The 117,215-nt window shown below is 41.1% G+C and overlaps 1 protein-coding gene across 4 annotated transcripts; it reads left to right on the forward strand.

Annotated features, from left to right (window-relative positions):
* Positions 1-29,673: 29,673 nt before the first annotated feature.
* On the forward strand, positions 29,674-112,793 carry ZBTB40 (zinc finger and BTB domain containing 40). Of its 4 annotated transcripts, XM_057556296.1 has the most exons (20): positions 29,681-29,813; positions 47,327-47,407; positions 54,111-54,202; positions 67,771-68,540; positions 69,222-69,355; positions 82,697-82,889; positions 83,491-83,648; positions 87,268-87,460; positions 89,211-89,347; positions 89,752-89,953; positions 90,315-90,448; positions 92,068-92,236; positions 92,523-92,990; positions 93,728-93,934; positions 99,751-99,915; positions 102,475-102,689; positions 103,915-104,077; positions 104,782-104,868; positions 106,095-106,321; positions 108,136-112,770. In XM_057556296.1, exons 4-20 carry the CDS (start codon positions 67,844-67,846, stop codon positions 108,328-108,330), a joined length of 3,744 nt encoding a protein of 1,247 aa, XP_057412279.1. In that variant the 5' UTR covers positions 29,681-29,813; positions 47,327-47,407; positions 54,111-54,202; positions 67,771-67,843; the 3' UTR covers positions 108,331-112,770. The 4 variants fall into 4 exon arrangements, with proteins under 4 accessions (XP_007175147.2, XP_007175148.2, XP_057412279.1 ...); XM_007175085.3 differs by lacking the exon at positions 47,327-47,407 and having other exon boundaries at positions 29,674-29,813; positions 108,136-112,793; XM_057556317.1 differs by lacking the exon at positions 54,111-54,202.
* Positions 112,794-117,215: the final 4,422 nt, after the last annotated feature.

Genomic DNA, 117,215 nt, shown 5'->3' on the forward strand with positions numbered 1-117,215 from the left:
CTCAGACCTCTGTGATGGACTTTCTCACCCGACCAGTCAATCCCAGAACACAGGAGAGAACACTGGTTGAGACCACAGCCTCTAGGGTCATGTCATTTGACCTGGGCTTAAGTCCTGGGTCTTCGTGAGTCTTCACTGAAAGGATGGGTGTAAAGCCCTCCCATAGTGTCTGCTGCATAGTAGCTACTCAAGAAATGGAAGTGATTCCTTTTAATACCACCCCCAACAAGATGCAAGTTCCTAGAGGCCAAGACTCATGTCTTACTTATCTTTGTATCCCCAGCAACTAGCATGGGATCTGGCCCATAGCAGAAGTTCAATAGATTTTTTTTAAATGGAAGGATGAATGGATGTGACTGAAAAAGGAGGAAAAAATATGTAAGAGCTGCCATTTATCTGGTAATTAGGCGGTGACAGAAACAGGCAGAGCACTTTAAAAAGTGATGTCATTTAATCCTCAACCCAACCATGGAGAGAGATTCTGTCTCTGCAGTTCATAGGAGGGGAAGATGGCTTAGAGAGGTAAAGACACATTCTGATGCTGGTGACATAGGCGATATTCCGAGTCACTTCTCTCTGGCTACAGACCCCATGCAATTTCCACTTCTCCACAATGCTTCCTAAAAGGGGGCAGGTCAGAATAACAGCCAGCACCCGAAGGAAATAATAACGGCATTTATTTAGAGTTTGCTAAAGTTGTCAGGTGCTTCAGTTATTATCTCATTTAATCCTCACAAGGAGGGATGCTGCTATCTATCATTCCCATTATATAGATGAGGAAACTGAGGCATAGGGAGTTTGGGTAACTACCAGCAGATGTCCGGGTCTTTACTACTTCATGAGCCATTCTGTCCCCCAGATGCTGGTAGTACCTAATGCAGCCCAGATGGACAAACCCAAAAGGGGGAATCTTGGGTCTGAAAGTTGAAAGCAATAGAGGCAAGGAGGCACAAATGCCTCCAGGCGTTCAGAACCAGGGTATTAGGGTGCCCAGGAAATGTTGCTGTTATTACTGTTATTAATAACATACTCTATTATTATTAATGCTATGTAAGAATATACTATAAAATTACTTATATTGTCCTGCCATGTTACAGTTTTCAGAGCCCTTTTGCATGCACAACCAATTTCTCCTCACCAAAGTCCTTCAAGATATGAAAGGCAGGGGTTATTATCACAACCTTACAAAGCAAATAGCTTTGGAGGAGTTAGGCGAATACCCCCAAGGTCACACAGCTAGGAAGTGGTCCTGGGTCCCAACCTACCTTTTTCTGACTCCTGATCTGTGCTGTTTCTCACGTACCTGCAGCCTCTCTGAGACCCTGTGTTGTGTCGCAGGAGTATTGCTTAGTAGGTTGATGGGAGTGTCGGCAGAGGAGGATGGGAGGAGAGAAGGTAGGACGATTAGGGAACTCAGAAGGGAGGCTCTGTCCTGCTCTGTGGCAACAGGACAAGACAGAACAGGACGAGACAGTCCAGGCCCCTCTGGGCCCCTCCCCGTGTCCCAGCCTCTGCTCAGAGCTGCACGCCAGGCTGGCAATCCAGATGTTGGCACAAGATGGCGCCCTTGGCTAGGGAGCTGACCGGCGTGGTGGGGCGGGGCAGGCTGGGGACCGGCAAGACAGCAGACAAGGTGACCGGCAGTTTCCACCCAGCCTCTGGTGAGGAAGGGCTGTCTTTCAGAGAGGCTCTTCCAAGTCTCCTCTACTGAAATCTTAGGGAAGTCCACTCAAATCCACAGACAATCGAGCCACATGCTTGATCAGGGGTGCACACTTATGAGCAGTCCAGTGCATCCAAACATGGGTGAATGCAGATTCTAACCACAGCCCAGGCCTCCTAAATGAGGCCCCAGAAGTGCGAGGCAGTGGGTTTCAGCAGAGGTCTTTTTAAAGTACACTGAGCACTTCCAAAGGGACAGGCACGACGCTAAGTGCTTCCTCTGCGTGTAAGGTTGTCAGATAAAATACAGGACACCCAGTTAAATTTGAATTCCAGATAAACAAGGAATAATTTATTAGGATAAGTATCTCCAATTTACTGTATGGGGCATACTTATACTAAAAAATTACTCCTTGCTTTCCTGGAATTCTGATTTAATTGAGCATCCTGTATTTCTATTTGCCAAATCTGGCAACCCTAATCTGTATTATTTCATCCTTATAGCCCCTGAGGAGGAAGATTCTGCAACCATCTTCACTTTGACCTGCATTGTAACCAAGGTTCCAAGAGGTGAAGGAACTTGCCCACGTTGCACAGCAGGTGAGCAGTGGGGCTGTAATTCCAATCCAGCTTCTGCCCAGCGCCTGAATCTGCACCCTCACCAGTTTCCTCTCTAATCAACACAAGGGGCAGAGGAAAAAAAAGACTGAATTCCTCTGTTCTATCGGGGAAGTGGCCAGTTAAAATGGTCTCTAAGACAGGAATAAAGACACAGACCTACTAGAGAATGGACTTGAGGATATGGGGAGGGGGAAGGGTAAGCTGTGACAAAGTGAGAGAGTGGCATGGACATATATACACTACCAAACATAAAATAGATAGCTAGTGGGAAGCAGCCGCATAGCACAGGGAGATCAGCTTGGTGGTTTGTGACCACCTAGAAGGGTGGGATAGGGAGGGTGGGAGGGAGGGAGATGCAAGAGGGAAGAGATATGGGAACATATGTATATGTATAACTGATTCACTTTGTTATACAGCAGAAACTAACACACCATTGTAAAGCAATTATACTGCAATAAAGATGTTAAAAAAACAAACAAAAAAAAACTACAAAAAAAAAAAAGGTCTCTGAAGGCACCAAATGTAAATATCCTCAATGTGAGAATAATAGAGGTTCCATTGTAAAAACGAGAAAGGGTCTAATAAATCATTCACCTGAGAGGCAGTTGAGCTTTGGGGCTAAAGTGTGTTCTTTGGAAACACACTGTTGGGTAAAAGCCCAGCTCCATTCATCACTAGCTGGAAGACTTTGGGAAAATGATTTTTTTAAAAATAGATTTATTTATTTATTTTTGGCTGCATTTGGTCTTTGCTGCTGCGCACAGGCTTTCTCTAGTTGCAGCGAGCGGGGTCTACTCTTTGTTGCGGTGCGCGGGCTTCTCATTGCAGTGGCTTCTCTTGTTGCAGAGCACAGGCTCTAGGCACGTGGGCTCCAATAGTTGTGGCACGTGGGCTCAGTAGTTGTGGCCCGTCTAGAGTGTAGGCTCAGTAGTTGCAGCGCATGGGCTTACTTGCTCTGCAGCACGTGGGATCTTCCCGGACCAGGGCTCGAACCCGTGTCCCCTGCATTGGCAGGTGGATTCTTAACCACTGCGCTGCCAGCAAAGTCCCCACGGGTAAGGGTGATTTAACTTTTCTTTGCTTCGGTTTCCTCATTGAGAATATGAGGAAATACTAGGGTTGTTATAAGGATTAAATGAGGTAATACACGTACAGCACTTAGAACAGTGCTGGGCACTTGCAAGCAGCCAAAAAATATATATATCAGCTCTGTGTATGTAGTCCGCCCACTTTACTTCATGAAGGACACCATCGAAGCCCAGAGAGGAAGATTCCTTGCTCAGGGCCACACAGCAGGTGAGTGGCCAAGCTGAGCCTCAATGCCAGGTCTCCACACTGAAGGTGGTGATGTCCGCCTCAAAAGAAGGAAAGAGAGGAATCGGCATCAGGTGGGGGGGAAGAGCCCAGTTCTAGATCTTCCGATCCTAGTTTCTCCCATGACGGTTGGTACAAAGGAATCCTACTGCTTCTGAGGTCATTCACACAATTTAAATCTTCTGGTTCTTTTTCTCCAATACAATAGTGTAAATTCATTTCATTCCCTCCACAAACATTGACTGAGGGGCTGTCACATGCCAGTCACTGTGTTAGGCACACAGGATAGAAAAGCAAATAGATACCAAGAGACGCTGGTGTGATTAGCACCAGGAGTGGGGAGCCCAAAGTCTGTGGAGGCCAGAGGAGGGCCACCTGGCCAGCAGGTGGGAGTGACAGAGAGACAAGTGATAGTTGATCTGGGCCCTTCAGGACAAAGATGATTGGCCAGGTAAAGAAGGGGCAGGAAAGGCCTTCCAGGGTGAAGGAACAGCCTATGCCAAAGCCTAGAGGCCAGACCCCAAAACATGCCATCCTCTGCGTGACCCATGACAAGGAGACCGGAGTTATATCCAAGTGAACCAAGTGCTCCCCACACTGCCCTGACCGGGCAGGGTAAGAAGCTCCCTCCACGGGGATGGCTGCTCTGTGGTGAAGAAGCAGCCAAGCCAAAGATGTTCTCAGGTCATTAAGAAACCACTGCCACCCAAACTGCCAAGCAGGACCCAAATCAATGGCACTTAAGGAGAGACTCTGTCTTGGAGATGGGCTTGGGTTTGCCCTTTGTGCTGTTTTGAATATGAATTCATCCCCCATTGGGTAAATGAACCTGGGATGGAGGCCAGGTATCACATCACATCCAAACAGTCATCAGAATAAAAGCTGGGTGTCAGCTGAAGGCAGATCTTCAGCAAATCTCTACTTGTTTCATCTTGACATGCTCGATGCAGAAGAAATATTCTAATTGCTATCGGGTCAGAGAAGCGGGCAGCTTGGCACTTTGAAGTCGGTGTGGTTACAGCCCCCGGGTCGCAGAGTTTCCTCCAAATGGCTTTGTGCTCACTTGGACCTTCCTCTGAATGTCATTACCACCAAGGTCATTGGCAGCACAGCATCCCTGAGGGGCCAGGGGTATTTGCTGGTTATTGGATGATATTTCTTCCAGGGTCCTAAGGGAGCCTCAAATGTGTGAATGCCAGGAAGTCTGAAATGCCTGCATTGCTAAAACCATTGACCATAATCTATGCCCAGCAGCTCCCTCCCCTGCAGGTGCTCTCCCCTCTGCTACAGGGAGTCATCCCCACCTCCGCTCCCTAGGAGAGAAGGAGGAGGATTTGAATGTGAAAGCAGTCTTTACTTAGTCAGTGTCTTCTGGAGTCACCAGGGCGACCCCAACATCATTCTAGTGGGCTTGAGGTTTCATCTGCGGCTGAAGGCGGGTTATAGCCACAAGCTGTAAACGACACCACAGCCAGCCAGTTGTCCAAGTCAAAACTATGGGGTCCATCTTTGACTCCTACCTGCCCCTCAGCCCACCCCCCCCGGCCATTAAGTCTTGGAGCTACTTCCCTTCCAAACCTCTCTCTGCCCACTTTCTCCACCACCACTCACTACCACTCTGGTCAAAGCCACCATCGTCCCAAGCCTGTGCACCATCTTAGCCACCTAGCAGCCTGCCCGATGGCCTCCAGTCCTATCGCATAGTGATCTATTTGCAGTTCTACGACTAGAGTGATGATTCTGAAATTAGAATAGCATCCTCCTGCTTAAAACCCTCCCAGTCATTCATTCATTCACTCAGTCAGTTATTCACTTCTTCAATAAATAATATTTGGTCCACCACATGCCAAACATTATTTATTATATCATTTGGAATGTGTCAAGACAGACAAAGGCCCTGTCTTCATAGCATTTACCTTCTAGTGCAGGTATACCAAGAAATATACAAGTAAACATGTGATAGATGTCAAGTAGTGGTAAGTGCTAGGAAGAAAAATAAAGCGGAGAAGGAGATAAGAGATTGATGGAGAAAATGACCATTTTCTCTAGGATGGTCAGGAAGGCCTCTCTGAGGGATGTTTGAATAGAGACCTGAATGAAGTAGGGGCTCAGAGCTACATGAGATGTGTCCTGGGTAAAGTCTGGTTAAAAAGTGCAACAACTTGAGTGCAAAATATCATAGTTAATGAAAAACAATATCCCATAGGAAACAGTATAACATTTTCTGAGCGTATAAAACTTAGCCAAAGAGAGTAGGTGGGCCATCCTTGCAAAAACCTAGGAGATGTTTAGAAAAGTTTTCATTAGCTATATAACCTTCCTCAACTGACTTAGCCACTCTGTTTCTGTTTTATCATCTATAAAATGGAGATTCTATCATTAATACCTACTCATAAGGTTGTTGTAAAGATGAAATGAGTTAATGCATATAACATGCTTTAGCATGGCCCCTGGTGCATGTCAGCTATGCTTGGGATCATCATATCATCCCTTTTTAATGGGGATCAGGATTCCTTTGAGATGGATGAAAATGTGCCCATGTACACACACAGTTCAGCCCACAATTTTGGATGTTCACAGATTCCCTGAAGCACATCCACATCTCTCCCCAGTGGACAGAGCTCGGAACCTCCAACTCCAGATTCAACTAGAGAAGCTCCATGTTCACCTGTTTTACATATTTGCATATTGTATTTCTACACGTGATTTCATTGGAAGAAAGGAGCTTTGCTTTTTTTTTTTAAATATGAAAAGTGCTCATCCTTCCCCTCTCATTTTGCAGATGAGGAAACTGAAGGTCAGTGAGGGGAAGACACACAGCCCAAGGTCACAGAGTAAATTAGGGGCAGAGTCAGAACTAGAATCTAGATCTCTTGTCTTCCAGGTTAGTGGGAAATATGAAAGGGAAACTGGCAGAGGCCTCATTGGGTAAAAATGGTCCCACTGGACTGGGCACAGTTCAGTGGACGAGAACATGCGTTTGGGAGACAGACCTGGGTATGAATCCTGAATTGATCACTTACTCACCTTGAATAAGTTTCTTAACCTCTCTGACCATCAATTTCCTTGTCTCTAAAATGATGTAAAAATACTAAGGTGTCTCAAAAGTCCTTTCTCATGAAGGGGCAGTGCTGAGCATGGGATGGAAAAGGCAATTCATATAAACATGTTTGACATCACTTTCAAATATGTCTCAGAGCCCTCCTGACCATGCTTGTCTACGTTTTTTTGGATGAAATCCTAGAGTGATAAGAGAGTCACTAAATAAATCTGTGAGGTTGAAGGGAACAAGTGCTTGATGTGCAAAGAGCATCAAGGGCCCCTGGGGAACAGGTCAGGGGACCAGAAGGGGGGGTCTCTGCAGGGGCTCGGCACCTGTTCCTTGTAGTGGTGGCTTGTATGCCACTGTCTGGAAACTTCTACCTGGGGCAAGATAATTCTGTTGTTTCATTTATTGCTCATAAACTGCATGCTTAGGGGAAAGAAATTTTGAGACACACTAATAATATCAACGTCATAGGATTGTTGTGACGTTTGAAAAAAATAATGGATGTAACGAAGTTCACTCTGTGCTTGGCATGGAGTAAACTTTTAATAAGTGAATGCTGATTGAGGTCACTGTCATCATTGAAAGCAAAACCCAAAAATGATGGGGCATAGTCTGTGTCATTTGCCACAGAATCCCTCAGCACCTGGCACAGTACCTTGCACATAGTAAGAGCTCAATAATTTTGGAAGAATGACTATATAGACAGGGTGGAAAGATGAACACCAGAAGGAAAAAATGCTTATTGGATTCATTATTAAAAAATATACTGAACTCAATAGGAGCATAATAGAGAAGTTTTTACAAAACTCTTAAGAAAATTCCTCATTTGTGCAGTCAGTGCACAATTAGTGATGGCTCTCTCTGTTCCAGGCACTGTTCACGGTGTGGGGTCAGAGCAATGAACAAAGGAGACAGGATCTCCTTTCTCATGGAGCTCACATTCAAGTGTGGGGAGACAGATAATAAATGAGTAAACATATAATATGATATAGTAATAAGAGCTATGAAGAAAAATAAAGCAGAAGAAAGAATTTAGGGAGTAATGGAGATGCTGTTATAAATAGTGAAAGCCTCTCCAAAAAATGACATTTGAGCAGACACATGAGTGATGCCATGTGGATATCTGAGGGAAGAGCTTTCCACACTTGGAAATAGTTGAAAAGAGAACAAATGCATTTCATCCAGTACTTAGGCCTCATTTTCAATCTACTGAAACAAAATAAAGACTCTTTGTAGTGCATCGCCTGAAAGTTGAACAGAAATCTACTCCACATGAAAGGCAAACCTTTAGTTAATCTGTTTTCGTTGCTATTGAAATCTTAAGTACCTCCTTTATCACAGATGGCTCAAAACCTGCAGGGAAATAGACGCTTTAGAAACACAATTCCAAATGAAAAACAAAACAAAAAAAAACCCCAGCAATGATAATGGCCTCACAAGAAATAACTTGAAATTGTGGGTGTGCTGCTTGATGAGCTTAAACAGTTGGAGGCAAATGATGCAAGCTCCCAAAAGGAAGATATTCATATGAATCATTACACAAATCCCATGTTGTAGCACATCAGACTCAGCAATTTTCTGTTTGGGAAATAGTCATCCATTCACTCAAGAAACATTATGGAACATCCGATTATCTGTAAAACTGAGTGATGGTCTTGTGGCTTGAAAGATTAGTTGAACCCAGATCTAGCTTACAGAGCTTTAATCTTGCCCCAGGTTAGCACATTTTTATTATTTATTTTAATTTTATTTATTATTATTTTTATTTTTCTATATAATTTTTTCTTCCATTTCCAGTCCATTCCCATTTCCCCCATAGGCACTGTTCTCAGGTTCTCTGTCCATTTTATTTATACTTATAAATTCATTTATATAAACAAGATATGATATTGCTATGTGTGCATATTTAATGTACATAAGTGATATATTGCTATATATCTCATTATGCTTCTTTGAGATCTATTCATGTTGATTAATGTAGATCTAGTCCTCTACTTTTTGACTGTTGCATTATATTCCATCATTTACACATATTTTATTTAGTAATTCCTTATTTGGGAGTTTGAGATTAACATATAAACATATACACGCTGCTATATTTAACCATCAAGGACCTACGGTATAGCAGGGAACTCTGCTCAGTATTCTGTAATAACCTAAATGGGAAAAGAATTTGAAAAAGAATAGATACATATATATGTATAACTGAATCACTTTGCTGTATGCTTGAAACTAACACAACATTGTTAATCAACAATACTCCAATATAAAATAAAAATTTTTTAAAAGGCAAAAAAAGAAATTTATTTCTAATTCTGTTATTATAAACTAATGTTGCAATAAACATCCTTGAACATATATAGCCCTTTGTGCACTTAATCAAGAATTTATCTGGGATTTATACACAAGACAGGATGTGCAGCATAAAGTAATATGAATTTTGTCCATATCACGAAATACCCCCAAATTGCTCTCCTAAATGACTGCACCAATTTTCACTCCCCCAACAATGCATAAAAGTTACATTTTCCCCACATCTTTGACACTTTGATATTAGCCCATGTTTTTTCTTTGGCTGTAAAGTAGTATCTATTTCTAGCTTTATTTTGCATTTCTCTGATCATTAATAAGGTTAAACATCTCTTTATCTGTTTATTAGCCATTCTGTTCTCTGGTTTCCTCTTCTGTGAATTGCTTGCCCATACCCTCTCCTTTTCACATTTTTATGTAAAATTCTCCTCCTCCTTTTTTTTTTTTCCTAGGTTGTACATTTCAGATATTAATGTCAGTCAAATATGTTAAAAACATATTCTTCCAGTCTGTTAATTGCATTAACTCAGTCTCTGGTGCTCAACTTTCCTTTCTTAATTTAAACAAACAAACTCTGATTTTAACTGGACAAAAGGCTTCCTGGCATAAAGACTACATTTCCCAGAATACCTTGCAGGTGTGGCCATATGACTAAATTCGGCCAATAGAATATAAGAGAAAGTATTATGGGAAATTTGCAGAAAATATTCTTAAAGAGTAAGAGCTTCATTCTTTCTTTTTCTCCTTCTCACCATTTGGAGTATTGGATCATGAGTTGGGAGCCATGTGCTAAGGATGGGAAAACCATGATAGAAGCACTGGGTCCCTGATGCCAGCCCTGGACTTCTTACTTCTAGACTGCTTACTTCTCTCAGAGCTAAACCTAAATCTAACTGATATAAGCAAAAGTCTCATTAGTCAAATCCATCTGTTTTCTCCTTTAAGAAATTCTTGCTGATTCCAAAGTCACAGTGATATTTGCGTACACTTTTCTTCTAATACTTTTTATAGGTTTGCTTTTTCACGTTGTTTTTAATCCACCAGGAGGTAGTCTGACTTTTTTTAGGAGGCTACCTTCACTTTCTTTATATTATGAGTCAATTCTCTCACCACCACTTATTAAACAGTAATTCATTCTTTCCTCACTGTGTTGTGATACCATCTCCATTGTATACCAGGTTCCCAGCACTACATTGAACAATAGTGGTATTGGGACATATATGTGTAGTTTCCACATTAACTGGAAATCTATGGGTTTTTTCATTAAATATAGTGTCTGCTATAAGTTTTTGATAGAGAATTTTTATCAGGTTAAGAAAGCTACTTTAATCACAAATAGATGCTTTTCCTGTATCTATTGAAATATTGATTTTTTTCCTTTAATCTGAAACACCTTGACAGACTCATCTGATGCTAAACCATCTCTACATTCCTAAACTAAATCCTACTTGGGGTTTTTTGAATTAGGAATTTTGCATCTATAATTATAAGTAAAACTGGTCTGTAATTATTTTTTCTCATAGTGTTCATATCTGGTTATAATATCAAGGTTTAACTAGATTCCTTAACTGGTTGGGCAATTTTCCCTCCCCTCTTCTCTGGGAAAACTTGATATAATATAACTTAGTATAGAAACTAGATGTTCTCTAAAAGTTTGATAGTATTTACCTGCAAAACCATCCTGGTCTGGTGATTTTTCTTATTGGATTTGGGAATTGGGGTGGGGGAGGGGGAGTGGTAGTGGTGCTTACTATCACATTTTTCAACAGTGCCTAGCACTTAATAGGCACTCCATAATTATTAATTGGATAAATGAATATTTTATTTAAATATTTTTCTTCTTCTTATACCATTTTGGGCGTTTCTTATTTTTCCAAGAACGTATATATTTTGCTTAGGTTTTCAATTTTTTGGCATAAAGTTGTTCATAAGAAGAGCAGACACTATTGACCACCTCCACAGTAGTCATTTCCCTACTCCTCCATTTTTCTCCACTCGGTCATATACTTCAGGAAAGTACAGTCCATCTCAGCCTTAGAGAGTGATTTGGGCATTGACCCAGGTTTAGCCTATGCCAAACATTGTGGTCCCCTTTTCTTTGTCAGTGATTTGCTTAGATATGAGATTATGATGTAATGGGGCAAAAGAGTACATAGAGGGGATGAAGGGATATGGGGAAATATTTTTTTTCTCTGACAAAATGGGAAGCACAGAAAGAAACATTCTGCCTATGAATGTAGTTGTGACAGTGTGAAGCCTGGAGCTGCTACAGCTATCTTGTGTCCAGGAAGGGAGCTCGTCTATGGATGAGTCTGATGCACTCAGGATGGAAAAGTAGAAAGATAGAAAGAAACTTGACTTTGATGACCTAATGAAGGTGCAGGTAACCCATCCCAGAATTATCCTACTTTGGGGTTTCTTGTTATATAAAGGAATACATTTCTTATTCTTAAAATCAATTTAGATAGATTTCTTTTTTATTAATTGCAGCCCAAATCATCCTGATACAACAAAAATCACCAACAGTGTTTTGGGTAGTTCTTTGGTTTTATTTTAATAGCTTTAAAATTAAAGTTTCTATTTCTGCTGTGGCTATACTAATTTATTCTTTTTTATTATGTATTTTGTTCATCTGCTCTGTCTTTCCCAGGAATTTGTCTGTCTTAGTTTTAGGGGTTTTCTCCCTCAAAAACCAACTTTTGGTTTTGTTAATTGCCCCCGTCCTCCCCTCATCACATTGATATTTGTCCTCATACATACTATTACCTTTATTCTTCAGGGAGATTTACTTTGCTGTTTTCATTTTTCAGCTTCTTTAATATTTACCTCATTATATTGCACTTTTTTGTTTCCTAAGAAATGTATTCAAAGCTATAATTTTCTCTATAAGAAATGCTTTAGCATCAGCTCACTGATTTTATATATCTTTGTCTTTAATATTAAATATTTCTTAATTTTCCTTGTCATATCATCTTTACCCCAAGGATTATTCAGAGATATGATTTTTAATTTTCAGAAATATTTCAGTTCTCCCTTTTGTTATTGATTTCTGCTTCTATTACATTTGATTTAGATAACTCTTCAATATGATGTCCATCCTTAGGAATTTATTAATCATTGTAGCTTAGTATTACATATAATCCATTTTTCCACATTTCATGTGATTTTGAAAATAATTTGTATTCTGGCTTTGTGTGTGTGTGTGTATATATATATGTGTGTGTGTGTATATATATGTATATATATGTGTATATATACATATATATATGTATATTAGCTTAAGCTCATTAATTGTTCAAAAGTACATTTACATGACTCAAACTTGAAATGATGTGTAAAGGTATACAGTGAAAAGTTTTGCTCCTACCCAGTTTCCATCCACTGTATGCCAGTCATCAATTTATCACCTCCCAGCTCTAAATTCATCCTCTTTATGTTGCTTTGTGATACTGGAACTAGACCCTGTCAACATTTCTCCTTTGACAGATGGTATAATACTAGACCTTGTCAAGTAGAGGGGGCTGAAGGAAGCTGCAAGAGGAAGGGGCTTATCTTCTGATTCTGGTGCTTTTCTTTCTGGCTTCTATAGTGTGGTTGCCAGCAGATGGCTTCCTTGCTAGCAGGTGGCTTCTCTGTCAAAGATGTGCAGGAAACCCAGTGGTACACACATTCCAGCATCCCACGGCCTATAGCCATACCTTCTCCAGTGAAGTGTGAATCTCAGCTTTGGGGTGAGGGACTCTTCAAAGTTTGTTCTTCCTTGAGTATACTTCCTCAGCCTTAGAGGTAGCAGCTACTCCTTACATCTGTGTCCTATGTGGTAGCCACTCTACAAATGTGGCTACTTAGATTCAAATATAAATCAATTAAAATAAAGTCAGTTTTAAAACTCAGTTCCTCAGTCATTCTAGCTACATTTCAAGTGTTCAATAGGCACATGTGGCTAGTGACTACTGCATTGGACAGTGCAGATGTAGAATATGTCCATCATTGCAGAATGTTCTATTGGACAGTGCTGCTTTAGCAGCCTATTTCTCTTAGGAGTTAGTCTCCTTTATTAGTTAATAATTCTTTACATTGTATAAATTAATATACTAGTTACATTACTAGTTAATAATTCTTTATATTATTTCCTATTCTAATTTCCGTGGTTTCTGTCTCCTGATTGACCTGTGAATGATACACATTCCATTTTTCATATGTATCTTTCCAGTGTTTTTATGCAAGTATAAGCAAATACAAATATATATTCTTATCTCTATCCCTCTGTCCCCGCCACAACATACACACTCATTTACACAAAAATAGCAAACTATGTATACAGAGCAGAAGTTTGACTAACTACTGCTAGCAAGCCAAATCTAGCTAAATCTGTCCACACCCATATGTTGTCTGATTGCTTTCATGCTACAATGGCAAGGTGAAAGTCAAGCAGTTGCAACAGAGGCTGCGTGGCTTGCAAAGCTGAAAATACTTACTGTCTGGTCTTTTACAAAAAAAGATTTGTTAATCCCTGTTTTATATCTTGCTTTTTAAATTTAGCAATATATATAGGAGTTCTTTCCCTATAAGAATGTTAGCGCTTCCTCATTCTGCTTTTTTTTTTGAAGCTGTATAATATTCCATTGAATGGACACATCACAATATACTTAAGTTTGTTCCTTTGGTTTAAATTCCATTCTTTTTTTTTCCTATTTCAAGGATTATTTCAGTGAATAACCTTGTATATGTACCATTTTGTACACCTGCAGGTATATATACAAAATAAATACCTGGAAGTGAAATTATTGATCCAAAGGGAAAATGCATTTTTAAATTTTGATAATAGTTGTTAATCTACATAAGGAATGTACTAATTTACGTTCCAATAAGCAATGGAGTGCCTGTTTACCATCTCATTGTCAAACTTCCAAAATTTTTCAAAATTTGATAGGTTGAAAAAATATTTCAGCGTAGTTTTAATTCACACTGCTCATATCATGAATGGATTGAGCATATTTTTGTGTGTTTATAGGCCATCTTCATGTCTTTTTTTTTTTTAAGTTTCTGGCCACACCCCACGGCATGTGGGATCTTGGTTCCCCAACCAGGGATCGAACCCATGTCTCCTGTATTGGAAGGCAGAGTTTTAACCACTGGACCACCGGGGAAGTCCTTTCATGTCTTTTTATGTGTGTGTGAACTGCCTCTTCGTGTCTTTGCTCTTTTCTCTTTGATTTTCAGAAGACTTTTGGTCTTGTTCTTATTAATTTCTAGAAGCTTTTCATGTATTAGGGAAATTAGTCCTTTGTCTATAATATGTGTGGCAAATAAATCCTCCCAGGTTGCCATTTGTATTTAAACTTTGTTTATGGGTTTTTTTTTAATGTGGTTAAATTGATCAATCTTTTCTTTTTCAGTATTTAGATTTTGAGTCAATTAGAAAGTCCTTCACCACCTCAAGGTTATAAAGAAATTTGCTCATTTTTTCCTAGTACTTTAATGTCTACAATTTTTTAGCTTTAGATCTTTGATCTATTTTTAGTTTATCCCAGCATAACATGTGAGGTATAGATAAAACTCCTTTTTCAAATGATTACCCAGTTATCCCCAAACCATTAATTATAAAGTTTATCTTTACTCTCACACCTTTAGAATATATTAAATTTCTGTATGAATTTTGGTCTATTCTTGGACTTTCTATTTTGTTCCATTGGTTTGTCTGTTTATGTGCTAATTACTCACTATTTTAATTTTTGAGGCTTTAGAATACAGTTTAATATCTGATAGGTCTGGTTCTCCATATTCTTTGTTGTTTATTTTTCCATTTGAACTTTACAAATCAGCTTCTCCAGTTGCAGAAAAAATTCTGTTAGTGTGTTTGCTGAGAATTAACATTTTTATGATGTTTAGTCTTCTTGATATTTAAGAAATGATATATCTTTCCACTCAAGTTTTCTGTTGTGTTCTTCACCAATGTTTTAAGTTTATACTTAAAATTTATTGATTATTTTTTGTTGCTATTGTATATATGGTCTCTTCTTCCATTAGCTCCTCTACCCGGTTTCTGTATAAAGTTTATACATTGGTGAATTAGTCGAGTTCTCCAGAGAAATAGAACCAAAAGGATACATATAGCTACAAAAGAGAAGGTTTATTATGGGAATTTGTGCTTGCAATTATAGATACAGATCTGCCATGATCTGCCATCTGCAAGCTGAAGAACCAGGAAAGCCGATGGTCTAATTCAGTCTGAATCCAAAGGCATGAGAACTGGGGGAGTTGAGTTGGATCTCCCAGCCCAAGGCCTGGGGCCTTTCTATTCTAACTGCTTCCTGTATATTTGTTTAATTCCCTGGCACCGCCTTGCTCTACCACCTTCTCCTCCCTCTCCCCACCATCCTTCTCTCTCTTCTTTCTCTCCTAATAGGTTATTCAATCAAATCTTTAGGGTTTTCCAGGTATATAATTCTATTATCTCTCTCTTCTCTTATCTTATTGTGTTGAGTAATATATTTAATTTAATGTTAAAAAAAAATAGTGGTGAAGCGGCCATGATTGTGTTGTTCCTAACTTTTAGAAGGAAGGTATCAGGGTTTCCCTGTTTAATAGATGCACCATGCTAATAGTTTTCCTCTTAAAAACCAATAAATTGGATTTCATAAAATTCAAAACTTCTGCTCTTTGAATGACACCACCAAGAAAACAAAAAGGCAAGCCACAGATTGAAATATTCATAATACATATATCTGATACAGGACTTGTATCCAAAATACATTTAACAATTTTTATAACTCAATAAGAAGAAGAAAAACAACTCAACCAAAAGCAATGGTAAAATATTTGGAAACTTCTCCCTCTCCCAAAATATTAATGGTCAATAAACATGCAAAGGGATATGCAAAAGAAAATCAAAATAAGATACCACTTCACACTCATTAAAATGACTACATTTAAAATAACTGACAATACCAAATGTTAATGAGTGTAGAGCAACTAGAACTCTCATTCACTGACGTTGGGAGTGTAAATGGTACAACCACTTTGGAGAACTTTTTGGCAGTTTCTTATAAAGGTAAGTAAATAGCCACCATATGACCCAGCTGTTGCATTCCTAAGAGAAATGAAAGCATATGTCCACACAAAGACTTGCACACAAATATCTATAGCAGCATTATTCTTAATATCCTAAAGCTAAAGATATCCAAATTAACAGGTGAACTAATACACAAATTGTAGTATATCTATAACCGTGGGCCCAGCAATGAAAAGGGATAAAGTACTGATAAATGCAACAACATGGATGAAACTCTACTACATTATGCTAAGTGAAAGAAGCCAGGCACAAAATATCACCTATTACAGGCTTCCCTGGTGGCGCAGTGGTTGAGAATCTGCCTGCCAATGCAGGGGACGTGGGTTTGAGCCCTTGTCTGGGAAGATCCCACATGCTGCGGAGCAACTAGGCCCGTGAGCCACAATTACTGAGCCTGCGCGTCTGGAGCCTGTGCTCGGCAACGAGAGGCCGCGATAGTGAGAGGCCCACGCACTGCGATGAAGAGTGGCCCCCGCACCGCGATAAAGAGTGGCCCCCGCTTGCCACAACTAGAGAAAGCCCTCGCACAGAAACGAAGACCCAACACAGCCATACATACATACATACATAAAAAGAATGTAAGCAGGCAAGAATAGCATTAAAAAAAAAAAATCACCTATTACATAATTCCAGTATATGAAATTCTAGAACAGATAAAAAGTCATCTATACTGACAGAAAGTAGATCAGTGGTTGCTGGGGGACTGGGAGGGGGAAAAGGGGAGTTGAACTGGGAAGGGGCACAAGGGAACTTTTTCAGGTGATGAACATGTTCTAGAACTTCTGGTTTCTAGTCTGCCACGTAAGAAACTTGGAGGTCACCACTCCATTCTAACAAGAAGTAAAAGGCTGAGCAAACTGAAAGATCAATAACTCTTCTTAGATCCATCAGAGAAGTGAGGTCACAGGTCAAACTGCTGCTCCCAAAATTGAAGAGACAGATAGGCTCATCCAGAGAATCACAACTTATCTAAGTAGAAACCCACCAACAGAAACCTCCATGGGAACCAGTACCAGAATAGGAAAACTAAACTGAAATTGATGCATTGCTATAGGTTTAGTGTGGACAAGTCTGAGAGTTAAAAACTCCAGAGGGACCCAGTCACGGGGGGGTGGGTGGTGAAGGGGGAAACACCACACTTTTGTGAGCTTTATCTCCTGGAGCTCTACTAGGTTCTCACAGTGAATAACAGAGAAATAACAGAGAAAAATCCCCTAGTGCTTTGGGCAAGGAGAGGAGGAAAGGAACCTTGAATACTATTCAAGACAATCTATAGGTTCAATGTAACCCCTATAAAATCCCACTGGCATTTTTTTCAGAAACAGAAAAACAATCCTAAAATTCATATGGAACCACAAAAGTCCTCAAAGACCCAAAGCAATTTTGAGCAAAAAGAACAAAACTGGAGGCATCACACTTCCTGATTTCAAAATATATTACAAAGCTACAGTAATCAAACAGTATGGTACTGGCATAAAAAAAAGACTTATAGACAAATGAAACAGAATTGAGAGCACAGAAATGAGAGTCTCTTCAATAAATGATTTTGGACAAACTGCATATTCACATGCAAAAGAATGAAATTGAATCCCGTCTTACACCATGCACAAAAACCAACTCAAAGTGAATTCAAGACTTACATACAAGACCTGAAACCATGAAATTCCTAGAAAACAAGAAAAACATAGGGAAAAAAATCTACTTGAAATTGGTCTTAGCAATGATTTCTTGGATACAACGCCAAAAGCACAGACAACAAAAGTGAAAGTACACATGTGGGACTGCATCAAACTAAAAAGCTCTGCAGAGCAAAAGAAAAATTAACAGAGTGAAAGACAACCTATAGAATGGGAGAAAACATTTACAAACCATATATCTGATAAAGAGTTAATATCTAAAACATATAAGGAACTCCTACAACTCAATAGCAAAATAATAATAATAATAACCTGATTGTAAAATGAGAAAATATTTGCAAACTATATATCTGATAAGGGCTTAATATCTAAAATATGTAAGGAACTCTTACAACTCAATAGTAAAATAACAACAACAATAATAACAATAGTGGTGGTAGTAGTAGTCATCATCATCATCTGATTTTAAAATGCACAAAGGAAATGAACAGACATTTCTCAAAAGAAGATATAAAAATGGTCAACTGATTCATGAAAAAGGTGCTCAACTCCACTAATCATAAGGGAAATGAAAATCTAAACCACAATGAAATATCACCTCACACCTCTTGGGATAGCTATTATAAACAAAAAGCAAAACAAAACAAAACCAAGAGATAACAAATGTTGGTAAGGATGTGGAGAAAATGGAACCCGTGTGCATTCTTGGGAGGAATGTAAATTGGTGCAGCCCCTATGGAAAACAGTATGGAGGTTCCTCAAAAAAGTAAATAGAACTACCATATGATCCAGTAATCCCACTCTGGGTTTATATCCAAAGGAATTGAAATCAGGATTCTGAAGAGATACCTACATTCCTATGTACATTATATCATTATTCACAATAGCCAAGACGTGGAAGTAGTGCAAATGTCCATAAACAGGTAAATATTTGTATCAAACATTTAATTTGATACAAAATGTGGTATATACATACAATGAGATGTTATTCAGCCTTTAAAAAGAAAGAAATTCTGCCATTTTAATCAACATGGATGAACCTAGAGGATATAAGGTAAGCGAAATAAGCTAGATGCAAAAAGACAAATGACATATGATTGAACTTATATGGGGAATCTAAATAGCCAAACTCAGAAGCAGAGAGTAGAGTGGTGGTTGCCAGGGACTGCAGGAAAAGGAAATAGGGAGGATTGGTCAAAGGGTACAAAATTTCAGTTATGCAAGATTAATAAGTCCTAGAGATCTACTGTACAGCATAGTAGTTATACTATAGTTAACAATATTGTATTGTATTCTTAAAAATTCACTAAGAGGATAGTTCTTATGTTAAGTATTCTTATCACAAAATAATAACAACAATAATAACAAAAGAGGGTAGGAGAAAACTTTTGTTAGTGATGAATGTGTGTATGGCATTGACTGTGGTGATGGTTTCACAGCTGTATACTTATCTCCAAACTCATCAAATTGTATACATTAAATATGCACAGTTTTTGTGTCAACCATACCTCAATAAAGTGGTTTTCCTTAAAAACAGATTCTCAGAGTGTATCAAAAGACAAGGCATGACTATGTTGCCTGCAAAAAATCCACTTTAAATATAGACACATATAAATCAAAGTAAGTGGATGGAGAAAGATATACCATGCTAACACTAGTTAAAAGTATGCAGAGGTAGCTATATTAATTTCAGACAAAGCAGACTTCAAAGTCAGGAAAATTATCAGTGAAAAAGAGAGGCATTACATAATGAAAAAAGGGTCAATACTCCAAGAAGACATAATCATCCTTAATGTGTGCGCACCAAACAACAGAGCATCAAAATATGTAAGGCAAACTGAAAGAAATGCAAAGAGAAATAGATGAATTTATTGTTATAGTTGGAGATTTTAAGCACCCCTCTATCAGAAATGAACAGATCCAGCAGGCAGAAAATCAGTAAGGACATAATTGAAATCAACAGCACCATCAGTCAACTGGATATAATGGACATCTATAGACTATTTCATCCAACAACAGCAGATGACACATTCTTCTCAAGTTTACATGGAACATTCACCAAGACAGACCACATTTCTGGGCCATAAAACAGACCTTAACAAACTGAAAAGAATAGAAATCATACAATCTCTGCTCTCAGATAACAATGGAATCAAAAAAGAAATCAATGAGAAAAAAAATAGATAGCTGGAGAATCCCCCAATACTAGGAGATTAAACAACACACTTCTAAATAACACATAGGCCAAGGAAGAAATCTCTAGAGAAATGTAAAGACGTTTTAAACGAAATGAAAATGTAAATACAACTTATCAAAAATTTGGGGATGCAGCAAAAGCAGGGCTTAGAAGGAAATTTATAGCATTGAATGCATATATTCGAAAAGAAGAATGAGCTAAAAGCCATAAGCTTCCACCTTGGTAAATTAGAAAAAGAAGAATAAATTAATTCCAAAGTAAGCAGAAGAAAAGAAATAATAAAAATTAGAGTAGTAACCAAGGAACTTGAAAAGAGGAAATCAATAGAGAAAATTAGCAAAACCAAAAGCTGGTTCTTTGGGAAAAACTTCAATAAAATTGATAACCTTCAAGCCAGGCTAAGACAGAGAGAGGACACAAATTTCTAATATCAAAAATGAAAGCGATCGGGCTTCCCTGGTGGCGCAGTGGTTAAGAATCCACCTGCCAATGCAGGGGACATGGGTTCGAACCCTGGTCTGGGAAGATCCCACATGCCGCGGAGCAACTAGGCCCGTGAGCCACAACTACTGAGCCTGCGCATCTGGAGCTTGTGCTCCGCAACAAGAGAGGCCGCGACAGTGAGAGGCCAGCGCACCGCGATGAAGAGTGGTCCCCGCTCACCGCAACTAGAGGAAGCCCTCACACAGAAACGAAGACCCAACACAGCCAAAAAAATAAAATATAAATAAATAAATAAATAAATAATAAAAAAAATTAAAAAAAAAAAAAAAAAATGAAAGCGATCACTACAGGTCTCACGGACAATAAAAGGATAATAAAGGAATATTATGAACAACTCTACGCACACAAATCTGATAACTTAAGTGAAATGGATCAATTCCTTGAAAGACACAATCTACCAAAACTCAAACAAGAAAAAATAGACAAAATGAATAGGTCTGTATCTATTAGAGAAATTGAATCAATACTTAGAAACGTTCCAAAACAGAAAGCACCAGACCCAGATGGTTTCACTCATGAATTCTACCAGACATCTAAGGAAGAAATTATACCAAGTATCTACAATCTCTTCCAAAGATAGAAACAGAGGGAATACCCCCTAATTTTTTCTTTGAGACCAGCATTACATTAATACTGAAAACAAAGACATTACAAGAAAAGAAAGCTACAGATCAATATCTCTCATGAACATAAATGCAAAAATCCTTACTAAAATATTAGCAAATGAAATCAAACAATGAATAAAAATAATTATACACCATAATCAAGGGGGATTTATCCCAGGTATGCAAGGCTGGTTCAATATTTGAAAATCAATCAATGTAATCCATCACGTCAACAGGTTAAAGAAGAAAAATCACATGATCATATCAATAGATGCAGGAGGGCTTCCCTGGTGGCGCAGTGGTTAAGAATCCGCCTGCCTATGTAGGGGACACGGGTTCGAGCCCTGGTCCGGGAAGATCCCACATGCTGTGGAGCAACTAAGCCCGTGCGCCACAACTACTGAAGCCCATGCGCCTAAAGCCCGTGCTTTGCAACAACAGAAACCACCACAAAGAGAAACCAGTGCACTGCAATGAAGAGTAGCCCCTGCTCGCTGCAACTAGAGAAAGCCCACATGCAGCAACAAAGACCCAACACAGCCAAAGATAAATAAATTTTTTTAAAAAAGCTTATAAAAATAGATGCAGGAAAAGCATTTGACGAAATCTAACATCGATTTATGATAAAAACTCTCAGCAAACTAGGAACAGAGGGGAACTTCCTCAACTTGATAAAGAACATCAACAAAAATCCGACAGCTAACATCATAATTAATGGTGAGAAACTTGAAGCTTTCCCACTAAGATCAGGAACAAAGCAAGGATTTTCCCTCTCATCAATGCTTTTCAACATCATACTGGAACTTCTAGCTATGCAGTAAGACAAGAAAAGGGCATATAAGGTATAGTGATCAGGAAGGAAGAAATATAGCTGTCTTTGTTTACAGATGGCATGATTGTTTCTTCAGAAACTCTGAAAGAATCAACCAATAAAAACCTCCTAGAACTAATAAGCAATTATATTAAGGTTGCAGGATACAAAATTAATACAAAAATGTCAATACTTTTCAATATGCCATCAATGACAAGTAAATTTTGAAATTAAAAATGCAATATTATTTATCTTAACACCCCACAAAATGAAATATTAAATATAAACCTAACAGAATATGTACAAGATCTATATGAAGAAAACTACAAGACTCTGGTAAAAGAAATCATAAAACTAAATAAATATATGAACTTATTTACAAAGCAGAAATAGAGACGCAGATGTAAAGAACAAACGTATGGAGATCAAGGGGGAAAGGGAGGGGTGAGATGAATTGGGAGATTGGGATTTACATATATAAACTATTGATACTATGTATAAAATAGATAACTAATGAGAACCTACTGTATAGCACAGGGAACTCTACTCAATGCTCTATGGTGACCTAAATGGGAAGGAAATACAAAAAAAAGGGGATATATGTATATGTATAGCTGATTCACTTTGCTCTACAGTGGAAACTACACAACATTGTAAAGCAATTATACTCCAATAAAAATTAAAAAAAATAAACTCACCCACTAATAGTGAATAAAAAAGTAAAAACTAAATAAATGGAGGGATATCCCATGTTCATGGATATGAAGATTTAATATTGTCAAGATATCAGTTCTTCCCAACTTATCTATAGGTTCTATGCAATCCCAATGAAAATCCCAGAAAATAATTTTGTGGATTTTGACAAACTGATTCTAAAGTTTTTATGGAGAGGCAAAAGACCAAATAGCCAATGCAATATTGAAGGAGAAGAACAAAGTAGGAGGACTGATACTACCCAACTTCAAGACTTACCATAAAGCTACAGTAATTAAGACTATGGTATTGGCAAAAGAATAGATCAATAGAACAGAATAAAGAGCCCAGAAATAAACCCACATAAAGTCAACTGATATTTGACTAATGTAGCAAAGGCAATACAATGGAGTAAAGATAGCTTCAACAAATAATGCTGGAATAACTGGACATTCACATGCAAATAAATGAATCTAGACACAGACCTTACTCTTCACAAAATTAATTCAAAATGGATCACAGACCCAAATGTAAAATGCAAAACATAGGAGAAAATCTAGATGCCCTTGGGCATGATGATGAGTTTTTAGATACAACACCAAATGCAGAATCCCCGAAAGAAAGAATCAATAAGCTGGGCTCATTAAAATTAAACTTTTCTGCTCTGCAAAACACAATGTCAAGAGAATGAGAAGACTAGCCACAAACTGGGAGAAAATATTTGCACGAGACATACCTGATAAAGGACTATTATCCAAATTATACAAAGAATTCTTAAAACTCAACAATAAGAAAACAACCTGATTTTAAAATGGGCCAAAGACCTTAACAGACACCTCACCAAAGAGGATATACAGATGGCAAATAAGCATACCAAAATATGCTCCACATCATATGTCATCAGGGAAATGCATATTAAAATAATAAGATACTGATATACACCTATTAGAATGGCCAAAATCCAGAACACTGGCAACACCAAATGCTGGTGAGGATGTGAAGCCACAGGAACTCTCTTGCGTTGCTGCTGGGAATGCAAAATGGTACAGCTACTTTGGAAAATAGTTTAGCAGTTTCTTACAAAATTAAACATACTCTCACCATATGCTCCAATAATTGTGCTCCTTGGTATTTACCCAAACAAATTGAAAAGCTATGCCTACACAAAAGCCTGCATACAGATGTTTATAACACCTCTATTCATAATTGTCAAAAATTGGAAGCAACTAAGTTGTTTTTCAGTAAGTGAATGGATGAATAAACTGTGGTATATTCAGAGGACGGAATATTATTCAGTGCTAAAAAGAAAAGAGCTACCAAGCCATGAAAAGACAGGGAAGAAATAAATGCATATTACTAAGTGAAATAAGCCAATCTCAAAAGGCTACATACTGTATGACTCCAACTATGTGACATTCTGGAAAAGGCAAAACTATGGAGACAGTCAAAAGGTCAGTGACCTCCAGGGATTTGGGTGTAGGGAGGATGAATAGGCAGAACACAGAGGATTTTTATTTATTTATTTTTTCAAGTGATTTTTTTAGCTTTAATTTTAAACTATAAACATAGCATGTGAACACATTTGTTAGAAAAATTCAAACATCACCAAATATATAGCAGAAAAGTGAAAAGCCATCCCCAAATCTCATTCTCTGCCTTATATATAGCATATTAAGCAGTTTGATGGGTTTATAATTTTTCATTTTTACAATAACTTTTGAATAGGAAATATATGCAAATAGTTCAAAATTCAAAAGTTACCGAGTAGTTTATAGGAAAAATTGTCTCTTTCCTTCCCTGTTTCCAGCAATTAAATTCCCTTCCCTTGAAGAAAATCCTATTAACAGTACATACATTTGAGGGTTTTTTAAACTTTTTATTTTACATTGGCGTATAGGTGATTAACAATGTTGTGTTAGTTTCAGGTGTACAGCAAAGGATTTTTAGAGCAGCGAAACTACTTTGTATAATGCTATAGTGGTGGATACATGTTACACATTTGACCAAACCCCCAGAACGTACAACACCAAGAGTGAACCCTAATATAAACTATGGACTTTGGGTGATAAGGATCTGTGAATGTAGGTATATCAATTGTAACAAATGTACCATTCTGGTGGGGACTGCTGGGGCAGGGGAACACAGGAAATCTATGTACCTTCCTCTCAATTTTGCTGTGAACCTAAAACTGCTCTAAAAAGTAAAAATATTCTATATCTTGTTATAGTGGTGGTTACATGGGTGTGTGTATTTGCCAAAATGCACTTTAAATGAATACATTTTCTTTTGTGTAAATTATATTTAATAAAGTTGATTCTAAATGAGATGAAAGATTACACTGGCCTGCTGTCTGCAGAACAAAGTAAAGGATAATAAAAGAGACTGCATAAAAGTCATTTGGACTTTGGCCGTGGAAATAGAGAGAGTATATTTAGAGGTAAAATCAACAAGACTTGGTGACTAGTCAAGGGCGAGTGACAGAAGTGTCAAGGACAACTCCCAGCTGTCTAACTGCAGCAATCAGGCAGAGTGGTGGGTGGGCTGTCCTCTCTGAACTGAGGAGCTGGAGGGGAGAAGCAGGTTTGGCTGGAAAATTACAGCTTCTGTTTTGGATTAGATGGATATGATGGGCTGTGAGCCATCTCCAGAGATGTTGATTTTGTCATTCTGAATGCAGCAGAGCCTTTTGTCTCAGGGGAAATTGGGGCAAGAGATTCATTCACAATACAAGATATTGGTAGGACCAGACCCCACAGAAGTACCCTAGACTCTCATTGGCTGGGAGCCCCTTTGGAACGAGGCAGTCTCTCCCTTCTCCTGGTCTTTTGCCATCTCAGATGGATGAGCAAGCTGACCTTTCTGAGTCATTTGGCAAATTCCAACAGCATCCTCATCTGAGACTCTCTGGCCTCCACTGGGCAAGATCTGAAGACCAAACTTCATTTGGATTGGAGAAAAGGGTAGTGAGAGTCTAACACTTAGAAAGCTAGGAAAAAGAATGCTAAGGCCCAGATACCTACTCTAGCAGATGAAAAGCATATGCTGAGCCTCTAGCAAACTTCACTTCTACAAATAACACCACCGCCTTGGGGAACAGCAGAGACATTTGACCAGGCAGCAGCTGTGCAGAGAGTGCTATTTAAAGACTCAGCTTTTGCAGCCCAAGGACTCCAGGCTTAGGATTTGATAGGAAGGCACAGTGAAGACAGCAAAGACTGAGGAAAGAACCAGATTTGGGGAAAAACATCACCAGGTTGTTGGCCGCTGATATGACCACTGAATATGTTAAATGAGTTCATTTTAATAAAATTACGTCTAACCATCTCTCTCTGAGTAAATTAAATGTGTTAATTCATGGAAAGCGCTTGGAACGGTGTCCAGCTCATAGTGCTTATTGAAGGGAAACTGTCATTATTACCATCATTATCTCCCAATCTACCTACCTACATATATTTGCCCAGAGATGGAGAAATGCTCATCTATAATGATATGTTACTGCTAAGTGGTCGGATTTATAGTGAGTATGTTTTTAACTCTCTTCTTTGTATTTTTCTGTAATGCCTGAATTCTTTATAATGAACACAAATATTTTGTAAAAACCACACGTCATTATTCTGGGGGGAAAAAATGAAGACTCTGGAGTCAGACTTCCTAAGTTTCAACCCCAGCTCCACTGATTAATAGCTGTGTGACCCTGAGCAAATTATTTACCTCCTCTGAGTCTGTTTTCTCCTGTATAGAAGGGGGTAATAATGTTACTTACCTCATTTGGTCGTTATGGGAATTAAATGAGATAATCTAGGTAGAGCTTGGCATGTTACCTGGCAGAGAGTAAGAGTGAGATAAATAATGACTGTTACTACTAGCAGTAGAAGTAGTCCTGGCTATGTTATTTCCTTCTTGGGCAAGGATCATGTTCTATTTACTTCAGTGTTCTTGGCATGTAGTAGTCACTCTGGAAACAGTTGGTAGTTTAGCTGGGGCCACCTCAGGCATCAGCTTGGGAACATTCTTTGTCAAGGTAGAAAAAAGAATGAAAAGACCTCAAGCACCTTCCCCCTCATGGTCAAGGGTTGGGTCCTTTTGGTGATTGGGAAGCACAAGTTATTTCTCCAAAACTCTTGAGAATCTCCCAAGAGATGAGGTCCTTAGAGAGTCCATCATTGGTTTCTTTTTTTTTTTAAACATCTTTATTGGAGTATAATTGCTTTACAATGGTGTGTTAGTTTCTGCTTTATAACAAAGTGAATCAGCTATACAAATATATATGTCCCCATATCTCCCCCCTCTTGCATCTCACCATTGGTTTCTTACTCTTCCGTATGATGGCTAGCCAGAAGCCAGGGCCATTGCTCTCCATCACCTTATGCTGTTCTTCATGGACTGTAGGCAAGTCATTTCCAAGAGAATTTCTAATAATGTAAAACCTCAGGTGAACAATTATAGGGGAACTGCAGCCATTTTCCATTGACTGTGTGTGAGTGTGTTGGGGAATGGCATTCTTTGTTATGTCTAAAACAATCCTTCAACATACAGATGACTAATAGGCGCATGAGAAGATGCTTGCTCATCATCGCTAATTATTAGAGAAATGCAAATCAAAACTATAATGAGGTATCACCTCACACTGGTCAGAATGGCCATCATTAAAAAGTCTACAAATAATAAATGCTGGAGAGGGTGTGGAGAAAAGGGGACCCTCCTATACTGTTGGTGGGAATGTATTGAATAAATTGGTGCAGCCACTATGGAAAACAGTATGGAGGTTCCTCAAAAAACTAAAAATAGAGTTGCCATATAATCCAGCAATCCCACTTATGGGCATATATCTGGAAAAAGCAATAATTTGAAAAGATACATGCACCCTTATGTTCATAGCAGCACTATTTACAATAGCCAGGACATGGAAGTAACCTAACTGTCCATCGACAGATGAATGGATAAAGAAGATGTGGCATATATATATATATATATATATATATATATATATATATATATATATATAAAATGGAATACTACTCAGCCATAAAAAAGAATGAAATAATGCCATTTGCAGCAACATGGATGGACCTAGAGATTATCACACTAAGTGGAGTAAGTCAGAAAGAGAAAGACAAATACCATATGATATCACTTATATGTGGAATCTAAAATATGACACAAATGAAATTATGTACAAAACAGAAACAGACTCAGATGTAGAGAACAGATATGTGGTTGCCAAGGGGTAGGGTGGGGGTAGGGGAGGGACGGATTGGGAGGTTGGGATTAGCAGATGCAAACTATTATGTGTAGAATGGATAAACAACAAGGTCCTACTGTATAGCACAGGGAACTATATTCAATATTCTGTAATAAACCATAATGGAAAAGAATATGAAAAAGAATATATATATAACTGAATCTCTTTGCTGTACAGCAGAAATTAACACAACATTGTAAACCAACTATACTTCAATAAAATTTAAAAAAAAATAAAAACAATCCTTTAGAAGGAAAGAGTCCTTCCTATATTTTCTAAATACAACAAACATATATTCCTTTTAAAGTAAGAAATGAAAAAAAAATACCTCAAGGCAAACTATCAAAAAAAAAAAAAAAAAAGAAATGAAAACTTTAAAAAAACATCCAGTTCTTTATAACCATGGTCCCAGGAATTCAGCATATCCACATTTCGCCTGCTTTCTCCTTCTTGTCCCTATAAGATGCAGAGTCTTGTTAAGTTAAATAGGGAGGACAGATTGTGTCTGCACTTATTCCTGTTGTTTGAGAATGATAAGCATCAAGCCATCCACATTCCCATACAGTACATTGGCAATAATACTGCTTTTCAAAAATCCACTGATTGGATAAATATTTCCTGAGCACCTACTATGTACCAAGCACCATTCTATGTGTTTGTTTGTTTGTTAAATCTGACAAGCCGGTATTGAGGGCTCCCACTAAAGGAGAATGCAGAGATGGTGGAAATGAGTGATTAGGAGACACAATAGCTGTAGGTGTGACTCTAGTGACTACATAGTTGACTGTTACCGACAGTAAATTTGACCCTGACATGTGAGTATAACAGTGAAAGTGACTAAATGGTCAGTAAAAAGGACAGCTGTTTACCCTGTTAGGGTCTACTAACATTGACTTGATTTTGTGGCAGTGAAAGCAGTTGAGTGATAATGATGGTGAAAGCAACTGAAAGGGTGACAGCTGTGCACACATTCCAACTGCTATATTGTACAGAACTGTTTGAAGTTTGTGGTTATAGAGAGGGGTCGCATACCGGACAGTGACAGTAAAAAAAAAAAAAAATGAACTGGATGACAGCAACAATGCAAATGAGTTTTGCCCAGTAGATTGAATTTGTGATTAAAACGGTTATGGGAGTCAGTCCGACAATGACATCCCTCAGAACGACACAATATCGACCCTGTGGATGCAACAGCTGTAACCAAAGAGGGAACTTGGTTTTATACTGAGACAACTGGATTTGGGCGGCATGACTGTCAGTGACAGAAAAAATGCGTGTCAGGGACAGACAGACATTGTGAGGCTCAGTGGGCCAGAGCCGATGTGACTTAATTTGTCTGATACTGTATGGATATGACTTCATTTGTTTGGCTGTGTGAAGGTCGCAAGAGGAATTCCAACATGGAACGCATAAGGTGCGACAGTGCGTATCACGAAAAAAGAGCACAAGCAAAACTAACGCTTCTACCCGCAAGCCTCTACATCCCAAAATGGGGAGGAAGGAGAGGCGTGACCAAAATGCCTTCAAGACGCCACAATTGGTTGATACGGGTCTGTTAGTCTATTACGTCCGAGCCAAGCCTCTCCACCAATGAGAATGCGTCTGGGGCGCGGCTCACGTCACGTCTCCGCCTTGCACGTGAACTTGTTTTGGAAAAATGGAAAGAAATCTTTTGTGCCTACTTCTCTGCCGTTGTTTGAGATAAGATCGCAACTTTAGTGCTGCCCGGGCGAGGGAAGGTAGAAACCCATTAGAACTTTCCTAAGGGAGTGTGGGGAGGGGAAGGACTGGTCAAGGGTCAGAGGTCAGAGAAGCGGCTAGCAACGGGTTTGTCCCAGCGTGCTAGCATTGGTGGAGAGCGTGCGCCCCGCCCCCGTGAGGCCCGCCCCCAGCACGTGACTGTGGCGCGCGGGGCAGGCCGGGCCGCCCCCTCCTTGCTTATACCCCTTCCGCGCCGGCCTTAAAATGGCCGCTTGCTGGCGTCTCTGGCGCTGTTGAATGGAGAAAGCTTTATTGTTCCCTTCGGGCAGGAGTGTTCGTGTCCTTTATGGCGCTGTCAATAAAGAACCGCAGTTTGAATCGGTGCTGAACAGGTAACCATAGAAACGGGGCTGGGACTCAGCGTGGAGACCCCTTTTGCAGCTGTGGCCTAAGAGGCGCCCCGAATGAGGGGCGAACAGAGACCCCTCGGCGTGGCGAAGTCCGCTGCGCTCTGCCAAGTCCCGGCCGTCTCTCCCCGCCCCGGGACGTGGAGCCCTAGGGCGGCCCACACCCTGAGCGCAGGCTCCGCTGTCGTCTGTGGCGGGGAGAGGCCTCGGGGTCCCGGCCGGGACACTCGGCCGGGCCTAGTCCCCGCTTGGGGCCTGTTCTCCGCCTGGGACCTGCCCTCAACCCTCGTCGCCTGCTACTCGGCGCGATCGGAGGCCACTCCTCGCAGCTGCTTCTCGCACTTTCACCCCTCCTCCCCTCCCGCCAAATCCCGACCCCGGGATCCTGGCAAGTTAGGGTCTTGGGCCAAATCCGCCCCTCACCCCTCCCCCGTTTTTGTTAGCCGGGAGCTAAGAAGGTTTTACATTTTTTTTAATGGCTGTGAAGAATATTTCACATAATTTGTGACAGTTGTATGAAATCAGATTCTGATGTACGTAAATGAAGTTTTATTGGAACACAGCCGTGTTCATGGTTTATGTATTGCCTATGGCTGCTTTCCTTCTACAAGAGCAAAGTTGAGTAGTTGCAACAGATATCTGATGGCTTTGATCCCTTGGCGCACGAAGCCGAAAATGTTTTTGGCCTTTCACAGAAAAACTGTGGCGGCCCCAGCTCTAGACACAAGTACACTGGGTCGGTGTTGTCCTTCAGGGATTCCTCAGGTCCCTTCTCACGGAGTGGGAAACTCGAGTTACAACTGCCCTATGCACCCAGAGCTCTTTATTTGACCAACCACTCTGGCTTCCATTACCTTTTCTGGTCTTATTGGTGTATTATTCAAAATGGAATTGTTTCTCCTACTTTGAATAACAATAATACCATTCTACCGAGCGCCTACGGTAAGCCAGTTGCTTATTTATATTCATACACAGCTTTTTTGTACCAACAACTTTTTAGAAGTGTCCGTGTCTGTTTTGAGTAAGAGGAGGAAGCCCAGGTTCTGAGAGGTTAAGCTGTTTAAGAGTGTAATAGATTATAGGTCTGGCAAATTGAGCTCTTCCCTGGGAGCGCCCTGCCTGGGGACCCATGTCGTTCTGCTTGGACTTCATTCTTTCACATCTCTCAAACTGGGACTATTGGTTCTTCCTTGGAATCGAATCCAAATCTTTGTAGGCTTGTGGAGTTTTAATTACAGCCTCAACTGAAAATTTTCTCTACTTGGCTAAATCATCAAACTTCTGCCACACCCCACTTCCTAATTTAGACGTTGTTTTTATTTTTATTTTTTATTTTTAACATCTTCATTGGAGTATAATTGCTTTACAATGGTGTGTTAGTTTCTGCTGTATCACAAAGTGAAGCAGCTGTACGTATACATATATCCCCATATCCCCTCCCTCTTGTGTCTCCCTCCCACCCTCTCTATCCCACCCCTCTAGGTGGTCACAAAGCACGTAGCTGATCTCCCTGTGCTATGCGGCTGCTTCCCACTAGCTATCTGTTTTACATTTGGTAGTGTATATATGTCCATGCCACTCTCTCACTTCTTCCCAGCTTACCCTTCCCCCTCTCCGTGTTCTCAAGTCAGTTCTCTACGTCTGCATCTTTATTCCTGTCCTGCCCCTAGGTTCTTCAGAACCATTTTTTTTTTTTAGATTCCATATATATGTGTTAGCATACGGTATTTGTTTTTCTCTTTCTGACTTACTTCACTCTGTATGAGAGACTCTAGGTCCATCCACCTCACTACAGATAGTTCAATTTCGTTTATTTTTATGGCTGAGTAATATTCCATTGTATATATTTACCATATCTTTTTTATCCATTCATCTGTCTATGGACACTTAGGTTGCTTCCGTGTCCTGGCTATTGTAAATAGTGCTGCAATGAACATTGTGGTACATGACTCTTTTTGAATTACGGTTTTCTCTGGGTATATGCCCAGTAGTGGGATTGCTGGGTCATATGGTAGTTCTGTTTTTAGTTTTTTAAGAAACCTCCATACTGTTCTCCATAGTGGCTGTATCAATTTACATTCCTACCAACAGTGTAAGAGGGTTCCCTTTTCTGCACACCCTCTCCAGCATTTATTTTGTAGACTTTTTGATGATGGCCATTCTGACTGGTGTGAGGTGATACCTCATTGTAGTTTTGATTTGTATATCTCTGATGATTAATGATGTTGAGCATCCTTTCATGTGTTTGTTGGCAATCTGTATATCTTCTTTGGAGACATGTCTATTTAGTAGACGTTGTTCTTTTATAAGAGTTGTTCCCAAACCTAACTATTCATCACTAATTTAACTAACAAATAGATTCAGAACACCCATGCTTGCATGCATACATTTGTTGAATCATTCAGTATTTGTCGAGCACCTAGAATATACTAGCGATGATTCAAATCCCTGATAATACAGTGGTGAACAAGATCAATGTAATCTCTGCCCTTCCATGGAATTTAAATTCTGTAGGGGCTTGGACAGGTGGCATACAGATAAACAAAGATAATTTCATATATAGCTGTCATTGCATCATAATAATAAAATTAGTAGTTAATATTTATTGAGTGATTCCTGTGTGCCAAGGACTTCACTGTGTGCTTTATTTCCATGGCTTATCTTTTAATCCTCACACCAACACTATGACATAGGTAGTATTAATATTCCCATTTTAAAGATGAGGAAACAGAATCAGGAGAGATGACCAAGGTTACATAGCTAATGCATAAGGGAGCTGGGATCTGAACCTAAACTGATCACACTAACCACCCTGAATTATTCCATCTGTTTGTTATCTTTCCTACTAACTTGGGAGGTCTTGAAGGGCAGGGACCACACTTCACCTCTTCTTGTATCAGCTGCTAGTCAGTGCCCACAACCTGGTATTTGGTAAATAGTAAATAAATCCAGGCCATTCAATGAACAAATATTTGAGTGTCTGCTATTTACCAGGCACCACTGTGACTATGATTATCAGGGTGAAACAGGGACCCAAAACCGAGTGTCTTAACACAGTAAAGAGGTAACAAAGTTACTCCAGATTGTGGCAACAGCTATAAAGCAAACGAAACAGTGTTGACCTGGGAGACCACCTATTATTACCAGGGTAGTCCCCAAAGACCTCTCTTCTGGGTAGTTTAAGCTGAAACTTGTTGAGTGACCAGAATCCAGTCCAAAGGAAGGGAAAGGGTAGAGAATTGGAGAGGAAGAACTTTTCGGTAGGTTCAGAGACTGTGAGCTGGCAAGAACTTGGAGAGTTACAGAACTGAAAGAAGCCAGTGAATGTGTTGTGTTTCACAGTCTTGTGCTCTGAGTCCCGGCCCTGTACCCAGCTTTACTGCTGATAGAGCTGCGTGCTCTTGGGCCAGTTACAGGTTATTGTCTAATTTGTCAAATGTGGATAATGGTACCTTCTCAAAGGATTGTTGTGTGTTTTCTTTTTGTTACACACATATTGCTGAATTCCAATTAGAGAAAACTAACCAAATTTGACCCCAAATGGAAACCTACTTAAAGTGATAAATAATAACAAAAATTCAGAAGTATGTTACAGATGAGGGGGTGTGTGTGTGGGGGGGATGTGTGCATGGGTATATGTGTGTGTGTTTCTATCTTTGGGGGGAGGAGAACAGATCTTATTTTTTTCTTAATGTTTTGTTAAGAGAGGAGCTTTCCCAAATAGGATTTAATTTTTTACACAAAATTATACAACTGTCTATGGAGAGCGTTTTTCATCATTTTAGTGTTTTAAGCTTGAAACTATTTGCGTTCCTTCATTCTAAGAAAATGATAGGCTTCTTCTAGTTGGTAGTAATTTTAGAATTTGTTTGCAAATGATTTGGGGTTTCCTCTAAAAGTTTTGAAGATAATGTTGCATACTTTAAGCAGAATGTTGCATGCTTTAAAGCAGGTAGACTTTTTGAATAGGTAGAAATAAATGATGATGTTTGGGCTCATGAACGTGAAAAATTACAGAGGCAGTAATAAATTGAGCAAACCATATAGGAAGGTCAGCAGTGTCAAGTTTTGTTTTAAACTGTATCCAGTAACCATATTGCATGTGTCATCAGAAGATGTAATTCAGCCCAGCAAATGGAGCAAGGAACTGGACGGAGAGTGGCATGTTAATGCAATGTTAACCAACAAGCCCTGAATTAAATTGCTATTTTAGGTTTGGGTGGGACCTTCACATTTAAAGTATTTCAGTTTTACTCTGTGATTTGGGTCTGTTGGATTCCAGTAAAGAGTAGGTGGTAACACTAGCTTTGAAGGATAATATAAAACTGCAGGAAGAGCCAGGGCATACCAATTTGTTTTTCAATCTATTTTATTTCAGTTCAAAGCATCATTGCAGACAGGCAGCGCAGGGAAACAAGCCACACTTTGGCAATACTCACCTGCTTTTGGAGATTGAGGAAGACTGGGTATAACCAAAGTGTGGCTTATTTTCCTGGACTATCTATCTGCAAAGGTGCTTTGAACTGAAATAAAACAGATTGAAAAACAAATTGGTATGCCCTGTTGCCTCATACTGAGTATTTACATTACCCTTCTGGAGTACTGCCTGTACCAGCACCCTGGGGGGAAGCAGTGACCCTTCAGCCTCTTTCAACTCTTCAAGAGAGTGAGCTCTTTGATTTTCACAAGGAAACTGAATTGGGATATATTGTTTTCTGGATCTCCAATAGCCTGCCTTCTAAAGCCATCATCTTGATAATGTGGAGAAAGCAAGCTATAACCAAATAGAGGAAAGAATTAAATATTAAGGCATTTAAATTCAGAGATGAGGTTGTCACTTTCTTTAAGTCATGCAGAGGGTGCGGTATTTCATTTGCAGAGAGTGTGCAGTTTTAAGACTCCTACAGCTCTCAAGGGAGAGAAAGGTAGGGAAAGAAAGCTGTCTTTCCTTACATTTCCCTAATGTTTTTATTTAACTCCATATCCTCAAAATCATGACATCAAGTATTTCATTTCCATAGATAAAGTAAATATGTTATTGCTGATCCACATCAGCTTGTTAGTCTGGGGTAAATGGTCAAGTTGCAAGGGATCCATGAATCCTTTGAATTTGCCTGCAGATTTGTGTGAATGCCATTTTTTTTTCTGGGAAGAGAGCCCATTACAGGCATAGCTTGGAGATATGGCGGGTTCAGTTCCAGACCACTGCAGTAAAGTGAATATTGTAATAAAGCGAGTCACATAGAAAATACTTTATTGCTAAAAAATGCTAACCATCGTCTGACAATGCATGGTTGCCACAAACCTTCAATTTGTAAAAATTGTGCACTGTCTTCAAAGCACAATAAAATGGTATTTTATGGTATGCTTGTACTGCAGTCAGGTCTCAGAGGGGTCCTTGACCCTTCAAAAGGTACAGAGCCAACAATGAACATGTAACACCACTGAACTGAAACAGTGAGGAGAATCCCCCTAAAACTAGTACTTTATATTGCTCTGTGACCTTGACCTCAAAGATGTAAAAGTATCTTTTCTTGCTTTGTTTCCTGTCTAAACTGGTCAAAGATAGTTGAATGTTTGTGTATAATATAGGCATTCACCCAATGAGGTGCTTCAGGGATACCTTAGAGATCATTGTCGTTATTTTACATGAGACTGGTGAAATGGGGACATGTTGTCTCCACAGCCTGGTTAGCAGATGAACGTATTTGTTTCTTCTGACAGGTGAAAGGAAGAGTAGTAGAAGCCCAGTACTTTGGCTCTAGGCATCAGCTTTTTGCAGGTGGAGTCAGTTCCTCAGGGTTAGGAAAGTAGGGTTAAAAGGGAGAGAGGAGGAGAGGGATAGATTCAAGGAAGCAGAGACAGGAGGCGAGGATGCTTCCCCTGCATTTGTCCTGGAGACCCTCTGTGTCTGTGACAGTAGAGCTGCTATTTTGAAACCAAACTTATCTCAGAACTTGTCTAATATTAGGACCGCTGAAAAAGTCAGTTTGTGATGTAATTTCTGGTTTTATTAGTACCCGAAAGGAAAAAAAAAAAAGGAAGGAAATATCTTTTAAATCTTTATGTTAGGATATTTTGTAAAAATGGGATCTCAATAGAAAATGGCTTAGGCCAGAGTTTGGCCCGTGTTGTGTTTACCAATTCGTTGCTTACATTTAAACATGAGAGATTTTACATCTGTCTGACCCCTGAAGGTGTTTGCATGAGTGACTTCTGCTATATATAAGCTCTAGAATCTGGTTCTGGGACATACAATAGGGCATGTTTTATGAAGGAAAGGGCCCAACTAGGTTGAGGGAGATTAGAAACAGAGGATTATAAGTGTGAATAATAGCTTTTGAGGCTCCAAATACTGGTTACTTGACTTTTTTTTTTAATATAAAAACCAAAAATGAACAGTATATGATTCTATTTCTGACTGTGAGAAAATTTTACAAGAGGTAATCTAACTCTGCAGTTTCGTCTGTTTCTCGGCTTTCTAGGACTGTGGCCTGACAGTTGGGTCTTCCTTCTTGACTCCCTTAGCTCCCTGCCCCCACTAGGGGCTCTGGCAGCAGTGACCTTCGCAGTTTTCTTCCACCCGGTACTTCTCTTGGGTTCCTGGTCTCAGGGGATGGGACCACGGAGCTGCCAGAGGCAGAAACCCGGGAGTCACCCAGTGTTCTTCCCCTTCTCTCAACTCTCCACCCCCTTCCACTCCCCACCCACAATGGCACACATTTTTTAGACTGCGAGCCTGTTGATGCCCCCTTTCTCTTTTGGCTAAAGCCACTGTAATCTCTTGTCTTGGATTACTGCGGCAGCAGTCTGTAGCTGGCCAGCCAGCTTTCTACCTTTGTTCCGATCCAATCTATTTTGTGCACTGTTGCCAGTGATCTTTATAAAGCACAGAGCGGAACACCTTACTCTCCAGGCTAAAACTCCAAGATGGCTTGCCTGCCCTCTGTGTGGTTCCTTGGCATGGCTTGGGCTGCCCTCAAGCCCTGGCTGTGCCCACCTCAAGCCTCAACTCTTAGCGCTTTCTCCACTCCCCTCTTACCCTTCTACTTGAGCGTCAGTCATTGACACTCAATGGGCAACATGGAACTTCACCCTTCCTGGACCGTGGGCCATGCTCTGGGGCTTTCGGGCTGTTCCTTCTCTCTGGATTTCCCTGGCCATGTTATTAACCAGGCAAGTGGCAATGCGCTGTCTGTCCTGACCATTAGATTACTGAACGTTGTTTTCGTTTTCTATGTGGTTCCTTTTGTCCTTAGAATATATGCTATTTGAGTTGTATAGTCAAACACTGTCCTAAAGTCACTTCATGTAATTATTTTCTCTATGTGGTTATGCCACCAACTTGATAAACAGACCCATTTGTTTTAAAACTTAAGAATTGATTTTAAAAATCTAATTTTGTTTTTTTAACTATGAAAACCATTTACATGTTTCCAAGATCAAAACTATACAACAAGGTATATTCATAGAAGTTTTTATTTCATGCCTGACCCTTCTTTTCTGTTTCTCTTGAGTCTTGCTGCCAGAGTTTTGGGGTTTTGTCAGTTTGTTAGGTAAGAAATAACATTTCAGTATAGTTTAATTTTGTTTTCTCCTTTTGTGAGTTACAGAATATCTGCCCAATGTCTGTGGTATAAGTTATAAAAATATTTTTTCCAGTTTGTCACATGCCTGACTTTACATATGTAGTGTTATTGCTATACAAAAGTTTTACATCTTTACCTAGTCATAATGATCAGTCTTACAGTGTATTACTTTAGATTTTGAGTCAGAGTTAGGAAGTTTGTGCCACTCTCAACTTATGAGGAATTCATTAATGTTTTCTTCTAGTACATACATGGTTTCACTTTTTTTTTTCTTTTTTCTTTTTTTTTTAGTATCTAAGACTGATCCATTTGGAATTTATCTTGGCATTTGGTTTGAGGAAGGATCCAATTTTATCTTTTTTCCAGTGGCCAGCCAGGTGTCCCAGCACTACTTATTAAAAGCTCTTATCTTTTCTCCACTGATTTGAGATGCTGTCTTTAGCAGATACCAAACTCCTATGTGCATTTGGGTTTCCTACTGGATTTTCTGTTTTGTTCCATTGATTGTCAATTCATATGCCATTACAAAACTATCTTAATTTTAGAGGCTTTGTAATTTGTTTTACTGTCCGGAGGGGCTAGTTTTTTCATATTGCTCCTTTTCAGAGTTTTCCTGGCTGTGTTGCTTGTTTATTCTGCCATATGAGCTTTGTAATAAATTTGCATAATTTCCGGATGAAACAACTTGATGGTATTTTTACTGAGATTATGTTAAATTTATAAATTAGCTTAGGCAGAACCGACATCTTTATGATGTTGAATATTTCTATCCAAGATCACGGTCTGTCTTTCCATTTGCTCAAGGCTACTTTTGTGATTTTTCAAGAGTATTTTATGTTTTTCCTTATATAAAGTTTGTTTGCTTCTTGCTCAGTTTATTAGACTTTCATTCTTAACTTTTTAAAAAAATAAATAATTCCTTTAAGAATCCCTCCAGAACTTCTCAGAGAAGTTATATACACCCACATACTCAAAAATTTTTGCATATTGTTTCTGGTGGTTCATAGGTACCCTCCTCCAAAAGCCCATCGCATTATATTGTCCCCTCAAAACCCCTTCTGTTGTCTGTCTTCCTCTCTTTCCCATTCTCAGTACCTAGCTCTGTGTCCTGCATACTGTAGGCAGTCAGTACATATTTGTTGAATGGAATGAATAAAGCAGTAAGGGGAAAAGCAAAGTGAATAAAAGAGTGAGAAGCCTATAAGAGCTATATTTGGGAAGGTTTTCCTTCCACAGTTGTTCCTAAGTCTGCAGTCTGTAGCCTTAATTCACTGATTCATAGCATTTTGCTCTCCTCCTTATCCCCATCCCAGAACTTAAAAAATACCATGTTGATAATAATAGTTAGCATTTAATGAACACCTAAAAAGTGCCAGGCACTGTACTAAGTGTTTTACACAATTTCTTGTAATCCTCACAGCAACTAAGCAATAGATACTATTATCCCCATTTAAAAAATTGTTATGGAAATTTCAAACATAAAAGTGAGAATAGCATTATGAGCTCCCATATACATGTTCACTCATTTTGCACTTGAGAAAACAGGTTTTGAAAGATTAAGTAACTCAAGGTTACAGAGCTAAAGTCAGGTGTAGAACCCAACTCTTTTTAGCTCCTTATTAAGATTGTTTTTAAAATTTTAAACTCCAGCTGGCCAGGGAAAAGCAGAAGCAAGGGAGATGGTCAAGAGCTACTCTTCTAAACTTTAACTGGTAGTAGTATTATATTAGTCTTCCCTTCTAATTCACATCACAAATATTTCCCTCACTTCTACTGTTTGCAAACAGTAATCCCTCCTCTCTCTCCCTCTTTATTGCTTCTCTTATGTTCTCTGCTTTTGCTCTGCCTTCTCTTTATCTAGTTTTATTAGTGCAATCTGATCTTAGTTCATTTTTAAAGGCCTGTCACTGTTTTGAGTACCCAGCTCCTAGCATGCTGTTGGGAACATAGTAAGAACTTATAAATTTAAACAACAGTGAAACTTGCTGCTCTTATTCATTTAGCCCATAGGTTTGGTACGGTACTATAACTTCTGAATGATGCTCAGAAGCCCTGGCAGTCATTAAATTTGACCACCTAGACACAAGCTGCTCTTATAGCTGGTACTCTGCTGTCAACTGCCCTCAGTTCTGGTCAGATTTAAACCAGAGGGAGACTTTCTAAGGTCAAAGTCCAAGACAGCAGAATAATTGGCCCCTAGAGTTCTGGATTTTTTTTTTTTTCCTGGGCAGCAGAAAATGAAGATTTCCATGTATTTCTTTGAACATTTTTGAGCAAACACTATGGTATCCCATAAGCTCTTTCCAAACGTTAAAGACAATAGAGAGGTTATCCTCTTTTGCTTTTTTTTTTTTTAATGTTAGTTCCTTAAGTTAACCTTCTTGTCATAATCCCTGGTGATGGATGGGAGAAAGATAGAGATGAAAATAATTCCCACTTCTTCAAAGGCAAGAGAAAAAGCTTACAGTACTAAGGGGAGAGGAGAATGGAGTTCATGTATGAAATATACACAGAAGTGTCCTGAAGGCTGGGTGATCTGAGTAGGGTAATAGGACAGTCTCACAGGAAGTTGGGGCTCCATAGACTCTTCGGTGCTTCTGCTGCTTAACTACAATGTAGAAGAAAGAGAAAAACAAATGCAGTATGCTAACACATATATATATGGAATCTAAGGAAAAAAAAAAAAAGTCATGAAGAACCTAGTGGTAAGACAGACGGGAATAAAGACACAGACCTACTAGAGAATGGACTTGAGGATATGGGGAGGGGGAAGGGTAAGCTGGGACGAAGTGAGAGAGTGGCATGGACTTATATACACTACCAAACGTAAAACAGATGGCTAGTGGGAAGCAGCCGCATAGCACAGGGAGATCAGCTACGTGCTCTGTGACCACCTAGAGGGGTGGGATAGGGAGGGTGGGAGGGAGATGCAGGTGGGAGGGAGATGCAAGAGGGAGGAGATATGGGGATATATGTATATGTACAGCTGATTCACTTTGTTATAATGCAGAAACTAACACACCACTGTAAAGCAATTATACTCCAATAAAGATGTTAAAAAAAAAGAAAAGAAAAGAAGGATTTTAAGCTGAAAGTGGCCTCTTCTTCCCAGCTGTGCCATAAACTCCTTGAGAGCAGGGGGTTTGCTGGTTTCGTCCCTGTGTAGTTCCGAGCCAGTTAAGGCCATTTGGCTGAGCTCAGTAAAGATCTGCTGGACAGACTAGCACACACTGTCCACTGACTAGGCTGGGAAATGGGTCTTGGAGCTTTGCTGGGACGGCATGGGCTCCACCTCCCCCAGTGGCACTGTTGTTACCAGCTGTATGGCCTTGGGCAAGTCAGGGGGCCAGAGTAATGTGTGTATGCTGCCTCGTATAGCGGGGAATAAGTAGGCTCTCAATCCAGGTCATCTGTTCTTCCTTAAAAACTACTTCATTTACTGCGTATCTTTGCACTGCCTCTGAACAGAGAAGTTACCAAAAAAGCAGGAGAGAGACTCAAGGATCAGGAGCTTCACTGCTTTTTAAATTCTTAAGCTTGGGCAATATCCAGTGGTAAAGGTTCCGGCTTCCAGAGTCAGACAGCGTGGGTTCATTTACTGACTGTGCTGCTCACTGGCTTTATGATTTGGGGCAAGTCATTTAATCTCTCTAGGTCTCCACTTTCTCAGTTAAAGTGGAGTTAATAATAGTAACTACCTCCCAGGTTTTGCAAAAATTATATAAGAGCACCCATGCAAAATGCTTGTCACAGTGTCCGGGATATAATAAATCTTCATAAAATGTTAGCTCCCATTGTTAGGTTGCTACCTTAACCCTTCCAAACTATGTCTTTCTTTTCCCCCTTTCCATAGTGTCTTCCTCATTGCTTTCCACCTAAAAAATATATATGTGAGTCATAGTTAACAGAAGAGTCTGATTTCTGTTATTAGTGAACTGGAAGATCTTAAAACACTTCTCAGGGCCTCGGTTTCTTCATCTACAAATGAGGGAATTGGAGCAGGTGATTTCAAAAGTTCTTTGTATCTCCGATTAATTTTCAGTGAGTTAAAGGCTTTGTGTGGAATCTCTCACATTATATAGTCCAGCATGCTGTTATGAGAGGCCTAACCCTCTCCCTTTCCTAGCTTGACTCAGCTGTGAAACTAGCAATGTGATTGTCTGTAAATTCTTTTTACAAAATTATGGGGGCTTCCCTGGTGGCGCAGTGGTTGAGAATCTGCCTGCCAATGCAGGGGACACGGGTTCAAGCCCTGGTCTGGGAAGATCCCACATGCCGCGGAGCAACTAGGCCCGTGAGCCACAGCTACTGAGCCTGCGCGTCTCGAGCCTGTGCTCCGCAACAAGAGAGGCCACGACAGTGAGAGGCCCGCGCACCGCGATGAAGAGTGGCCCCCGCTCGCCACAACTAGAGAAAGCCCTCACACAGAAACGAAGACCCAACACAGCCAAAAATAAATAAATAAATAAATTAATTAAAAAAAAAAAAAGAAAAAATACAGCCATTCGCTTAAAAAAAATTATGTAATATTTGACATACAGTATATAGAAGATACATATGTAACTTATATAAGTGATGAGGCAGAGTGATTAAAAACAAGTATATCGGACTTCCCTGGTGGTCAGTGGTTAAGAATCCGCCTGCCAATGCAGGGAACACGGGTTGGATCCCTGATCCGGGAAGATCCCACATGCTGCAGAGCAGCTAAGCCTGTGCGCCACAACTACTGAGCCTGCGCTCTAGAGCCTGCGAGCCACAACTCCTGAGCCTGTGTGCCACAATTACTGAGCCTGCGCTCTAGAGCCCGTGCTCCACAATGAGAAACCGCCGCAATGAGAAGCCTGCACACTGCAACAAAAAGTAGTCCCCTCTCGCTGCAACTAGAGAAAGCCTATGTGCAGCAACGAAGACCCAACGCAGCCATAAATAAATAAATATTTTAAAAAACGAAAAACAGTTTATCTGTGAACTGATCACACAGCCCAAAACTGTAAAAACAAATATTTTGGCAGGTGTATTTTTATGCTTCCTTTTAACATTTAATGAATATTTACAATGTTATAGGAAATGCCCTTCATGTGCATTGACTCACTAACAGAGGCTTATTAATGCTTACAACTACCCCATGAGATAAAGCTAATATTACCCCCATTTTACATATGAGGAAACTGAGGCCCAGAGAGATAAGCAACTTGCCTGAAGTTGTATAGCTGGTAAGAGAGGCAGAGCTGTGATTCACCCGCGGGCGAGCTGTCTCTACAGCCTGTGCCCTAAACCTTTACTGTTAAGCACACAGCCTCTGGAGTCACAAGGCCTGTTTTGGTATTCTTCAGTTTCTTGAGCTCTTTACTTTTACATTAGATGGGTATCTTTGATTTTGGAATTTGCTATTGTGTGGTTGAGATTTATTCCCCCCTGAAGAAAAGTGTATTATAATCAGATTGGTGAAAACTCAGAACTCATCCACATTTTCAGGTCAGGACAAAAGTGTCAGTGATGAAGCCAAGGGTCTTTTGTAACACCTAAGAGGTTGAATGTGAAAGCACTGAAGTGATGATTGCTTGTTGAGAGTCTTGACTGCAGGATGGAAGAGTCGGCATTAGGTGCAATGCAGTCACAATCCCCAGCCACTCATTAGATGAATATGTTGCTCAGGAGATTTTGCAGTTTGACCTGTGAAGAGTCATCGGTGATGAACTACTGGACCAGAGCAGCATGGCCTGGAAAGGCAGGGGAAAGGCAGATAAGTCTCTCAAAGCCTCCTTCCGTTATAATAGCCTTGAAAAATTGCTTGTTTCTATGAATTAGACAAAAGGTAAGAGAACACAAGCAGTTTGTTATGCCAAACAGTTTGATGTTTTGCCTCATTGTTTTGAACACCTCAAAAGAAGAGTTTCATTAGAGATTGAGAGAATCTGGAAAAAGAAATTAGTTGAATGTAATGGTTATTATAGGCTTATCAAGAATCAGATGCTAGCTGCCAGTTTTGAGACGTGAAAAACAACCTTTCTAGTGGTCCTTAATCTCCTGTCTCTACCTCCTTGAGAATATGGTGGTGAGGTGGTGGCAGTGATGATCATGATGACGATGACGATGACGCTGATGCTGATGCCGGCAGCTAGCAGCTCATCAGTTTACTGAGCACTTGCTGTGTCCCCAGCATATGATGCTGGTGCTTTAGCTGTGTTTATTCATTTAATCTTCCAACAACCCAGTGAGAGAGGTACTATTATTACCCCTATTTTGTAGATGAGGAAGCTATGCCCCATGGAGTTTAGGCGATTTTCCCAAGGTCACGCTTTGTAATTGGGCATTCAAGCTTCACACTCAGGTAGTCTGGCTCTAGCTCCGGCCTTTAACCACTGAGCTACACTGCTGCTCATGACCTGTCTCCCAGAAAGTGTGCAGTTGAATAACACTGTGTGTCCAGTAACTTAAAGAGCATTATAGATGCCTCTTCCCCTTCCCAGTCCATGGACTTGGGTTCAGACCCCACCCTAGAGTTATGTAAATTCCTTGTGGGCAGAGATTATATCTTATTTAACTTTGCTTGGTACATGGTAGGAGCTAAATAAATGTCTAATGAGCGTATAGTATGTTGCAAATGACACTAGCTTTGAAGCCAGACAAACCTACCTGGGTTTTTTAATTTGCAGGTTATAAAAATAATGCATGTTTACTGTAGAAAAAATTTGAAATATATGAAGAAGAAAATAAGTCCCCCATAGTGATACTACCTAGGGATAACCACTATTAGCATTTTAATATATTTTCTGTTTTTTTCAATGTAAATGTATATATGCATGTACATATATTTTTAAACCAAGTTGGAATTATATATACAGTTGCATCCTGTTTTTTTTTTCCTTTTAGTATGTTGAGAGCATTTCACCACATTATTAAACATCTTCAAGAGCCTAATTAAAAATTTTTTATTTAGATATAATTCACATACTATACAATTTACTGTTTTAAAGTGTACAATTCAAAGTCTGTGTAACTATCACCACTTTCTAATTCTAGATCATTTTCATCACTCCAAAAAAAAACCCCATACCCATTAGCATTCACTCCCTAATCCTCCTCCCAACATCTAGCAATCACTAATCTTTCTGTCTCTATGGATTTGCCTATTCTAGACATTTTATATAAAGGGGATCATACCCTATGTGGCCTTTTGTGTCTGGCTTCTTTAACTTAGCATGTTTTCAAGGTTTACCCATGTTTGTAGCACTATCATTATTCCATTCCTTTTTATGACTGAATAATATTCCATTGTATGGATAAACACAATTTTGTTTGTCCATTTATCAGTTGATGGACGCTTGAGTTGTTTCCACTTTTTGGCTGTTACGTATAATGCTGCAGTGAACATTAATGTACAAGTTTTTGTGTAGACATATGTTTTCATTTCTCTTGGGTATATACCTAGGAGTGGAATTGCTGGGTCTGTATTTAACTTTTTGAGGAACTGACAAACTATTTTTCACAGTGGGGCTACCATTTTATATTCCCACCAGCGACATATAGGATTTCCAGTTTCTCCACATCCTCAGCAATGCTTGTACTTTTTGTTTGTTTGTTTGATTTATTATAGCATCCTAGTAGGTGTGGAGTGATATCTCATTGTGGTTTTGATCTGCATTTCCCAGTGACTACTGATGTTGAGCATTTTTCATGTGCTTATTTGCCATTTTTTATATCTTCTTTGGAGAGATATCTGTGCAGATCCTTTGCCCATTTTAAAATTGGTATATTTGTCCTTTTATTGTTGAGTTGTAAGAGTTCTGAATACCTTATTCTGATATACTGTGTTTATATATTCTGGATGCCAGACCCTTATCAATATGATTTGTGAATATTTGTTCCCATTTTGTGGATTGTCTTTTTACTTTCATGATAGTGTCCTTTGATACACAGAAGTTTTTAAATTTGATGAAGTACAATTTATTTTTTTTCCTTTGGTTACTTGTGCTGTAGGTACCATATAGAAAGCCTGATTTTTAATGGCTACATGATATTCTATAATATGTCTGTATACCATGTTTACTTTAAAAATCTCATACATCTAAGTTTCCAGTTTTTTACCATTAAATCTATTGCTCTGAATACAGTGTGCATAAATATTTTATTATATCTCTAATTATTATTTCTTTATAGATAGATACTTAGAAGTGGTCTAAAGGAATAAACATTAACAATTTTTTTTCTTCTAATATCATAGGATTCTCATTCTTTTTTTAATCTGTAATTATACAACTGATATATATTACAGATATATTCTGTAAAACACATCCTGGTAAAACATTCAAACAGTGCACGTAAAGTATATCCTCCTCAGTACCCCCAAATTCTCATGTCCCTCTCCAAGGACATTTTTTATACCTCTAGATGAGCAGATTACTTACTAGATTACTTCCCTGAATGATTTTTACCAGTTTACACTCCCATCAGCACTGTGTAGGTACCTCATTGCTCCCTTCCCTGCCTTATTAATACACATATTATTTTTATCATAATAGCTAACACTTATTGAGCATTTACTGTTGACAGGCACTTTGCTAAAACATTTAAGATGCATTATCTCTTTTCATCTTCGCACCAAAACTGTAAAGACGTTAAGGCTCACGGTGATTAAAGTGACCTGCCCAGGGTCACTGAGTAAATGTCCAAGTTAGGCTTCAAACCAAAGTCTGCTAAATGAGAGTCCATGGTCTAAAACCACTGCTTCCCAATGAAATATTGTCATTGAAAACTTTTCCAATTTGCTTGCCCCTAAATAGTATTAATGTTTTAATTTGTATTTCTTTATTCATCAGGGTGAACTTTTTATTGGATTATTGACTGTTTATTTCTTTTATGAATTATCTGTTTTTCTTTGTCCATTAAAAAAATTTAAATGTTAATTTTTTTCTTATTTTTGTATCATCTTTCTACTCTAATATTAACTGCTTATTTTTCACTTCATATGACATGAAGTGTTCACTGGTTTATCATTTATCTTTTAATTTTGTTAGTGGTGGTTTTTTGGGAAGTTTTCATTTATATGTAGTCAAATCTATTGATCACTTGTAAATTTATTGTTTCCTTTATGCATAGAAAGGCATTCTCCATCCTGACCTTAGTTAAGTTATTCATGAATATATTATCTTTTAAATATCTTAAATCGTTACTTAAATTGTATTGTTTTTTTTTTTTTTTGATGTGGACCATTTTTAAAGTCTTTATTGAGTTTGTTACAATATTGCTTCTGTTTTGTGTTTTGGTTTTTTGGCTGGGAGGCATGTGGGATCTTAGCTCCCCAACCAGGGATCAAACCATACCCCCTGCACTGGAAGGCGAAATCTTAACCACTGGGCCGCCAGGGAAGTCCCTTGTTTTTGTTGTTTTTGTTAAGTCACAAACCTCCCTTATAGTTCTACTAATGACAGTGGATTGGGAAATTTGCAATCATATATTCCCTGAGATACTTTTGGGCAGTTTTATGGCTTGAGGATAATTATTTTCTCATCGAAAGCTCTATCAATGACTGATATTTAATCAACATTCAAAGAAAAAGATAGTAAACCATATAACACGCCTGGTGCTAGTGGCTGCCAGTCTGTCAGATACATAGGAAGCCCTCCCCACTGAGGGCCTGTTGTATATTCTTAGGAGTTTGGTACTTTGGTTCAGGTGCTAGCTTGAAAGGCCAGAAACCTGGGTCCTGGGTCTGGCCCTACCATTGCCTAGATACGTGACTTGCCATGTCACTGAATTTCTTTCAGTTTCTTCATCTGGAAAATGAGTGGGCTGAATTACATAGTCTCTACAGATAATTCTAGTTGCAAAATTCTCTGATTTTTATTATCCTTCTGATCAGGAATCATTCATGTTTGTGATTGATAAATAATTTTTTTTTTTTTTAAGTTTTAGTGATCTGTGGCAGAGTGGCCTGAAGGAATGCAGAGTAATAGGTGGAAGAAGTGCATGGGAGGAAGGAAGGAGGAGGTGAGCGGACCAAGGGAGAAGGAGTAAGGACTGAATCTGGTACAGTGGTGTCAGGCAGATGACCCAGATGGAAGTTAGAAGGTGGATAAGTTCGGAGTTGAGCGCTTCATTGGGCTTAGGCTCCTTGAAGGAGGAATAGTCCTGATCTGCTGTGGATAGAGGTTTGGAGCACCGGAAGAAAAGCCTGAGGGCGGGAGCAACCAGAGGGCACTCCTTACATTCTGAGAGACTGAAAAATTAGCATGTGGTCAGTGCTATTAGTGAGGTGCACAAGGTCACCTCAAAGACAAAGCTAAGTTTAACTGTATCAGAAGAGAGGCTGGAGCCGCAGAAGAGTCCAGGAACTTGGTATTGGAAGGGACAAGACAGAATGTCAGTTGGCAGTGCCCATGCAGTGGACATTGACCCTCAGACTCTACCTGCCCAGTCTGGGGCCCAAGCATTTGCTTCCATGGCAAAGACAGATGCACCAGGCCACCACTGAATGTTGAGAGATGTAGTCTCTTCTGTGATTCCTAAAAGGCTTTCTGATTATACTTGACCTTGCCGCTGGAATTTTTTCACAGATGACTGCAGAGAGTAGGCATATTTCACTAATAAATGAACTAACAAATTGACTTTCTGATTTATATTTCTTCTCTTTTACAATAAGTTTAGACAGTACTATCCAAACTCCCCAAGTCTGATTAATTTTGAGACTTTTACAGGATAGGGTGTTTGTATCTATGAGGTTGATAACCAAACTAGACCTTTGGTAAATTAAGTTCAAGCCGTCGAGGGAAGTCTCTTGCCAGTCTCTTCCTGGCAAGCCAGCTGGCCTGTTCCAATAGCACTGTTTCCCAGATACGCATTTCCATCCATCTTTTAGCAGAGACCAGCAAAAGACATGGCATCTCAAATGCAGGTGATCCTGTCAGGGCATCTAGCCGCACATCTCTGTCTGTGAGAGGAGTTGAGGAATGATAGCACTGAGCCCAGAAATCCTCTCAAGACTAAGGTAGTAATTAAGAACAGGGAGCCAGGTAGATCTGCATTTGAGCTTTGCTCTAGCTTAATACCTGTATGGTCTTGGGCAAGTTGCATAATCTTTTTGGACATTAGTTTCCTCATCTGTGTATTAGGGATAATAATGGTGTCTACCTCATAGGGATGTTTGGGGAGTTAAGTGGGAAAATGTATGGACAGAGCTTAGAACAAATGCTGAACACCATTACCATCATAGAGTAGTTAAAGACCTTGCCAAAGGCATTCAAGAGATTCAAGGATAGGAAAAAGAGCAGAGATCAGTGGATTGGGCAAAAAACGATTTTTAATCACCTCCTCTTCACCTCGTTGATGAGGGAGGGATTCCTACCCTAGGGTTGTGGGGATGGCTAAGCACACAACACTGGACACTGGCAGATGAGACTGAAAGCAGTTTATACTCACAGCCCCAGAGGAGGACACAGAGGGTGTACTCAGGAGCAGAGTTAACAACCAGGGGCTGTGGGAGGCAGGCTTGTAGTATGAAGAAGGCGGGTGCTTTCTGGTTTATGCCAGAGGATGTGATTGGCTTGTTTGAATAATTTTGGGGGCTGGCAGGGAACTGAAACCCACTACCCAGGAATAAACAGGAACAGTGCCTGGCCCCTCTGATAAGGAGGATTGTTTGGCTAGGGGACCTTGTCCACGGGAGCAGAATGGGTACTGGAATTTGTGGTAAGGACATTTGAGGCCTTCTTGATTTTACCAGCTGTCAAGGCAGCACATAATATTAAGCCTTAATCTTTAGACTTTATACCACCAAAGAGAAGATAGGCCTTGAAATGCTGTTTGATACAGCTTTTCGGGGATCTGGGTATGGAACGCTATGGAAGACAAGCAGAGTTGTTCTGTTCTGTGGGGGAAGACAGATGGGCGTAGTAGTTAGAATGGAAATGTCACAGTAGGTCATATATGGTGTCATGAGCCCAGATCTCTTCACTGTGTCCAGTTCAGCATACATTTATTGATTGGCTGTACCATCCTAGGACCTGCCAAGGCTTAACCAGGTTCAGTTGACCACTTTAGATCAGGAACAGTTTGACCTCCATTTACTTTGGCAGCAGCCGGGGAAGCTTGTCTAGCCCTGGAAGTCCGGGTTGCTGGAATGCATTCTAAAGGAGTTTTGGTTGGTGCCAGGCCACAGAGCTATTCACCTAAGGCCTGGTTATTAGAATCCTCCGTATTTTGTAGGTTTTATTCTTAAAGCTGTTCTGACTGGAGCAAGGGCAGGTGCAAAAGGGAAGGTTTTGAGGATGACTTGGAACTTTTTAGAGGTGAAGGGTTGCTTAAAACATATTTGATAATAATTAGATGTGAAAAAATGTGATTTGAGAACAGGCAATGTTGTATAGTGCTTTGCTATTCAGAGAGGATTCCTTGGACTATCAACATCTGAGTCAACCCAGAGCTTATTAGAAATGCAGAATTCAGATCCCACTGCAGACCTCCTGGATCAGAATCTTTTCTTTGACAAGATCCCCAGGTGATTCTTATGCACACTAAAGTATGAGAAACTGTTCTAGTGGGTAGAAGGGCATGAGCTTTAAAAGGCTCAGTTAGACTGGATTAAAATCTCAGTTCCTAAAAAAAACAAAACAAAACAAAACTCAGTTCCTCTACTGATTTTGTATGTGATCTTGGGCCTGTTCCTTAACCCCTCCACTGTTGGGACTTAATTATAAATTGGGTTTAACTGTCTTGCTGGGTTATTAGTATTAAAGGGGGTAACATGTAAAATGTGCTTATTAGTAGCTCTTGTGATTATTTGATAAATAATATCTTTGATAGAATATGAAAAGAGAGAGCAGGATACCATTACGGCTAACTCTGTTCACGAGACATGAATTGGTAATTGAGAAAAGTACAGTCTCCTGAGCCGATGGGCCAGTGGATGTGGTTGGCTCACTAAACAGTTCCCCTCAGGGTGAGACTGTAAGTGTACTTGTTAAGTAACCAAGAGTTGACAGCTATACTTCTTAATGGCTACTGAGCTCTTGGGAGGGAGAATAATCTGCAGAAGTGGTAGCTAAGTCTTGGCCTCCAGTGAGGCCTTCACATTATAGAGAAAAGACGTGAGAATTGAGACGTGGGCTCAGTTATGCCCCTTGTTAGCTCTGTGGCTCTTAACAAGCCATTTAACGTCCCTGAGCCTTAGTCTTCATCTGTAAAACAAAGGTAAATGGAAGGATGAGGTGTAAATCCCAGAATATAGCAAGGTATTATCCCTACTTGATATGTACCATAGAGCTCGGTAGGCAGCCTCCCAAATCCCCAAAGGTGACTCTTAGGCCGATTCAGCTGCTTTAGAATCTTCAGTACTGAAATTCTTCAGAGCTGTTCTGGCTACCTGGATTTCCCAATGACCAGAACGTACCTTAGGAAAGCACACAGGCCATTCAGGTATTGCTACAAATCTCGAAGATTGTAACAGTAGTAGACTAGCATTTGGGATGGAATGATGATGATAGTGATGATAATAATATTAGAAACAACAGTGACAAGACATATAAAAAGGTGCTGCCTGAACCCAGGAGCATCAAATACAAAAATCTCCATCCCTTACGCTATATACATTGCTGCCTTTCAGGCCCGCAGGGTAAGAGAAGAAACCAAATGACAGCTGCTTTTGAACTTGAGCAATGTGGGCCTGCTAAAAGCTACGGTCACCCTTTTCTAACCTCACCAATCCTCCTTGCATTCTCAGAAATAATTGCTAGTGGTTCTCTTTTAACTTAGCTGATTCCTTAGATACGTTACATTTTAAATCATCTTTTTGTGTGTAGCACATGCCCCATTTCTTGTCTCTGAGTGTGTGATCTTTGCTCTGATTACTTGAGAGTGCCTGTTATTTCACCTGATTCTGGTTGTTTGTGAGATACTAAATAGCCATGGGGTTAAAGCTGACTCGGATCAAAGAGCAACTCAGCCTCTCAGGACCTCAGTTTCCTCTGTTAAAAAGGGGAGGGATTGGACTAAGGTCATTTGGTCATTCGACAAGAGTACGTGATGGATAAAGTAATGAACTTCTGTTTGCTGAAAGCAATGAATAGGGCTCTCCAAGGTCCCTTCCAGCTCTCTGGTTCCAGCAGAGCCCAGAAATCAAGAGAGAAGTAAAGATTATATTCTGGAGATAGGGATTATCAATAGCAACAGTAAAAACAAAACAAAACAAACTTTAAGCAGATAAGGTTGCATTGAGCCAGGCCATATGAGAGATGTCTCAGACTATGAGATAGATGTGCCCAAAGGAGAGTGCAGAATTGTTAGGAGAACTGGAATGGAGGACCCTTGATCAAGTATTAGGATGGCTTTTCTTTCTTGGGTATTGGGATATAGAAATCTAGGCAGATGTGTGTCCAACTTCTGCTCCTACGGAGCTTTATTTATTATTAGACAATATATATAGGATGCTTGTTCTTCGTTCCCATTGCTAGTCACTTTTCCCTATTAGACCATGCCATCTGTCACTGGAATACCTCTGCTTTAATTGTGCTGTATTTCAGGAGCCCCTCCCTCAAAGCAGGTTAAGTTCCTCTGCTCATTTTCTGGCCTCCCTAACCTAGACAGCCTAGTGTTCCACATTTCCTCTTACATGGGTATTTTTGGAGACCCACCCTAGCCAGCCCAGTGTCCATAATAATGATGGCAGCAACTTACTGGAGGGCTTTCCAGTGCCTTTCCAATGGGTCCAGTGCTAACTGCCTATGCACATACATGATTCCAGAGCACTCTCCCTCCCTTTTCACCCTTACCTGTTGAAATTGTACCTAACTTGCATTTACCAACTCCAGTTCTTCCCTTTTCCTTTCCACTCACTGGGATCAATCTGTTTTTTTCCCTTCTCTCTTCTTCCTTTCCCTCTTCTTGTCTCTTGTGGATTGAGTCCTTTTAAGACTTCTGTTTTCAGTCATTCCAGTTGAAATAAGTTGAGTCAGCTTTATTACAAGCTCTCTGTGAACAAGGACCTTGTTTTATACTTCACTTGGCTCCCACACAGCACCTAGCAGTGGGCTGAGTAATTGGTAGGCAATTGACCCATAAATAGTTGTTAGTTGACATATGTGTATTGCTGGCTGAAGACTTATGGGGAAATAACTACAGTAAATTGGGGAATGGCAGGTCCAGTTCCTGAGGCCCAGAAAAGAGTCTTTTACCCTTCAGCAGTGGCAGCAAAGTCTTTTGTTTGAGTGTCTTGCTGAGGACATTGCCAGCAGTTGTGGATTTCAGAACATCTATTTAATTAACTGATGTGTATAAGAGACTGTAAGTCTTTAGTGTTACTTTCCTTCTTGTTCATCGAAGGGATTCCATGTTTCTTACCAGCTCTGATTAAGTTCTCACTTGTGCTTTTTCTGGTTTTGGGGTTTTTTTTTTCCCCCTGTGTGTAACTGTTGTTTCTTTGTAACTTAAAGAATCCTCAAACTTTCAGATTCTTTTTGGAAGTAGACAAAATAAAAATTTAAATAAATAAATAAAATCTTTGTGCTTCTTTTAGAACACTGGCCTAGTTTCCACTTTGTGTTGAATTCCCATTTGTGTTTTGGGTCATTATGCAGCACTTGGTTCAGCCAATTAAGTTTTTTCTTTCTAAGTATCTTTATTCTATATCAGTATAGTCTTTTCTTGAGGCTTTAATATTGTTGCTTTGAGGAACATCCATCTTTCTGGTGCTCTTTTGTTACTTAAATGTTCTTCCCTTGGGACCTTTGACACTTTTCCCAAGCCTAGTGATTTCAGTTAAGTGCTTAATAACATAATTTAGGTTGCCTCTATACAGGAGTCTAGAAGACTTAAAGATTCCAACATGCTGTGTTCCACTGTAGTTTCTTAACTCTGAAAAGCACGCTTTCGTGACATTATATTTAGTGCTATGTTCTCTCCCCTCCATTTAACTTCCTTACAAAGGGAGTTAGGGGGAAACAGTAAAATATATGTTAGAGGCTTTTACATTTTAGTTGTGCGATCAACAAAGTGTAGTTTAGCCTCTATAGTACATTTCAGTAGCCCCCAAATCACTAATGTATCCCTCATGATTATATATTAGATTTATTTAATAACAGGTATTCTGTACCTGAAAGTGGTCTACAAAGATTATATAGTTTAACTGTTTATTTACAGGTAGGTACTTTAGCTGTCATGTCAGATGGCTAGTTTCAAAACTACTTAATGAGGAAAATTCAGTCTTTCTTGGTAATAATAATACAGCTAACACATATAGTATTTACTACGTGCTAGGCACTGTTTTAAGTGTAAACACACCTACACGTTAATTCTCTTATAAGTAGCATATGGCTGGTTTTTTTAAGAATCCAATCAGAGAATCTCTGCCATTTAACAGGAAAGTTTAATCTGCTTCTTTATTGTGATTACTAATACATTTGGGCTGACTTCTACCGTCTTAAGTTTTTTTCTATTTACCACACTTTCTTTGCCTTTCTTTTCCCCCTTTTCCACTTGCTATTGTATTAATCACATTTTCTTAATTCCCTTTTATACCTCTTGTTTGCAAATATTTGTTCAGTTTCTGTTCCCTTATATCCTTACCTGTTAACATACATACTTTACTTAGGCTAAAAGCTAAAGTTAATCATTATTTTTGTCATCCCCTTGACTCTTAGAACATCCTAACTCTAGTTCTCCGTCTCTCATCTTCCATGTTCTTGTTGATTTTTAATTTCAGAGAGGCAGTGGATTTTTAAGAATATAGACCTCAGAGCCAGACTGCCTGAGTTTGGAGCCCAGGTCTGCCACACACTAGTTGTGTGACCTTAGGTAAGTTATATAACCTCTCTGTGCCACATTTTCTTACATGTAAAATGGGGATGAGTACCTACTTCACAGGGTTGTTGAAAAGATTAAATGAGTTAATAGATGCAAAGCATTTAGAACAGTGCCTGGCACATAGTAAGCATTCAATAAGTGGTAGCTACTATGGTTGTCATTATTCTACTTTGTTTTTAACCTCCCCTTCCCATATCCATTTTAAAATAGCCAGTGCATTTTAAAACACATTTCTTAATTTCTTTTTTATTAAGATATAATTAACATACAGTTCAATGAATTCTATTTGAAGAGTTTTGACAAATATCTACTCTTCAACCACCATCCAAAATAAGGTACAGAACATTTCCATTCCCCGAGAAAGTTTCCTTGTGTCTCTTCCTGTTTAATTCCCTTCCCCCACACCACCCCACAACCTCCACAACCACTACAGTATCTGGTTGCTATCACTATAGATTAGTTTTGTCTGTATGTCTCTTTCCTATAGATTTAGTCATATATATGTACCCTTTTGTGCCTGGCTTCTTTGACCTAACATACTGTTTTTAGGGTTTATCCATGTTGTTGCTTGTATCAATGGTTAATCTTTTATTATAAGAAACCTCCACACAGTTCTTCAAAGTAGTTGTACCATTTTGCACTTTCAGCAGTAATGTATGCAAGTTCTAGTCATTCCACATCCTCACCAGCATTTGGTATTATCAGTTTTTCTGATTTTAACTTTTCTAGTGGATACGTTTAGCAGTTTCTTTGCTTGCTACTTGCTATTTTTTCTTACATTCTATCCTTTCTTTCTGGTTCAAGTTTCTTCTTATAGTAATCCTTTCAGTGACAGTCTCTGAGCCTCTTATCTTTGTTTGAAGGTGATTTTATTTCAACTTGTATATAGATACATGGTTGGTTGTTATTTTCCTTAATATTTGAAAACTGTTACTCCATTTTCATCTGACATCTATCGTTATTAATGAGAAGTCTGTACCAGTCAAACCGTCTTCTTTGATTAAGTAATAATCTTTTCTTTTGGTTTGCTTACAATTTCTTTTTCTCAGTGTTGTTGATACTTCCAAGTTTTTATTCTGAAGACTCATGTCTGACTTTAATCCTAGAACATTCTCAGATATTATATCTTCAAATTGCTTCTCCCACATGTTCTTCATTACCTCTATCTGGAACACCTATTTAGATGCATGTGAAACCTTCATATTCTGTTTTCCATGTCCTTTAACCTCTCTTTCATATTTCTGTTTTTTGGGGTTTTTTTTTTTTTTTTTTACCTCTCTGCTACCTTCTGAGTAATTTTCTCAGACTTCTTTTCCTAATCACTCATTTTCTCTTTAGCTGTATCTAATCTGTTTAATTCATTGATAGATGAATTTCAGTGACTTAACTTTTATTCCTAGAAGTTCTTTTGGTTCTTTTTCACATCTGCCTATTCTTTTTTCATATTATCTTTTTCTTTCATTATGGCTTCCCTTCATTTTGCCTGTTTATTAAAATGAAACAATTAATTTGTAACATTTTTCATAGTATTCTATAATTTTTAGGGTTTTCAATTCTTGGAGATGCTATTTGTGCTCTTTCTTGCATCTTATGTCTTTCCGTTGTGGTGATTCATTTCCTCATGTGACTTTTTGTTTTTACTGTTTGCCTTTTGGGGGTGGCACCGGAATCCTCATCTGAGACACTCTAGCATCTATCTTGGCAAGGCCCTTCTCGTTTGATTTTTTTTCCTCCTTCACCTCCGACCCCTATTCCTATTTCCCTCCCCTTTATAGCACTTACTCTAATGTATTTGATAAAATGTCTTTTGCTACAATGTAGCTTTACCTTATTGTTATTCATTGTTTTGTTTTTCTGTTTTTAACTTACGTAAATGGCATTATGCTCTAGATCTCATTCTGGTTGTTATTGTTTCACTCAACTGGGTATTAGTTGTTACTTCTTTCTAATGCACTATATTCCATAGTATACATTCTGCATATTTACTTAAATTCTTTTTGTGACGGACATCTAAATTACCTCTCATTTCCCTGCACCAAAAACAATGGCCCAGTGATCTTTCTGGCCATGTGTCCTTATGAACCTATGTGAGAACTTTTCTGGGAAATGTATGCAGAAATATGATTCTTGGGCCACAAGGCATATATGCACAGAAAATTTCACTAAATATTACCAGAGTGTTTTTCCAGAATAGCTATATCAATTTATATACCACCAGTTTTACTCTAGATTCAAATTTATGTTCTACCACATGTTACTGTAAGACCTTAGAGAAATTACTTAACCTCTCTGGGCCTTAGTCTCCCCATCAGTAAAAGGGAATAATAACAGCATCTGCATCATCAGGTTGTTAAGAGAATGAAATGAGTTAATATATGTAAAGCATATTCCTGAATGTAATAAGCACTTCCTGAATATATAATAAATGTCACATGCTTTTACTGCTATTGTAACAACTACTCTTACTTGTTAGCCAGTTAAGTGAGCTTCTCCTTCTCTGAATTGCCTAGTTATGTCATTTGCCCATTTTTCTCCCCATTGGATTTTTTTCCCTAAGGTTTCCAGGAACTTCTTATGTATTCTAGATATTAACTCCTTGTTTTCATCAAACTTTACAGATATCTCCTGGTTCTACCATTTGTCCATTGTCTGTTAATCATGTCTATAGACTAAAGAGTTCTTTGACAGAAACCTTTAATATCAGTATAATCATATTCATCTTTTTTTTTAAGCTTTTGGGGCAATGTTTAAGAAGTTTCCCAACCCCTGCTTCAAAGATACCCTCTGACATTTTCTACTGTTAGCTTTTATAAATTTACCTTTCACATTCAGGTCTTCCTCATATGGTTTGTAATAGTGAGCTCATTTCTTTCTGTGTTTTTCTTTTTTCCTGTGAGAGTCTCTGTGCCTTGGGTTTTGAAAGTATTCTGGTTTTTTCTCCTGCATGTCAAAGACCAATTTTTATGTTAATTTCTCAGCCCAAGATTCTTATATGATATAATATATAAATTTGGATCCTTCATAGGCCTACATTTTAGATTTCTTGTGGGTGCCTTTTCTTCTACTCAAGGCCCAGATAATTAGCAACTTTTATTCTGTTTCCCTGAGCCAGTGAGCAGAGATTTTTCAGACTGCATATAAAGGAGGGATAGGTGTTTGAGGCTCTGGGCTTTGTGCAAGGGTCTCAGTTCCAACTCCCCCACCTTCTACCTGCCTGAAGCTATATTTCCAGTCTCCATGTGAGCATTAATGCTTTCTCCTCCAAGCCTAGGGCCTGTATTGGAGTTTGAAACCCCTGTGGGCCATCATGGTCTCAACACCCACTTTACTGTTTCAGCTTTGATTTTGATGTCACTTCCATTTCAGGTACCTGGGATTTCCTTTTCTTTTTTGCTTTACTATATATTTTTTTTTAATTTATTTTATTTTATTTATTTTTGGCTGCGTTAGGTCTTTGTTGCTGCCTGCGGGCTTTCTCTAGTTCCGGCGAGCGACTCTTCATTGTGGTGCGCGGGCTTCTCATTGCGGTGGCTTCTCTTGTTGCAGAGCACAGGCTCTAGGCACGTGGGCTTCAGTAGTTGTGGCTCACGGGCTCTAGAGCACAGGCTCAGTAGTTGTGGCGCACCGGCTTAGTTGCTCCGCAGCATGTGGGATCTTCCCAGACCAGGGCTCAAACCCATGTCCCTTGCATTGGCAGGCGGATTCTTAACAACTGCGCCACCAGGGAGGCCCTAGCTTGACTATATATTTTTAAAACATTTTTGTTACATTTTATCCAGCATTTCTGTGTGTGAAGTGGGAGGAAAAGGTCCATTTACATCAGCTCAGTGTGCCATTTTGCCAAAAGTCTTTCCTTTAATTAGTATTCCTATTAATCTCAGTAAAATTTCAACTTTCAACTTTACCAGCTTACGTTCATTAAGTAACCTTTGAATTTATTCTGCCTTAACTATCCTCATTCTCCTTTTATTGCTCAAGTTTATAATCATGTTTTTAGTATCTATATATTGGTAAACCACATAATTTTGTTCAGTTTTTTTTAACCTTGCTCAGTTGCTTATTCTGTTACAATTATTCTATTATTTTCTTGTCTAATTTAGTTGTCAACAAAAATATGAAATAGCTCTGACCACAATCCTGTAGTTAATGCTCAAAATATGTCCCTCTGGATCATTGGTGGCTCTTCGTATTTTTTAATCTGATGAAAGACTGACCAAAAATGACCAGAAAAATGACCCCAAAGCAACATTTTAAGTAAGTTTTAGTTTGTCCTAAAAATATAATCCCAATAATGTGTTCCTTATTAATAGGATTGTTTGAAAAGATTTATGTCCAGATAAGTCTTTTGATTTACTGTAATCCATAGAGCCTATGTCTTGTCTTAGGAAGAAAATCATATTCTCCTGATATCATTTGTTCTTTAGAAAAACCACATCAGTGCCTGTTCAGTAGTTTTGTGTTATTTGCAAATTGAATTCTTGTTCTGATTTTTTTCTCAGATATTAAAATAAGTTAATTTACAAATTTTCAGACTTACCTCCTTTTTTTCTAAAGATAGCTCCTACTTTTGCCTGTTTTAAATCTTACAGAACTTTTTTTTCTGTTTTCCACAAGAACCGGGAGATATTCCATTCCTGCTCCTGTTGCTACTACTATTTCAACAAGTCAGTTAGCTCCTAGGCCACAGTTTATCTTTAAAAAGTATGCATTTTTATAACACAGATATTAAAACAAGCTATAGTCAAACAGTAAGGTTAGATGTTCTCAAAGCTACTCTTTGAGTAAACTTTAAAAAAATTATATGAATTCGTGAGTGTTCTACAATCTATACCTGGTATAGATAGGGTTTGGGGTGATTAGTACTGACAATTTACATTCCTAAAAGGAAAATTTTTTTAATAGATGAACTTTATTTTTTAGAGCAGTTTTAGGTTCACTGCAAAATTGAGAGTAAAGTGCAGAGTTCCCATATAATCCTGTCCCCACACAACCTCTCCCACTGTCCCACAACACAGTGATACATTTGTTACAATCAGTGAACCTACATGGATACATAATTATCACCCAAAGTCCATAGTTTTCATTAGGGTACACTTTTGGTTTCATACATTCTCTGGAATTTGACATGTATATGATACATGAATTCACCATTGTAGTTTTATACACAGTAATTTCACTGCCCTCAAGATCCTCCATGTTTCACCTATTCATCCCTCCCTACTCCCAACCACTGGCAACCACTGATCTTTTGACTATCTCCATCGTTTTGCCTTTTCCAGAATGTCATATGGTTGTATTCGTATAATATAGAGACTTTTTATATTGGATTCTTTCACTTACTAATATGCATTTAAGTGTCCTCCATGTCTTCCCATTGCTTGATAGCTCATTTCTTTTTGCACTAATATTCCATTGTCTGGATATACCACAGTTTGTTTATCCATTTTTCTGGTGAAAGACATTTTGGCAATTATGAATAGAGCTGCTATAAACATCTGCATGCAGGTTCTTGTGTGGACGTAAGTTTTCAGTTTTTTTTGGTAAATATCAAGGAGCACAATTGCAGGATCGTATGATAAGGATATGCTTAGTTTTATAAGAAACTCCTAATCTGTTTTACAAAGTGCTGTACCATTTTGCATTCTCACCAGCAATGAATAGCAGTTCCTGTTGCTATACATCCTCACCTGCATTTGGTGTTGTTAGTGATTTGGGTTTTGTCATTTCTAATAGGTTTTATTTGCAATTCCCTTATGACATATGATGTTGAACATCTTTTTGTATGCTTACTTGCTATCTGCATCTCTTCCTTGGTGGGATGTCTGTTAAGGTCTTTGGTCCATTTTTTAATCAGGTTGTTTTCTTATTGTTGAGTTTTAAGAATTCCTTGTATGTTTTGGATAATAGTCATTTAACAGATATGTCTCTTGCAAATATTTTCTCCCAGTCTATGACTTGTCTTCTCAGTCTCTTGACATTATCATTCATAGAGCAGAAGTTCTTTAAGTTTAATGAAGTCCAGCTTATCCATTATTTCTTTCAGGGATCATGCCTTTGGAGATGTATCTAAAAAGTCATTACCACACCCAAGGTCACCTAGATTTTCTTCTATGTTATTTTCTAGAGGTTTTATAGTGTTGTGTTCTTACATTTAAGTCTGTGATCCAATTTGAGCTAAATTTGTGAAGGCTATGAGGTCTGCATCTAGATTCATTTTTCTACATGTGGATGTTCAGTTGTTCCAGCACCATTTGTTGAAAATACTGTCTTTGCTCCATTATCAAAGATCAGTTGACTGTACTTTTGTGGGTCTATTTATCTATTCTTTCACCAGTACCACATTGTTTTGGTTACTGTAGCTTTGTAGGTAAGTATTGAAGTTGAGTATTGAGTAGTGTCAGTCTTCCTACTTCGTTCCTCTACCCTGATATTGAGTTGGCTATTCTGGATCTTTTGCCTCTCCATATAAACTTTAGAATCAGTTTGTCAGTATCCACAAAATAACTTGCTGGGATTTTGATTAGGATTGTGTTGAATTTATAGATCAATTTGGGAAGAACTGAAATTTTGACACTACTGAGTCTTCCTATCCATGAACATGGAATATCCCTCCATTTACTTAGTTTTTCTTTGATATCTTTCATTAGAGTTTTGTAGTTTTTCTCATATACATCTTGTATGTATTTTGTTAGACTTATCCTCAAGTATTTTCACATTTTTAATTTCTCTTTTGGGGGTGCCAATTAAACGGTAATGTTTTCATATCAAATTCAACTTGTTCATTGCTGATAGACAGGAGAGCAGTTAAGTTTTTTATATTTACCTTGTATCCTGCAACCTTGCTGCTATTGCTTTTATTATTATTATTAAATTTTTTGTCAGTTCTTTTGGATTTTCTACATATCTCATCACAGTCATATCATCTGTGAACAAAGACTGTTTTGCACCTTCCTTCCCAGTCTGTATACCTTTTAGCTAGGAATTCCAGAATGATATTGAAAAGCAGTGGTGAAATGAGACATCCCTGCCTTGTTCCTGATCTGAGGCAGAAAGCTTTGACTCTAATGTTAGCTGTTGGTTTTTGTAGCTGTTCTTTATCAAGTTGAGGAGGTTCCCCTCTATTCCTATTTAGCTGAGAGTTTTTATCATGAATTTTGTGGGTTTTGTCAAATGCTTTTTCTGCCTCTATTGATATGAACATGAGATTTTTCTTTTTTAGCCTGTTGTTATAATGGATTACATTTACTGATTTTCAAAGGTTGAACCAGCCTTGAATACCTGGGATAAATCCCACTTGGTCATGGTGTTAAATTCTTTTTATTATTGTTGAATTTGATTTGCTAATATTTTGTTGAAGATTTTTGTATTTTGGTCTGTGTTTTTCTTATATGTCTTTGTCTGGTTTTGCTGTTAGTGTAATGCTAGGCTCATAGAATGAGTTAAGAAGTATTCCCTCTGCTTCTATTTTCTGGAAGAGATTGTGGATATTTGGTATAATTTCTTCCTAAACTGTTTTGTAGAATTTACCAGTGAACCCATCTGGGCCTGCTGCTTCAAGTGTTGGAAAGTTATTAATTATTGACTTAGTATCTTTGATAGATGAGGCCTATTCAGATGTCTAGTTCTCCTTGTGTGAGTTTTGGCAGATTGTGTCTTTCAAGTAATTGATCCATTTCATTAAAGTTACCAAATTTGTGGGCATATTATTATATTATTCCTTTTTTATCCTTTTATTGTACATGGGATCTGTACTGATGTCCCCTCTTTCATTTCTGATATTAGGAATCGGTGTTCTCTCCTTTTTCTTAGTTAGCCTGGTAGAGGCTTATTGATTTTGTTGATCTTTTCAAAGAACCAGCTTTTAAGTTTGTTTGGTTTTTTTTTTTCTCTTGATTTCCTTTTCTCAGTTTCATTTATTTGTCTCTATTTTCTTTTTCTCCTGCTTACTTTGGATTTACTTTGTTCTTCTTGTTTTAGTATCCCAAAGCGGAGGCTTAAATTATTGGTTTTAGATCTTTCTTCTTTTCTACTATATGCATTCAGTGCTATAAATTTCCCTCTAAACACTGCTTTTGCTGCATCCCATAAATTTTGATAAGTTGTATTTACATTTTCATTTAGTTTAGAATATTTTTGAATTTGTCTTAAGATTTCTTCTTATGTGTTATTTAGAAGTGTGTTGTTTAATCTCCAAGTATTTGGAAATTTTTCCAGCTATCTTTTTGTCATTGATTTCTAGTTTAATTCCATCATGGTCTGAGAACAGAGTGTATGGTTTCTATTCTTTTCAATTTGTGAAGGGTAACTTATGGCCCAGAATGTGGTCTATCTTGTTGAATGTTCCATGTGATATTAAGAAGAATATGTAATCTGCTATAGATGAAGTAGTCTATAGTCAATTGATTGATGGTGCTATTAACTTCACTGATGTCCTTACTGATTTTCTGCCTTTAGGCTCTATCCATTTCCGATAGAGAGGTGTTTAAAGTCTCCAACTATAATAGTGATGCACCTATTTCTCTTTGTATTTCTTTCAGTTTGCCTTACATGTTTTGATGCTCTGTTGTTAGTTGCCTACACAATAAGGATTATTATGTCTTGTTAGAGTATTGACCCCTTTTTCATTAAGTAACTCCCCTTTATCCCTAATATTTTTCCTTACTTAAAGTCTGCTCTGTCTGAAATTAATATAGCTCCCCTGCTTTCTTTTGATTACTGTTAACATGGTATATCATTCTCCATGCATTTACTTTTAATCTATATGCATCTTTAAGTGGGTTTCTTGTAAACAACATCAGAGTGGGTCTTGTCTTTTGATCCACTCTGACAATCTGTCTTTTAATTAGTATATTTAGAGCATTGATCTACCATATTTGTTAATGTTGTCTATATGTTGCCCTTGTTCTTTGTTCCTACTTTTGTCTAACATACTTTTTCATTCTTTTGTAGTTTTAATTGAGCATTTGACGTGATTCCATTTTCACTCCTTTTTACCATATCAGTTATACTTCTTTTTAAAACTTATTTTAGTGGTGTCCTATAGTTTGCAATAGATTTACAACTAATCTAGATCCACTTTCAAATGACACTGTACCACTTCACATGTATTATAAGTACCTTATAATAATAATAACATAATCTTAATCCTTGCCTTCTCTCCCTTGTATCATTGCTGTCATTCATTTCATTTATACATAAGCATATAGAATTGACTCTTGAAAAATGCAGGGGTTAGGGACACTGACCCCTGGCACAGGCAAAAATCTGCTTATAACTTTGTAGTGAGCCCTCTGTATCTGTGGATTCAACCAACTGCCGATTACGTGGTACTGTAGTATTTAGTGTTGAAAAAATCCACATGTAAGTGGATCTTCACAGCTCAAACCTGTGTTGTTCAAGGGTTACCTGTATAAACATAAGCATACATAATCAAATACATTGTTGCTGTTATTATTTTGAACAAACTGCTATCTATGTCAGTTAAGAATAAAAAATAAAACTGCTATCTTTGTCAATTTCTGTTTTACCTTCACCTATTCATTCTTCAGTGCTGTTCATTAGTTTACGTAGATCCATATTTCTGTACTTTATTATTTCCTTCTCTCTGAATAACTTCTTTAACATTACTTGGAAGGCAGGTCTACTGGCAACCAAGTCCCTCAATCTTGCTGGTCTGAGAAAGTCTTTATTTTACATTCACTGTTAAAGGAAAAAATTTCAGGGTAGAATTCTAGGTTGGTAGTTTGTTTGTTTTCTTTTCTCAACATTTTAAATATTTCACTCCACTCTTCTCTTGCCTGCATGGTTTCTGAGGAGAAATTAGATGTAATTCCTATCTGCTTCTCTGTAGGAAAGGTGCTTTTTCCTCTGGCTTTTTTCAAGATTTGTTTTTTAACCTTTGATTTTTCTATAGTTTGAATATGATATGCTTAAGTATAGTTATTAAGAGCATTTATCCTGCTTGGGGTTCTGAGCTTCTTAGACCTGTGGTTTGGTGTCTAACATTAATTTGGGGAAATTCTTAGTCATTATTGCTTCAAATATTGCTTCTGTTTCTTTTTCTCTTCTCCTTCTCTTCCCATTGCACATATGTTTTACCTTTTGTGGTTGTCTCACAGTTCTTAGATATTTGATTCTGTTTTTTTCAGACCTTTTTCACTTTGCTTTTCAGTTTTGGAAGTTCCTTATTGTTATATCCTCAAGGTCAGAGATTCTTTACTCAACCATATCTAGTCTACTAGTAAGTGCATCAAAGGCATTCTTTATTTCTGTTACAGTGTTTTTAACCTCTAGCTTTTCTTTTTCATTCTTTCTTAGAATTTCCATCTCTCTGCTTACATTGCCATCTGTTCTTGCATGTTGTCTACTTTTTCCTTTAAATCCCTTATCTTATTAATCTTTTTTTTTTTTTAATTCCTTGTCTGATAATTCCTGACATATCTGACTGTGGTTCTGATGCTTGTTCAGTCTCTTTGAAGTGTGCTTTTTGCCTTTTAGTATGCCTTGTAATTTTTTCTTGAAAGGTAGACATAAAGTACTGGGTAAAAGGAACTGTGGTAAATATGCCTATAGTGATGGGGTGGTAAGATGTGAAGGGAGGAAGTGTGTTTTATAGACCTATTATTAGGTCTCAGTCTTTTGGTAAGTCTGTGCCGCTGGACTGTGAACTTCACTGATACTTTTCAGTCTCTCCCTCCCCACCTCCTTAAGTGGTACAGGATGGCTAGAGTGGGCTGAAGTTGGGTATTTCCTTTCCTCCAGTTAGGTTAGACTCTGGTAAAATAATTTCTTCTGATTCTAGGCCTTGTTGAGAAGAACAGAATGCTCTGTCATATTTTAAAATGGTTACTTTCTCCTTCCTCCTGCCAGAAGCAGAAGGGAATTTTCCCCCAGTATTCACTGTGAGTACCCAGTAGAGCTCCTGGAGTTAAAACTCACAAAATTATGACTTTGTCCCTCTGGAGTTTTTAACTCTCAGACTTGTCCACCCTGAGCCTCCATCAATTCGTTAACTTAGGTTTAGTGTTCCTGTTCTGGCACTGCTTCCCATGGATTTCTCTTGGTGGGTTTCTGCTCTGAGAAGTTGTGATTCTCTGCCTGTCTCTCCAATTTTGGGAGCAGTAATTTTGCCCTGTGACCTCACTTCTCTGACAGAACTAAGAAGAGTTGTTGATTTTTCCATCTGTTTACCTTTTTACTTGTCAAGTTAGAATGGTGACTTTTAAGCTCCTTCCATGCCAGACCACAAACCTGGAAACCAGAACTAGGAAATATTTTCATTTTCATTTTTATTTTTATTTGTCAGTTTCAAATGTGGGAAAATAAGGAATAGTGGTGGAGTGGAAAGGTAACAAAGGCAACCAATGTTATTTTGACAAATGTCAAGACCATGTGACTTTCCTGCTTAAAGCCCCTCAAACCCTTCATTGACTCCTCATTGTCTTTAGGATAAATCCAAGCTCCTAAGCATGGCCCATGTATCTTTCTGTGGCCAGAACCTCTGCCTGCCTCTCCAGATTCATCTCCTGATACTCCCTGTCCCTTTCTATATGTTCCAGTATCACTGAACTCCTTATAATCCCCCCTCCTAAACCTCCTTCCTGCCATGTGATGTTTTCTTATCTGTGTGCCTCACGCAGGCTTCCCTGCTTGGAGTGCCTTTTTCTCCCACTCTTTTCACCTCATCAGTGCCTGCTCATTTATTAAGGCAGGTTAGCTGTTAGCTCCTCCACAAAAACCTTACTCTAACTCTTGGATATCCCTATTCCCCAAACTGGGCTTCTAAGTACAAATCTCTATCATTACATTTCCTGCCATTCATTTATTCATTCCACCAACTAGCCAACAATGTTTGTGTTAGGCAGAATTTTAAGCACTGGGCTGCAGCAGATGATGAAAAAAAAAAGTTCCTTCCTTAATGGAGTTTATATTCTAGTGAAGGGGGGTACATAATAAGTAAGTAAAAATATGTGTCAGTAGGCTATGATAAAAAATAGAGTAAGAGGGATGGAATGTTCTGAGGTTGGAGAGGAGGTTGCTATTTAAAGAACATGGTCAGATTTGATTAAATGTTCTAAATCATTAAAAAATAAATTAATTAATTAAATAAAGAACATGGTCAGGGAAGACCTTGTTGATCATGTGGCCGTTGAGCAGAGTCCTGACGGGAGTGAGAGAGTGAGCCGTGCACACATGTGAAGAAACCTACGGGTGAATATGCTTAGTGTGTTCCACAATCAGCAGGGAAGGCGTGGTGCTTACAGCAGAATGGGTGAGGGGCAGCGAGGCAGAAGATGAGGTTTTAGAGCTAATGACAGCCAGAGTAAGAATTTTGGCTTTTGGCTTTCACTGTGAGACCAGGAACCATGGAGGCTTTTGTGCAAAGTGACATATATGGCTATGTGCTAAAAAGATCACTCTGATTACTGGGTTGAAGATAGAGTAGGGTAGGGGTAGGGCTAGGAAGGGGTGGAGGCATGGGGGACCAGTTAGGACATTGTTGCAATATCCAAATAAAAGGTGATGGTGGCTTGGGCTGACCAGAGTAGAACCAGTGGAGGTAGTAATAAGTGATTGGATTTTGGATATATTCTGAAGGTAGAGCCAACAGGATTTATAAAGGATTGGGTAAGGGATATGAGAAAAAACAGGAGTCAAGGATGATTTCTAGGTTTTTGGTCTGAACAGCTAGAAGGGACAGAATTGCTGTGAAGTGGGGAAGATGGCAGGGGAGTTTGGATTTAAGTTTAAGAAATCTAACAGGCCTCCAATTGGAGATGTTCAGTAGGTAGTTGGAAGTGTGCGTCTGCAGTTCAGAGGAAAGGGCTGAGCTGGAAATATAAATCTGAAAGCTCTCAACATTTAGATATTTCAAAGGTATGGAATCAGATGAGAGAGAAGAAGTGAGATGACAGTCCTGGAGCACAGCAAACTTTAGAGGCCAAAGTGATGCAGAGGACCCAGCAAAGGAACCAGAGAGCACAGGATCAAGTGGAAAATGCATTTTAAAGGGGAGGGAATGACGACCTGTATTCAGTGCTGCAGATAGGTCAAGTAATATGAGGACATTGTATTATAAATCTGTCTATATATATATATATATATATATATATATATATATATATATATATATGTCTCCTTCATTTGGCTGAGAACTTGAGAGCAGAATGCATTTAGCAATGTAGTTACTTACAGCTTTGAAATCACTGAGACATGGGCATGCCACTTAATGGCTGTTTTTCCTTAAGCTGGTTCTCTCGGTCTCTTTGAGCTTCAGTCTCATCTATAAAATGGGGAGGATACAGTACTTTTCCAGTGAGTTTTTGTGAGGATCGAATGAGATCATCCAGATGACACACTAAGCATAGTCCTGTTCATGCAGTTAAACCCATGCCAGTTATTATCATCATTAATTCAGTATACCTGGCACAGTACCCCTTCCTATTCAGCAGCATTTGCTGAATGAACCAGTGAATTGCCTGTTCATTTTAATATTTCATTCAGGGCATTTCCCTGTGTGCTTATGAAGTATTAACATGGCATTTTTGGGGTTTCTCCAGGGTCTAGTGCTGATCCTCACAAAGTGATTCTGGAAGAAGAGAGGAAAGGAAGTCCTCAGGCAGAGCTGATGCGATGGAGCTCCCCAACTATAGCCGGCAGCTGCTGCAGCAGCTCTACACGCTGTGCAAGGAGCAGCAGTTCTGTGACTGCACCATTTCCATTGGTACCATTTACTTCAGGGCCCACAAACTTGTCCTGGCTGCTGCCAGCCTCCTGTTCAAAACCCTGCTGGACAACACAGACACCATCTCCATCGATGCATCTGTCGTGAGCCCTGAGGAGTTTGCCCTCTTGTTAGAAATGATGTACACTGGCAAACTACCTGTGGGCAAGCACAACTTCTCCAAAATCATCTCCTTAGCCGACAGCCTACAGATGTTTGATGTGGCTGTTAGTTGTAAAAACCTTCTAACTAGCCTTGTAAACTGCTCTGTTCAGGGTCAGGTGGTGAGGGATGTCTCCACACCATCCTCAGAGTCATCCAGGAAGGAGTTGGAGAAGCCTGAAGTAGAAATCCTTTCCTCCGAGGGTGCTGGAGAGCTTCATTCTTCCCCGGAGGTTTCCACCCCTCCAGGGGGCCCTGTGAAAGCCGAGATGGGGGAAGTGATCCAAACAGTTGTGCAAGAGATGAGTGTGGATCCTTGTGCTGCCCAAGGGATTCAGGGGAATGCAGACACCCCAGTGGAGACTCCTCTGACAGCTGAAGTTTTTTCCCCTTCTCCTGGTGTACAAACCTTTAGTGAGGCAAAGGAAGCAAGCCCAGAACCAGGTAATATTCATTTAATAGTTGTTTCGTAATCTGTCCTTCTGTTGTCAATTACTAGATTCAGTGATCTTTATGAGTTTTTTGTTTGTTTGTTTCATTGATAAATTTATCAAAGACCACTGTTAGATTGGAAACCAAAATCCAATGCAATACTTGTACTGGGACATTCTTATTTTTTTTTTTTTTTAAGATATTTATCTTTATTTGGTTGCACCAGGTCTTAGTTGCGGCTTGCCGGCTCCTTAGTTGCAGCATGCGGACTTCTTAGTTGCAGCATGCATGTGGGATCTAGTTCCCTGACCAGGGATTGAACCCATGCCCCCTGCATTGGGAGCGTGGAGTCTTAGCCACTGGACCGCCAGGGAAGTCCCAGGACATTCTTCTTTTAAAAGTGTCTGTGGTTTTGAGTGTTGCAAGCCTGAAGATGAACCACAGAGCAGAAAAGCAGTATTGAAATAACCATGTACCATTTTTGATTCTTACCCATTATTTTAACTAGGATGATGATGGCACAAAGGAGGAAGCTATTAGAGATGCTGTTTGCTATTACTCATAACTGATACATTAGCTATTATTTACAAATGCAGTACATGACCTAAAGGTTCTCAGACAGCTTAAACTTTTAAAAATCATTTCAAGTAATCAATCACCAATTTTTTTAATTTTGTTTTGTTTTACATTCAGAGTATGAGGGGAAACATTACCAGCTGAATTTTCTTCTAGAAAATGAAAAAATCTTCTCAGATGCACTCTTGATTACCCAGGATGTTTTAAAAAGACTAGAAGAATGTTCAGAAATTAAAGGTGCACAGAAGGAGGTAGGTGCCGTGAGTTTTATTTGTTTGCTGGTTTAGTGTTCTCAGGATAGCAGATCAGTTATCAGGGTCTCAATTTTTTTCAAACTTTAAATTTTTTTTTTTTTGACATTTATCCCCTAAAGGAAAGTTGTGCAAAAGTGCTAGGCAAGATACTTTCAAAACGAAGTTATATTTTGATCACTAGGTGGATCCCAGGGTTTTGATCCAGGATACTTAACTGAGCTTACCATTTCCTCCTGATTAATCAGGAATAAAATGGGGCAGAAGGTAGTCATGGATAACCCCAAATCAGAGATCAGGTAATAAAAACAAAAAACCAAACAACAATAAATACTCAAAACATGGTACGAAAAGGATTTAATATGGACTTGCACAGTAAATTGCATCATGTTTAGGAATACAGTGGTCATTTTCAGACATAAAAACAATAATGGTGAACATTTATTGAATACTTACTTTGATACACTTGGTATCAATACATATGTTATCTCATTTAATCCTCACAAAAATCATTGAGGTGGATATTATTATTTTTTATCACTGTTTTATGGATGAGAAGAACTGTCTCAAAGAGGTGATGTAACTTGGTCAAGGTTGCAGAGCTCATAAAACTAAACTCTGAGCAAGAATTCAAACCTAAGCATTCTGACTTTAGAGCTCTTCTCTTACACATTGAGTTACCTCCTAAAGGGGTAAAAATGATGCGTGTATGTCATGTATGTATAAACATACATAGGCATCACCTGACAGAAAACTGTCAAATGGTTATCATGCTATATTTCTTAGTTGACGTTTTCTGTTTTTTCCATTATCTCAGTGAGGTGCATCCCCGCCTGTGGGCTCCCTCACTACCCAGTTCCTCACACCTGACGCTGCAGGGTTGACTGCACTGCCACTTTAGGACTCCCTTGCTTCCCCTTTCTCCCGGCCATGCCTCCCATTCTGAGAGGTGCTGGCAGAGTGAGCGGGCACTGCCCCTGTAGGCTTGCTCATCTGACTGAGGGGGTAGCGTGGGGAGGCCTCCCATGTTGCTGTAGACAATTTAGTGTCTGTTAGTTACTATTAATCCAAGCAATAAATGCCTTCTACTATTTAAATAGTTCCCTGATTCATATCAAGTTACTTTTTAAAAAAACAAATTCAAGGTCAAGTATTTACTTTAACCATGGTTTATCGACAGTTGGCTATAAATTGTTTTTTTGAGAGATAAGCTGTTTACAAGACTGGGCTGACCCTGATGACTCTCTCAGGGGAGGTTTCAAGTGGTAAATCCTTGGTACTCTTTGTACTGATTATGCTGAAGGACATTATGGTTTTATATTTTTGCACTTGGATGTTCTCTTAACTGTTCAATCCATCATTTTGTCACTAGTTTGTTACCTCGATAGCTTATAGACACACCTCTTCATTTTCTCTCTTAAGACTTCCTCTCCACTTAACTTTGGTTACAGAGAAGCAACATCATTCCTTAGATCAGCAATACTCAAATTATTAGTGTCACCTCTGTACTAACTTAAACTGTGTCTTATGCATTTTTTTCCTAACACTGGTACCTAAAAGTGTCTGGCACATAACAGGTGTTCAAGAAATGTTTGCTGTACAGGGATTCATTCAGCATTTCCCCCCCACTGCTTGTCCTAATCATTTGATGGCAATAACGTTAATAGTACTTTGCAATAACACTGATTCACTGTTGGTGATCATTACAGGCTTATGTTATTTCTTCCTCGGTTTTAGAGGTCAGAGTAAGAGCACTACAAATCACTTGGTAGCTATATTTAAAACTGATTCTGTTTTATTCTATAATAAATTGTTCAGCTACAGAAAGAAAAAGGGAAAAATACTTTAAGAACGTAAGATTAAATTAAATATAGAGTTGGGGGGGTACTGCTTTGTATGTAGGCCCCGTACTTCTCTCTTTCTCTCTCACTTTATTTTAGACAGCTTGAGGTATGATTGATGTACAGCAAACTGTACACCTTTAAAGGTTATAGTTTGCTAAGTTTTGAAACCCGAAATCATCATCACAATCAAGATAGTGAACATATCCATCACCCCTAAAAATGTTTTCACATCCCTTTGTAATCCCTCCATCCTGCCCCTTTCCACTTGCTCTTCCCCAGGTAACACTGGTCTGCTTTCTCTCTCTCTAGATGAATGTGCATTTTCTTGAGTATTTTATAAATGGAATCATATAATCTGTATTCCTTTTGGTCTGGCTTCTTGCATTCAGCATAACTATTTTGAGGTTCACCCAAGTTGTTGCATGTTCATTCCTTTTTATTGCTGAGCAGGGTTCCATTGTATGGATATACCATTTATTTATCCAGCTCTACCATTTACTAGTATTGTTAGCTTCAGCAGCTTAGTCTCTGAAAGCCTTAATTTCCTAATTTGTAAAATTTGGGAGTGTTATCACCTACATCATAGGGTCATTGTGAAATTAATTAAGATTTATGTAAAACTCATACTAAAATGCCAGGCACATAGAAGGAGCTCAGTAGGTGACAACTGCTATTGTTTGCTGATACATTAACTCAGTATTTTTTTTTAAATTTTTATGTATTTATTTACTTTTAACATCTTTATTGGAGTATAATTGCTTTACAATGGTGTGTTAGTTTCTGCTGTATAACAAAGTGAATCAGCTATATGTATACATATATCCCCATATCCCCTCCCTCTTGTGTCTCCCTCCCACCCTCCCTATCCCACCCCTCTAGGTGGTCACAGAGCACTGAGCTGATCTCCCTGTGCTATGTGGCTGCTTCCCACTAGCTATCTATTTTACATTTGGTAGTGTATATATGTCCATGCCACTCTCTTACTTCATCCCAGCCTACCCTTCCCCCTCCCTGTGTCCTCAAGTCCATTCTCTATGTCTGCATCTTTATTCCTGTCCTTCCCGTAGGTTCTTCAGAACCATTTTTTTTTTACATTCCATATCTATGTGTTATCATACGGTATTTGTTTTTCTCTTTCTGACTTAATTCACTCTGTATGACAGTCTCTAAGTCCATCCACCTCACTACAAATAACTCAATTTCGTTTCTTTTTATGGCTGAGTAATATTCCTTTGTATATATGTGCCACATCTTCTTTATCCATTCATCTGTTGATGGACATTTAGGTTGCTTCCATGTCCTGACTATTGTAAATAGAGTTGCAATGAACATTGTGGTACATGTCTCTTTTTGAATTATGGTTTTCTCAGGGTATATGCCCAGTAGTGGGATTGCTGGGTTGTATGGTAGTTCTGATTTTAGTTTTTTAAGGAACCTCCATACTGTTCTCCATAGTGGCTGTATCAATTTACATTCCCACCAACAGTGCAAGAGGGTTTCCTTTTCTCCACACCCTCTCCAGCATTTATTTTTTGTAGATGTTTTGATGATGGCCATTCTGACCGGTGTGAGGTGGTACATCATTGCAGTTTTGATTTGCATTTCTCTAATGATTAGTGATGTTGAGCATCCTATCATGTGTTGGCAATCTGTATATCTCCTTTGGAGAAATGTCTATTTAGGTCTTCTGCCCATTTTTGGATTGGGTTATTTGTTTCTTTGATATTGAGCTGCATGAGCTGCTTGTATATTGAGGAGATTAATCCTTTGTCAGTTGCTTCATTGGCAAATATTTTCTCCCATTCTGAGGGTTGTCTTTTCGTCTTGTTTATGGTTTCCTCTGCTGTGCAAAAGCTTTTAAGTTTCATTAGGTCCCATTTGTTTATTTTTGTTTTTATTTCCGTTACTCTAGGAGGTGGATCAAAAAGGATCTTGCTGTGATTTATGTCATAGAGTGTTTGGCCTATGTTTTCCTCTAAGCGTTTTATAGTGTCTGGTCTTACATTTAGGTCTTTAATCCATTTTGAGTTTATTTTTGTGTATGGTGTTAGGAAGTGTTCTAATTTCATTCTTTTACATGTAGCTGTCCAGTTTTCCCAGCACCACTTATTGAAGAGGCTGTCTTTTCTCCATTGTATATTCTTGCCTCCTTTATCAAAGATAAGGTGACCATATGTGCGTGGGTTTATCTCTGGGCTTTCTATCCTGTTCCATTGATCTATATTTCTGTTTTTGTGCCAGTACCATACTGTCTTGATTACTGTAGCTTTGTAGTATAGTCTGAAGTCAGGGAGCCTGATTCCTCCAGCTCCATTTTTCTTTCTCAAGGTTGCTTTGGCTATTTGGGGTCTTTTGTGTTTCCATACAAATTGTGAAATTTTTTGTTTTGGTTCTGTGAAAAATGCCATTGGTAGTTTGATAAGGATTGCATTGAATCTGTAGATTGCTTTGGATAGTAGAGTCATTTTCACAATGTTGATTCTTCCAGTCCAAGAACATGGTATATCTCTCCATCTGTTTGTATCATCTTTAATTTCTTTCGTCAGTGTCTTACAGTTTTCTGCATATAGGTCTTTTGTCTCCTTAGGTAGATTTATTCCTAGGTATTTTATTCTTTTTGTTGCAGTGGTAAATGGGAGTGTTTCCTTAATTTCTCTTTCATATCTTTCATCATTAGTGTATAGGAATGCAAGAGACTTCTGTGCATTAATTTTTTATCCTGCTACTTTACCAAATTCATTGATTAGCTCTAGTAGTTTTCTGGTAGCATCTTTAGGATTCTCTATGTATAGTATCATGTCATCTACAAACAATGACAGCTTTACTTCTTCTTTTCCAATTTGGATTCCTTTTATTTCTTTTTCTTCTCTGATTGCTGTGGCTAAAACTTCCAAAACTATGTTGAATAATAGTGGTGAGAGTGGACAACCCTGTCTTGTTCCTGATCTTCATGGAAATGGTTTCAGGTTTTCATCATTGAGAATGATGCTGGCTGTGTGTTTCTCATATATGGCCTTTATTATGTTGATGTAAGTTCCCGCTATGCCTACTTTCTGGAGAGTTTTTATCATAAATGGGTGTTGAATTTTGTCGAAAGCTTTTTCTGCATCTATTGAGATGATCATATGATTTTTATCCTTCAGTTTGTTAATATGGCTTATCACATGATTGATTTGCGTATGTTGAAGAATCCTTGCATTCCTGAGATAAACCCCACTTGATCATGGTGTATGATCCTTTTAATGTGCTGTTGGATTCTGTTTGCTAGTATTTTGTTGAGGATTTTTGCATCTTTGTTCATCAGTGATATTGGCCTATAGTTTTCTTTTTTTGTGACATCTTTGTCTGGTTTTGGTATCAGGGTGATGGTGGCCTCATAGAATGAGTTTGGGAGTGTTCCTCACTCTGCTCTATTTTGGAAGAGTTTGAGAAGGATAGATGTTAGCTGTTCTCTAAATGTTTGATAGAATTCACCTGTGAAGCCATCTGGTCCTGGGCTTTTGTTTTGTGGAAGATTTTTAATCACAGTTTCAATTTCAGTGCTTGTGATTGGTCTGTTTGTATTTTCTGTTTCTTCCTGATTCAGTCTTGGAAGGTTGTGCTTTTTTAAGAATTTGTCCATTTCTTCCAGGTTGTCCATTTTATTGGCATATAGTTGCTTGTAGTAATCTCTCATGATCCTTTGTATTTCTGCAGTGTCAGTTGTTACTTCTCCTTTTTCATTTCTAATTCTGTTGATTTGAGACTTCTCCCTTTTTTTCTTGATGAGTCTGGCTAATGGTTTATCAATTTTGTTTATCTTCTCAAAGAACCAACTTTTAGTTTTATTGATCTTTGCTATCATTTCCTTCATTTCTTTTTAATTTATTTCTGATCTGATCTTTATGATTTCTTTCCTTCTGCTAACTTTGGGGGTTTTTTTTGTTCTTTCTCTAATTGCTTTAGTGTAAGGTTAGGTTGTTTATTTGAGATGTTTCTTGTTTCTTGAGGTAGGATTGTATTGCTATAAATTTCCCTCTTAGAACTGCTTTTGCTGCATCCCATAGGTTTGGGGTCGTCATGTTTTCATTGTCATTTGTTTCTAGGTATTTTTTTATTTCCTCTTTGATTTCTTCAGTGATCTCTTGGTTATTTAGTAGTGTACTGTTTAGCCTCCATGTGTTTGTATTTTTTACAGATTTTCCCTGTAATTGATATCTAGTCTCATAGAGTTGTGGTCGGAAAAGATACTTGATACGATTTCAATTTTCTTAATTTTACCAAGGCTTGATTTGTGACCCAAGATATGATCTATCCTGGCGAATGTTCCATGAGCACTTGAGAAGAAAGTGTATTCTGTTGTTTTTGGCTGGAATGTCCTATAAATATCAATTAAGTCCATCTTGTTGAATGTGTCATTTAAAGCTTGTGTTTCCTTATTTATTTTCATTTTGGATGATCTGTCCATTGCTGAAAGTGGGGTGTTACTATTATTGTGTTACTGTCGATTTCCCCTTTTATGGCTGTTAACATTTGCCTTATGTATTGAGGTGCTCCTATGTTGGGTGCATAAATATTTACAATTGTTGTATCTTCATCTTGGATTGATCCCTTGATCATTATGTGTGTCCTTCTTTGTCTCTTGTAATGGTCTTTGTTTTAAAGTCTATTTTGTCTGATAAGAGGATTGCTACTCCAGCTTTCTTTTGATTTCCATTTGCATGGAATATCTTTTTCCATCCCCTCACTTTCAGTCTGTATGTGTCCCTAGGCCTGAAGTGGGTCTCTTGTAGACAACATATGTACAGGTCTTGTTTTTGTATCCATTCAGCCAGTCTGTGTCTTTTGGTTGGAGCATTTAATCCATTTAAGGTAATTATTGATATGTATGTTCCTATTACCATTTTCTTAAATTTTTGGGTTTGTTATTGTGGGTCTTTTCCTTCTCTTGTGTTTCCTGCCTAGAGAAGTTCCTTTAGCATTTGTTGTAAAGCTGGTTTGGTGGTGCTAAATTCTCTTAGTTTTTGCTTGTCTTTGAAGGTTTTAATTTCTCTGTCAAATCTGAATGAGATCCTTGCTGGGTAGAGTAATCTTGGTTGTAGGTTTTTTCCCTTTCATCACTTTAAATATGTCTTGCCACTCCCTTCTGGCTTGCAGAGTTTCTGCTGAAAGATCAGCTGTTAACCTTATGGGGATTTCCTTGTATGTTATTTGTTGCTTTTCCCTTGCTGTTTTTAATATTTTTTCTTTGTATTTAATTTTTGATAGTTTGATGAATATGTGTCTTGGCGTGTTTCTCCTTGGATTTATCCTGTATGGGACTCTCTATGCTTCCTGGACTTGATTGACTATTTCCTTTCCCATATTAGGGAAGTTTTCAACTATAATCTTGTCAAATATTTTCTCAGTCCCTTTCTTTTTCTCTTCTTCTTCTGGGACCCCTATAATTCGAATGTTGGTGCATTTAATGTTGCCCTAGAGGTCTCTGAGACTGTCCTCAATTCTTTTCATTCTTTTTTCTTTATTCTGCTCTGTGGTAGTTATTTCCACTATTTTATCTTCCATGTCTCTTATCTGTTCTTCTGCCTCAGTTATTCTGCTATTGATTCCTTCTAGAGAATTTTAAATTTCATTTATTGTGTTGTTCATCATTGTTTGATGCTCTTTAGTTCTTCTAGGTCCTTGTTAAACGTTTCTTGTATTTTCTCCATTGTATTTCCAAGATTTTGGATCATCTTTACTATCATTACTCTGAATTCTTTTTCAGGTAGACTGCCTATTTCCTCTTCATTTGTTTGGTCTGGTGGGTTTTTACCTTGCTCCTTCATCTGCTGTGTGTTTCTCTGTCTTCTCATTTTGATTAACTTACTGTGTTTGGGGTCTCCTTGTCGCAGGCTGCAGGTTCGTAGTTCCTGTTGTTTTTGGTGTCTGCCCCCAGTGGCTAAGGTTGTTTCAGTGGGTTGTGTAGGCTTCCTGGAGAAGGGGACTAGTACCTGTGTTCTGGTGGGCGAAGCTGGATCTTTCTGGTGGGCAGGACCATGTCCGGTGGTGTGTTTTGGGGTGTCTGTGACCGTATTATGATTTTAGGTAGCCTCTCTGCTAATGGGTGGGGTTGTGTTCCTGTCTTGCTAGTTGTTTGGCATAGGGTGTCCAGCACTGTAGCTTGCTGGTCATTGAGTGGAGTTGGGTCTTAGTGCTGAGATGGAGATCTCTGGGGGAGCTTTCGCCATTTGCTATTACGTGGGGCCGGGAGGTCTCTGGTGGCCCAATATCCTGAACTCAGCTCTCCCACCTAAGAGGCTCAGGCCTGACACCCAGCTGGAGCACCAAGACCCTGTCAGCCACATGACTCAGAAGAAAAGGGAGAAAAAAAAGAAAGAAATAAAAAAATAATAAAATAAAGTGATTAAAATTTTAAAAATATTATTTAAAATTAAAAAGTCATTTTAAAAAAGTCATTTTTAGACTCAGTCAGTCTTGAAACTCCTTTTTCACTTAATGCCTTATAATATCCTAGTGCTGTGGTCACTTACTCTGACATGAGATGGTTTGCTGTTGATATTTAAGCTTAATTTGCAAGGCATGCTTTCAAATAGGTACCATTACCCTTGGAAGTAGCTTCTTGAACTGCAGGTGTAGTGTCTCGTGCAAAGCCATCAGTCTCTAGAACAGCAGTTCAGTATATATAAAAATGATGCACTTGTTAAAATGGTGGACTTGTTAAAATGTACACCTCCAGACCGCATTTCCAGAGTCTGATTCTTGCGTTGTGGTAGAGCTTGGGAATCTCCATCTTTAACAAGTTCCCCATGGACTGCTTTTTTGGTATCTCTAGACTACATTTTGAGAAGTTTTGATGGAGAAGTTAATGGCTTAACAAAATTCTTAATGTATGATGGCAGATGTCACAGTGTCTATGCTGACAGCTCTCAGTGTTTTGAGTAGCTGCTGAATACCCATTTCCCAAGTGTTATTCTTTGCTTTCTCCTTGATACAGCAAATATTTACTGAGCAACTGGTATGTGCCAGGCATTGAGCTGGTTGCTAGGAAAATAAACATAAATAAGACTGGATCCCTATCCTTATAGAATGTCTTGACAACAAAGAAATCCTGCCACGTATGTAATTTTTTGGGAAGTGTATACAGAAGTCACCCAACTACAGGAATCCCCAAAATACTTCAGTGTCGAATGTATTTATTAGAACTGTTCACTTGGAACATCATTCTGCATTTCAGCTACAGTTGTAAAGGTTGTTTGGGGGTTTTGTTTGTCACTGTTCTGTTTATACATCTTTAGCTCCCAGAGAGCTTTGAATGTTTTTTGTTGTTGTTGGCTGTTATTTGGTTCATCATCATAAATTAAAAAGATGGCTCAATGTTAACTATAATCTACACTTAGGTGTGTAATTTTGAGGCCTGTTAAAGGCTTGTGAGTGATGTTCTGATTGAGATGGACCAGCCTGTTCCTTTTCTTAAAAACAGATATGAGGTATGTACCTGGCCTGGATTGTGTTAAGGGAGGACATCATGAACCAGTGTCCTGATTATTTTCTTTCCTGAGATAAATGATGAAAGGTGGCAAAGCCATTCTCTGAGCAGTGATTGCAGCAATATGAGAAGAACCTGGGCAGCTTGAATTGTGTGAAACCAAAGCCAAAACTGATTAAGGAGAAATCTCTTGGGTGCCGGGATGGGAAAGTGGCTTCCCCTTGTCTTTATCTCAGTGTAGTATCTCTTACCATTAGAAAAAGCTGATACTGACCTAAGAGGCTTTCTGGCTGAGCTGAGCAAAACCTGTATTTAAAGGCAAACATACTTTTTTTCACCTTTTATGCTAGAACTTTTAATTGTCTACTTGCTTTGTTCCTAGCCGTGTCCCTGCTTTTAATTAACTGTGTAGATAGCAAGGTGAGTGTTTGACTAGAATAAGGAGATAACTTTTTCTACTATTGATTTCCTTGCTGTTTGATCCACTTTTCACCTAAAGTTCTAGAAAGACTCCCAAAGCTGAAGACCTGGTAGCATCCTTTTTTCCTTCAACTTTGTTTCAAAGGCAAACAACAGTGAAGGCTCTTATGTGAATCTGATGTTTTCATCCGTGTTACTAGTTCAGAGGTTTGCCAAGACCTGTAGGGCAGTGTTTTGTGGACTGTGTTTACTGACACACTATAGGGTAACCTTCTTGAGAAGTGAGTGGATAGGGTTCACTTTACAGGTCTATGAGAGATGAACTTAAGTTGTTTTTTTCAGATCTCCTCTCTGCTAATTATTAAATCTAAGATATGGAGCTGTAGCTAGAAGGGCTAGTGGTCTTATGGGAAGGGAATTTCATTCAGTTAAACAAACATTTATTGAGCACCCATTGTATACCAGTCTCTTCACTAATCAGTGAGACCAGGAGTAATGGTACAGATTTTCTAGATGCTACCCAGTGTTCAAGTGATGTCGATTCTAGTAAGTCCAATAAAATCCAGTGAAATGGATTTGGTTACACTCAAAGTTTGGGAGATGGAACTGGGTGAAAGGGGTGCCAGGTCATTGGAATGAGCTCAGTGTTTCATCCGGGTACTCTGCTCACTAGCCATGCAAACTTGGGCAAGTTACTTCACCTCTCTGACTCTCCTTTAAGTGGTCGTGGTAATGCCTCCAGGATCTGATGTAAGGAGTAAAGCAGATGGCAAGTATGCACGGTATCTGGGATGGTATTGAGCTGTTGTGGTCTGTCTCATTATTACCATTGCCTGGCCCTCAGCATTCGGGAAGGCATGAGCGAACAAGAATATAGTGTAACAAAGACAAATCCGCAGGCAGTAGGCAAGTGGTTGGGAAAATAAGTAAATTCAATTAAAAGATCTGAGTGTAAGGGAAAGATTAAATGGTTTTTTCACATATAACAGAGGGAAAGAAAACTGTCCCATCTTTAAATATATTGACCTATATTTCACTCATAGATAAAAGTACTTTGAGTACTTCTGTGACCATGAATTGATACAAATTTATTGAAGTACCTTTAACTCTAAGAATCAAAGGAGTTCCAAATGTCTGGTTAAAGAATAAAACTCTGTTTTGGTCCATTTCTTAGAGTTCTGTTACATGATAGCAATCAGTGAATTCCAGCCTGTTGCAATATGTGACACCCTTCTGTTTAGTCAGATCCCCTATTTCAGGAAAGGGCTCACTCCACTGTGGAGCCCCAGGCAGCTTAGGGGGCTGGTGGAGTAAGCTACAGCACTGGCTCTGGTGCAGGTCCCCAGTAGGTGCTGGAAGAAAGAGCAGAGAGCAGGGCTTTCCAAGCAGCTGACTGCTCCCTCCTGGCCCTTTCATCAGCCTACCCCTGCTTCTCTTCCCAGATGGTCACCCTGGTGTCACTGCTGAGCAATGAAGTTAACAAATGTTTTAATTTCACTGCTGAGCAGTTCTGCAGAGGAGGAAACAGCAGAGAGGATAATGAGAAGCGCATCAGATGCCACCATTGATGAAAGCTTCTCTTCCCCACTGGCTCAAATGATAATGCCAGACAAATTGGATACTGAGAGAGGTGGATCTGGGGTATTCGGAGAGCTTCGGGGGGAAGAAAACTGGCCTAGGATAGAATGAGATAGCTGTATGCTGTATCAGTTAAGTGCACAAGAGGGAGGGAGGGAGGGAGGATAGAAATGGAAAATAAAGAGGAAGAAACAGGTTTAAAACTAAGGGCATTAGCAATAGTGGGTCTTTATAAGATACCTATTCCTGTGTTGAACAAATTAGTCTTAAAATTTAGCAGCTTAAAAGAACAAACGTTTATGACCTCACGGTTTCTGTGGGTCAGAAATCCAGGCATAGCTTATCTGAGTCCCTGGCTCAGGGTCCCTCACAGGGCTGCACTCAGGGTGTCAGCCTGGGCTGCAGACATGTCGAGGCTCAGCTGGGGAATGTCTCTTTCTAAGCTCACTCACTGACTGTTGACTGGGGATGTGAGTTCCTTGCCACATGGGCCTCTCTATAGGGTACCTCTCAACATGGCAGCTTGCATCCCATGGAGGAAAGACACTGAGGGAGTCCACACATGGGCAAACGGAAGTCACAGTAACCTAGCCTCACAAGTGGTGTCCCATTACTTTTGCCATATTCTTTTCCTTAGAAGCAAGTCATTAGGTTCAGCTCAAGGGCTTGAAAACCTGGAGGCATACTGGGAACCTGAGGCTGCCAACCTCAGGTCCCTACTGCTGTCAGGGAAGAGGCATTCTAAAGAGATTTTAGGCCAACTAATAAAAGCAAGAAAGGATGAATAAATGTGACCAAAGAGAATTAAACATTCAACTTACATTTTTATCTCATTTGTTTATTATTTTTAAAATAGAGACAAAATGAGTTTATCTTATGTTCATGGAAGTTACTTATTCCAGTAAAAACTTAATAAGGATTATTAAATTGTGTTTTATCTATGTTTACTTTTGGAGATGACCAAAATTCATAGGAACCTTTTTTTTAAGTTTAACTTAGCTCTCTGATCAGGAAACAAGCTAGAACAAACTCAAGAAACACAAAGTCTAACTCATTTATAATCCTGTTTATTTGGGAGGAGAGAAGAAGATAAAGTCCCTCTAAACAACAATTTTAAACATATAATTACTGTCAGAATGTATAATAACTGTCTAGGTGAACTTTGCCAGTATACATATTCAAGAGATCCTTTTGTGTTGTGTATGTGGCTGTGTGTGCATGTGTGTGTCTAGAAAACCTTTTTGCTCTCTAAAGACTCTCATGAGAAAACTACTTTCTTTTATAGTATCGACACTAAAAAACATCAGAGGTAAGTTGTAGTTTTGCCAAGTAGAAATATAAAGATTATACATAAGACTATACTCATGAAATTTTCGATTACCAGATTTTTCATTATTGCTGAAATAGAAATATTAATTCTGCCTTCCAGTTGGCATTCCTCCCATTTGTGTGAGAGGTGCTTTGTCAGACCGAAGAAAGGAATGCTAATGTTGTTTATTTTACCCCTGGAGTTGTTGATATTTTAATGCTCTAGGTTTTGAAAAGTCATGAAGGGAGTTGGGTTTTAGGCATATGGTGCTGAGACCCCTGGAGGATAAGGCACATCTAACAGACACTGTGGCTCTGGATTGAGACAGAGTTCAGGATTAGTGCACTGGTTTTCAGCGTTGTCTTCATAAAGGTGATAGTTAAAGCTATATGTCTGAGAGCTTTTCAAAAGGAGAGTATATAAAGTGAGAAAAAATAAAGAGTTGAAACCAGTCTTAGGTACTGCTTTTGCTTATGGATTTGGAAGAAGAGCCAGTGAGGAAGGCAGAAAAAGAGTGGTCAGAAAGGCGAGTTCTTACCCAAAATGCTTCAGTGTCAAGAAGTCAGAGGAGAATTGTGCTGCAGAGGTGATAGTACCGTCAAATGCCATAGAAAGGTCAAGTAGGCGGGGATCAAACTGTTGAGGGCCCACTTGCCGAATCCAAGGAGCATGGAGTTCTTATGGCTGGCTAATCTGTCTTTCTGGGCACTTGTGTTCTACAGACCATAATGGGATGTCTTGTGGGTGAAGAAGGACAGTCAGCATTCCAGAGAATCCTGGATAAAGTAAGAAGTGAGAGCCTGGATGTTCAGACTGTCGTGTCCCTGTTGAGGCTGTTCCAAGATTCTAATCCTGCGGTGAAGGCAGCACTGTTAGACGGACAGCCAGAGGCTGTAGAAGCAGTGCAGCCAAAAGGTACGAGAAACCTTATCCACCTGAGTGACTGAATTTTATTCTGGGAAGATGCTGTAAAGCTTGCTCCAGTGATACATTTCTTCAGTGGCTTAGTTATTGTTAAAGTGATTTTCACATAAATTCTACCTGTAGTTCCAGAGACTGCATGTTAATATATGCAAACTGAATTTGAGTCTTCATTTCTACCCCCTAGTTAACTAATCTGACATCTTGGAGTTGGAGAATACCATCAGTGTTCTCCTGCCCTTCAGAAAGCCACACATCCAAATCAGTGTTTTGAGTGCCCACGGTGAACTGGTTTGCTGACAGCACTTAAAGCCTGAAGTTTCTCTCATTTGGGTTAGATACAAAGCAGTGGCCTTGCCAGCCAGAGGTTAACCTCTGGCTGGCTCTACAGCTTTGTGTTTCGACAGATACATGAAACATTTTTCCTTTCATAGAGTTTAAACAGAATAGTAAAGTATTTTCCTCTCCAAAAAGAGATTCTGCATTCGGGTGCTCAAAATTGGCTGAGAATCACTTTACTATTCTGTTAGATCTCTCTTGACAAACCATGCTGTCATTTTCTTCAAATTGATGAGCTTCTCTTGTTCGTCTCTAGCTCTTTCTCCCCCAGGGAGCACAGAAGAGGGAAAGACCTTGTCTGTTCTGTTACTAGAACACAAAGAGGACCTGATCCGGTGTGTCACACAGCTGAGACCTATTTTGGAGTTCCTGGAAACAGGCGAGGAGGAATTCCTGACTGGCTCTGAGAAAAGGGTAACTGTCGAGTATCTCTTCCTCCTTTCTGCAGCACTCTGTTTTAAACCTCTTTTGTGACACAGAGCACTTTTTACCTTGCAGTATTTCTTCACATACTACATAGTAAGCACCTTGAAGCTCAGGTTCTTGCTTCATACCTCCGTGTATCCCCTGCACCAGCTTGCTGAGTGCCTTGCATACTGTAGTCAGACATTACATCTTTAGATGCATGGATGGTTGGCTATTCCTGCTCTGACTCCGTGGGATTTTGATATAAAACATTTGCCCCAAGAGTTGAAGTGTTTAGGCACATTTCTAATTGTTATGACACTTTTTTACAGAAATGATACACTGTTCATCTTCAGAAAATTGGGAAAACAAGCAGAAAGAAAAAAGTCCAAATCTTCCACCATCTCACCACCCAGAGATGATCACTACTAACATTTTGGAACATGTGCTCCCACTTTTTCTCATTTGAATCATCCTGGGATGGGATTATCATATAGCTTTGTAACTTTATTTTTTAATTGAATATATTGTGAATATATTTCCATACCTACATACGGATTTTGGTAGCTGCATTGTATTGTCTAATGGATATACCATAATTCATTAATTATTTTGGGGCATTTGTTTCTTAGTTTTTGCTATTCAGTATTTTGCTATTATAAATAATGTTACAGGGGAACATTTTACACACAAATCGTTGCATAATTCTCAGATTATTTTCTCAGGATAATTTCTAAGAAGTGAGATTTTGGAATAGAGAGTAAAATTTTTCAAGTGTTTGATACATATTGCCAAATTGCCCTTCAGGAAGGTTGTACCAATTTACACTCCCACCAGCCAGCTGCTAAAATCCTCATAAAACTGCTGGCATGACTTCTCAAGTCAACTAGAGAACTGTATTTGTTGGTGTTATTGATTTCAACTTTGTGCTAAAAATATTTTTATATCTGGAAGGAAGGAATAGGGACAGAGAACTTTTGTGGCATCAAACTGGGGGAAGTGGCTTAAATGTTCAGGAGAGAAAATGTTTAGAAACCACTGGTGTGATGGCTGAGTACTGGATTGATAGTGAGGACTGGATCCTAGATTTTCTTCTTCTCGATCTTATATTGCTCTTTCTTTCATATAAAATGGGAAAACCTTTAATCTCAAAATTATATTTTGCAAATTATGTTTTTAAAAGTTTAACTCCTTTGCACTTCTTGAGAAAGATAATATACGAACAGAGTAAGATTAAACCCCGGTTTTCTCCTTGGACTTCAGATTAAGTTTAATTTCAGGCACTCAGTTTAAGTAAGTTGCTTATAGCTCTAGAAATATCTCATTCCTTGTTTAGCGATTTCATTCAATTACTCATTCAAACTTTTTCCTTATTAGCTAGATTGAATGTGTCCTTTGAACTGTTTCATTATCTTGATAAAATAGCATTTATAGGTGGAGCCCAAACTCAGCCCCATTCCCTGCAGCCAGGCAGACCATGCTGTCATTTTCTTCTGTCACTTTCAGTTTACTTGACAGAAAGGGCTTGAAGCAGAAGAACTTAAATTAGTTGTAAATCACAAAAACACTTCTTAGGATTGAGGTTCCACCAGAGCTTCATTAGGCTACTCTTTCTCATGAAAATTGAAGCAAAATAATAAAGCAGGAGTGTAGAGGTGAATGTTGATCGCATAGGCACGGTGTTTTTACACCATGTGGAACATGCTCTCAGGCCTTTTGGAACTTTTTCTCTCTTATGGAATGATGCTAATCATAGGTACCATGGACCTTCTGTAAACATACCTTGGGTTCTGAGGGTAAATAGGCATTTTTTCACTTCAGGATTGGAAACAGATACAAAAATAGTAATTACTATAGCTGCCATTTATTTATCGTTTACTGTGTGCCAAGCAGCGTGCTGAGGACCTTTAAAGCATTACTAAATTCTACCCTCGCAGCAACTTTATGAAGTTATGGTTAATACCCTAACTTTAAAGATGAAGAAACAGAAGCTAAGAATGGTAAGCAGCGTACCCAAAGGCGCAGCTGCTTGGGGCCAGCACCGGAACCCAGACTTCTAAACAAAGCACATCTCTTAACCACTGTGCATCCTGCTTCCAAATGATATCAGTAATCACTGTCATTTATTAACAATCACATATGTCCTAGGAGTTATGCTCGGCTCTACAAATGGCAGCTTCATTTTAGAGAATTGTCATACTGACAGTGCAAGAGTTGGTATTGTTATCTTCTTTTGCAGATGAGAAGAATAAGGTTTAAAGACTTAAATAACTTGCCCAAGGTCACACAGGCCGTACATTTTAGAACTGGGTTTCAAACTAGGCCTGTCTGGCTTTAAAGTTCGTACCCACTCTTAACAGTATCTGGCTGCCTCGTTTTGTATCAGGTTATTGTTTACGAGCTAAGAGATAGCACAGAAATCAGTACGGTTTTTAGATACAAGCCCTTAAGTTTTAAATTATGGCTCATTTAGTAGAAATCTGATATATATTAGACCTTAAACAAAGAGAATGACTATATTCTGTATGGACAAGGTATGTGACAACTTAACTTATAATATACACATGCCTTTCATATATGTACTATAGATATTTCTTTTACATATATAAAACAAATTTGGTTTTATAGCTAAATTTATTATTTTAAAACAGAAGTAATTTGATAATAGCATCCTCTGGCATGCTACCATGACCATCTGCTTGACTCTTTCTCCTGAGAGCTGGCATTTTCCCAAAGGAAAGTTCAAAATTCAGTCACTGTGAACCTGTAGATTACATGTATTGAAATAACCCCCTGTATCATCCACAAGAGCCGAGTTATACATATTTAGTTGCAGTCCATTAAGAGCTAGTTCTATTGTAATTGGAAAATACCTTTAAAATAACTGTCAGGTGTTTGATTTTTCAACCTTTTGCTGGAGGCCTGTGCCCTCTTGACTCAGAAAACCCTCTAGCATACCAGGGAAGAACAAGCGGGTAGAACTGTGGGATGATGACTTGAGCTGGTGCATGTGGCCGCTGGGGAGGAGAGGGATAGATAATGAGGAATCCGCTAGAAAAATGATCCTGAAGTGCACTTGAAATCTATTATTTTGGAGGCCACAGACAAATGTATGAAGTATCCGGGTATTCAAATTGCAATGCAAATAAAGTAAAAGGAAGTAAAATAATAGAATTGCTCTGAACTTGCAGCCTCTGCCACTGTCATGTACTTTACTGAACAAAGATGAAAAACACTGTAACTGTATTTATTAATTGCCAGTCAGTTTTGCAATCTTAGTGTCTGAACAAACTCAATCTAAAGCTTAGATGTAAGCTGCTTGCTCTATCATAGAGGCCTAGCGTAAGAATATTTTCACAAAATGCAAACTGTCAGAGGCAAAGAATATGCACACACCCGCAACTGAGAAAGAAAGATTTTCATGGAGCTGTTTGTTTGGAGAATGTTTTGGATTTTTATTGAAACAGAATAAGGAAGAGACTATGACAAAACTAGCGCTAGAGACAAGCAGAAGAGGACCTGGAGTCGGGGCGGCTTGTAATGCTGTCTTGCTGGTCTTTCCAGTGGTGTGTCAAATGCATTTAGAATTGCCAGTAACTGGTGTCGGGTTGATTGTTTGCCACTGCAGGTGATTCTGAATTGCTGTGAGGGTGGAACACCCAAGGAGACAATAGAAAATTTGTTGCACAGAATGGCTGAAGAGAAGACCCTGAGCGCTGAGAGTTTGGTAAAACTCCTTCAGGCTGTGAAGATGACGTTCCCAAACTTGGGCCTTCTGCTGGAGAATTTGCAGAAATTAGCTGCTTTGCCGAGCACCACAGGTATTAGTTAATTATTGACTCTCTGGACTGGAACCACTCCTACAGAAAATTATAGCTTAAAACACCCTTTTGGCTCCTTGCTGGGGAGATAAGACAATGTTAAGAAAGGCCATTGTGAAAGAGAAACTAGCTGTCACAAATCAGTGATTCTTGATATCTCTGGAGTTAGGATCGGAAATCTAAGAATTTCTTCTCCATTAAGCTCCCCCGCGATGGTCCCGTGGTTCAGGGTTTACAAGTGTGGCTTTCCCGGGGCTGTCACGTGCCACCTGTGAACGCCTGTGGAGCAGATAGACTCACAGCACTCACACGTGTGAGCAGCAGGAACTCAGGTCCTGATGTCGCCACTCCCACGGGAGTGCTGTTTGCTTCCAGCAGTGCCCAGAATTAACCACCCCTCGTGTCCAGCCGGTCTGGGGACTATCCCTTAGAAAAACAGCCCAACTCTAGCCAATCATCCCCCGTCCCAGAACATTTGAGAATGAAGTGGTTTTCAGAAGAAGGCTATTTGGGAAATGAGAGAACTTTCTAACTAGCTTATAAGAATAATATATACTTATACAAACTTGAACAGTTTAAAAAAGAAAAAAGAAAACCTCAAATCCCACCACTTGATTATTTCATTGTTAACACATTGACATATTTTATCTATCACATTATTTTTACAATGTTGAGATGCTCTACCCTATTTTACCGTTTCCCCCACTTATCAGTATAGCATAAACGTTCTCCTCCACGCTTCAGAACACTCCCTAGAATTCTATTTTTTTAAGGCTATGTAGTTACTATCATAAGTATACTTATGCTGTCTTACTCATGCCCTTGTCTAGGGGCACACGTAGCATAATGGTTAAGACTATCAAGATTACTGGGATTTGCATCCTGACTTCTTTGGTAGCTCTGTGACCCTGAGTAAGCGACTTAACTCTTCTGAACCTCGTTCTCTCCTCTGTGAGATGGTGGTAAGAATGGTACCTTCCACCTTCATTTCTGTGGCTACTGTGAGATAATATATGTAAACACGGAGCACGGTGCTCAGCACGTAATACGCACTCGGTAAATATTAGTTGTTATCTTCATCATCATCGTCACAGGCTTCTCAGTGGCAAATGTCTTTGTACACAGATTTTTTTTGCCTTCAGATCATTTCTTAAGGCTAGATTCCCAGAAGTGGAGTTACTGGGCCAGAGAGGAAAATAAATTTTTAAATATCTACAAAGCTGAGGGGAATGCCTGATAGTTTTGATTTTTCTTTACTTTCAAATAAATATAACCTCTTAAAAGAGAGTAACTAACAGATTGGCTCAGAGGGCATATAAACAGAAGAACAATGGGTCAGCTTTGCTACCGCCGTCCTGACTCGTGCCTGCCTGTACTTTGGATCGCCGCATGGATCCTTTACCTCAGGCCTGGTGGATAACATCCCTTGAATCTCTACATCTGCACCTCTTACAAGTGCAGCCTTCTAATTACCCCCTGGTTGAGCAATCACTAGCTTCTACCACTGGGCGCTAACTTTCAAAGTGTTGGTGGTTTTGTGACCCTGCAACACTGAGTGATTAAGTGTAGACCAGAGGAGCCGTGAGCACACATGTGTGAGGCCCCAATCCACGAGCTGCACTTGTGCTCCAGAGGAGACAGAGCTCCTGTGCTGATCTGTTCTTCTGCCCGCATTTGTAACTCCCCTCGTGTCGTGTAGAAAAGGCCTTAAGGAGGTTTTGTTGTTGTTGTTTTGCTAATATCCTTACAGTCCAAGCAAGCCCTGATGATTATGGGATTGAACTATTGAGGCGGTATCACGAAAACCTCTCAGAGATTTTCACAGACAACCAGATGTTACAAAAAATGATCCCACATGTGAAGAGTTTAGCCCCTGGAGAAAGAGAGGTAAGAGAGAGAGGGAGGAAGGGTGGGCAAAATTGAGAGAGAAAGAAAAAAGATTAACATATATATTTTTTTAATATATTTCTATTTTATATAAACATACACACAGCCATGTTGAGAAATGCTAAGGGGTCAGCAGAGAAGGAGATAGTAGGTGATTCAATTTCTAAGGCAGAGTGACAAGTAGGATAGTTGTAATTTCTGCAGTGATAAGGAAAAGCATTCAAAAGGAGGAATGAAGAACCTTCTCGTGTATAAACACCTCTCAGGTTGAAAGAAGTGAAGGATGTTGAAAAACTCCTCCCCAGAAATACGTTCACTACGACCCAGTGCTCAGACTTGCAGCTCTGCAGCTGGGCCAGTGGCTAGAAAGTCCCTTACGTGTATGTTTGTGCCGCATCTTGAAGGTCATGGAGAAGCTTGTGAAACGTGACTCTGGTTCAGGTGGTTTCAGTGCTCTGATGTCAGCAGTTCTAGAAGAGCAGACTCTCTCTGCAGCAGCCATTTGGCAACTGCTGCTGGTGGCTCAGGAGACAAAGGCCTGCCCATTGAACCTGCTCACGGAGGAAATACGAAGGGAGCCTGGCGCAGACGCTTTCTTCCGGGCAGGTAGGTTGCCTGGCCTCTGTGCTGGCTTTGCCCCCACCAGAGGTTACTGTCAGTCTTTGCAGAAAATAGAGCTCTCTTACGGTAGTCTTCCACATCCTGACCAGTAGAAGTAAGGACTGGCAATTTTGTTCAAGGACATGGGAGTTTGTAAACCTTTCAAAGTAAAATGTGCAGCAATTCTTCTAAGCTTATATTAATTCTACTCTGATTACAGTGATGTTTGCCATCTTCTTCACTCCCAACTCCAGGTGGGAGATAGATGAAGTATATTCTCGTTATGAAGAACTGAGTTGAGAAAAGATGAAAGGGAAAAATGGTGCTCATAGTTTTACTAATGAGTTTTCAATCCCTCTTTGTTCAGTGATGACCCCAGAAAGTGCCGCCTTCGAAACCATCCTGAGGCATCGCAGGTTGATCCTAGAGGCCATCCAGCAAAGGGCTGAGCTCAAGTGCTTGGCCTCAGAGGAAGAGCGCCTGGCGGAGACTGTGAAAGAGGTGTGGTGGGGATAACAACACAATGTTTGGGGGAGTTTTACAGCGTTGATGCCCGGGACTGTCTTCACTCCTGAGGGAGGAACCAGCTCCTTGGAGCACCTGCTGCGGGCAGGCCCAGGCTAACCAACACTTGTCATGCTTTTGCTCTTATAATCCTCCCAACTCTGGGTGACAGGTGATGCCACCCACATTTTACAGATAAGGGAGCTCGGGCGCTGAGGGGTCAGTGATGTATCTAGGATGTACCAGCTAGTCAGAGAAGCAGCCAGGACTGGAACTCAGGTTCAGGTGACTCGAACCCAGATTTATTCCATTTGTTTAAACCTAGGAAAACTCAAAGGGAACCATGATACTGGTCTCTCACATGTTCTAAGAAGCAACTTTTTTCAGAGGAAGAAAAGTAAAATTGGTCTTATTACATGCTCTATTCTGGCTTCTAGAAAGAGCCAAAATAAACATAGAAAGAACAAAGCTTTTGCCCATATGGGATAACAAATAGTGCCAACTCATTTTCTGTAAGGCTTCTCACAGTGTGGCCAGCATCCCAGAAAAACCAGGTGGGGATTGCAGGGGGAATTCACGGATGTTCATCCCAGGATCATGTGCGTCTTGAGTGGGAAAGAATTATAAAGGAACATAAAATTAAACTACAGATTCACCTGTCGTGCCTTTTGATCCAAGTAGGCATGGATGGTGTGTAGACAGGCTGTCCTAACTCTGTCCACACAGGTGACAGCCCCACCTTGGTCTGACTCTCAGATGGGCAGAAGATGGCACGCATTTCTGTGGGGCTTCAGAGGAGAGATTCATCCGCTAGACGCTCCCCAGCACGCCTTGCACTTCAGAGATGGGGCTTCTGCCGTTGATCAGTTTTAGCCTCACTAATTAGTCTCAAGCCTGCCTCCAGGGACATCAGGTTTATTTAGATAGACTTGAAAAGAGCAGAAATAAAATATCTTCCAAAATGAAAATTCCATTTGGCCATCTGTGGATGGTTTAGCTTTATTTTCTCAGTGTACTGACTCTTTTCTGCTGATAGCTCTAACATTCTCAGAGGATGGCTTTGAAATAATATTCTTGGCCTCTTTAAAGCCCCTATTTGAACCTTCCTTAAAAACCTGAGTTTCTTTATGAAAGAAAATGATGTTTAAAAGGGTACATATAAGTATCTAAAAACGTGAAGCCACTGATCATGCAGAATTACTTCCCAGCATTCAGACGGTTATATATTATGAAAAATTATCTTGATCATCAAGACAGAAATGCCAACGACCAAGTCCTATAGCTTTCCAAGCATATAATACTAAGATCTAGAAAAGTTCTTTGGGAGACTCCTGGTTTCTGAGAAGATACTTCTCACCAGAAAATCCTCAGTGCTTCCTTGCTTGCACCTTTGTATTTGCACATTTGTCTTCATCTGTGCCTCCTTGTTAAAATTGTGTTAATTTCCCTGTTCGTGGAGAAAGAGGGCTCTCCACTATATTTATGGCACGAAATGTATACTTGTTACAGATGGAGCAATGCCTCCCTGAAATTAGCTTTGTTTTTTCTAAGTTGAAAACCATGGAGAAAATCTGCTGATATTAACCGCAAACCTTTGTCTCATGGTATTCATTTAGATTCTGAGCATTTCCTCTGAGACAGCCAGCCCTGAAGCTTCCCTGAGAGCATTGCTGAGCAGAGCCATGGAAAAATCCATCTCGGCCATTGAAATATGTCAGCTCCTGTGCGGCATCCACAGATCTTTCCCAGGCCTGCAGCCTGTCATGCAGGAGTTGGTGTATGCCGGTAAGAAACAGGGTGGGTGGGGTCCTGTTACGCCCCCGGGTTGTTTCCTTATTGGAGAGAAGAGGCAGCAGTTCATTTAAGAGTTCACCCATTGCAGCTTTATTTTATATGCTCTCAAATACTTAGAAAAGTCATAGACATAGATGTAAAATGATGCTATCTGTGTTTATCAGAGAGTAAAGATGACAGTCCCAAGTAGTCTCCATTCTCCCCTAAGAAGGAAAGTTAGAAAGCAAAGTAGAAACATGGGAAATTCCCAGAGCCATGAGATCTCTCTCCTGTGCAGGTTTCCTTACTCAGGAAAAGGGAGAGAAGGAAAGGTGGATGGTGAGTAATAAATTTCACCTTGAAGCCAAGGACAAAGCAGATGAAAAGGCAACTGAGCCAGCTGAAGAAAACTGCCAGCCTGGGAAACAGGACGGTCAAGGAGAGACTGGTTCCTTGCCAGAACAACAAGAGAAAGATACTTCTGCCTCCCCAGACTCTGCCAAGAAGAGCTTCGTCTGTAAGGCCTGTGACAAGAGCTTCCATTTCTACTGCCGCCTCAAGGTGCACATGAAGCGCTGTCGGGTGGCCAAGAGCAAACAGGTGCAGTGTAAGGAGTGTAACGAGACCAAGGACTCTAAGAAGGAGCTGGAGAAACATCAGCTGGAGGCGCATGGTACAGGTGGAGAGCCTGACGTCCCCAAGAAGAAGAAGAAGAGGCTTCCAGTGACGTGTGACCTCTGTGGAAGAGAATTTGCTCATGCCTCAGGTACATTCAAGAAGGCGAAGTAATAGAGGATGATAATTCAGATATTGTAGTTTGGATTCCAGGCCTTGCCTCCAGTACGCAATAAGGGCTGTGGGAAGGCTTAGAAAATAGAGCAGAGGCAGAGTAATGTTTTGAGAAGAGCATGAGCTTTGGAATCAGCTCCCTGAGCTTTAATTTCCCCCTGTTAAATAGGCACCCTGATACCACCTACTTTTTTGAATTGCTATGAAGATTTAAGATAATATAGCTGAACACCTAGTACAGTGCCTTCAATAGAGTTAGTACTCAGTAAATTGTGGCTATTATTATTCATAATAATAACCAGCTATTTCACACCTGACTCTTAGGTTTCCATGTATCACTTGTTTCTTGATAGTAAACAAGAGTCCTAGAAACCAGGGGATGTAGAATTTGAATTGTTTTCCCTTGCCCCAAACCTAATGAAACAGAAAAGTGAGTTTTGTTTCACTCTTTCTGGGTGACTGGGTCCTATTTAAGAGAGAGAGAGGAGATAGAAAAGATGAACCCGGGACACCTGATGCCTGACCCAGCCAGGAAGGGACCAAGGTGGCTTGGAGCGCTGGGTGGTGGGCTGATGAGCAGCGTGGCCTGGCGTCCTGTGGTTCACGCTGTGCTTCCTCTTGAGGCCTGGCCTGAGACAGTGCTCGGGTGTATCCTCCTGCTGAATTCATAACATTGATCACTAGCATCTCTGGTCCCTGGCATGGCTTCCCTAGGCATGCAGTACCACAAACTGACGGAGCATTTTGACGAGAAGCCGTTCTCCTGTGAAGAGTGTGGGGCAAAGTTTGCAGCCAATTCTACCCTGAAGAACCACCTTCGCCTTCACACTGGGGACCGTCCGTTCATGTGCAAGCACTGCCTCATGACCTTCACCCAGGCCTCTGCCCTGGCCTACCACACCAAGAAGAAGCACTCAGAAGGTAAGGCGTGGAGAATTTCTTCATTTTTCCTGCAAACTTTAACACTGTGAGCTGCCTAAAAACCCATTTGGGCTTAGGCGTGATACGTATCTCAGAGAGATCAAAAACAGGAATAGAGGTGGACTCTCTAGGTGCACAGATGCTGGCAATATGTGCACAGACATGTAAAATGCTTTTGGTGAGAGTTTCTGAAGAGAGGCTGGCTAACATAATATTATGGCTTTCTAGTTATAGAATTTACATAAAGCCAGGAATTCTTTGGGCTTTGAGGTGGAGTTCAAGCATAAGAAAACCCTTGGTTGAGCACCTGCTGTGGATCAGGCAATGGCAGGCACTAAGTGACTTACCTGGAATACCTGGGATCACAGAGCTGACGGTCCAGCGTGTCTCTAGTATAGAGACAGTTACCGTGCAGGGTCAGGGTCACCCATCAGAGGTGCGATAGGGAATAATAGCATTACAGGGAGATACGGAAGAATGAAGCAGGGGTTTCTAGTCCAGGCGGAGGGGGGGCGGTGGGTTGTCAGGGAAGGCTTCTCGGAGGATTCTGAACATCGTTTGGAGCATTTGTGTGTGAGTACAAATGCCACCATCATCTCGCCTGGATTGTGGTAGCCGCCTAACTGGTCTCCTCCTCTCACCCTTTCTCTGGACAGTGTTCTCAGTACACAGGCCCAAGTGATCCTTCTAAAGCTAAGCCATGTTAGGTCGCTTCTCTGCTCAAAACCCTGCAAAAGCTTTTCCCCTCATTCAGTGTAAAATCTGAAGGGTAGCCTGCCAGGCCCCGCATGATCAAGTCCCCGATGCCTCTCCAACCTTATCTCTTACTGCTCTCCCCCTCACTTGCCCTGTTCTACCCATTGCAGCCTCCTTGCAAGCCCTCTGACCTGCAGGGCACCTGCTGCAGGACCTGTGTTCCTGCTGTTCCTCTGCTTGGAATGCTTTCCCTTCAGACATCTCCAGGCTTCACTTCCTCACCGCCTTCAAGTCTTTACACACACCTCATGTTCTCCGTTAGACCTCTCCTGACCACCCTGTGTAAAATCTCAGTGCCCCAGCCCCAGTTCCCCTGCATTATTTTTCTCCCTCTCGCTTATCATAGGATCTATCATCTACGTATTAATTTATTTTGTTTACAGTTAGTCTCCCCCTGCTAGAATACAAGCCCCATGAGGGTAAAGCTCTTAGTCTTTTTTTTTCCTTCCCTCTGCTGTATCTGTGGAACTTAGAATAGTACTTAGCAATAGGAGGTCCTCAATAAACATTTACTGAGTGAATGAATTTCTTGAGCATTATTCCAGGCACTAGGGATAGTGTAACTATACACAAGCCCGTGGAGCTAACACTCCAGTGGGTACAACAGACCATATATAAATGTGTAATATAAATTCAGATAGTAGTCATTGCAATGAGGAAAGATAAAGCAGAATAAGCAGCAGGGGTGGGGATTGGGAACTATTTATTAATATTTGTATCATCAGAGAAAGCAGAGGAGATTTGAATAGAAACCTGAACGCAGTGAGAGACAGAACCAATGGAAGATCTAGGAGAAGAACATCACGAGTGCAGAGCACCCCCTCTCCAAGTGAGAACGAATGAGACTTACCTGTTTGAGGGACCGAAGAAAACTAGAAGGGGCTAAAGTACAGTATATGAGGGAAAAGTGTTGAGAGATAAGGTCAGAGAGGTCACCAAAGGGCAGATCTTGGGACTCTGGTGGCACAGTGGTTAAGAATCCGCCTGCCAATGCAGGGGACACGGGTTCGAGCCCTGGTCCGGGAAGATCCCACACGCCACAGGGCAACTAAGCCCGTGTGCCACAACTACTGAGCTTGCGCTCTAGAGCCCGCAAATCACAACTACTGAGCCCACAAGCCACAACTACTGAAGCCCACGTGCCTAGAGCCCATGCTCTGCAACAAGAGAAGTCATCTGCAGCAAGAGACGCCACCACAATGAGAAGCCCGTGCACCACAACGAAGAGTAGCCCCCGCTCGCCGCAACTAGAGGAAGCCCGCGCTCAGCAACAAAGACCCAAAAATAAATAAATAAAAATAAATAAATTTATTTAAAAAAGAACAACAACAAAAGGCCAGATCTTATAGGATCTTCTAAGCCAAGATAAGGACTTTGGTTTTTATGTGAGGTGTGTTCGTTTCTATGGCTGCTGTAAAAAATTACCAGGAACAGTGGCTTAAAACAACGCAAATGTATAGTCTCACCACTTTGGAGGTTAAAAATCCAGAATGGGTCTTACGAAGCTGTGTTGGAGGGGTTGTAAAAAAATGTTCAAGTTTGGGGATATGTTGTTGACAGTGGAAGTGACAGGACTGATAATGGATTAGATGTGGGATATGAGGGAAAGAGAGGAATTAAGGATGGCTTTGGGGGTTTTGGCATGAGCAGCCAGGTAAATGATGCTGCCATTTACTGAAACGGGGGGAAACTGGAGTTTCCAGTGTGTGTATGTAGGTGGGTGGGTTGCGGGGGTGGTGGCGGTGGAGACTCAGGAACTCTGTTTTGGCATGGTGATAAATTTGAGCTACTCTTGGACCTCCAGCTGGAGAACTAGACTGATAGGCAGTGGATATAAGTCTGAAGTTCTAGGGACAGCTGGGAGATAGAGATATAAATGTGGGAGCTAGAGAGAATGGGGGAGCTAGCAATGTACAGGTGGAATGTAAGGCTCTGAGATAAGATCATCTAGAAAGTGGAGACAGAGAAGAAGGCCAAAGGCTGAGTCCTGGGCTCCTCAATAATTTCAACTCTTGATTCAAGAAACCCTTTTTTTCTTTTTTCTTTTTTTTTTCCCTGCTGTACTGCTACTTTATTTATTTTTTACATCTTGATTAGAGTATAATTGCTTTACAATATTGTGTTAGTTTCTGCTGTATAACAAAGCAAATCAGCTATACGTATACATATATCCCCATATCCCCTGCCTCTTGCGTCTCTCTCCCTCCCACCCTCCCTTTCCCACCCCTCTAGGTGGTCACAGAGCACCGAGCTGATCTCCCTGTGCTATGCGGCTGCTTCCCACTAGCTATCTGTTTTACATTTGGTAGTGTATATATGTCCATTGCCACTCTCTCACTTCGTCCCAGCTTCCCCTCCCTGCCCCCTGGTGTCCTCAAGTCCATTCTCTACGTCTGTGTCTTTATTCCTGTCCTGCACCTAGGTTCATCAGAACCATTTTTTTTTAGATTCCATATATGTGTGTTACCGTATGGTATTTGTTTTCTCCTTCTGACTTACTTCACTCTGTATGACAGACTCTAGGCCCATCCACCTCACTACAATTAACTCAGTTTTGTTTCTTTTTATGGCTGAGTAATATTCCATTGTATATACGTGTCACATCTTCTTTATCCATTTGTCTGTTGATGGACACTTAGGTTGCTTCCATGTCCTGGCTATTGTAAATAGTGCTGCAATGAACATTGTGGGACATGACTCTTTTTGAACTATGGTTTTCTCAGGGTATATGCCCAATAGTGGGATTGCTGGGTCATATGGTAGTTCTGTTTTTAGTTTTTTAAGAAACCTCCATACTGTTCTCCATAGTGGCTGTATCAATTTGCATTCCCACCAACAGTGCAAGAGGGTTTCCTTTTCTCCACACCCTCTCCAGCATTTATTGTTTGTAGATGTTTTGATGATGGCCATTCTGACTGGTGTGAGGTGATACCTCGTTGTGGATTTGATTTGCATTTCTTTAATGATTAGTAATGTTGAGCATCCTTTCATGTGTTTGTTGGCAATCTGTATATCTTCTTTGGAGAAATGTCTATTTAGGTCTTCTGCCTGTTTTTGGATTGGGTTTTTGTTTTTTTGATACTGAGCTGCATGAGCTGCTTGTGTATTTGGGAGATTAATCCTTTGTCAGTTGCTTCGTTTGCAAATATTTTCTCCCATTCTGAGGGTTGTCTTTTCGTCTTGTTTATAGTTTCCTTTGCTGTGCAAAAGCTTTTAAGTTTCATTAGGTCCCATTTGTTTATTTTTGTTTTTATTTCCATTACTCTAGAAGGTGGGTCAAAAAAGATCTTGCTGTGATTTATGTCAGAGTGTTTGGCCTATGTTTTCCTCTAAGAGTTTTATAGTGTCTGGCCTTACATTTAGGTCTTTAATCCATTTTGAGTTTATTTTTGTGTATGGTGTTAGGAAGTGTTCTAATTTCATTCTTTAACATGTTGCTGTCCAGTTTTCCCAGCACCACTTATTGAAGAGGCTGTCTTTTCTCCTTTGTATATTCTTGCCTCCTTTATCAAAGCTAAGGTGGCCATATGTGCGTGGGTTTATCTCTGGGCTTTCTGTCCTGTTCCATTGATCTATGTTTCTGTTTTTGTGCCAGTACCATACTGTCTTGATTACTGTAGCTTTGTAGTATAGTCTGAAGTCAGGGAGCCTGATTCCTCCAGCTCCATTTTTCTTTCTCAGGGTTGCTTTGGCTATTCGGGGTCTTTTGTGTTTCCATACAAATTGTAAAATTTTTTGTTCTAGTTCTGTGAGAAATGCCATTGGTAGTTTGATAGGGATTGCACTGAATCTGTAGATTGCTTTGGGTAGTATAGTCATTTTCACAATATTGATTCTTCTAATCCAAGAACATGGTATATCTCTCCATCTGTTTGTATCATCTTTGATTTCTTTCATCAGTTTCTTATAGTTTTCTGAATACAGATCTTTTGTCTCCTTAGGTAGGTTTATTCCTAGGTATTTTATTCTCTTTGTTGCAATGGTAAATGGGATTGTTTCCTTAATTTCTCTTTCAGATTTTTCGTTGTTAGTGTATAGGAATGCAAGAGATTTCTGTGCATTAATTTTGTATCCTGCTACTTTACCAAGTTCATTGATTAGCTCTAGTAGTTTTCTGGTAGCATCTTTAGGATTCTCTATGTATCGTATCATGTCATCTGCAAACAGTGAAAGTTCTACTTCTTTTCCAATTTGGATTCCTTATTTCGTTTTCTTCTCTGATTGCCATGGCTAAAACTTTCAAAACTATGTTGAATAATAGTGGTGAGAGTGGGCACCCTTGTCTTGTTCTGATCTTCTAGGAAATGGTAAGAAACCCTTTTTTTCTTAACAAAATCTTATTCCAAAGTGTAACATATAAAAAATGAAAATGAGGTGGATTGCCCTAGTTGAGGTCGGCCCTAGGATCTGGGCTGTCTGGACCCTCACCTTATTGATTTTCCCATTTCTCTATTGGCCCATAAGGGAGATTGAAGGTACATTTGGTCTAGCATTTTTTTACAAATGCCAATTTTCCAGACTTGCTCTTTACCGGTATTTTCTAATACTCTCTGGCAGTCTGGTCATTGTATTTTCATTAGTGCATGAGAAAATAGAGAAGCCAAGAGAATCTTTATAGCAAGTTGCTGGCAGAAAGCTTTCATTCTTTTCTGAATCCATGTCTGTCATTTTTATGTGCAGTTGCATTTCTGCCCTGTATGTTTTTCAAGGGATCCAGACTCACGTATTTCTGGGCTCAAGGATATATCTGTTTCCTGGGAATGGAATGAGCTCTTGCATACTTGTAGTGGCCAGATTAACAGATGGCTAGTCTTGTGTGATGAGAACTGTGTCCTTATCCCTCAGGGTAGGGAGACACTGATACCCTCTCTGTGCGATCACCTGTGTTTGTGAGGTGCCGTCTGATAGGATGGCTCAGACCTCTCACCCAGCGTATTACAAACTGCCTCATGTTTTACTGTCGTCTCCCAGATTATATTTCCCTGCTGTGTGCCTTAGAATGTGATTTTGTTTTTATGAATGTTTAGTGCTGCCTCTAATAAACTCATGTATATTTCCAGGAAAAATGTATGCGTGCCAGTACTGTGACGCTGTGTTTGCCCAGTCCATTGAGCTGTCCCGCCACGTGAGGACCCACACCGGGGACAAGCCATATGTCTGCAGAGATTGCGGCAAGGGCTTCCGGCAAGCCAATGGCCTCTCCATCCACCTGCACACCTTTCACAGTATGTACTGAGATTGTGGCTATTAGGCACTCAGCACCAGGCCTGGCGCTGGGAAGGCACGCAGCAGTCATAACAGAAGGCATCACTCCACCAGAGCTGGGCCCCGTTCAGTGCCTTCCCCTCTCCTATTCTCCTGCAAAAGCCAGAGTCCCTCATTCCTATTTCAAGAAGAATCCCATTTTAACGTGTCATTGTGTGATTCTCTGTCCAGGCTGTTTCCTTGTCTTCCGTTTTAGCCCACCTGGCTCTTTTTGGCTGACAGAAGGCCCATTATGTTTGAAGGAAAGAGCCTCTATAACAGACAGACTCGCAGAGCACCAGAATACTTCCATTTGTCCGCTGAGCTTCCTTTTCCTACTCCCACCCCACCTCTCCCACTCTCATCTTATGGTCATAACCTGCCTTTCCCCATAGGAGCAGCCTGGACACTTTCTGAGTTAATGTGTACCACTGTGAGTGGTCCCTAGTCATGCTCCCTTAAAAGCCTTCTGCCCAGCATTCTCTTCCAAATGCCTTGTATTCACCCAGTTAGTAGGGTCTGCCCCCATCTTTGTCCCCTTCTACTAGAACTGATACAGACAAAAACACACTTCCATTCAACACACACAGGGGAGGAAGAGGAGATTTTGTGATTCCTCATCACATCATCAGGAAATCGCCAAGGAGGCGTCCGCTGGTCACGTCACATCATCTTCAGCTGCTCTTGTTGTAGCAGTCGTGTGATCAGCACAGCCCAGCAGGGTGGTTAAGAGCTTGGGCTCTGAAATCACACGGGTCTGGGCTTGAACCTTGACTACTCTGCCATTTACTTCTTTGAGGCCTTAGACAAATTTCTTTACCTTTTTAAGCCTCTTATGCCCCTTCTGTAAGGTAGAGAAAATAGTAATACTACCACATTGGGCTGTTGTGAGAATAAAAGAGATATCACACGTAAAGCATGAAGCTCCATGCCTGCCACATAGAAAATGCTCAATAAATGCCAGAGAGTATTGGTGACAAGAGCAGCCTTCTCCAGTGCCATCTGTCACCATAAGAGCCTGCCCTTTTTTTTCATGCCATGCACCTTGCATACCCTTCTTCCCTTTTCCCCTCCCTACCTCTGTTCCCCACACACCAGTTTCTAGCTGTTGGCAAATACAGTATCTCACAAACATGTGCTTTCTGTCAACACATTCAAGCCTGTTGTCAGCCAGCCAACAAGGCACTTGGCCAGAGCTTGTATGTGCCCAGCATGTGGCTGGGCACTGGGCAATACAGGAAAACATAAAGTGCTGCCCCCCACTCCCCCCAAGGAGTTTACAAGGTTGTCCAGCAGATCCAGTTGCAGTAGACTTCCAGGTGCGTGGGATTTGGCTTGGATCCAATGCCACAACTTTGAAGTCCTCTCAATCTCTTTACATGACGTTCCACTTTAGTCTCCTTTTCCCAATAGCATCACATGAAGTCAGGAAAGGGGAAGACATTATCAATTTTCAGAATAGAGAAGACCCGAAATACTTTGCCATGACTTGGAGCAGATCACCCAAAGCAGGCCCAGCATCCAGGCCCCTCTCTCATTGACTGTTCCTTGCCTGTTTCATAGGATCACATCATTGCTTACGGAGAAGTCCTTCAGGGTATCTTAAAAGATAGTGTGAAACTGAGATCTCAAGAGCTCACGTCCACAGGGAAACTAGTTAATGATGCCGAGTGCTGCTGCGTGTCAGAATCCCTGAATTAACCTGGATCAGCGCACACAAGATTGGCTGATGGGCTGGGCCTTTCTGTGGGCAAAGGATTTTATTATTCAAACATTTTATTTTCTGTTACTTTCAGAAAAAGACTGACCTTTCCTGCCACAGGGATGGCAAATGTATTCTTGTCCAATGGCCTTGGGACAATACCTTGTCCAATGGCCTTGGGAGTGAAAGCTGGGATTGTTACCCAGCTCAGCAATATCATACTTGTGCCATTGGGTACTCTCTAAACCTTGATTTTCCTAATCTATAAAATAGGACTGGTAGTAGAACCTACACATAGGGTTATTGGAAGGATTAAGTGATTTAATATATGTAGGCACTTAAAACACGCATGTCATATAGCACTCAATAAACATTACTTATGAAAATGTTTTTGTTGTTGAATCCACAGTGGGGATCAAGGAAGCATTCATCCTCTGCATTGTACTACTGACAAAAAAGGAAATAGTGATGCTTTGGGGAGTATGTGGGAAATCTCTATAGAGAATTAGAAAACCCCAAAACACCCACTGCAGGCAGGGGAAGAGCAAAGGTGATACTCCCTGGAAAGTAGTAAGATGGAATTTAACTTGTAAGATATAAGATGAGGAATTGAGGTAAACTAATGCTCAGAGGTGGTTAATCCAGAAGCCTCAGAGGAACCCCACCTCCCAGGATGAAGGTAGGCAGTAGTTAGGTGATGGATGCAGTGATTTCTGGTCCTTTGAGTCTGTCACCCTGCATGACCTCTAAACAGTCTTGCTTCTGGAGCTGCACACAGAAAACCACTTGTCACTGATTGTTGCCTGTGGTGTCCCCCTCCCTCTCCTCATGGAACCAGACATAGAAGATCCGTATGACTGCAAGAAATGCAGGATGAGCTTCCCGACTCTGCAGGATCACCGAAAGCACATCCACGAGGTGCACTCCAAGGAGTACCACCCCTGCCCCACGTGTGGGAAGATCTTCAGCGCCCCTTCGATGCTGGAGCGGCACATGGTGACCCACGTCGGAGGGAAGCCCTTCAGCTGTGGGATCTGCAACAAGGCCTACCAGGTGAGCTCAGCTTCTGGGGGCACCTTTCCCGGGCCCTCATCCACTCTCCCTTTGGTCTCCCTTGGCCCCCGTGTTTGTGGCTTGCAGAACACCTCTTGTCTCCAGGATATGACCATTTGGCTGGTTCTCATGAAGAATGCAGCTGATAGGTTATTCAGACCCTCTGTGGTGACCTGGTCAGAGTGGGGTCAGTGGGGGAGCTTTAATTGGAGCCAAGAGTTCTTGCACTTCTTCTCTTAGATTTCAGCCTTGTCCTGAACTGAATCCTGCTTTTTCCCTGGATATTTACATTCTTTAGAACCTATTGATCCCATGTGTTGAGGGATGTGAGAATGACACTGGGGTGTGTAACACTACCTGGAATTATCTTGTTTAGCACAATTATTGGTGTTTTGTGGGGGTTTTTTTTAACTCCTGGGGAAGGGCTCTGCTTTTTTACCTTAGAGTTTGCTATGTAATTAAAGGGAAACCCCATACAGATCTGAAAAGAAACCACTTCTTTGAGAAACTCTAAGACCACAGAGAAAAGAATGGCCCTTGCTGGCATCTATAGCATTTGGGTACAGAGAGAGAAACCCAGCAGCTAATTTCAGCTCAACAGAAATTGAGAGCTAACTTTGTTCCAAGCCTTGTGCTGTGACGTGAGGGTTACAGAGCTGGGTAAAACCTGGGCTTGGTCTCTAGGAAACCATGGAATTGTACGGAGAGTGTCGCAGCGCTGCTCTGGAACCCGGGAAGAAGGGGGCACTGGCTTATGGAGTAGGGACCGCACCTGCCCCTCTCCAGCAGGTTTCCCTGCTGCGCCCTGGGCCTCTGACAGGCAGCAAGACAGCTCGGTGGTGAAGCACAGATTCTCCATTCAGAAGGCCAGGGTGTGAATCCTGGTCCTCCTGTTTCCTAATCGTGTGACCTTGGGCAAGTCACTTCACCCCTCTGTGCCTCAGCTTCCACGTCGCTGGAAAGAGCCTAACACCTCCCTCCTAAGCTTGTGAGGAATGGGTTTCTGAAGGCCCCGGCCCTGCCCTGTGGTGGCCTCAGTAAATACACAGGTGCCTTGTTCCCATGAGCACCAGCGTCCCCTCGCATGTCAGCACTCACTGTGGTGGGTAAGAGCGTGACTGCAGGTCCGTAAGCTTCCCTGGGAGCGCTTTTCTCTCGTGAGGCTTTGTGAACTCTCCAGCTTGCTAGAACATTCAAGACCTAACATTTGTCACGTTCCTTTTAGCAATTGTCTGGTTTGTGGTACCACAATCGGACCCACCACCCTGACGTGTTTGCTGCTCAGAACCATCGATCTTCCAAGTTCTCGTCACTCCAGTGCAGCTCCTGTGACAAAACCTTTCCCAACACCATCGAACACAAGAAGCACATCAAAGCAGAGCACGCAGGTGAATTGGGGTGCCCTGGGCTGGGAGTGGGGGCTGAGGAGTGGAAGGGGCTTGGTGACGTAGCGTCCTGGTTTCCAGCCCTAAATCCCGACTTCTAGTGCTAGAGTGTGGTGTGCTGCAGTGCCGCCCTCTTCCTCCCCGGCACGCCGGCAGGTGCCGCGTCAGTCCGTCAGTAGCACTAGCTTGAGTAGCAGTAGTTCTTGCAACTGGAGACCTAGAGCAGTGTGACTCCTGCCAGCCTCGGTGGTGATTGGTCATGACACAGGGGAAGGGTGGCACACAGGCCGGGGTGGGAATCCTAACTCTAGCTGTGTGACCTTGGCAAGTGACTTCCCTTTCTGAACCTGTTTCCTTTTCTTCAGAAAGTCAATTATTCATACCTGTGTTGCAGATAAATTGGGGGATAATCACAACAGCTCGCAGTTATGAAGTGTTTCCTGAGTGCACGGCACTGTGCTCAGCACCCATGCATGTTTTCTCCTTTAATTCTCACAACAACCCTCTTTGCATCCAGGCATTTGGATCCAGATCTGGCGCTCTTTACCACAGATTGCACTAATGTAGCATAGGTATCAGGTTCCTGGCACTTCGTAGATGCTCGCTAAGTGTGAGCCGTCACCCCGCCCCCAGCCCTGTTACTCCCCAGGCTCAGAGAATCTTCCTTTTGTTCTTTCCCACCACTTCTTTCCTCGTGTGCTTCGCAGATATGAAGTTCCATGAATGTGACCAGTGTAAGGAGCTCTTCCCCACGCCAGCTTTGCTGCAGGTTCACATCAAGTGCCAGCATTCAGGTCAGTGCCCCTTCCAAGATGCTCCTGAGCTACACCGCCCAGGGATGAGTCGCATCTCCACCACCTACAGCTGCGCAACCCAGGCTAAGTAACAACTGACTTGTGCCTCAGTTTCTTCAGCTACAAAACAGGGACGATTGCAGTACCTACTTCATAGGGTAACCGTGAGAATTGAATATGTTAGTACACAGAAAACACTTAGGCCTGGCACCAGTAAGCACCTCGTAAGCGTTACCCATGATTATCACTGTTCCTGCTATATCTTATCAAATCTAAACTGCCAGTTATATAAGAGGCACCATTTTTAATGAACCATTAAGAAAGAAAAACTGCTGCCAGTTAAACTATGCTTTCTTATCACTTAGAGTTTGCAGGTTATCCTAAGTGCTGCTTTGGACTTAATTTGATGTAGATTTTATGCACTCTTGTATGCATACATAAAAAAAGGAAACGTAAGAAATAAGTTGATTAACGTAAGAATTCAGCTTCCCAGAGTAGCTCTCAGTTCAGATTGTTGGCGTGAGTGTTATGCCACATGGTGTTGCCCTCCACCATCAAGAGCATTGGTGATGGAGCGCACAGTGAGGTGGTTTTGGTCTCTCGAGCATTAGCAAAACTAGTCTTCTGATTCCTGCTTTGGGAATGTAGCTGAACATCCAACCCTTACCTCCTCCCTCCTAAACCATTTGTTTCCTGTGAGTTTAAAACATGCACTGCTCCTGTCTTAGGGCTTTTCTTTCAGACTGTGGACATTCATTCTGCAAGTCTTGATGCTGCGCCTTTAGATGTCCGTGCAAGTGCACTTGTTGACAATTACACCCAACCTCCATGGCCTGTAGCAGTAGTAAGAGGCCATTGATCCCATTTCAGAGACGTTAAAAGGTGCTTCTTAGAATTGATGAAATAAACATTGTCAGCATCATTACAGTTGAATGAATAATGGGCTTTGGCAGAGGCAGATTTAGCCTGAATCTGATGCTAATGAAGCTGTGCCTTGGAGCCTTTCTCTTGGCGGGACCCTTCCAAAGATCTGCCCCTGATCCTGTATGTGTAATTTTGTATCAGTTTTCCTAAAGAGGGCTCCCCAAATTGTACAAGCTCCAGGCCTCACAGGAGCTGAAGAGCTGCCTCTGGAGCTGCCTGTGCTCCTCGCCCCCCGCTTGCTCCTTCCTCTCCCCTCCCTGCTCTCGTTTCCCTCAGTCACTCCCTCTGTCCCCCTCCTCCAGGGTCGCAGCCGTTCCGGTGTCTGTACTGTGCAGCCACTTTCCGCTTTCCCGGGGCACTGCAGCACCACGTCACCACTGAGCACTTCAAGCAGTCGGAGAACACCTTCCCCTGTGAGCTCTGCGGGGAGCTCTTCACCTCCCAGGCCCAGCTGGACTGTCACTTGGAGTCTGAACACCCGAAGGTGACGGGCACTGAAAGCCAAGCGGCCGCCTCACAGATGGTGCAGGTGATTCTGGGGCCATCAGATATGAGGGTGCTGACACGGGGTTCCTGAGGCTTCTCTGGAGGCAGCCCCATCACGACACCTAGCCTTTCTCCCCGGGGCTCTCAAAGGGCCCCGTGAGTGATACATTCATGACCAAGAGGATCTTGCAGAAGAGTCTCTCTGGATCTCTTACCAAACAGAACAGAAAACTCTAGCTTCCTGGTGACTACATGTGAAATGGCCCCTGAGTAGAGGGAAGCTGGAACAAGAATTTTCAAAAGCAGAATGACATTGGCCTCTCCACCCAATTCACACCCTCCCTCACCTTCTGCAGAACACCATGGGATGTGGTGAGAGTTGCAGGAAACCTCGGAGGAGGGTAGATGAGCTCTTTGTTGAGACCACCTTCAGCTGAAATGCTTCGGTAGCTCCTCTGGGCTGGGCACAGGGCACATTTGAACGTCTGGGCTTCTCACCTTTACCTGGGTGAAAAGCCCCCCTCTTCTGATATTTCAAGGCTACACTTGCTCCAGCCCCTCTTTGTGTCTCTAGTTCTATTACTGCTCTTCCCGTCTTCTCCAGAGAGGGTGGGCAGGAAGGGAAAAGAAACTCCATTCTGTTGATTGACAGTAATTTGTGAATGGACGGGAGAGGAACTGTGAGCTGGCTGGGCCGCCCCCCATCCTGTCCCGTAGAGCAGCCCCTTATAGCCATGTTCTTACAGGCCTCTGTGGGGAGCAGAGGGCAAGGCAGGTGGCCAGGCCTCTGGGTGCCAGTCCTGCTGCCATTTCAATGAGAACAGCTCTGCTTTTATCTTTCTTATATATTAGGATTCTGGGTAAGATGTCCTTTGGGGCGAAAAAAAGATTCCATTGCTAAAAGAAAAAGAAAGAAAAACAGTTTGAAAACTGCTATCCTAGATGATTTTTTATTGAACATCACAATTGGTCTCTTCACTCCTACAGCAGAGACATGGCTGAGCTTGGCATCCCCATTTCTGCCCACTCAGGTCTAGTGGAAAGCATTCTCTGCTCTCGGCAGCTCTCAAGAGCCAGGGTTGCTGTGCCCTCTGCGGGCGCTCTGTATTGAAAACATCCAGCTGTTCCGAGCTCCGTGGCTCAGAAACATCAACTCGGAGGTTCAGGCAGGAACTGGGTGTACTTAACCAGACTAGTTCTCCCTGAGATGGGAAAGTCATCTTTAACAGATGCTGCAGATTTGGAAGGGGCGTGTGTGGCCTGTGGAGGAGAGAAGCCCGTGCCCTCCAGCCTGGTGAGCTGCGTGAGGGAGCTGACAGAAGCCACATTTTGTCTACCCGTTCTTCTTCCTGTAGCCATTAGCTCTGTAGCCACGTAGCCTCCAAGTAAGGCTCTTAGCCTGATCAAGGTCCAGACACGCCACCTTTGGCAACCCGAGGCTTCTGGTAAGCCATTCCCATTTCCATGGTTCAAGCATGACACAAACCACTTTGATTCAGTAGCATTCCTTTCACATGGCACTTACTTCTGCAGTGTAATCCTCAAGACAGGAAAACCCAGTGTGAGAAACTGAGCCCGCGTTCACTGGTGTGTAATCATAGAGTCCAGGCACCCTGAGGTGGCACACTGAGCTACATTATAGCAATTTGGCCCACAGAGTTACTTAAATTGTTTGCCTGCCTTCTCTTTTGCATCACTGGTGTGTTAGACTTGCCTCTTCCCATTAAGCACATGTAACTGCTCTCCTCAGGTGAAAACATAAATATCATCATTACAGCGTGAGATGAAAACCATGTAAATTCTGGGGATCCAACTGTGGACACTGCCCAGAGCAGCCTCACGGTCTTTCCCTTTCAGGTGATCCAAACCCCAGAGCCGGTGGCCCAGACGGAGCAGGTGATCACTTTGGAGGAGACCCAGCTTGCTGGTTCACAGGTGTTTGTGACATTGCCAGATTCACAGACATCCCAGACCAGCTCTGAGCTTGTGGCAGTGACCGTGGAGGACTTGCTAGACGGTACCGTGACCCTAATCTGTGGGGAGGCCAAGTGAGTGGCTGCTCACCGTGGAGGGTCCTCCGTTTGCAGTAGAGAGGATGCCCCCCACTTGCCTTTTGCCCTTCCTCCCTCGGTGTCCTGAGTACTGAGCATCTTAGCTTAGCGCCAACCTAAGTGGTCTCACTTGGGAAATGGACAGAAGCATCATGGTTCTCATAAAACCAAGTCTGAGTCATCAACACCAACACGACCGCCCTCCGTAGCAGGCAGGCCTGTTCCTCACAGGCCTGCTGCTGTGGCCTCTCTGACACTGTCCGTCCCCAAGCGGAGTATAGCTTCTGAAATAGAGCCTGAAAGGGCAGCGGGATAAGAGCTGGTGACCAGAGCAACCAGAGCGGTGTGATGTGCTGGCAGCCCTCAGCGTGCAGAGCGGCAGTTCAGTGCAGGGCAGTGGCGCACAGAGTGGGGCTGCGGGCGCCGCCAGTGCCTTCTGGCCATTTAAAAATGAGGGAAGAGCGCCATCAGACCATCTGGGGACTCCCAGCCTTGAGCACACTCAGCCCCTTCCTCACGTCTGTCGTCCTTCCAGCCCCCCTCATGGTGGCAGTAGGACAGGTAACAGCATGCTGACGCAGGACGGCTTCATTTCCATGCTGAGTCCCACCTCGTCAGTACAGTCAGCCATTCCCAAAACGAAGCCTTTGGCGTGTTTCTTCTGGGAGTGTTCAGTGAGGCCATCTAGCTGCAAACCGTCTCTGCCTTTGCAGAAGACTCTTCATGGTGTTCTGCACCTGAGGCTGGTTCCCACAGCTTTTCTGTGGTGTCCTCAATCCCCTTTCCCTAATCAAAGCCTAAAGCTTCTACCCAACCTGGAGGCCTCGTCCCCTCCCTGAGGAGCACGTGATACGTGTAACGTAGCAGTGAACCTGCGCCAGGTGGAGTAGCGCCGTGGTGGCCCCTGAGTCTTCCTCCTGCCAGGGTCTTCCCTGCCTGTGAGTAGCCTGTTGTCTGAGCTCTTTCCAGCTGCCACTATGACTGCAGGTCAGTGATCCTTTGGAGTCTGAATTTTACAAAGCTTTTTCATCTTCAGTTCCTAAAATATAATCTGGTAATTAATGGTTTATGGAATCCATTATGAAGTGCAATTAGATGGAGGGAATGACTAGCATTTATCTTCCTTTCCTTGATGGCAGAAGGTTGACGTCTGCTAGGGCAGTGTTTCCACACCCAGCGCGGCTCCCTGCCACCTTGTGTGGTTGACCCCCTGCAGAAGGTACTGCCCAGTTTGATCACTCACCCTCAAAATACAGGCTGGCAGAAGACAAGGCCACCCCTTCTCTCTAAGCACATTTCACATCACCAGGTACCAGCAGGGGAGGGGTCGATCTGGGTCATGGTCGGTACTTCTGTCGCCATCACACGTTGCTGGAAGGGCAGAAGGTGGGACCTTAACACTGGCCAGTGTGTCTGCTGGCCTCCATCCTGCTCTGTGCAGGCAGCTGGGCCAGCTCACCCCGCCTCCAGTTGTGTGCTCATTTCATGTGCAAATCACTTGAGCTTGTCAGCTCAGGGATCGTCCCATTCTGAAGTAAATGAAGTTTTCAAAGGCCAATAACTGGCCAGAAGATGGTGCTCAAACCTCTAAGACTTTGCCTCCCTGTGAGGCCCTCACTGCTTCTGCCAAGGCCGTCTCTGTCTTCTTAAGGTTTTTCAGTTCTGTGAGCTGTCAGACCGGGATTGCTCTTGATCAGCAAGTGATGAGGTGGCACCGAATCTCCCCTTGGCACCAGATAAAACCCATTGAAAGAGTGGAGCAGCCCTGCTTACAGGGCATGGAGGCCAAGCCCGGCACATAAGAATGCATGGGTGGGTGGGAATCGCAGCATCATCAAAACTTCTTCCAGCCAAAAAAACAAAATAAACTTAAAAATTAATTGCTGAGGACCTGTAGGGGAAAGTGATTTTTCTTTTTAAAAAGTCTTCTGAATAAAGACAGCTGTAAGCTTTAAACCCAACTTCCAGATCTTTTCAAGTACTGAGGCACCCTTTCTCAGGTTTCTGGTGGAGACCCAGACCGTGGCAGGACACTGGTTTTCTTCAGAATCACCAGACTCACAACTCACTTTGCCAAGAGCAGACAGAGCAGTGGGATATGCTGCCAGCTGCACTCTCACCCCGCGGCACAGCCAGCAGGAGCACGAGGCCTGGGCTGGTTCTGGTCAACATGAGGGAAAGGCCCGTCCTGACTTTCGTCTCTGCTCCGAGTGGACCTCGGAAGCTGCTGCATCAACAGCGATTTCACAGTGCTGCGCCCTAGAGATGCCCGAGCATGGATTTTGTTGTAGGAAGACTTTTTCTAGCCCTACTTGGCCATTTTATTCTTTTCTCCCACTTCTGCCCAAGAGACCTTCTGAATTGCTGCCACGGAGGACATGTTATCGGGGTCCCCTTGTCCACATCACTTGCTCTCGTGTGGCAGTGGTGGTCTCTGCCTTGTTGCTGTGGTGCTGCCCTTGTGGCCTCAGGGCTGAACCCTGGGGGCACTGGCAGTGGTGTAGAGGAGTCTGTGGACTTCTTGGAACGCATATTTATTCAGTAAGACCCCAACTCTTCTCTGCTCCCAGAGCTTGTAAAACACCTGGTGAGGAGGAAAGGGCAGACAGATTCCAAGCTGGAGTCTCATTCCATGGGGCTCACTACGGAACAGCATTTGCCCATTGCCCGGTGAGTGAGACAGACAGCAAGTAGATGGCTCAAGAGCGAGGATCGCCCTGGGAAGAGGAGACTGTGCAAGTGTGTGAGCAGAGCCTGAGGGGCAGCAAAGGGCCAGAGACTTGTTTATTTTATAAAGCCTGAGTCCAGCAAGTGCCACAGTCTACAGTGTGAATGCCAGGTTCCCTGGTCATTCAAGTCCTCTCTGAGGAAGCTGTCTGACTCTCCCCTCCCACCAGCCATGGAATGTATTTCAGCTTCATCCCCCAGGGAAGAGCCCTGAGAGTCGAGGACTGAGGGTGAAATAGATCCAGTCAAACAGGGGTAAATGGGGAGACAAGGACCCTGTTCTCTGCTCATGGTGTAAATCGAGGAGAAAGATGAGATGAGCCCAAAGAGTTTCTCTACCCCAGGTGATGTTGCGGTCACCATAGGCTGATTACTTATTAATAATATGGGGTGGGGGATTTAACTCTCATGTGCCTGAGATCTACGAATTGACTAAGGGTTGGAGGAACTGCCAGCCTTACCTAGCATGGTTCTAGGGGACAAGCAATATTTCTATTAAATTGGGACTAGGAAGTTGGACAGTGGTGGAGAAAATCACAGGATGCTTTAATCAGTCCTCCCAAAGGAAGACTTCAGCAGCCCCTGCCCTGCTCCGCTTGGCCTAGTGTATTGCAGGGATACTTGGGAAATAGGGAGAAAGTGGGAGTGAAAGAAAACTTAGGGGTTGAAGGGAGTATTTTGTTGCCATGGAAAACCTTGGGGCTGGTAGGACTTGGGCCAAAAGCTCAGAAGCACAGCCAGAACTCAGAAACTTGCTATACCTATGACTTGGCCTGTAAGGAAGGGAGAAGTTGCTGTGCTTCGGGGATTACATTGTTGAAAAAAAAAAAAAAATTATCCCATCAGCTAACTTAGATTGCTTCCAAGGCATGGAAATGTTGCATCATTTCCCTTACAAAGGCCAGTCACACCTGCTACCACCCACGGTCAGGACAGGGTGCACATGTCAGGACAGGTCAGCCAGCAGACGATGGCTGTTTCAATTGGATTACAAACCATTATTCGTGTTCAACTTGCACTACTCTATGTAAATAAAATATGTACTTTGAGAAAAGTTATGCTGCATGAGTTTCAAATGGGCTGTGATGCCATAAACCTGTTTTCTCTTTGGTTCTGGGCAGCTGTCAGATGGGACCACGCTTGATAGGCCTGGTTTCCTAGGGGCTATCGTGTACCTGCGGGCCATGTTAGCATGGCCTGGGAAGGACAAAAAACTCTCCTGTCGTGTGGAGTCTCATTTTTCTAAACCCTCGTTCCCAGGGAGCAAGTGTGGTGCAGGGTTTCAGAGACAGGCTTTGGTGTCCAACCTGGGTACATCCCAGCTATGCCACTTTATGACTGTGTGACCTTGGTGAGATACTTATCCTCTCTGAGCTCCCTCCTTCCAGCTCCTGTTCACAAATGGAGGAAATTATTGTATTTACCCCACAGAATTGTAGTACTAATTAAAAGGCTAGATTTAATGTTTGGTGTTTGAAATTTGGTGTTGAAAATTTTAGTTGTAATTAATAAAGTCCTTCACATACAGGTCAGCCATTCCCTACATTTTCTAGCACTGGGAAGATTGTTCATTCCTGCACCTTTACGTGTCTCTCATCTTCCTCTCTCTGTCTGCATCCTTAGGGATCTTTATAACAGCACTTTTCATTTATCTCTTGAATCTCAACTGCCCCCAAAGTACAAAGTGCTCAGCAGATAACTATAAAATAAGCAGAAACTTTTCATGGTGAACAGCTGAAAATGTCATGTTGCTGACAGCCAACAAGGAGACAAGAGAGGCAGACACACGGATAGGATGTACATAATTTCTGCAGTAAGAGTCCTGCAGGTAAGGCTGGGGCGGGGGCGTCATATCCTGCAACCCCCTAAGCTCAGGTCCGCCCTCAGGCAGGGCTGGGGGTGATTCTGCTCACTTCTCCTGGGACAGTCCTGACCCTTGCCCAGAGCCCACAGGGCCTTTAGGAAGTATACCTTTCTGCCTAAGTGGTGTCTTTGGAGAGAGGGGCTGGAGCTGTCGTATCTGGAGCAATAATCCTGAGAGTGTCCCAGGCAGCTGAGCTCCGGCCATGAAAGTGCGTGTGTACAGAGGTGAAGTGCTGCTGTGGGTCAGGAGTGATTGAGCAGAGGTAGGAAATGGGCCGAGCGATTCCCTGGTGGTGTAGTTATCTTAAGCCTGGGCCAGGGGGCTGGCTGCAAGAGGCAGAGCAGCGCGGTGCAAAGTGCACGGGCTGGGGAGCTTCCCAGCCCCACCTCTAAACAGACTATGACCTTGGGCTAGTCATCCCTAATGATGACTGTGAGGAGGATAGTCAACATTTGTAAAATGGCTAACAGTATAGATGCTTCATAGATGATGTCTGTTAATGTTTCGAATACTTTAAAAGAACCTGAGGGAAGAGGGCAGAGAAGGGCAGGAAAGGAGGATGCCTGATGTATCCTAAGATAGAGGACCTGGAGTGGAGGCTAGGGGAGCCCCAGACCAAGGTCAGATGGAGCTCTCTGGGCTGCATTATATATAATAACCCAGAGCCTCTGTCCCAGGCCAGGGTGGACGGTGCTAAGAGGGGCACAGGACCTCCTGGGTTGGAGCCGGACTCTCAGAGCTCCTTGGTGCCACAGCTGAGGGGTCATGTCTGAGGGAAGACACGGACTGGATGTCAGGCGGGAGCACGTCCAGTGAGAGCGAGGGAAAGGGAAGCACTACGTTTGTGATGATTTCCGGCCTTCCTACCTTGCCTCTGGAGCTTTCAGATTCATTGTTTATCTTCCCCTCCACGAGCTGGTACTCGGGCATGTGTTTGGGTGAAAAAAGAGAAATAGCTTATGGCTCAATGTGGACCCGTCCTAGACCTTTGTTGGGAAACACTCCAGGCCTCAAGGTTTCACTTAGAAGAGAGGATCTAGGACATGGGCTTGGAAGCTGAGCTCACCTTCTGGTGAATGTTCTCCAGGCTTTTCCTCGTGCATCTGTCCCGTCCTCCGCTCTGTCACACAGAGTGCTACCAGAGCAGAGGTCCCACGTCCTCTAGACGCTTGTCTCCCTGACATGCCTGGCACCAGACCGTGAGCCTGGGGAGCCCGGTCGATGTTGCTGCCGTTCGGCCAGGAGCGAGCAGTGCTCCTCCCAGCAGCCCTCATGCGCTTAGGCAGAGCCCAGCCTCCACCTCTCACCCCGGCCGGCGAACAGGTTCCCCAGGTTACCTGTGGGCTGGTCCATCAGAACATCCTCCTTTCTTTGTCCTCTGAGGAGAGCGTAGCAGAAGGCTAACAGCAGCTAGCTGGGCCCAGAGCTTCCCAGCTTTTCTGATCAAACACCACTCCTGCCGGCTCTTCTTGCACTCGTTCCCCCAGCGCAGACTAGAAACAGCTGATCAAACACATCAGTCCAGGGACTCACAGCCCTCTCCAGGGGAGATTTCATAGACCTGCCATCAGGAGGGTCTGATAAAAATGGGCAGTGGGTGGGGAAGGGGACCCATGAGACTGGCACGGGGCCAAACAGCTTTTCACTCCATTTAAGGTTGAAACCTCTGTGCTCCACGCACGGTCCAGACCAAAGCTAGCATTTCCAGCGAGGCCAGGGCTAGAGCTGCCTGTGAGCCCAGGGAACTGAGGGGAAATGTGCATGCATGCATGACTGTGGGGGCGGTGAGAGAGATGTCAGGTAAGAGTGCGTGTGGGTTTGGGAGCATGGGATTATTAGATTGTCACAGGATGATTTAAGATCCTCCCTCGCTAAACTGTGACCCTTTCAAGGGCAAGAACTGTGCGTTATCCTTTTAGTTAACACACACACACACGCGCGCACACACACACACGCACATGCACACACACGCGTGCGCGCGCACACACACACACACACACACACACACACGCAGTTAGCCTGGCACAGCAGGTGTCTTTTAGTCCTGAAGTTCTGGAGTCTCTGAGGTCCTATTATGTGCATGGACCCATGCCCAATGCTGTAGACGTTGGGGCCATATCAGGCTAAAACAGTGTGTGATGTCTGCTTCTAGGGGACTGTTAACCTGGTTGGCCAGGCAAGGATTGTGTATATGAGAAACAAGTACCAAAAACACCATTCCTGGGACTTCCCTGGTGGCGCAATGGATAAGACTCGGTGCTCCCAATGCAGGGGGCCCAGGTTCAATCCTAGTCAGGGAACTAGATCCCACATGCAAGCCACAACTAAGAGCTCGCATGCCACAACTAAGGAGCCCGTGTGCCACAACTAAGGAGCTGGTGAGCCGCAACTAAGGAGCCCGCCTAACGCAACTAAGACCCGGCACAACCAAATAAATAAATATTAAAAAAAAAACAAAACACCATGCCAGTCCAAACGCACGACCTAAATACCTATAAATGCTGTGTTTCTTTTTTATTTTTGTCTTTTTCTTTGGGGGGAGGATTAATATTTTTGAGAAATATTCTCATAATAACTGTTATTAGGTGCTTACTACGTGTTGGATACTGGACAAAGAGCTTCATGTAATTTTTATTTCACCAACACCATGATGTAGGTACTGTTGTTACCCCACGTTACAGGCAAGGAAACCTACACCAGAAAAGCCACTTGACAGTTAAGTGGCCAGTGAGCTGCACAGCTGGGATGTGATCCAGGCTGCCTGCCTCCAGAGCTTGCTCTTCTTAAACACCAAGCCACATTCAAGCATTTCTTGCTTAATACCCAGGTAGCCAGAAAATACCTAGGCAGCCATACTTCCCAGTCCTTCAGCCACGGGTCTGTGCCACCTGGAGTGTTGTCGTGGACCTACCACGTCTCCCAACCTCCTCTCTCCTTCCTCTTCCCCTCTATCCATCCTGCCCGAGACAGCCCGCCAGGCCTGAAACTCTGCTTTTCTCAGCTGGAAATGTGTCCAGTAGCAGCAAGAGTCGTGTTCTTTGCCTTGTTTGGGGACTGGATTGTTTGTGGCCTAGGAACTGTCACTTTTGGGGGCCCCACTGCCCCTCACAGTGTCACCCATCCTCAGTCGACCCTTGACGGCTCGGGCGGGGCTCTTCCTTAGAGTCAGAGGACAGCTACAGGTCCTGCCTCGACTCCCACTGAGCCCAGCACTGGGCCTGACCCAAGTGGGTGAGGGTGGTTCCCCGCCAGGCAGCTCAGGGAAGCATCTTGGCCTCTCTGCCTTCCCCATCTCTCCTCTTATCCTGGGCTCCTGAAGGAAAAAATGTTTTCTAGAACAGCAATCATTTCATTGGAGAATACAGGATCAGAAGACAATGTAAAATGCAGTGGTTCAGGGTACTGTTGTAGAGTATTCAGATCTGAGTTCAAATCCCTGCTCTGTCCCTTGTTAGATGTGTGCTTTGGGCATGTTAACTTTTCTTACCTTGATATTTTTTTTCTTATCTGTAAATTGGAGGTAATAAAAACTCTAAGAATTGTGGAGATTAAAAGGAACACATGTGAGGGCTTCCCTGGTGGCGCAGTGGTTGAGAATCTGCCTGCTAATGCAGGGGACACGGGTTCGAGCCCTGGTCTGGGAAGATCCCACATGCCACGGAGCAGCTGGGCCCGTGAGCCACAACTACTGAGCCTGCGCGTCTGGAGCCTGGGCCCCGCAACGGGAGGGGCCGCGATAGTGAGAGGCCCGCGCACCGCGATGAAGAGCGGTCCCTGCACCGCGATGAAGAGTGGCCCCCACTTGCCGTAACTAGAGAAAGCCCTCGCACGAACTGAAGACCCAACACAGCCAAAAATAAAGAAATAAATAAATAAAGTAGCTATAAAAGACCTTTAAAAAAAAAAAAAAAAAAAAAAAAAAAAAAAAAAAAAAAGGAACACATGTAAGACTCTGGTGTATATCATAGCATGTAGGAAGTGCTCAATAAAAATGATACCACTCGTGTTATCAAGGGACCCAAAGCCTCGGGTGGTCCCTGTCCCAGTGTAGAGACCCCACTGGGTGCTTCTGAAGTTCAGGTAGGGTGGACTTCTGTGAGGGAGTGGAAGATGAAAAAGAGGGCCAGCCGGACAGAGTCCCTGGAGGGCAGGGCCCGGGATTAGCCATCTCTCCAGCCCCCGTTTCCTTGGTGGCTGGCACCTGTCTGGTGTCCAGGGAACACCTGCTGTGTGACTGGTGAGCAGCAAACCCAGGAGCAGCGCTGGGGTCTGGGTGCCTGGGACCGTGCTCCTTA

The sequence above is a fragment of the Balaenoptera acutorostrata genome, chromosome 1 (genome assembly GCF_949987535.1).
Source record: "Balaenoptera acutorostrata chromosome 1, mBalAcu1.1, whole genome shotgun sequence".
Classification (NCBI taxonomy): Eukaryota; Metazoa; Chordata; class Mammalia; order Artiodactyla; family Balaenopteridae; genus Balaenoptera; species Balaenoptera acutorostrata.

Coding starts and splice junctions, on each gene's coding strand:
- ZBTB40 (XM_007175085.3), top strand. CDS start 67,844: ATGGAGCTCCCCAACTATAGCCGGCAGCTGCTGCAGCAGCTCTACACG. Junction 92,991..93,727: donor AGAATTTGCTCATGCCTCAG/GTACATTCAAGA, acceptor TGGCTTCCCTAG/GCATGCAGTACCACAAACTG. Junction 102,690..103,914: donor TCTGCAACAAGGCCTACCAG/GTGAGCTCAGCT, acceptor CGTTCCTTTTAG/CAATTGTCTGGTTTGTGGTA.